Here is a 121,896-nt window from a genome sequence, read left to right on the forward strand (position 1 = left end):
TACAGGGCTTCTTGGCTAAAAGCAACGAGAAGGGTGGGCCCACAGGCTTCATTGGTAACAGGGGGTAAGGACAGATGGAGAGAATGAGTTTACTAGTCAGATCTGCAGGCATTGTTGAGCTGCACTGTCTGAGCAAAGGTAGAGCCTCATTCACACTTGAACATATAAAAATACGCCCCCCCGCCCCCTCCCCACATATACACACCTGTCACTGCAAGTAAGAGGCACTGGGTGAATCACCCATTTGTCGATGACATTTCATCACAAAGACAGTTGTTTTATAGTTGCCACACTTTTCAAACCCAAATCAAAATTATGTCCTAAAAAAACTTTCCCTTTTTTATTTTTATTTTTTTTAGAAAAACAAATACATTTTAAAAATCTAGTAATCATCATGGTTTAGTTCATCTGACAGCCAAACGAACAGTGGATTTTGCCCCCCAGGCCTCTGCCTTTCATCTTTAGCAGGACTCGCCTCCCATTTAACTGAAGTGATCAGGCCTTTTTGGTAAAAATGCTTATTCTTTCTCTCTGGCTCCTCAAAATACTCGTTTCTGTTCTACTCTGACTTCTCTGAATACGGTGAAATGGCATAACACAAACTGCCTAGCCTCAGGAGTCTGAAGAATCTGAGACTGAATTCCCGCCCTCATGATTACAGTCTGTGGCTCAGGGCAAGTCCTTTCACAGGTTTGAGCCTTGGGTTTCTCCTCTGTGAAACGTGGCTAACAGCGCCCCCATGAAGCTGCAGAGGTAGTGCAAACGCTCAATCCATGTCTGCCCTTTCACCTTCATTTCCATAACCTGGGAGGCTTAGCACCACTGTTTCTGACACCGGCATTCCCCCTAGCATTGCTGCGGCCCTTCAGGCTGCTTTTCCATCAATGACATTTTCCCAACATGCTTCAAGATCCAGTTCCAACATGACTCTGGTCCTGTAAGAAACGTCGTGTGGTTTTCTCTTTTTAATATAAGCAAATAAGGGAGGGATGGACTGGGGGTTTGGGATTGGCACATGCACACTGTGGTTTATGGAACCCTTGGCCAGTAGGGACCTGCCGTGGAGCGCAGAGAACTCTACCCAAAATTCTGTGATAATGTGTGTGGGAAGAGACTCTGAAGGAGAATGGATGTGTGTATATGTGTAACTGAATCACTTTGTGGTACAGCAGACATGATCACAACATTGCAAGTCAACTAGACAACTTTAAAAATGAAAAAAACAAAAACAAAAAAAGTTTAAAAAAAAATAAGCAAATGTTAACCTCAGGATCCCATGGACTAATTCAGATTAAAATACAGCATTCCACAGGAGCAAGAGTTTATTTTATTTGGTTGGTTGTTGTAAAAACAAAACATTTCTACATTTCCGTAGTCTCTCTGAAATCCATAAAGCAAAACCCATTATTTTCAATGCTTGTTTTGGTACTAATAAAAGAGAAATACGTATATTCATGTTGAAATTTAAAATATTCACAGCAAGGGAGGAAGCACTGATCATTTTTCATTTATGCATTTTGAAGCAGTGGGTCTGAAGTGGTCATACATTTAGGAGCTGCTTGGAGAAGGCACGCAATTATTAACTGGGCGGCACGCAATTATTAACTGGGCGGCATGAAAGGGAATTGATTACCTAAAGAGCTCTTTCCTATGCTTCGGATGCCACGCGGCACCTCGTAAACACTCTTTAAAAACACTCTTGCCTTAAAGGCGACTCAGTTCCGTTCAGCCGACATAGAGACGGAACTAGCACATGACACTTGGAAGTGTTACTTGCTAGAAAAACACATGTTCCTCTCCTCACCCCTTCTTTTCTGAGCTGATGCTTTATTATTCTTCAAGAGCTACTTCAGATGTCTGGTCGCTGTCTCCTTCAAGAGTCTTTCTCTGATCTTTGCAGCTGGGTTAAACGCTGTCGCTCCCACCCAGGAGGCTGTGTGCTGGCTATTGTTACAGCACCGCAGCAGTGCATGAGTCCCCTATTTCTTCATTTGTCACCTTCAATAAATGTGAGCTCTTTAAAGACAGGGAGCATTTATTTTATGCCTGAATCCACACACCTAGCCCAGTGTCTCACCCACAGAGGCATTTACTAAATGTTAAACAAACCAATAAATGGATGACTTAATGAATGAATCAAAGAACGAAGAGGGCATTTAACCGAGAATTTTAGCCAGAGATGCAGAATGCAGGCATCTATTGAACTAGTGCCAGTGAACACGTAACTAACCAGACCAAGATGCTGAACTACAGAGAGTTTAGAAATCCTATTAAGATTATGTTCGGTCCTATATGCAAGTCTCTGCTTCCTTCAGTAACTGCTATTATGTGCTTCTTGCACTTGAAAAGTAATAATAAAAATGTATTGCAATATTCCTATACACTTGTCAGAAAACTTACATCTACAAATGATTTTTATATACGTCATCTCATGCAATTTTTCCCATTTTTCAGAAAAGGAATAGAACTCTGAGAGGCTGTAAAACTTTCCCCAGAACCTGGTTCTGTGGTCTCCCAGGCTCTGTCTGACCCCGGGGTCCACGCTGGTCTAATATGCCATTGGAGAATGACATTGTTTGTGAGTATCGCGAGACGGAATTCTGCGGGAAGACAACATGTTTTTCTGATAGTTGATGACAATGAAAGAGCAAATTTGTCAAAAATAAATTGACCAAAATGACATTTTGTCAGGCAAAATCTTTTTCATGTAATGATTTTTGTACACAAAGGGCCAGTATTCCAACTTTTTATAATTCTTTTAGCATTTTAATCCATTTCTTAGTATTTTACCTTTTCATTGATTTCATGCTGATTTTATTTATTTTTTAAAGATTATCAAAGTATACTTTATTTTTTATGGCTTTTATTTTTTCCATTATAGTTGATTTACAGAGTTCTGTCCATTTCTACTGTACAGCAAAGCAACCCAGTCATAGATACATATACACACATTATTTTTCTCACCGTATCCTCCATCATGCGCCATCACAAATGACTGGATACAGTTCCCTGTACTGTACAGCAGGATCTCATTGCTTATCCACTCCAAACACAATAGTTTGCATCTATGAACCCCAAACTCTCAGTCCACCCCACTCCCTCCCCCTCCCCGTGGGCAACCACGCGTCTGTTCTCCAAGTCCATGAGTTACTTTTCTATGGAAAGGTTCATGTTGATTTTATATTGTTGTAGAATTTATTCTTATTTCTCACATTTTTCCTTCTTTACCTTCAGACAATTATGCTAACCTCTACTTTGCTAAAAATTGTACCACATTTCTACTTTTCATCTAAATGAAAAATTTGCAAAAGTAGATGCTGAGAATCACAACTTCCTGTGTTGATAATTTCCTGGCACTCCACGTTGATGCTTTAAAAATCTATTTGAAGGTAATTTTTCCATTCTCTAAGCTTTTTACTAAAATATATTTGAAAATACATTTGAAATTTATTAGACATTATGCCTATTTCACTTCTTTTGTTTTCACCACATTAAATGTGTTTATTTTATTTTAAACAACTTTCACCTCATACGAATATAAATTTTGCTACCTCACAACATCATATTGTCACCATTTACTAGGACTTCTGAAGTCAGAATTAAAAGAGCATGAAAATAGCGAGTGATACAGATTTAAAGAGAGAGCCTAACCACAGGTTTAGAAAAATAAACAAAATGATGAAATGCATGAAAACTTGTGTAAAGATTCACAAATGATTAAAAAGAATAGGCAAAATATAATTTATTTTTGAAGATAGGTAAACATTTACAAAATTATTCCGTGGTGCACCAAATTGCCAATACATAAAAATATTTATCTTGGCCTCATTTGCTCTTTCAAAGTTATGTAGATTGGTGGGACATCTGAATCCAGAGTATAATGACCAAGTCTCATGAAACTGGGATAGAAAAATTTTAGGGATAGATTATTGAGTACTTCTTCAATTACCGTCCCAGGTTTCATTTATTTGTTTACTTTGGCAAAGGGTATTTCCTCCCTCAAGGGCACGTCAATCATCTTGGTGAAGAAATGTTGGGGGGGAAGCTGTCATTATTATCTCCATTTTACAGGTGAGGAACACAGCCTAATGGGTAAGATGTCATACAGCTCAGGATCACATAAAGCAGGGTAAGTAAATACTGAAGAGAGAGAGGCAAATAACATAGCTAAGAAAGAGGAAGGAACAATTAATTCCAGCAGGAAGGACAAACCCTAAATGTAACAGGAAAGTTACATTTTAGCTGATACTGGAAGAATGAGGAAAGAAACTTTATAGTTAACTGTAGTTAACTATAAAGCCACATTACAATAATAGCACCAATACCCAGTCAAATACTAATACCAGATAATCAATTAAATATTTGTCTGCTTGACTTGAGCCCACTTTTCTTGTGTACTTGGTCAGCTCCAGCAGTAACTATGTACTAAAAATGACCTCTCGTTCAGCCCATGATTTCTGTCTCCCTTGTACTTAACTACGCTTCCACGTCTGTTAGATGCTATGCATGTGACTGTGCCAAGAACAGAACACAAAGAACAGAAGGTGACATTCTTCTTGCACTCCAGTGTGAACCCACTGTTGGCATTACCCTTGGAGAGCATGTCAAGCAATGAGGTCCAGAAAGCTCAGCAGACCTGGTAAGGTGGTTTCCCAGAACAGAGAGACGCCAAATCAGGGCTATAAAGGAAAGAAGTTCTAGCCAGAGCCAGCATCAATCGTAAAGCCTGAAGGATAAGACAAGACTTAACATGAGAAATGGATCATGAGGATACATCTCAAGGAGGTCAAGATATGGGGGGAAATGTATGGACATAAAAACTGTGAGATGTAGACTCTCATCTCTGTGGGGTACTTCTGATCACTGGATCTTACACATCTACTGATCTGACCAGGATTAAAGGGAGAAGGGGGCTCAGGACAGGGCACAACTCATTCACAGCTATGGAGCAAGGCATGGCTGCCTGAGCTGAGGGACTTTCAGGATTAGATCCTCTGAACAAAGAGAAAGTGGAGAACTAGATTGGAATCTAGGTCACCAAATTCAAGAGAGATAAATTCAAAGAGTCAAGCTCAGGAAGATAAAAGATAAAGTCATACAAGAGACAAGGACAGTAGAGCCCAGGTTTAGAATATCGAACGAGTGCCGCGGGAGCAGCCCAAGAAATAGCAACAACAACAACAACAACAAAAGACAAAAAGACAAAAAAAAAAAAAAATAGAATATCGAACGAGATGGCCACTGGTGTACTGCATGAGGGTTGGAGCTTGGAATGGGGGCAGGGATGGGGGTTTCCATTCCAGATGTCCAGGGCCCATGGGAATTGGGTGCCAAGCTCATAAGGAAGCAGTGTGCCATGCCCCGTGGCACTCCCAAAGGCTGAACAATTTAGTTTTCAATATGTCATGGTAATCTACTCTATGCATGTAGCCGTTTATCATTTTCCACACATATTCTTATATTCTTTACTAGTGCTCATTTGCTTTGAAACCAACTTGTGGGGAGGAGAGAGTAAGTATAATTAGTTCCATATACCAGATATGACTCTTCGAGGTGTTTCAGACCAGTAACAAAATTTTAGATGATTTTCCTTTCTTTGCAAATATAAAGGCCCCCCATGGCTAAGAAAAGCAAATATGTCAACTGCCATGTGCTCAACCCCTTCACTGGGGAATACAGAATTTCAAAAGTAAAATTATTGATTCATTTTCTGCTTCCAACCTTCCAGAAGAATGATTACGCCCATGTCACGTGACTGGGTGGCAAGACCTTGGAATTCCTTTACAGAATGCCAGCATTCTTTTTCTGCTTACTCCCCAATATTATTCTCCATTTTTTGAAGGCTCCTGGCTTTGTGAATTCATGGGAGCAAACATGAATGATAGATGAGAAGAACAATCCTATCCTTTCCCACTATTAAACTGTGAGGCTGCAGACAATGCGTCTGCTAGTGCTCCCAGACAAAGCCCAGTTATTTGCAGGAATATCAATAACATAAAGAACAGCAAAGACAATTGGAAAGTAAAATGATTTCAATGAGGGAAAATTAGAAAAAAAATAAGCAATGTCTATTGCAAAGGGGATTTTTTTTTCCATGTTTTCAAACCTTTTTGTCTACAACAAGAGAACCTGAAGATCAAAATTATTTACACACACACACACACCACCTGTTCTGTTTAAATCTGCCTTTATCTGTGTGCTTTTTAAAAAGCTGGTCTGTTTTACTTTCTATTGTGGTCATTCCAATGCAAACCAACATTATGATGGGAGAGTAGCCATTTCCTAGTCAAAGAAAGCAACACGAAACTCAACAATCTAGACTTACACCTACATAAGCCTCACGAGAGCTACTGGGTCTGGCAACACAGGGCTTTCCCTGTGGCTTTTGTTCTGGGCTTGTTACTAACTGAAAGTGGCAGGGAATGGGATTGGGTGGGATGGGGGTCCAGGAGCTTCTAGGGAGCTGGACTACTGGATGTCACAACCAACTCACAGAGAAAGAATTCAGTCTTGTCTTAATTCCTATTTTGCCATTTACAAGCTTTATGATTGTAGTCAAGCTACTTCAACTCTCAGCTGGATTTTTGTTTACCAGTAAATTTGGGGAAGGAATACCAGCTGAAAACTTCCTATTAAGGATTATCTGTAACATATGCAAAGCATATAGTAACTGAAATATAATGGCATTAAATAGACATTAGACATTAAATCAGGTTTTGTTTTTTTGTTGTTTTTTGTTTTTGTTTTTAGTCTTTTTTTTTTTTTTTTTTTGTCTTTTTTCGCTATTTCTTGGGCTGCTCATGCGGCATATGGAGGTTCCCAGGCTAGGGGTCGAATCGGAGCTGTAGCCACCGGCCTACGCCAGAGCCACAGCAACGCGGGATCCGAGCCGCGTCTGTAACCTACACCACAGCTCACGGCAACGCCGGATCATTAACCCACTGAGCAAGGGCAGGGACCGAACCCGCAACCTCATGGTTCCTAGTCGGATTCATTAACCACTGTGCCACGACGGGAACTCCTGTTTTTGGTCTTTTAAGGCCACACCCATGGCATATGGAGGTTCCCAGGTCAGGGGTCCAATCAGAGCTGTAGTTTATGGCCTACACCACAGCCACAGCAACACCAGAGACATCTGTGACCTACACCACTGCTCACGGTAATGCTGAATCCTTAACCCACTGAGCAAGGCTGGGGATAGACCCTGCGTCCTCATGGATGCTAGTCAGATTCATTTCCACTGAGCCACTGTGGAAACTCCCAGGTTTTTTTTTTTAACTTTCAAAATCTGACATTCAGTCTTCCACGGTTAGGGATAGTATTGTTTCAGTTATTCCAGTAAGTGCCTTTTCTGGTTATTATGCTTAAATTTTTTTCTATAAAATTAGTGTTGTAACTCTAGTATCTGACAATGAAGTAATACATTAGCCAACGGTAAAAAGAGAGAGAGAATATCCTCTTATTTCTTTTTTGATTAATATTATCAATCAAAATGCTATCTTTAATGAAAAATGATTCCTAGAAATCAGCTCGCATTGCAGCATGAAAAGCATTCTAGCCCTGAGGAAGGAGACCAGGTCTGGGAACCAGGCAGACCTGACTTTGAATCTAGAACTTGTCCTTTAATCATCGTTTAAGTTTTGCCCGAGCAAGTCATTTAGACTCATTTTCATTGGATTCGAAAAAACCATTGATGCAGATGCTAGAACTACTTTTAAAGTCTAGATAATAGTAAAAATTCTAAGAGTTACAATTTCCTCATCTGTTAAGAGTGTCATAAAAGCCACCATCATCTCTTGCCTGGACAACTGTAACAGCCTTTAACCCCCTCTGTTTCCAGTCTTTCTCCTATTCCTGCCCTACTGCTCATCTATTTTCCTCACAAGATCCAGACAATCTGCTGAAACCTGTAGATCGCAGACCAGGGTTCTCGTCAGCTCAGACCTCACTGGTGGCTTCTGAGCACAGGTAAAGCAAAATTCGGAATTCTGAGCATGGCCACAAGGCCCCATGGTCTCCCCTCCTGTCCCTTTGCTCAGTGGACTCCGGACACACTGATCTCCCCTTCTCCAAAGAAGCCAAGCTCTCTCCCACCTCAGGACCTTTGCACATGCTCTCCTCTGTGCCTTTTCCCCCAGACTATATATGGCTTGATTTTTCCCCCCAATATTGTCTCCTCTCAAATGTCACCTCTGAGAAAGACCTTCTCTGACCCGCTTATCTATTTTTTGGGAGGGAGTTATTTTTAGGTCCACCCCGGTGGCATTGGGAAGTGCCCAGGCTAGGGGTCAAATCAGAGCTATAGCTGCCAGCCTAAGCCACAGCCACAGCAACACAGGATCTGAGCCGAGTCTGTGACCTACACAACAGCTCATGGCAACACCAGATCCTTAACCCACTGAGCAAGGCTAGCGATTGAACCTGCGTCCTCATGGCTACTAATCAGGTTTGATACCGCTGAGCCACGATGGGAACTCCTGACCCCTTTATCTAAAAAAGCCACCTTTGTTGTCTCCACCTCTATATCACCCCCTTTGCTCTTACCCCGCTCTATTTTTATTCATGACACTCACCACTACCCCGAATTATGCCACATATCTGAGGATGTAATGATTAATGGTCTGATTCTCCTGCTAGACTGTAATCTACATAAGGGCAGGACCCTGATGCCGTGTTCATTGCATTATTCTCTATACTCTGAAATTATGTGCAAGGTACATAATGGATGCTCAATATGTATCTATTGCCTGTCTTAACAAATAAATGCATCTAAGGCTGTTTGGTGATTAATGAGACAAGATAGGCAAAGTGACAGCAGAGTGCCTGGCCCCAAGTAGATGCTTAATGAAAGCACTAGAAAGAGAAGACGGTTGTGCTGATTCAAACATACCATGATCCTTCACCCAGCATTCTTATGCACACCCTGATTTCCTTGTCATCTTAAGAAGTCCCCTTAGAGTTGTCCTAACAGAGAAAGGAGAAGGGGAAATAGAAGAATGAAGGTACTCAAGTACCAGGCCAAGACTGCAAGGGCCTAGGATGAAGACAAACCGAGGCCAGGGATGAGAGAGCAGGTAGGACAGCGGCTAAGACACAGCCACAGTTGCACAGCAGGCTGGCCTGGGACGGGAGAAGTCTTACTGGAAAAATAAAGTTGGGCGGTAACTTCTTGAGAGATGACCTCAAGGTTCTGGTGACCAGGAGGGCCAGTTATGAGTCTGAAATTCCTCGAGGAGATGGGCGATCCTTCATACTCTTTTCCACAGGAATCTTTTTCTTCTTCTCCCTGTCTTCCCTACCGCCTTACATGAGTCCCCTGTTGGTCCTCCCACCTAAGTGCCTGTGTCCCCTCCCCGGGGTCACAGGGTCTGCCTCCCATGCTCACCACCCACATCTCACCTGGACCATTGCAACAGCTTCCAAACACGCCCTGCCATCAGCACGCCCCACTCTGCCCACCCCACATGCCGACTCCCCAGTCCATCCTCCAAGAGAGATGCTGTCTATCCAATCACACTTCCAGGGAAATGAAATTCAACCTCCAGACTGGGCATTTCAGAGTCTAGTTCCCGATTTTCTCTCCTGTCTCATCATCTGCTGTGTCCCACCACAAGTCATGTCCTCCAGCCTGACAAAATGACTTATCATTTCCCAAACACACACGCTTTTTCTACTGCCTTCAATTCCACTATTTTTTGGCACATGCTCCATGCCTTTCCCGGTAATTCCTTAGTCATGTCTGTGTACCTACCACACACGGCAGTCAGAGGCACCCTTGCTTTTATCACCACTTCCCTCTCAGAGGAAAGAGTGGTGGCTTGAGTTTTGTCTCCACCACCCCCGCCCCTTTTTCTGTTAATCATATCAACCAGTGCATGTCTGTTTGAAGGCTGGGCAAAGAACCTGGGTTAGCCTAGGAAAATACTCTATCCTTTGCAGAGAATTATTCTAAGATGGAGACCTGTCCCAAGCAAGGCGTTTCGGTTCCTTCCCTGGGATTGATACGTGAGGGTGGACAGATAAGCATCTTTTGTTTGAAGAGTACAGGATGTGGGCCCTGGGGCCATGATGGTCAGCTGGCCTCCCTGAGGTCTGACCTTGTTTACGGGATGAAGCCGGACATGGGCATGCAACACAGAGCTGCGTGAGGGGGAGAGAGGCAAGGCTGGGAGGACACCTGGCCCAGAGAGTGACACTGAGAGCTGACTGAGTAAACACAATGCACACGGAAACGCTTGCTGAATGATGGACAGCTGGAGGGGTAGATGTAGGACAAGCAGAACGACAATGGAAGGACAGACAGGCTTATGCGGAGGCTTACACCTGCACCATAATTAGGATCAGATGAAGAAAGCACAACTGCACAAAACGTAGAGTGGGGCTTCTTTTTGTGCGTATTAAATGCATTTCTAAACAGCTCAGTGCCTTCCTGTTCGCTTTGCAAATTCAGTTGAGCACTACATTGCATGTTGCTGGGAGTCTTTGTGATTTTCCTACCGCTGCCATTGTCTAATCAGATAAAAGAGTTTTCAGAAAATCTCATCTGTGCTCGTTTCTAACAGCTTTTTATGATTCATCGTTGTCCACCTCAAGCTCACTCTGCGTAACTCTAATTGACATTACATTTAGATTTATCACCGCGGTCGACTTTATTTTTTACGCTTTTAATTGTATTATCTTCTGAAGGAGAAAATGTTAGAGCTTGAGTAGAATTACATTAGCTTTAAAAATCCGCAGCAAAATATTTCAAAGACTGATGATACTGAGCATGGTCACAGGCATGTGGAAAGGAGAACCCATACTCTGCTGATGGAAGTCGTATGCTGACAAAGCTTTGCTGGAGGACAATTTGCAATATGCATCAAAATGGGAAATGCCCTGGTGATTCCACTTAGGGCAGTTTTTGCTTCAGGAAATAAGTGAATAATTGTTCGAGTGTATACATAAAATATATTCATGGCATCATTATCTGTAATAGTAAAACACGAAGAAAATCCGAACCGTCAATATGGGACTAGTTCAATAAATTAGAGTACATTTGGGTCATGTAATGTTTTAATTTTTTTTGAGGTTTTTTTTCCCATTTTTTTATTACTCAAATGAATTTATCACATCTGTAGTTGTATAATGATCATAACAATCCGATTTCACAGGATTTCCATCCCACAGCCCAGGCACATCCCTCCACTCCCCAAACTGTCTCCTCTGGAGACCATAAGTTTTTCAATGTCTGTGAGTCAGCATCTGTTCTGCAAAGAAGTTCCGTCTGTCCTTTTTTCAGATTCCACATGTCAGTGAAAGCATTTCATGTTGGTGTCTCATTGTATGGCTGACTTCACTTAGCATGATAGTTTCTAGGTCCATCCATGTTGCAAAAAATGCTGGTATTTCGTTCTTTTTAATGTACCACACCTTCTGGATCCACTCCTCTGTAGATGGACATTTAGGTTGTTTCCATGTCTTGGCTATTGTAAATAGTGCTGCAATGAGCATCGGAGTACATGTGTCTTTGTGAGTCGTGGTTTTCTCTGGATAGATGCCCCGGAGTGGGATTGCTGGATCAAATGGTAGTTCTATGTTTAGTTTTCTGAGGAATCTCCATACTGCTTTCCACAGTGGTTGCACCAATTTACAATCCCACCAACAGTGTACTAGGCTTCCTTTTTCTCCACACCCTCTCCAGCACTTATTGTTTGTGGACTTTATGATGATGGCCATTCTGGCTGGTGTAAGGTGGTACCTCAGAGTGGTTTTGATTTGCATTTCTCTAATAATGAGTGACGCTGAACCTCTTTTCATGTAATGTTATATATACATTAAAGAGATGAGCGACATAGATACACATATATAGATAGAGATATATGGATATAAATATAGGGGAATACATAAGCATATGGATGTGTGGACAGATACATAAATAGAAGTGAGAGATTTCCCTGATACACTGTTAAATTTAAAAGTTAAATAACACTAGTATATATAACTCCAATTCTATTGCAAATAATATAATATTCACATATATTTATTTATACACATCAAAAAATCTAACACCTATAATTACATTTACCAGACTATCACCAGTAGTTCTCTTAGGGAAGTAGATCAGAGAGAGCTTTCATTTTATTTTTTATAAGTTTCTGTAGTGTTTGCTTTTTAATACTTAGTAGATATACATTAATAAGATAAATAGTAAAGAGATTTCTGCTTGGAGAAAATTAGTTTCCATGTGTTGCTCCTTATTTGAGAGTTACATGCTGATTATAGTTCTGTCCATATTTTATAAAATGTATCTATGCAAATATAAGGCTATTCTGTATCCATGGTAACAATGCATCCAGTTGTTTGGGAACCTGAATGCACCTCACATACTTGGGTTGCTTCTGATGTCTGGTTTGGAACAGACACAACTACAGGATGTTAGAAAACATATGTTTATTTCTTAATACACTGGACTCATGATATGATAGAGATAAAAGCCAACTGGATTCTAAGACCCGATGTACGACGGTAGGTACAGATTAAACCCTGGAATCAGAAAAGCTTGGGTGTCTGGATGCATGAGAGAGAACTCACCAGGGACAGGCAACTCATTTTTAACTTAAAAGATGAAAATAAAAAGTTCATGAAAATAAAAAGTTCAAAGAAAGGCCAACATCGGTGTGAGGCTAGAGGAAGTCACGGGAGGCCAGCCAAAGGGTAGCAGTTTCCCAGTAACACAGCAGGCAGCCCAGAAAATTGCATTTTTTTGTTTCAGTTTTAGCTTCTTGGTTTGTTTAAATTTATTAAGACTTGTTCTGTCCTTCCATTTTAATCAAAGGCAGTGGACCGTATTTGGGGAGGACCGTGGTGGAATGCGCATAATTCCTCAAGTCACAGGACTGAGTTACACAAGAACTTCATGGTCATGGCCGTGCTGCTTCTCTCCGGAGCCAGTTTCTTCAATTATAAAACAATAGGATGTGGTTCCTTCCCAGAATTCCGTGGGAGGCTGTGTTTGTAAAAGGGGTTTGTAAACTGCAGAGCACTTGCCAAGATGTTAGCCCTTTTATCTTTGTCATCATTTCCCTCAAAATCTCCAGAAGCCCCTCTGGCCCCTAGTTCTTAAGAGATTCCAAAAAAAAAAAAAAAAAAGTTTCATTGTTAGAGTCCAGGTTGAAAGGATACAGGATTTAAAGAGAGACCTGGTTTGGGGTTAGAAAGAAAAACAAACAAACAAAAAAGACTGACTGTGTATGGGTGGCTGGGTCGATTTGCCAATGGGTACAGCAGAAATGGAAGGAACGTTGTAAATCAACTATACCTTAATAAAAAAATTTTTTTAATAAAATTAAAGAGAGACCTGGGTTCACATCTTACACAGACACCTTACTTGATGACCCTCCACAGACAAGCCAGCACCGATGTGCAGACATGCACCCTCTTCAGGAGGGCGTGGTTTGTGGCTGGAATTAGACAATGCTGTGAAAACACCCTATGAACTGCCATGTGTCAGGCAGATGTCAGCTGTTATTAAGAGCATCAGGGCTGATGTCTGTTTTTTGTTGGTTTTTTAGTTTTCATTTTTTCAGCCACCATTTTTTCTCTTGAAGCATAGGTTATTTACCATATTGTGTCGGGTGTAGGGTGTGTGTGTTCTTTTGCAGATTCTTTTCTGTTACAGGTTATTAGAAGACATTGAATAGAGTTCCCTGTGCTATATACCATAGGACCTTGTTGTCGATCTATTTTATACATCATAGAGTATATGTGTTAATCCCAGATGCCTCATGAAAACCAGAGCAGGACAATAAAGTGATAATGGCAGGTTTTATTTAAGAACTATTGTAACAGGGGGAAAGAGACCTTGGCAAGGACCTTGGCTTGATTCCAAGTACCAGAAGGAAACGTTGAGATTTCCAGGTGGGAAGTCGATTTGGGGCTCAGCCCAGGAAGGTCAGTAAGAGGAGGCATCAAGGGGGTGGGGAGTGGACAAGCAGGACTCTTACCAAAGGAAGGGCAGGCGGGTCAAGTGCTGCCCGGGTAGTTGGGGGGGGTGGGGATTGGGTCAGTATCAAGGGATTCTGGCCACCTTGATTCAGCAGGATGCTTGTAACAAGCAGGCTCCTGAGGCCAGGCCCATGGACAGGGCCGGGTCCAACAGGGTCTCAGAGGGGCCTGTCTAGACTATGCTCTTGGTCACAGAGCATACTGACTGCTGATGACATTAATGTCATGTTCATGGCATCACTTAACACAGTGCAGAAGGATTACAGAGTGACTCTAAGACTCTGGGTCAGAGGGTAATAACCCACCTTCAGATTCAAGGTGCTCAGAAAATATATTTCGATACCTGCAGCCTATGTTTCATTAATTGAACCTTTACCAGGTACCTCTGGGGGTCCAGGTTTTTCCAGGAAGCCCAGTGCTCTGGAAGGCCTCGTGTGTAGCAAGGATAAACGCTCACCTGGTGGGGTTAAGGCAGCCAGAGAGGAGGCCTCACTCCCCTGGACATTTCTTTCTTGCCCCCAGAATCTGCACTCACAGAAAACTGATGCAAGCCAGACTCTTCATCCTGGTGTATCCCAGGCCAAAAGCCTCACTGGTCTTTCAGGCTTTATTTCTTCATTGGGGGCAGACAAGGTGTCTAATAAAATAAAAGGATGTATGCGAAAGCACTCTACAGCACATAAAGAGATTATAGTGACACTGGCTTTCCTCAAGCTTTTTTATTTTCATCATTTATGCTAAAACCTCTACTGGGAGCAGGCTGGCCCCCTCCCCAGCAGTGGGAGGGCAAGGCCTTCCCCCACTATTCACCTCTCCAGCCCCTGGGAGGAATTTGTGAATGAGGCCATCGCATCAGCAAAGCAAGCACTGTGACCTTCAATGTTGTGACGTGAACTTGGCTTTGGCCTTCTGCCCAAAGCATCTGCCTGAAGGATGGCGGCAGGAAGCAACTGGTAGGAAAAAAAAAAAAAAAAAAAAAAAAAAACCGTAAGAAGCTAGTTCAGCCTGCCACTCACTTTGCTCAAATTAAATCCCTTTGCATTGAGAAAATGTTTTCGTTCTATTCAAAGCCTGCCTTAGAAATGGAAATGGGCTGAGGGGTGGGAACGGCAGGTTCCTAATCAGTGACCCTGGCGGATGAAGCAATCACTGACGTTGAAGCCCAACCTAGATTTCTCTGCAGGAGACACAGATGCAGGTTTCTGAAGGTGAGGGATGGATGTAAATGCCACTTGCCTTCTTGGTGTGACTGATTACCAGGTGAGGCTGCCACTGCTGATGAGAGAGCCAGCATTGAAACAAAAGTTACAAGACAATAACTGTGGACCAAAAAGCCAGACTTCAATCTTCAGGGAACGTGCTTGGGTGGGAAGGGCAGAAGCAAAGCCACTGGTCAGACGTTGAAGGGTTTTTAAAAACCTAGTTCCACAAAGGAAAAGAATAATGACCAGTGAAGCCCAGAAAAGCCATCAGTAGCAGAAAAAAATGAAAGTATTTGGGGAAAAAATGAACCTCTAAAATTGCTACCAGGAATCTGTATCTCCCAAATAAGCAATGACCTTGAGAGGATCATCCATTCCTTTGCACCTGTCTCTGGACAGGGTCACCTACCCCGGACATTAGCTATCACCTTGGGCTCAAACAAGAGTCCCCATGTTTGCTGGTGCTCGAAGGAGTCTTCAGATTTATGTCTCCAGACACAGATTCATGGCTTGGCAAATTTCCTGTTTTTCCAAAAAAAATCCAAACTCCCTGAGGAGTATGCACTGGCCCTTTGTTCAACCATCCTCCAGACCAGATATTCACCCAGCCACCAAGGATAAGCGAGGCTGACTCCCCAGCTGCCATGTCCATGTGGCTTTGAGATTTGCCATCCACCCCAGTGTCCATGCAAATTTTGTGATGGAGAAAATGCTTCTGTGAGGAAAAGAGCTCTCCCATTTAAAAAAAAAAAAAAAGGCATCAAAAAAATTTAAAAGAGTTCTCATATAAAGATACCCATGGGAAACAGGTCCTTGTTGATGGAACTGTGATTTAGGTTAAAATCAGTGAACAGATCCACATTTTTTTATTTGGCCTCCCCTGTGGCCCACAGAAGTTCCTGGGCCAGGGACAGAGTCTGTACCACAGCAGTGACCCAAACCACAGCTGCAATGATGCCAGACCATTAACCTCTGGAGCCACACGGGAACTCCTCCACCCTTGTCTTATCTGCAGTCAATGAAAAATAAACCAGGTGATCGAAGAAAGAAATGGAAATTTTTATTCACACCAAATTTGAGGAAAATGACCCAGGAAGAGCATCTCAGAAAGCTCTGAGGACTGTTCCAGCCATTCTAAATCAAGGCACAGTTACCACGTTTTTCGAGACAGGGAGCTATACAACAAATAACACATCATCGACATTCCATGATCCAGATGTAGGAGGCATCATGGGAGGTCGCATGACCTACAAGGTGAAGAAGGAAGGTTATCTTCTGAGAAGTTGTCCTGCTGATGTTGGGAGGGTGTCGCTCTTTACCACTGACCAGTTGTTCCTGCCGATGGCGGAGGTTTGGTGATGCATGATGCAGTTTCACAGGGCACAGTGAGGGCCAAGAGGAAGCCAAAGGGCAGAGGGAGAATTTTTGTTTAAATTTCTCATCTTGCCATAAAAATACGACTTTTATTTCACACTACGAATTTAGAGATTTGAGGCATTTCTCGGGATTGACCCACTAGAACTATTAAACACCTGTTAAATATTTTTGTCCCACCTGCTCTTTAGGGAATCCTAAACCCTTTTCAAAGTTTCTTCCTTCAATATTTCGGGAAACCTACAGAGATATAGCACATACGTTTCTCAAGAACTAATTTTTGTGCACCTACCATGTGCCATATGCTGTGCCAGGAAACGAGAGTGCAGGACTGAATAAGACAAGTGGCCCTGAGCACTCATGGAATAACTGTGTGCCATTATAATCTCTTCCCCTAGTTCTGCTGTCAGGGAGACCAGGTGTCTGAATGCCTGGGAATCTCAAATGTCCCTGATGGCCATGATAAATGCTGTCATTGTTACATTAGCTTCCCTTTGCTACCGTAACAAATTACCACAAACTTGGTGCCTTAAAGCAACAGGAATTGAATATCTTATAACTCTGGAGGTCAGAAATTCAAGATGGGTCTCATGTGGCCAAAGCCAAGGTTTCGGCAGAAGTGCATTTCTTCCCAAGACCTCAGGAGAGAATCCATGCCTTGCCTTTTTCCATCTTCTGGAGGCTGCCCACATTCCTTGGCTGCATCACTCTGACCTATGCTTCTAGAAGTATGCAACGACCCTTGTGAACCAGATAACCCAGGATATCACCAGACAACCAGATAACCCCGGGGTCCCCAGATAACCCAGGATAAACTTCTCATCTCCAGATCATTCACAAAACCGCATCCACAAATTCCCTTTGCCACGTAAAGTGACATTCACAGATTCTGGGGAGTGGGTTATGGACATCTTTGGGGAGCCCTTCTTCTTTCTACTGAAAATGCTACGTCTTCGAAGGCAGCCGACTAATGCTACTATGACCTGTGGTGCAAGAGATGACCGTACCACGTTATGTTAGGAAAAATACGCTGTCACCACCAGTCGGCTTATTCATCCTAGAAGTATTTCTTAGTACTTATAAGTATTTATTATTAAAAGCATTAACTATTTATTATTATTCTAGGCCAGGCTTAGTGATCAACAAGCTAGATAATATCTCTGTCTTTAAATAGCCTGTATTTCTCATGGGGAAAGGGCACTAATCAAGCTAAACAAATAAGCAATATGTTAACTATGGGTCAGTTCTTTAGAGGGATAAGACAGAGTGACATTACAGGGATGATGGGGGCGGGGGTCCTAGCCCTGGGAGACCCCTCCAAGGAGGTAGCTTTGAAGCTGATACCTGAGACCCAGGTGATGTAAGGAAGCAGCCAGAGAAGGAGTGTTCCAGACAGAGGGTACGCTGCAGCCAAGGCTCTGGGTAGGAATGGGTGATATTGGGGATTTAGGATATGGCTCCATACCTTTTAGACTATTACATTTTCATTTAGAGAAATGGGGATTTATCGCCCATTGGTCTAGAGACCCCAGGTTCATAGTAACCACGTACAGCCTCATCCTAGCCCATCGGGGGGATCCCTTCCTTCAGTCAAAGTGCTCACCATCTGTAACCTGCCAAACTGAGTCCAGAAAATGAAAAAATAACTAGACAGGGAGATTACGTAGCAAGCAGCCCGGGTAACACGGCGTCTTCGAAGATAACCCAGACGTCAGATGGGAGTCCCTTGCTTTTTGAATATCTGGTTAAAATTGATTCAGCTTCCCCCTCCATGGCCTGGGAATGCCAGAGCACCACCTACCATGTCTGTGCATCCCAGGGCTGTTAGCATGCTCTAAATGATCCTTTTCCTTCTGGCTCAGCCTGTGTCATCTCAGCAATGCATCAGCCCAGGTCCAAAGTGCGATGTCTGCCTCGGTTCACCAACCCAAATCACTCATACAAAATACTGGCAAGCAGAGCAGACTTTGCTAGAGATGTGCTTGGTTGGAGGCATAGAGAATCAAAGAGAATGTATAAAATAGAACAGAGCTGAATCAATCAGGTAAGACTAAATTAGCAAATGACCCCCAACTCTTGATGGCTTTCAATAATAAAGTTGTACTATCTCTTCACCCTACCTGTTCATCACAGCGGGTGGGGGCTCTGTTCCCATCTTCTCTTTGTGGATGGAGGCTGACAGAGCATCTGCCGTCTGGAACACAGCCAGGCTTCCCGGAAGAGGGAACAGCTCACTGACTCAAAGCTTTTGCTTGGAAGATGACGCACATCAATTTCACTCACAGTTTATTGACCAATGCAAGTCCCATGGCCAAGCCTGAGTTCTGAGAGTGCAGGGATATTTAATCCTCCCACAGGAAGTGGCGCCAAATATAGATGAACAATCATGAGCACTGCTGAATGCACCAGTGGGTATCACGCCCTTAAAGGGCTATTGAAAAACTCCAAAGAGCTCAGGAGCCCTCCTCTCTCTTCTGATCCCCTTGCCTGCTCTTCAGAGCCAAGCAACTCTTCCCTTGGCCTCATGTGAACCTTCTTTGATTTTCAGATCTTGACCACACACCACCCCTCCTTCTATACTAACCACTAGCCCAAGTGTTTCTTTCAAGCAAAGGAATGCCACTGTCAGAATAATATTTCTTCTGCCTAATTATTAAAGAAACCCCAGTAGGCGTTCCTGCTGTGGCTCAGTGGGTTAAGAACTTGGCTAGTATCCATGAGGACACAGGTTCGATCCCTGGCCTCGCTCATTGGGTTAAGGATCCAGTGTTGCTGCAGCTTGGATCTGGCGCTGCTATGGCCATGGTGTGTGCCGGCAGCTGCAGCTCCAATTCAACCCCTAGCCCAGGAACTTCCTATGCCACAGGTGGGGCCCTAAAAAGAAAAAAAGAAAAAGAAAAGAAGCCCCTATAAATAGGAGGAAGGAAGTAGAACCCTGTCTCCTGAAAATGGCAGTTTTACATCGTAATTTATAGCAGTTCCAAGTACCAGGAAAACCACAATTGCATTAGAGGATGTCATCACCTTTGCAGAGCAGAGAAGGGCTAGGTGAGAATTCTCTAGAATCTAAGAATTGGGTGGAGACCTGCTCAGGCCCGCCTGTTCTCCAGCTGTACCTCTAGCTCCAAAAGGATTTAAATAGCAAGGCTGCTAAAGAGAGAGCAAGGCCAATGCCAATGCAAAGACCTATTCAAGAGAGACCTTACAGCATCATGCTGTTGGACAATGTTCTTGTTGGACATTTAGGTTGTTTCCACACCTGGGCTATGGTGCATGATGCTGCAATGAACATAAGAGTGCTGGAGATCTTGATTCCAATTCTTAAGGGTAAACACCCAGAAATGGGATTGCTGGATCATATGATAGCTCTATTTTCTTTCCTTCTTTCTTTTTTTGAGGAAACTCCCTACTGTCTTCCCTAATGGTGCACCGCTTTACATTCCTACCAAGAGTGCTCAAGGGGATCGTGTATTACTAATAATCAAAGCATGTGCATATCTATCATTTTGCTGGTCTTTGGAAAACTATGTCAAAAGTAGCAAGAGTTCCTGAAGGTGTTCATAGTCTTGAACTCCTGCAGATTCATCTTAGGGAAGGACAGGAGGAAACAACAACGCCCTCCAGCTGTCCCAGGAGCTCACTTCCCTTATAGCCACTCCCAGAAGACTCCCTGGTCCAACCACATGCAAGTCCCAACAATGGGCATAACTGCATGCCCAGCATGAGGGGAGAGTGGCTGGACAAATGATGCTATTTCAGCGCTATGGATGATTGTGCAATATTTAAAAATAATAATTTTTTAAAAGACAGACCTTATCTTTGTTTTGGTTTTTGAGGTTGATTAAAGAAAAGACCCCATTCTGAAGAGCTTGTTGGAGCTGTGAAACTTCTTTTGGGAAGTGTCTGTTCGAATGATGTGCCCAAGAAAAAGTCAAATAATCCTATTTTTAAAAGCGGCAAGAGCTGAACAGTCACTTTGCAAAATTGGACACTTCGCAAAATTGGACACTCAAGTTTCTAACAGGCAAATGAAAATAAAATTAGCAAAACATACTGTAGTACTAAGTTTTGCTCAGGATATAAATATGGGTGGAACTCTCAAATATTAGGAATATAAATTGGTGCAAACACCTTAGATAACTATTGGGTCGTATCTACTGAACCTAAACATAGACCTACCCTACAAATCACCAATTCCACTTACAGTTTTATCCTCAAGAGAAGTTAAGCACATTTGTCCACCAAAAAATACGGACAAGATTATTTGCAGCATATTTATTTACAATTGTTAAAAGCTGGGAGCAAACAATTATCAGCAGAAGAATACACACATAAATTGTGCTATAGTCAAATAATGAACTACTATATAGCGATTTAAAAAAAACCACTGAAGCCCATGTAATATGGATGAATCTAAAAAACACTTCTCTGAGCAAAAGAAGGCAATCCCCGCCAAAATTGCATCCTGCATTTATATGAAGTTTAAGAATAGGAAAATGTAATTGGTGATGACAGAAGTGCTGACGTCAGGGGTAGGGTATTGATAATGAAGGAACAGAAAAGAATCTTCATGGATCCTAGAAACACTCTTCATCTTAATCTGTACAGTTGTTACACAGATGTATATAAAATATTATCAAGCTCTACTTAAGATAATTGCTCTGTAGTTTACTGCATGTGTGTTATCCATCAATTTAAAAAATTAAGTTCAGAGAGAGGACAAGATGGCGGAGGAGTAGGGGGACACGCTCGCCCTCTCCCACAAACACAACAAAAAAAGCACATCTACAGAAGAAATGACTCGCACAGAACAACAACCAATCGCTGGCAGAGGAACCTAATCTCCAATAACGGCAAGAAATTCGTGACATTATTGGGCAGAACGGGAGAAAAGAGGAGAGTGAGAGAAGGTGAATCCGAGCGGGACGGGCGCTCCCGAAAGGGAACTGCGGAGGGGAAAGGGATCCCGCACCCTGGAAAGTCACCTACCGGGCGAAAGATCAAACGAACCGGAGGAATCTCCAGATGCAGAGAAGAGTGTAGCAGTAAGTTGGAGTACGGAAAAACGATCAAGAACCCAACGGACCATCTGAACTACGGGCACAGTCACCAAAAATTGAGACGCCTGGGTGGGGGCTGGGCACCGAATCCTCGGCTCCAGAGGTTAGTCCCCGGGAAAGGGCCGGGGGACGCCTGGGTGGGGGCTGGGCACCGAGACCTCAGCTCTGAAGGTTGGTCCCCGAGAGGGGGCCGGGGACGCCTGGGTTGGGGCTGGGCACCGAGACCTCGCCTCCGAAGGTTAGTCCCCAAGAAAGGGCCGGGGGACGCCTGGGGGGGGGGCTGGGCACCGAGACCTCGGCTCCAGAGATTAGTCCCCGGGCTAGGGGGGCAGGGAAGAGCGGAAACTGCTTGGGAGGTCTCTAAACCATTTGACGGGGCAGAGACTGCCTGGGAGACTAGAAAACAAAGCTGTCGCAGAGGAAGGGAGCAATACTCTAGGGGCGGGGAAGTGGAAAGCCGCCTCAGAGGGAACCTGGGAGAAGAGCCTGGTCTGCGCCAGTGCTGGGGAGGGGAGAGAAGAAGGGGTGGGTCCCCATAGAATACCCCCCACGCCACAACAAGCTTACAGGCCCGCTAGCTAGCAGAAAGCTGTGCTTCCCAGTGCATTCCCTCCCCCCACCCCCACCACCCCCTACGCTCTCGCCGAACCTGGGGCTGCCTGCCATCCAGGAGGGCTGGCCTCAACAATTGCCTGAAGCCTACCACCGCAGGGGCTCTCCCTGCACAGGCCTGCTTGCCCTTTGGAGGGGCTACACTTCCACAGAGCAGCACCAAACACCACCAGCCCCCTAAAAAAGGCCTGCAGCCCAGAAAAGCTAGAACAAGCCTAGCCAGGCTGTGAATAGATCGACCTAATTCTCTGACGGTTTTTCTGAGACGGGCTCCCCCGGGGAGGAGCCTCTTGAGTCTCCAAGGGCCTTGCTACACGCCCAAGACCCTAGGGGGTGCTAAGACCTAGTGGACCAGCTGCATAGGACTGCCAGCTCCAGGCAGGACCCCCTGCAGCCCAGAAAAGCTGCAACAAGCCTGGCCGAATCGGGAAAAGATCTCAGACGGTCTTTCGGAGTCGGGCTGTCCTGGGGAGGAGCCTCTTGAGTCTCCAAGGGCCCTGCTACCCGCCCAAGACCCCAAGGGGTGCTGAGACCTAGTGGACCAGCTGCATAGGACTGCCAGCTCCAGGCAGGACCCCCTGCAGCCCAGAAAAGCTGCAACAAGCCTGGCCGAATCGGGAAAAGATCTCAGACGGTCTTTCTGAGTCGGGCTGTCCTGGGGAGGAGCCTCTTGAGCCTCCAAGGGCCCTGCTACCCGCCCAAGACCCCAGGGGGTGCTGAGACCTAGTGGACCAGCTGCATAGGACTGCCAGCTCCAGGCAGGACCCCCTGCAGCCCAGAAAAGCTGCAACAAGCCTGGCCGAATCGGGAAAAGATCTCAGACGGTCTTTCTGAGTCGGGCTGTCCTGGGGAGGAGCCTCTTGAGCCTCCAAGGGCCCTGCTACCCGCCCAAGACCCCAGGGGGTGCTGAGACCTAGTGGACCAGCTGCATAGGACTGCCAGCTCCAGGCAGGACCCCCTGCAGCCCAGAAAAGCTGCAACAAGCCTGGCCGACTTGGGAAAAGATCCCAGACGGTCTTTCTGAGTCGGGCTGTCCTGGGGAGGAGCCTCTTGAGTCTCCAAGGGCCCTGCTACCCGCCCAAGACCCCAGGGGGTGCTGAGACCTAGTGGACCAGCTGCATAGGACTGCCAGCTCCAGGCAGGACCCCCTGCAGCCCAGAAAAGCTGCAACAAGCCTGGCCGAATCGGGAAAAGATCTCAGACGGTCTTTCTGAGTCGGGCTGTCCTGGGGAGGAGCCTCTTGAGCCTCCAAGGGCCCTGCTACCCGCCCAAGACCCCAGGGGGTGCTGAGACCTAGTGGACCAGCTGCATAGGACTGCCAGCTCCAGGCAGGACCCCCTGCAGCCCAGAAAAGCTGCAACAAGCCTGGCCGACTTGGGAAAAGATCCCAGACGGTCTTTCTGAGTCGGGCTGTCCTGGGGAGGAGCCTCTTGAGTCTCCAAGGGCCCTGCTACCCGCCCAAGACCCCAGGGGGTGCTGAGACCTAGTGGACCAGCTGCATAGGACTGCCAGCTCCAGGCAGGACCCCCTGCAGCCCAGAAAAGCTGCAACAAGCCTGGCCGACTTGGGAAAAGATCTCAGACGGTCTTTCTGAGTCGGGCTGTTCTGGGGAGGAGCCTCTTGAGTCTCCAAAGGCCCTGCTACCCGCCCAAGACCCCAAGGGGTGCTGAGACCTAGTGGACCAGCTGCATAGGACTGCCAGCTCCAGGCAGGACCCCCTGCAGCCCAGAAAAGCTGCAACAAGCCTGGCGGAATCGGGAAAAGATCTCAGACGGTCTTTCTGAGTCGGGCTGCCCTGGGGAGGAACCTCTTGAGTCTCCAAGGGCCCTGCTACCCGCCCAAGACCCCAGGGGGTGCTGAGAACCAAGTGAAATCTGCTACCATCGTGGGGTGGACCTCCCAGTCCTGTCTGCCCTCAGGAAGTCCTCCTTTGCTTCAAAGAAACACTGTTAGTCCCATCAACACTCCAGAAAAGCCACACTGCCTCAAAAAAAGATTGACCAACAACGACAGCCCTCAGGAAATATTCCAGGGCAGTGACAAGGCAAACACTACCCGATAACAGAGAGTACAACTCCCTCAGGAGAAAGAAGACAACAAGCAAGATGAAGAAGCTGAGAAACCACCCCCAGTCAAACCAACAGGAGAACTCACCTAAAACAGTCAACAATGAAACTGATCTCTGCAGTCTGACAGACCTGGAGTTCAAAAGAGAAATAGTGAAAATACTGAAGGAATTAAGAGAAGATATGAACAGCAATGCAGATACCCTCAGAAAGGAGCTAGAAAATATAAGGAGGAGCCAAGAAAAACTAGAACATTCATTTGCAGAGATGCAAACTGAACTAGGGGCAGTAAAAACCAGAATGAATAATGCAGAAGAACGAATCAGTGATATGGAAGATAGAATAATGGAAATCACTCAATCTGGTCAACAGACAGAAAACCGAATCAAAAAACTGGAAAGCAATATAAGAGACCTATGGGATAATATAAAACGGGCCAATCTACGCATAATAGGAATTCCAGAAGGAGTAGAAAAAGATAAAGGAATGGAAAATATATTTGAAGAAATTATCGCTGGAAACTTCCCAAATCTAAAGGATACTGGATTCAAGATACAAGAAGCACAGAGGGCCCCAAACAAACTGAACCCAAACAGACCCACACCAAGACACATCATAATAAAAATGGCAAAAGTTAGTGATAAAGAGAGGATCCTAAAGGCAGCAAGAGAAAAACAGAATGTTACCTACAAGGGAACCCCCATAAGAATATCAGCTGATTTCTCTACAGAAACACTACAGGCCAGGAGGGAATGGCAAGAGATATTTAAAGTGCTCAAAGGAAAAAATATGCAACCTAGAATACTTTATCCAGCAAGAATATCATTTAAAATAGAAGGGGAAATAAAAATTTTTCCCAACAAACAAAAACTTAAAGAATACAGCAACACAAAACCCAGGTTAAAGGAAATATTGAAAGGGCTTCTCTAAACCAAAAAGAAAGGAAGGAAAGGGAAGAAAAAAGAAAAGAAAAAAAAAAAAAAAGAAGAAGAAGAAGAAGAGGAAGAACTAGGACTGAGGAAGATACAATCAGAGAGCAGTCACTCAAATAAGCCAGCACACAGATTTAATCATGAACATGCTTCAAACAAAATAAAATTAAAAAGAAAAAAATAAAAGAGTCATCAAAACCATAAAATGTGGGCAAGGGATGTTAGGAGGTAAATAATCCTTTTTGTTTGTATGTATGTCTCTCTTCTTAATTTTAATATAATAATGAAGTGTTTGAACTTACAGGACCATCAGGCTAAAACACACAATTATGGGAAGGGGTTAGCATACTTAAAAAACAGGGCAACCACAAGCCAAAACCAAATATTGCATTTGCAAAAAATGAAAAAAAAAAATACACTCAAGCAGATAATAACAGGAGACCATCCAACCAAAAAAAAAAAAAAAAGAAGAATGGAGAACCATAGAATCAACTGGAACACGAGGATCAAATGGCAATAAATAATCATCTATCAATTATCACCTTAAATGTCAATGGACTGAATGCCCCAATCAAAAGACACAGAATGGCTGAGTGGATAAAACGGCAAAAACCTTCAATATGCTGCCTACAAGAAACTCACCTTAGGACAAAAGACACATATAGATTGAAAGTGAAAGGCTGGGGAAAAGTATTTCATGCCAATAGACATGACAGAAAAGCAGGAGTTGCAACGCTCATATCAGACAAAATAGACTTTAAAACAAAAGACATAAAGAAAGACAAAGAAGGACACTATTTAATGATTAAGGGATCCATCCAAGGAGAGGATGTTACTATCATCAACATATATGCCCCAAACATAGGAGCACCCAGATACATACAACAAATATTAACAGACATAAAGGGAGATATTGATGAGAATACAATCATAGTAGGAGACCTAAATACCCCCCTCACATCAATGGACAGATCCTCTAGACAGAAAACCAATAAAGCAACAGAGATCCTAAAGGAAACAATAGAAAAGTTAGACTTAATTGATATCTTCAGGACACTACATCCAAAAAAATCAGAATACACATTCTTCTCAAATGCTCATGGAACATTCTCAAGAATCGACCACATATTGGGACATAAAGCGAATCTCAATAAATTTAGGAGCATAGAAATTATCTCAAGTATCTTCTCTGACCACAATGCCATGAAATTAGAAATCAACCATGGGAAAAGGAAAGAGAAAAAACCTACTCCATGGAGACTAAACAACATGCTACTAAAAAACCAATGGGTCAATGAGGAAATCAAGAAGGAAATTAAAAACTATCTTGAAACAAATGATAATGAAGACATAACCTCTCAAAATCTATGGGATGCTGCGAAAGCAGTGCTCAGAGGGAAATTTATAGCAATCCAGGCCTTTCTCAAAAAAGAAGAAAGATCCCAAATTGACAACTTAACCCTCCACCTAAATGAATTAGAAAAAGAAGAACAAAGAAGTCCTAAAGTCAGCAGAAGGAAGGAAATTGTAAAGATCAAAGAAGAAATCAATAAAATAGAGACTCAAAAAACAATAGAGAAAATTAATAAAACCAAGAGCTGGTTCTTTGAAAAGGTGAACAAAATTGATAAACCCCTGGCCAGACTCACTAAAAAGAGGAGAGAAAGAACCCAAATCACCAAAATTATAAATGAAAAAGGAGAAATCACAACGGATACAGCAGAAATACAAAAAACCATAAGAGAATACTATGAACAACTATATGGCAATAAGTTTGACAATCTGGAAGAAATGGACAATTTTCTAGAATCTTACAGCCTGCCAAAACTGAATCAAGCAGAAACAGACCAACTGAACAGACCAATCACTAGAAATGAAATTGAAGAGGTCATAAAATCACTCCCTACAAATAAAAGCCCAGGACCAGATGGCTTCACAGGTGAATTCTATCAAACATATAAAGAGGAATTGGTGCCCATCCTCCTTAAACTCTTTCAAAAGGTTGAAGAAGAAGGAATACTCCCAAAGACATTCTATGAGGCCACCATCACCCTCATTCCAAAACCAGGCAGAGATACCACCAAAAAAGAAAACTATCGCCCAATATCATTGATGAATATAGATGCAAAACTTCTCAACAAAATCTTAGCCAACCGAATCCAACAACATATCAAAAAAATTATACACCATGACCAGGTTGGGTTCATCCCAGGTTCACAAGGATGGTTCAACATACGCAAATCAATCAACATCATACACCACATTAACAAAAAAAAAGTCAAAAATCATATGATCATCTCAATAGATGCAGAAAAAGCATTTGACAAAGTTCAACATCCATTCATGATCAAGACCCTCGCCAAAGTGGGTATAGAGGGAACATTCCTGAATATAATCAAAGCCATTTATGATAAACCCACAGCAAATATAATCCTCAATGGGGAAAAACTGAAAGCCTTCTCACTCAAATCTGGAACAAGACAGGGATGCCCACTCTCACCACTGCTCTTCAACATAGTTTTGGAAGTCTTAGCCACAGCAATTAGACAAACAAAAGAAATCAAAGGCATCCATATAGGAAGAGAAGAGATCAAACTGTCACTGTATGCAGATGACATGATTCTATACCTAGAAAACCCTAAGGACTCAACCCCAAAACTCCTTGAACTGATTAATAAATTCAGCAAAGTGGCAGGATATAAAATTAACATTCAGAAGTCAGTTGCATTTCTGTATACCAGCAATGAAGCATTAGAAAAGGAATACAAAAATACGATACCTTTTAAAATTGTACCTCACAAAATCAAATACCTCGGAATACACCTAACCAAAGAGGTAAAGGACCTATATGCCGAGAACTATAAAACCTTAATCAAAGAAATCAAAGAAGATGTAAAAAAATGGAAAGATATTCCATGTTCCTGGATTGGAAAAATCAATATTGTGAAAATGGCCATCCTACCCAAAGCAATCTACAGATTCAATGCAATCCCTATCAAATTACCCATGACATTTTTCACAGAACTAGAACAAACAATCCAAACATTTATATGGAACAACAAAAGACCCAGAATCGCCAAAGCAATCCTGAGAAACAAAAACCAAGCAGGAGGCATAACTCTCCCAGACTTCAAGAAATACTACAAAGCCACAGTCATCAAAACAGTGTGGTACTGGTATCAAAACAGACAGACAGACCAATGGAACAGAATAGAGAATCTGGAAATTAACCCTGACACCTATGGTCAATTAATCTTTGACAAGGGAGGCAAGAACATCAAATGGGAACAAGAAAGTCTATTCAGCAAGCATTGCTGGGAAACCTGGACAGCTGTATGCAAAGCAATGAAACTAGAACACACCCTCACACCATGCACAAAAATAAACTCCAAATGGCTGAAAGACTTAAATATACGACAGGACACCATCAAACTCCTAGAAGAAAACATAGGCAAAACACTCTCTGACATCAACATCATGAATATTTTCTCAGGTCAGTCTCCCAAAGCAATAGAAACTAGAGCAAAAATAAACCCATGGGACCTCATCAAACTGAAAAGCTTTTGCACAGCAAAGGAAACCCAAAAGAAAACAAAAAGACAACTTACAGAATGGGAGAAAACAGTTTCAAATGATGCAACTGACAAGGGCTTAATCTCTAGAATATATAAACAACTTATACAACCCAACAGCAAAAAAACCAATCAATCAATGGAAAAATGGGCAAAAGACCTGAATAGACATTTCTCCAAAGAAGATATACAGATGGCCAACAAACACATGAAAAAATGCTCAACATCGCTGAGTATAAGAGAAATGCAAATCAAAACTACCATGAGATACCATCTCACACCAGTCAGAATGGCCATCATTAATAAATCCACAAATAACAAGTGCTGGAGGGCTGTGGAGAAAAGGGAACTCTCCTGCACTGCTGGTGGGAATGTAAACTGGTACAGCCACTATGGAGAACAGTTTGGAGATACCTTAGAAATCTATACATAGAACTTCCATATGACCCTGCAATCCCACTCTTGGGTATATATCCGGACAAAACTCTACTTAATAGAGACACATGCACCCGCAGGTTCATTGCAGCCCTATTCACAATAGCCAGGACATGGAAACAACCCAAATGTCCATCGACAGATGATTGGATTCGGAAGATGTGCTATATATACACAATGGAATACTACTCAGCCATAAAAAAGAACAACATAATGCCATTTGCAGCAACATGGATGGAACTAGAGAATCTCATCCTGAGTGAAATGAGCCAGAAAGACAAAGACAAATACCATATGATATCACTTATAACTGGAATCTAATATCCAGCACAAATGAACATCTCCTCAGAAAAGAAAGTCATGGACTTGGAGAAGAGACTTGTGGCTGCCTGATGGGAGGGGGAGGGAGTGGGAGGGATCGGGAGCTTGGGGTTATTGGATACAACTTGGAATGGATTTACAATGAGATCCTGCTGAGTAGCATTGAGAATTGTGTCTTGATACTTATATTGCAACAGAACAAAGGGTGGAGGAAAAAATGTATACATGTAAGAGGAACTTGTTCCCCATGCTGTACAGCGGGGAAAAAAAATTAAATAAAACAAGAAAAAAAAAAAAAAAAAAAAAAAAAAAAAAAAATTAAGTTCAGACTTCTTATTTCACCAAAGAGTAGAAACCTCGCCAATGCCTATGAGTTGGAAATAAATGTTCCCATTTCAAAAATAATCTTGAAATTAGAAATGAAAAGAAAAAGAAAAAACGAAAACAAAACATTTGTTTTGTGGCGCATCTTGAAAGATTGCTAAGAATCGGTCAGATAAACAGGAAATCAAGTTTCAAAGAGCGAGAAGCAGGCGAGCATAAGAACCATTAAGAGAATTACAAATAGTACGGATCCAGCATCAAATACACAGGGAAGCATCTAGATGATCAACATCCTTAGAAACATGCCCTGGGGTTTCCAGAAAATGGGAGTCATTAAGAAAATAAGAAGTTGTCTAACAGACCTAGTTCAGTGATTCATTTACATGAATTAGTATTTTACTCTGGAAAATAAACAAAGAAACTGGCGCGCTGTTATTTCTGAAGATTAGATCCAGCCGTTTCCGAAGGGAGCCAGAGCAGTCTGGCTTGAATTTTAGCCTCTCTATCCTGGTCCCAAATGCACGGGCAGAGGATTAATAAAAACCCATGTCAGGATTGTTTTCTCTGTAACCACCAGCAGCATTCTTAGGTAGTTAAAAAAGAAGTCTTGGGTTCCCTTATTATCATGCTTCTTGCCCTTCTCAGTTGTCCCTGGGCAGGATGCCTGTGGGATAGAGAGCAGGGATTTAAAATGTACTATTCATTACCATGAATGTCAGCCTTTCAACCCAGACCAAGAAACCTTGAACTAGGCAGGGGATGCAGGGAGCACAGGCCTTTGGCAGCTAATAGCAGGCTCTTGTTTCCACTGATTACTGCAGCACCTTGGCCTCCGGAGCGGTGACGGACAGAGGCAGACTTGGGAATGCTTATCTGGTGGGAACAGACAAGATGCTATCAGGTCCTGCTTTCTAGCATCTCTCTGCTTTTGGAGGCCAGAGAAAATAGGTCAGGGGTGGGGGGAGGGCCCGGCTGAAGGCCCCCACTCAGGGTTCAGCATCTCTGCCCCGCTGCCCCCTTTCCCGCTGGCTTCCCCTTTCCCGTCACTGGTTACAACGCGGAGGCCCGCGCTGCGGTTTCAGCTTAATTTAGGAAGGAAAGATTCTTTGCTGCTTGATGTGAGGATACTGTGGGTCTTTATCTCCCTGCTGCAAAAACCTGATAAGAATGCAGAGGTGATGCGAGAATGTGTAACGGATTAGAGGAATTTTTTAACCGAACGGATGAAGAGGAGAGGGTCGAAAAAGAGAGAGAGCGATGGCTGATTACAGCCATGGAGCTGATCTCTTTATTCTCTCGTGTCTTTGGATTCTGCCATGAAAATTAAACTTTTCTTTGGAGACAGTGGTAGATTTCCACGCAATCATAAGAAAGACGACGGACGAGGAGATCCTGAAAGGCTGTGTGTGCTGTGCTCGGGTTTCCCCAGGGGCGACATCGCACAGAACCATAGGACAGTGTCACAGCCTGGCTCCTGAGGTTGTCACCGCCAAGATGCAGCAGGATGTTCCTGCCACCACAGGAGTTCCTTATGGGGCCCTTTTCCAGCCCTTTGGGTTTCACTTTGGAAGACCTGGGAATCAGGACCGACCCTAATATTTCCTGCATATGGGATTGTGCGGGAGGGGGGCTCTTAGGCTCCACGGACCCAGGTCCTCGACAAGAAGCGGGCACGGGTCCTGCGCGTTTTTGAGTTCTGTGAGTCAATGACTTCTAGAATTCAGCAAGACCGTTTTTGCTTCTTGTTGGTTTGCTTTTCAGAATAAAACATGCGCTTTTCATGTTTTGCTTTTCAGAACAAAAGATGCCTAGTCACATCATCTTTGATCTTATTTAAACTTGTAAAGAGATCACACCGCATTTGATGGACAGGATTTGGAGTTGGGACTAGACAGGCCCTCCCCTGTCCTCTCTTGGCCATCAGTTACTCGGCGTCAACGAGTGCTGTAACTGTCTCGCACACCAGGTTGAAGACAGATTATCTAATTTAGTCCTCAGATCATCCCTGGAGAGGTAGATGCCATCAGCTCCGTTTTCAAACAATGGAAAGAATTTACACAAGGTCGTCTAGATGTTAAGTGACAAATTTTGGAGTAACTGACTCCAAATCTTTGTTATATTTCTTCCCCTTTTCTGGGATTTTATGAGACTAATGAGTGGGTCATAAAGCAAGCTCCTTCAAGAAAGACTAGTCTTCCTAATTTTAAATCCTGGCTCGGTCTTGTAACTGCTGTGGGACTTCGGGAAAGTTACTTCATTTCTCTGTGTCTCAGTTTAGTGACCTCTAAAATTGGAACAACAATGGCATCTGGCACATGGACTTATAATGAAAGTGCATTGAGTTAATATGTGTAAAAAGTTTAGCAAAAGCCCTGAAATTTACTAAGTTAATTAATTAATGTCAGGTATTATCATGACTATAGTTCTGATTTCTCATACAATCTATTTTCTTTAGGAGTGAAGGTCAAACTTTGGAAATCAGTACAGTGTAAACCAAACCCAATAATTATTTCCTTATTTTTTGCATCCACTTTTATTACAAAAAAAAAAAAAAAATCCAGGCGTTCCCTGGTGGGTTAAGGATCTGGCATTGTCACTGCTGTGGCTTGAGTTCAATCCCTGGCCCAGGAACGTCCACATACCATGGGCACAGCCAAAAATATTTGAAAGGTCTTAAGAAAAAGAGCATACGACATTAAAAACCAAACAAACAAAAAAAAAACAAAAAACAAAAAAACAAAACTACTCTCTAAGAATCAGAGAATCTTAAAGACAAAAGAAATACTCTGGATAGGCACCCTTGGCCTTGAAGGTAATTCAGAGAGGAGACTTTCCTGTTGTGCGTAATTCAGAGAGCAATGGAAACCTACTCACCACTGTCCCCAGGAAGAGAACCAGCCCAGCCAGTGGGCCACAGGAAAAGAGCCACAGAAGATCAACAGCTTTGTCATGAGAATAATTTTGTTTCCACCAGAGCTATGGCCCCCTGTGCTCCACGAGAAAGCCTTACTTTCACTTCTGTATTTGTTTGGTTTAGGGGTTTAGCTGTTTAAAAAAAAAAATAACACTGCCAAAGATTGGGTCAGACATCAGACACCCATGGAGGAGGGTTCGGGCTTCGTGCCTGGACTCCTCTGAGCAGGGTTGTCTTCACTGTTCTTGGACAGACCGTGGACACAGGAAGGAGTGGAGACTTTGCAGTCAGGCAGTGCAACTTCATCAGCCCGGGTCTGCTGGTGTCTCGGGACCCCAGAAGGGCCAACTGTCCTCTATAGCCCAGGTGTGATGCACAGAGCCGGTTGCCCTCCCTATTCCAACTGTTGACATTGCTAAAAACGCTGGGTCCCTCAGCATCATCCCAGATGGACAGAATGTGCCCCGTTGTCTCTCAAAACCAGCGTCCTCCTGGCCCACTCCTCACCTTTGGTTGGTTTTGCCTGCGACAGGCAAGGCTCTTCCCCAGCTGCCCTCCCTCGTGGTCACCTCCTCAGCCCTGCCATCACAACCAGGCAGCACCCCATCACGGAGGTGGTAGGCTTCCCCAAACAAGCCCAGACCTCCTTCCCCGTGGTACCTCTTTTGTAGGCAGTGGTAGTTTACACAAGCCATCTCATCCCTGAAGGATTTACAGAGTTGACGCTGAAGACATTGATTTTTTTCAAATTTTTTTTTAATTTAAAACTATTCAAATAAGCCTTCCCTATCTCTACTGCAGACACACTTTCTCCCATCTCTTGAATTCCTGAAGCATCATAATTCTTTTAACTTAATCAACATATTTTGCCTGGTTTTATAGTTATTCAGATTCATAGCTTCACTTTTCCTTCTGGACCAAGACTTTCCTGAGGCAAAACCCATCTAAAATCCATGCAAATTCTCCTTAAGTATCTAAGGAATGCGTTAAACCCTCATAAGACAGCTTTGGGGGGTTAGGGCAGGAAGAGGAGCATTATTGTGCAGGAGTTCTTCAAACAAGAGGTGAATCAGCTCCATGAGCATGGTAATAATTCACTTTGTGAACACAATGATAGACTAAGATGAGTCCCCCCAGGAACACAGAGAAGGGGTACCTGAGACAGCCTGGGCAAATGAATTATTCACAGCTGGGACAATAAAGAGGACATGAACAAGTAGTGAAAAGAGGTTCAGAGGAAACCTTGACAATGAACATCACACCTGGCACTGAACTTCCCGGCAGACAAGTTGAAAAGGGAAACCCTATGCCTTGTACAACTCTGGGTTGTACGAAACACACCAGTGTACAGGGAATACAAACTCTTATCTTTTTTTTTTTTTTTTTTGCCTTTTTGCCTTTTTGCCATTTCTTGGGCTACTCCTGCAGCATATGGAGGTTCCCAAGCTAGGGGTCGAATCGGAGCTGTAGCCACTGACCTACACCAGAGCCACAGCAACACAGGATCTGAGCCATGTCTGCAACCTATGCCACAGCTCACAGCAACACTGAATCCTTAACCCACTGAGCAAGGCCAGGGATCGAACCCACAACCTCATGGTTCCTAGTCGGATTCATTAACCACTGCGCCATGAAGGGAACTCCCTCAAAATTCTTGAAATGTACACCTGACAAGGCAGAAGTTTACTGAATGTAAATAATGCCTCAAGAAACTTGACTTCAATAAGAAGGTGAAGCATTAAACTTGCTAATGTCACAAAGCTGGAGTTCTGGAAAGCGAGAGGAGTGGGTGACACCATGCCCCTTACTCATGAGGGGTGGACTCAGTCAAACACGGTGAGAGGAAAGGAACATAACACGTTGTCCATGTACTGTCCACACCCGCTCGGTGGTGTCCTGAAGCACCGAGGCACAGAGAGTCCAAGAGATCCATGAGAGGCCTCACCCATTACGATGTGTGACAGAACGAGGAGGAATTCTAACCGGCTCGGGAGTAGTCACCAGCTTGATGGTGTGTGCACTTAGTTGTGAAACTACAGAATCCAACTTGAACTTGGAATCCTGATATGGTTCGTCCCTTCTGCTCAGAGACAAACTGGCCGCAGGTCTCTGAGCTGAGCCTGGGTCTGCCCAGGAAAGGCACTTCGGATCACCCTACTTTGCAAAAAGGACAGCTTGCAACTTCCAACCCAAACAGACCTGGGGGCCCAGGCAGCCAGCTAAGCCAAGACTCCGCACTGAGGTAACGAGACACATTTGCAAATATGTCATTTGCTATGTGGGAGAAGAATCTGAAAGAGAAAGGATGTGTGTTTGTGTGTCACTGAATCATGTTGTTGTGCAGCAGAAATCAACACAATCTTGTAAATCCACTACACTTCAATAAAACTTAAAAAGGCAAAAAACAAAAACAAAACCCGAGACGCAGACCAAGGTCTGCTGTGGACAAGATGCTGATAGGAGGGGGACTGGAGCTGCTCCGCCACATTGACCTCCTCTTAGCTCATGACCAGGGCCCAGGGGCCCAGGAGGAGGTGCTGAAGATGACCTCGAGGGATGAAGCACGTGACTGCTTACCAAGGATGCAACTGAAAGGCCGATGAGCAACAAGACTCAAAACAGCCCGCCAGCCCTCACCTCTGCCACCTTCCGTAGGAGCATCACTTCCGGCATCCACTCATTCAGCGCGTGTTTACAGCAGGCCTGGACCTGGAAAGCCCAGTGTGAAGTTGGGCCATTTCCAGGTCATCCTTGGGGTGAGACAGTCTCTCCTCCACGGAGAGGGGCCTCTGCTTCAGAGGGAGTTAGGAATAGGCTCCCCACCCCGCAGCACTAACCTGGGGTGCTCCCCGCCTTCCTCATCCCCCACCCCCAATTTCTTGTTGGAGCTGTTCCCACCATCTCTTCCTCTCTACCTGCCCCATCTCTAAGCTCTGACCCTTCTCATCGTTCAGTTGATTTTAAAAATAGGCTCCTTGAGGAGTTCCCGTTGTGTCTCAGTGGCTTAAGAACCTGACTAGTATCCATGAGGATGCGGGCTCCATCCCTGACCTCGCTCAGTGGGTTAAGGATCCGGCGTTGCCTTAGCGGTGGTGTAGGGCACAGATGCGGCTTGGACCCTGTGTTGCTGTGGCTGTGGTGTAGGCTGGCAGCTGCAGCTCCAATTCGACCCCTGGCCAGGGAACTTCCATAGGCCATGGGTGCAGCCCTAAAAGAATAATAAATAAATAAATAATAATAAAAAAATTAAAACAGGCTCTTGACCCCTCTCGCTGATATCACCACCCCCTCAAGTCTGGGCCCTGATGGACTCTAGCATGTGCCTTTGGCCATTTTTATGCCCTGCTCTCGCTCTCTGTGGCTGATGGAGTGAAGTCTACACACCTTCTAAGGGCCTGCAATGTCTGTGGCTGTCTGGTCCCTTCTGGCCCCTGAGTCCTCACCTCCCCGGGGCTCTGTCGGCCGTGCTCGGCCACCCGAACCCCCTCACTGGTCCCCTGGCATCCTCAGGCCCTTCAGCCCTTACGCCCCCTCCCTGGAGTGGCCCCCATCCCTTCTGGGGAAGCCTGCTCCTCTCCCCGCCCCACGCCACCCACAGTCTGGGGCTTCCTCCCCTGTGTCTCTCCCACAAAACTCTGAACTTCTCAGAGGCAAGACCACGTCTGACTGACCTCAAAGCCTTTACTCCCAAGCCAAGGCATGGAAGATAACTGAATTTTAATAAACAGAAGGAATGAGGGAAGGAAAGGAGGGCGGGAAAGAAGGAAGTGGGGAGGAAGGAAGAAGGGCTCTCAACTCCTGTGCTAAGGGCCAGCCTACCCAAAGGAGTTGAAGTCAATTGTTCGGAAAACTAAGTCTAGGGGTCACAACAGAATGACACATCCTAGGTATCCGTGGACTCTCAAGGGTACATTGAAAATCAGGGAGTGCTCCACAGATAGTCAGAAATAATATTTTCAAGAGTTATTATTTATTCATTCAATATTTACATGAGGGCCTCCTCTGCACCAGGCCAAACCACAGACGTTATCCCATTCCATCATTCCCCAAAACCAAAGCTGCAGGATAATTGCATGCATTCTCTTGATGAGGAAACCGAGGCTCAGAGAGGTTCAGTAAGTTACCCAGCGTCACACAGCTAGCGAGCACAGAACCGGGATTCAAACTCAGACCTCTCTGACTCAAAAATCTCTGCTTCGTCTGCTACGTGGCTCCCCTCCCCCTCCCGTTTTACTTCTAGTACTTTCCCGTTTCCTCCCATTTTCTGCTGGTTCAAAAGTTAACCTCTGGGTGCAGTACATTTAAACAGAGAACATGACAGAATCCTCCTTCTTAAAAGGCAAAACGCACGGCATCTTAATTGAAACAAGATAATCCAAACATTTGCTTCACTTAGAGTTTCGAAATTCCATTTCATTGACTTGTATTTTCACAAGTGACTGTCATGTCAAAGTTATTTTATTTTTACAGAAGTTAGAAAAATAAAAAGAGAGGACGTTTTGGAACCAAGTAACTTACAACATATTTTGGTCCTCTCTTCTGGGTGTTGGAGGAAAAGCTGAGACTCTTCCAAGAGGAAACTCACAGTCTATTGAACAGCCTTCCTCCAGGACTGCCGCCGGCGAGCCCGGGGGCGCTGACCACCGCGACCCTGAAATCTGACTTCTTTATCTCTTTTGAAACCCCTTCCTCACCTCTAACCCCAAGATAAGTTCCTAGCCGGGCCCTCCTTGCAAAATCAGAATCTTAAGTAAAGGCAGACAGCTCCCACGTGTGTTCAGGTCACGGTTCCAGAACAGATGCTCTCAGCCAACATGTCCAAAGGTGGGGCTGCTTCTCCTACAGAAATCATTTCGGATGTGTACGGAATCCAGGACCTCGGGTCTCTCTATTAAATTCCCTGTGCCTTTTATACAGAACAAGAGAGGGACACCGCATGTCTCCCCACACGCCTGTGACCTCAGGACCACGGACTCCTCTGACTAAGCTTCATGGCCCCCATCTTCCGATCTTCCGGAGCTGCGTGGCGTGGTGAGATCCCCAGGGGCTCCAGGAGCAAAAGAACTGGGTTCCAGTGAAGAATCCACTAGGCCCTTGGGTTCCGGATAGTTGAGATGTCTTCATTCCTCTACCCTTTCTGCCTAATGGGTTTTGCTGAGACTCACGTGTGATCACGTGCACGAGAGCCTTTGAAATGTGGTTTGGAGTAGCTCCAAAGGCTGTCCCTGTGTCACTAATCGCATTGGCCAGTCCCAGCACAGAATCCCCACCCCTGCCGGACTGTCTCCCAGCTAGCACACCCTCTAAGATGCGGCTCAACCCCCACTTCTCCAGGGAGACTCTGCACCACCCCAAGCCACAGCCTCTCCCACAGCACACGGCTCGCGTCTCCAAGCTTTTCCTACTCCTCTCCTTTGAACTATGGATACAGTGAGGGGGCCAGAGTCTGGATTCCTGCCCCACCCCCAACCCTAAAGCAACCTAAGACAAGGATTCAAGTGCATGGAATTTATCTTAGAGATGCAAGGAGTGTTGTCAAGGAGATGGGGGCGTGATTCAGCAAAGGGCAGGCAGTGTGCTCAGGAGCAGCTTCAAGGTGTGCGACCTGAGCACCCTCCTGAGACCCAACACTCAGAAGGCCCCCGGCGTGGTTCAATGCCTTCCTGTCACTGCTGGAAAGTCTTCATCATCTTTCCCTTGACCTTGAAGATGTCGGCTATAAATACAAACTGTGTAATTTTGATAATTCCTCATATGGGTTGAATGCTCTTATATTTGCATTTAAAACTGGCCTTGCACTATATAAAGAAGGAAGGTAAAACTCATTGCTAATCATTGGTGATTTTATTTTTTTTTCAGTTAGAACAACTCCCAAGTAGGACCTTCACCCATTGAGCGGTTATTCCCCATTCCCCTTGCCCCCAAGCCCGTGGCAACACCAACCTGCTTTCTGTCTCACTGGATGCACCTGTGCTGGATATTTCATATGCATGAAACCATACAACGTGTGACCTCGGCGTCTGGCTTCCTTCATCTAGGATAATGTTTTAGAGGTTCCTTGGTGTCGTACTAAGTATAAGTACTTCATGCCTTTCTATGTCTGGATAATATTTCACTGCGTATATACACTGCATTTTGTTCATCCAGGCATCTGTTCCCGGACACTGGCTATGACTACCTTTTGACGATTGTGACCAGGGCAGGTGTGACCACACATGGACCCGTAGTTGTGGGAGTACCTGTTTTTAACTCTCTGGGGTGTATATACCTCTTCTACTTTGAAGGATCCACTGGATCACATCGGGCACACCAGGTAACGCAGGAGGATCTCCCCAAAAGACCAGCTCTCTCTACGTGTGACGTAGCACATTCACAGGCATTGGGGCGGGACCTCTTCAGGGCACCGTTTCTCCTGCCTCCCGTGAGACCTGCGTGACCCAAGTTGGGGAAGAGCCTCATGGCTACAGGCAATCGTTCTGGTGCTGCTACTAGACCAGTGCTTGTTAAACCTGAGAAATATGCGAAACCCGTTTAGAGGAAAAGGACACCATCAGAGCTCAAGGATATGTCCCCGGACCCCCAGCCTGAGGGACAGTGCTCCAAAAGTTGACCAACAGCTGAAGCATCCCTGGCTCTAACGTGCTCAATGATACAAGTGTAAACCCAGACATCAAGATCCTGCAGTAGAATGGCTTTAAGGTGGAGTTCCTGTTGTGGCTCAGTGGGATAAGTACCTGAGGTTGTCACTGTGAGGGTGAGGGTTCGAGCCCTGGCCTCACTCGGGGGGTTAAGGATGTGGCTTTTATGTTAATTTTTTAGATGGCTATCAAATGAAAAGGGAAAATTGTTAAGTCCTCATAGAATTCACACTGTAACAAGAACGGGGGCTCTTGGGGTGAGTAAACCCAGTGGAAGAAATATTTGGCCAGAGCTTCTGGTCTGGTTCATTGCCATGCCCCGTGCCTGGCACATGGAAGAGCCTCAAGACACGCTGCTAAATAAATAGATGAGGGACAGGACGGGGACCTGGGAGGGCAGGTGTGGGCGGCGAGGTGGGCAGAGGCCTGGGAGATGGTGAACCAGCTTATTTCGAGCTTATACTGTGGGCCGTCCCTAAGGGATATTCGAGAGCCCTAACTGTCTACATGCCTCATCTGGCGATTAGCACTTAGAGGTTTGTAATACTTTTTGTCAATATTAACAGGGAAGAGAGGATGTGCCAAATCCCCAGGAAGGCGAAGGGCAGTGCCAGGAAAAGGTCTATGGTTGGGAAGCGACGCCAGTACAGGACATGCCCCTCGGGCCCCTTTGCTTCTCCCAACCCTCCCTGCCTCAGAAGGGGCTGGAAGGTGCCCCTCATAAGAGAAGATTTCCAGGGACTGAGATATTAGAAACAAAATAAATCAGGAGTTCCCATTGTGATTCAGGGAGTTAAGAACCCAACATAGTGTCTTTGAGGATGTGGGTTCAATCCCTGGCCTCCCTGAGTGGGTTAAGGATCTGGCATTGCTGTGGCTGTGGTGTAGGCCAGCAGCTGAAGATCTGATTTGCCCCTTAGCCCGGGGACTTCTATATACCACAGGTCCTGCTGTTTTAAAAAAAGAAAAAGAAAAAGAAAAAAGAAGAAAAAGGAAAGAAAGAAAAGCAAATTTTCTAGGTATCTATTAGGATTGAATTTGGAGTGGCTAATTCAAACTCTAGGCCAGTTTGATCGCAGTATCTCACTGCTGAGGAAAAGGAGGGAGGATTTTGGTAAGTCTTTTTATAGGGAGCAAATCCCTCAAACCTGAATGAGGAGTTACCTTGGAACATTCTAGCAGAGAAGGTCTCTCCGGAATTAATGAAGCAGAGGCAGACAGCACTCCTCCGAGTTCTAAGAAGGAAAGACATTTCATCTTGGAAATGTAACTATAGTACTTTTTGCTTTATTCTTTTTAAACACAACTTTGGCTCTGAAAGTTGCTCTATCGAAAGGAAAGCCTGCCTTTGCCAAAATGTCAGAATCCTGCAGCTGAGAATGCATTCAACAAATAACAATTATTTCCTACTTATATAAACTCTCCTTTTTCCAAGTTTCAAAAACTTTGACAATCTTCAGGAATCAGGCTGGGTCAATCTCTTTCAAAGGGGCTGTCAATAGGAATAAGATGTGGTTATTCTCAATGACACAATTTCATGAAACTCTCTTTTAAAAAACTCATGTTAATACTCTCGTTCAAATTGAAAAATCTCAAGGAGAAATTCTTTGTAATTTGGGAGTTACAGGGAAAAAGAATTGTGCTATTTCCAAATGCTAAATGTTCAGAGAATTCCTATTGCATTTTAACTGGATGTCACAAATCCTCTACCCACATCCAAGTTCTGCCACCCAAGCTGGTCACGTCTCTTCTGGGTTGCAGCTTCTCCAGCTTTAACAGGAGGAAAGTAACAAAGTGACTTCGAACACGATTCTATGAGTTCTCAGTCACAAGTCTACAAAATGCAAATATCTTCTATAACCTTGGAGGTATATTTAATCTCAGAAATAAACACTGTCCTTCCCTTTCCAAAATACATCTTTTGAAAAATAAATCTCTCCTAATAAAATATGGAAGACATTCTTTTTCATGGACCCTTCTAAAGCTATGGCACTAAATGTTTCCACCTGTACCGAGCGTGGACTTGGCCACTTAATCAGGTTGGGATTATCTGGCTCAGCATTTAGCCTGAGTATATATTTTAAAGAAATTAAGCGCTGAGCCATGTGCTTAATGGCACAGAATTCCAGTCTCCAGAGGGGCTCTCATCCCAAGACTATTGGGAGTGAAAGTTTGGAAGGTCATAAGCTTTTAAGGACAAACATACCGAGCTTGCAACAAGAAAGGGTTGCCAGCACAAACACTCAGCCTTTCTCAGCAAAGCCTGTGGCTTCCATGTGCAAAACATCTCTGGAGCTTGTTGCCCGAGGATCTCTTGATTTCTACCCTGGTTCAAAACCCCCTTTTCTCTCTATTTAGATCAAAGTCCTTGCTTCCAGTTCCTCCCTTTCTAGCTCATCCTCCATGAAGCATGAGTAATACAGAAAATCTGATGATATCACATCTCAGTTTAAAAACCTTCCAAGACCACCCCATGAGACTGAAGTCAAAACGTTTGAGAATGACTTTCAAAGGCCTCTGTAATACAGTCTCATCTGCTACAGTACTCCAGCCTAGGGTCACCAGATTTAGCAAACAAAAATAGAGGATGCCCAATGAAAACTGAACCTAGGATAAAGAATAAATAATGTTCTCAGTATAAGCATAACTCGTGCAGTATTTGGGACATGCTCCTGCTAAAACATATTCATTGTCTATCTGAAATACACATCTAACTGCGCTGCCTGTGTTTGATCAGACAACACAGCCCCAGCTATACTTCTCCAATCATTATTTCCCAAACTGTGAATGTGTTGTCCTTGTGTAATTATTCATGCCATTTTTACTAGCTGAGATGCTACTTTCTTCTTCTCCACCCAAAAACTCCTATTCATCCCTAAAAACCCCTCACATCTTTTGTGAGGCTTCCCTGACTGCTAACAGCGTAATTAATCACTCCTTCCTCTGCCCTCTTTCATCTGTCTCCCCTCAGTACTCATCAGGATGCATTGTCATTCCTTATGAATCACTTTCTTCCACTACTGGGAGATCCTTAAAGTGAAGGGGCAGATCTTTGCCCATCTTTGCATGCCACGCCCAACTCAAGACCAGCACAGGACAGGTGCTCAGTAAAATGTCCTAAAGAAACAAAAAGAAAACAACTCTATAGATCATGGCTATGCCTTCAAACATACTCTCCCACTTCCTCTCCACAGTGTAACTCTGAAAAGAAAAACTCCAACTATTTTGAATTATTACAATCCTCTTTATCAAGAAAGAATAGTGAAGGAGGCCCTGGAAAGGGTCACTAAACCACAAAGTCAGCCTCTCCCCAGAAGTGATTACGCCCTTCGTGCTCCGTCCAGCAGAGGCTGCTTCACGTTGAAAGTCCCCATTAGCAGAAAAGATCACAAAATCCCTAGTTCTCTGCAGACGCTCATCACACCGGCCCCCAGCCTAGGTGTGACGTGGGATGTATTTGTCCTGTGAGACTTGTCTTGATTGGCCAGAGGCCACCCTCCTTGCCAGGCTCTCCATGCTAGCAATTGGTGGGGCTGTTCGAGACAGCGGGTCCCTCTCTGATATCACACAACCAACACCCAGAGAGGAGGCTTGATTCATCGCAGCCACCCCTTGAGCACTCTGCCTTGGACCACGGTGCCCTCTGCTTGCCCCCTTCTCTGCCTGATCTCATGCCCTGACCCAGTCTCTCCTCTGTGGGGAGTCACACTCCCCTCTCAGGCTGGTCTCCTTGAATAACATGCCTGCCGTGAGCTCCTAAAAGCGGCAGATGGTCCTGCCCACCTGGAAAATAACTTGGGACGGTCCACAGCCTCTTTCTGTAGAATAAATGAATGAACGCCTGACACTTGCTCATTCAGGAAGCATCCATTGAGAATCTAGGATGCTCCTGGCCCTGGATCCATGGTGATGACTGAAACATCATTCCTGGCTATAAGAATGCGAAATCTAATGCGTCAACACCAATAGGTTCAACCTCACCTGGACACGTACTCAACTTCAAAGAAAAATTAAATCATGGAAAACATCCAATTGGTGAAATCAACGGCATTTTTTTTGGGGGGGGGCTTTTAGGGCTGCACCCTTGGCATATGGAGGTTCCCAGGCTAGGAGTCTAATAGGAGCTGTGGTCGCTGGCCTACACCACAGCCACAGCAATGTGGGATCCGAGCCACATCTGCAACCTACACCACAGCTCACAACACTGGCGGATCCTTAACCCACCGAGTGAGTCCAGGGATCAAACCTGCATCCTCATGGATGCTAGTCAGATTCGTTTCCCCTGAGCCATGATAGGAACTCTGAAATCAAGGGCATTTTTTAAAGAAATTGCATCATGATTGCTTACGCATTTTCTTGAAATAGAAGCATTATTTCCAAGTCTAAAATCTCAGACCCCATGCCACTTCCTCACCATGACAAGTGTCTCTGTGACTCCTTGCAGTTAATAAGAGCAAAGGGCAATGAAAGTCAAATCATCCAGTGAGAAGCAAGAAACACGAAACAGAGAATGGTTAGTGCAAAGGATTCACAAGGCTAGACATGTTATCCTCCTAAAATAAGTCAAAAGAAAGGGTGACAAATCTTGGAACCCAGAACTGGGGGTACTGAGCTGGGAAATTCACATATAAGGGATACCTCATTTCTCAATTATAGTGACTTAATGAACCAGGACCAGACTTCATTTGCTTTGTACATGTGTGTCCTTAATTTCTCAAAGATTACTAAGCAAAGGCATTGTTCTGTATGTAATGAAAATATCTGCAGGATTTGTTTAACTCTCATGAGTTTCTGAAGCTAAGCAATGGAAAAGTGCATTGCTACACACTTTCTATGCAGCAAACACTGTGCCATCCCTTGATCCATTTTATCTCATTTCAATCTTAGAGCTGCCCTGCAAAACTACCATTATCCTCTGTGTGCAGAGGAAACTGCAGCTTAAGAATTTGTACCTTACCTAAAAGCACGTAGCTAACGTGAGTCTTGTGTAACTTGAACCTGAACTGTCTCTCCAAGGCCCATGTCCTTCCCACTACCCCCATGGTAACTTGCTTAGAGCCCAAAGGATCCATCTCACCATGGATGAAAATTACAATCAACCATTCAATCAACAACCATTGTACACATAATGAGCACATGATAAGGGCTATAAGCTGAGCGCCACCCAAGAAAGTGCAATAAGGTCCTCAATGAGTATTCTAGACTCCTGGGCTCAAGCATGAACTCTCCGCCCATAAGCCACATGGCCTCAGCCAATCCCCTTCTCTGGCTGAGTCTCACCTTCCTTATAGACGTAGCAGTGAGGACAATGGCTTCCCTAAAGTCTCAGGACTGCTGTGAACACTGGATGAACCAATGTCTGAGAAAACGATTGTTGTAAAGTGACAAATGCTGCTGAAATGTGAAACACAAACTGGTTTTTTCAAAAAACCTTCTGGTCAACAGAGACTTGGATAATTACGGGAGGTTTTCTAGAGCAGGAAGCAGAGGGGGGCGCACAGGCGAAAGGAGCCCCGGGTAGCCAGGGTCCTCCTGCTCCGCCGGGGCACAGAGGAAGCTGAGTCACCCCCGCTCAGCAAGGCCCCTGTGGGTCCCCAGGAGATCAACTGAGCCTTCCTGTGAGAAAGCGGAAACCCAGCTCCTGCTGTCCCCACGGTCCCTCCTGAGAGCTGGCCCCTGTGGTCGGCTGAGGTCAGCCTTGGGGCCGTGTGGTTCCCTTCTGTGGCTCGGTTGACAGAAACAGCCCGCACGGTCTGTGCCCTCCCAGCCCACGTGCCTCTTAGTGTCTCTAGTGAGGAGTCATAGCGACGGGAACCGGAGCCGCCAAAGTGACTCCTCTTCAGACCTTGCCCGCCGATGAAGTCACTCTGCAGAGCACGTGGCCATCAGCTCACTGCTCGGGTTTGTCTCGAGCTGCGCCACTGGACACCTTGGGAACACCGATGATGCCAATGACAGGACATCAGAGGAGGCAGGGGAGAACAAATTCTAAGGCGGGTTCTGGAAGGCCAGTCTTCCAGGCACTTCGAAAAGGGCTGAGCTTCCCCACAGTCTCGAAGACCAGAGCATGAGCATCCTAGCATCCCTGCCCCGGCCGCTGAGGGCGCAAACCCAGAGAGTGGCAGGGTTTCCAATGACTGGATGGGCCAGGGCGTGAAAGCCCTGAGCTCAGAACCTGGTATATAATGAGAGCTAAATAAATCTTAATTCCTGCTGCTATTATCAAAGCCACACAACTATCTGGTTGCAAAGCTGGGACAATAAGCAAAACGTCTTGACCCAACAATCTGAAACACATCATTTTGCTCTCTGTGCAAAGCTTTATCATCATAGCAATAATAATTCCACTGTACTTTGGGGATGCAGTGCTCCTTTTATAAATATTCTATCAGGAGCTCCCATCCTGGCGCAGCGGAAATGAATCTGACTAGGAACCATGAGGTTGCAGGTTCGATCCCTGGCCTCGCTCTGTTGGGTTAAGGATCCAGCATTGCCGTGTGGTGTAGGTCACAGACACGGCTCGGATCTGGCATTGCTGTGGCTCTGGCGTAGGCTAGCAGCTGCAGCTCCAATGCCGCAGGTGCAGCCCTAAAAAGACAAAAGACAAAAAAAAATTATACCAATTATCAATAAAAAATCCCATAAAGGAGATATTATATCCCTTTTTCAGGTAAGAACACTGAGACTCAGAGATGTAAACAGCTGATAAAGGGTACTCGGCCATTGATAGATGGGACTGGGACTCTGACCCGGGTCTTTGGTCTCTGCAGTAACCTCAGAAGATACCTCTCTCCTCTCCAGGACCTTATCCCATTCCCACACTGATTCAGGCATAGAGCTTGGTCCTGCCTATATGGTCCGGGCTGTTTCACAGTATCAAGCTTAAGTTATAACTTGGCTCCAACAAAAGCTTTATCCAACAAAAACCTATTGCATAGCACAGGGAAATGTATTCAATGTCTCGTAATAATCTATAATGGAAAAGAATCTGAAAAAGTGTATATATATATATATATAATATATAATATATACGTAACATACAACATACATATGCATGTATAACTGAATCAGTGTGCAGTACACCTGAAACTCTGTAAATCAACTATATGTCAATAAAAAATTAGCATTAAAAGAATTTTTATCTGCCTAAAGTTGCTTTTTCCAGTGATTCCCCTACTTTTAAAGAACAGATGGAAAGCTGAGATCTATCACAGCTCCACGATTCAGCACAATCCACTTTCTCTTAGTTCAGTTCTGTAGAGGTTCCCATGTATTTGCTAAAAATGACATATGCATTTTTTTCTGCATCTGCCTGCCGAATCAGCCTCAAGCCTTTTCTGGCCAGTCAGTAACTTTGATGGGTGGGCAGATCCCCAGAGGATTTTGTTAAAATGCAGATTCTGATTCAGTGTGTTCGGGATCAAGCCTTTGATGAAGGTGGAGTAGGTACCTACCGTTCCATTCATCTTATTTATATTGCACTCCTTTTAAATAGGATTTGAGGACATTTATTTAGAGAATAAGGGCCAATGGGATGATTATAACCATTTCATAAAGGAGGAAACACAGTCTAGGAAAGCCTGTGGGACCTACCTGACACCACACAATAAACAAAAAGCTGGACTCGAAACCAGGTCTTTTATCTCCAAACCCACGTGACTCACCTCATAGGGCTGCACCTTGCCAGGTCCACTAGGTGCCCAGGATGCAGTGATGAAACGGAGGTACCTCTGCTCTCATCACACTTAGACTTCAGGAAAGACTCTAAGAAGACTTCAGCAACTGTGAAAGGAAACAAGGACAGACGTGACATTCTGACAGAGATGCGCCAAAGTTCAGAGGAGCACAAGCTCGCATGCAACTTTGGCTGGAAAAGTCCTACAAGAAAGGCTCAGTGGAGGACACGGATTACTTGAAGGGACAGGGTAAGAAAAAGCACTCCAGGTTGAAGGAATATTAACCGGCCCAAGTTTTAGAAAACACTTGTCATATGCCAAAAAGAGCATCGTGGCGCCCCCCACCCCCCGCCCCGTTCCTCCTGTAAATTGCTTAGCTGTCCCAAACCACCGAAAGCCCCCTGAGCTAGAACAGGCTACCAGGTAGAGAAAGGCAGATGGGAAGAAATGACCATTTGTTACCACTTGCCAGAAGCTTGTGGGTCCTCTACAAAGACTGTGTCATTCAGTCCTCACAATAGCCTCACCTGCCAGGTAAATATTTTTCCCCATTTTAGAGATGAGGAAGCTGAAACTCAGAGACAGAGTGACCTGTCCAAAGTCAAACAACTCACAGGCAGAGAAGCTCTGATTTGAACCCAGGATGGTCAGCAGCCAAAGCCAGGTTTCTGCAGGTGATTGTACGTTTGGACGCTATGAGGAATGCAGGCATACATCGGGAAGCATCTGTTCTACGAGTGACTGTGAGATTGGGAGCCAGGGCCTGGTAGAGACTCAGCAAGTCAACATCTAAAGTAGGTTTAAGCATCTAAGGGAAAAATGGGGCGTTTCTGTTTAATAATCATACAGTTGCAGCTATGCAAGAGGAGTAAGTTTTGAGATTGGCTGTACCCCACTGTGCCTACAGTAAACCACTTAGAAATTGGGTTAAGAGGGTAGGTCTCATGCTGTGTTCTTACCACAATCAAGCAAGCAAACAAACTAAGTCACAAAGGCAATGGCACAAAGAAAGAAAAATATACAACTGAATGTATCCAAGCATGAATTCTTCCATCATAATTCTTCCTAGGAGAGTTTGTGATGTGGTATCAATGTTTCTTTAATCACCATATTTTTCTAAATTCCACCAGGAAGCCGCTTTTCTAGGATATGGTGGGTCCTGTTTATGTTTGCATCTATCAGATCACACAAAGGCAGTTATGATCGTCCATTGAGTCATCAACACGAATGTGGACATCTTTAAATATTTACACAAACACATTGATTACTTACATTTGTAAGCCTATGAGGAAGCCCTGGGCCAAGCTTTGCAATGTTGGGGGGAAAAAAAAATAGGGTTTTTTGCGAATGCAGTAATCAGGCCACATTCACTGCTCATTAGAATGACTCTTGAATCATCTTCAGTTTGTTTGCAGAGACGGTTCCCATCTGTACCCGCACATGTGCGGTGGAGACCACGTGCGTGGGAGGAGGGAGGTGTACTCTGAGCGACAAATCCAGTCTGGTTTTCAGCATCTGCAGGCTGGGGATCTATCCACAGGAGCAAAAGAGCCACAGTGACCAACAGGAGCAGCCGAGAAGTTCATTGCCAGCAGACCAGCTCCGACTCTCACAAGTCCTAGGAGAAGTGTAAATGGAACGGTCACGGAAGGCTTTTGTATACGACAGGAACCTTGAATAGACATTGCAGCAAATGACATCAGACAAGATGTTTATCTGTGCCTTTCTTCGGGGTGGATTCTGAGGTGATATGCATGTAAAACTACAAAATGCCCAAAGTTTCATTAACCTGACTGCGTAGTCAACGCTGAGAGGAATACACAGCATTCGCTTCCTATTTTTTTTTTCACAGAAATATAGTTGATTTACATGTTGTGTTGGCTTCTTTCGGGTGTACAGCAAAGTGATTCAGATATACACATCTGAATATATATACATTCTTTTTTTCTTTCTTTTCTTTTTTTAGGCTGCACCTGCAGCATATGGAAAGTTCCTAGGCTAGGGGTCCAACTGCAGCTGCTGGCCGACACCATAGCCACAGCAACATCAGATCCGAGTCACACCTGCAGCCTATGCCACAGCTTGCAGCAATACTAGATCCTTTACCCACTGAGTGAGGCCAGGGATGGAACCTGCGTCCTCATGGATACTAGTCAAGTTCTTAACCTGCTAAGCCACAATGGGAACTCCTATATTATATATATAATATTTTTCAGATTATTTTCTGTTATAAGATATTAAATATAGCTCCCTGTGCTATATAGGAGGGCCTTGCTGTTTATCTCACAGCATTTCATTTCTATTTCAAAGTATCAATACAAACAGTTGTTATTTGTTTACTGATGGAAAATTAAAGGTTCTAGAATTCACAAAACATCCCTGCGAGTTAGCGGTCAGGAGACACGGACAGTTGAAATTCAGAAGTGAGCGCTGCTGAGAATCAGTGGTGGGGATATTGTCAGTAATTCAGCATGTTCCTGAATCTGTCTTTTCACAGCTCTGCAGAAAAGGACTTGTGACTTTTGTGGACCCTCTTCTTCCATTTCATCGTGCTCTCCTAGAGCAGTTAAAAAACAATCATCTGGAGTTCCCGTCGTGGCGCAGTGGTTAACGAATCCGACTGGGAACCATGAGGTTGCGGGTTCGGTCCCTGCCCTTGCTCAGTGGGTTAACGATCCGGCGTTGCCGTGAGCTGTGGTGTAGGTTGCAGATGTGGCTCGGATCCCACGTTGCTGTGGCTCTGGTGTAGGCTGGTGGCTACAGCTCTGATTAGACCCCTAGCCTGGGAACCTCCATATGCCGCGGGAGTGGCCCAAGAAATAGCAACAACAACAACAAAAAGACAAAAGACAAAAAAAAAAAAAAAATCATCTAATGACAACCCTGATTTTATTTTTTTTTTATTTTGTCTTTTTAGGGCCGCACCTTTGGCATATGGAGGTTCCCAGGCTAGGGATCAAATTGGAGCTACAGCTGCCGGCCTACACCACAGCCACAGCAATGTGGGATCCGAGCCACGTCTGCAACCTGCACCACAGCTCACAGCACTGGCGGATCCTTAACCCACCGAGTGAGGCCAGGGATCGAACCTGGTCCTCATGGATGCTAGTTGGGTTCATTAACCACTGAGCCATGATGGGAACACCAACGATCCTGATTTTATTTAATGAATTTATTTATTTATTTATTGTCTTTTTGCTATTTCTTTGGGCCACTCCTGCGGCATATGGAGGTTCCCAGGCTAGGGGTCCAATCAGAGCTGTAGTCTCCGGCCTACGCCAGAGCCACAGCAACGCGGGATCCGAGCCGAGTCTGCAACCTACACCACAGCTCACGGCAACGCTGGATCCTTAACCCACTGAGCAAGGGCAGGGACCGAACCCGCAGCCTCATGGTTCCTAGTCGGATTCGTTAACCACTGCGCCACGACGGGAACTCCCGATCCTGATTTTAAATGAAAGGTTTATCCAGAAATAGAGATGGGAATGGCTATACTCTTCTTCCACTGTTGATGTCTGTCAGCTGCTGAAGTAAATGATGTAATAAGGGGTGTGTGTGCGTGCGTGTGCGTGTGCGTGTGGCAGAGGGAAAGAGAAGGAGAGCAAGAGGGAGAGAGAGGAGGTCTTGAGGAAAACGGCTCACATGGTGACCTGACCGTGGGGTCTGGCAAGTGCAGGAGCTGCCGGGGAGGCCAGCAGGCTGGAGACCTGGGGAAGGGCGGGTGTTGGGGTTTTCTTCCTCCGGGGACCTCAGTGGACTGGACGAGGCCCGCTCACATTGCAGAGGGCATCCGACTTATTCACAGTCTACCAGGTCCATCTTCATCTTACCTAAAAAATACCATCTTGGCAATGTCTAGACTAAGTGTTTGACCCTATACCGGGGACCACGGCCCAGCCCAGCCCACTCATGCAATTAATTAACCATCCCATCCAGTGTCTGCTGTCGTTTCCCCTCGAACATGCCTGGTGCCTCTGCTGGTCTAGGTGGCCCGCCTGTCAGGGCTCCCACCCTTATCCCTGAGGGACCTGAGACCCGAGTCACCGCTTTCCCAGGCTTTTCTCAGGTGTGGCTTCTGGTCTTGTCCACTCACCCGTAAACCATTCAAAGTAGTCACGGAACGTCAACGGCTTCTGCAAGGGCTTGTGAAGGCCAAATATATTCTTCCTCAACCCCACCGTATAGCAACAGCCTGATCGTGACTGAGCCATTCTTGGAAATCTACTCGGCTACCCAGCAATGTCCTGTGGATATGTGATCAGCATCCCAAACCCACCCTTCAAAACGGGACAACCTCCACAGCTCTGCAAACCCTCTGCTGCCCGGGGATCCCTATCTCAATAAATGCAGCTCCATCCACCCGACTGCATAGGCTGAAAATACCACAGACTACAGACCTCTCTATTTCTCTCGTCCAGCACATCAGCAAATCCTGCCAGATGTAGCTTCAAAGCACCTACATGAGTTCCCATTGGAGCTCGGTGGGTTAAGCACCTGACATAGTGTCTGCGAGGAGGCAAGTTCAATCCCTGGCCTCGTTCGATGGGTTAAGGATCTGGTGTTGCCATAAGCTATAGCGTAGATTGCAGATGCGGCTCCGATCTGGTGCTGCTGTGGCTGCAACGCCGGCTCCAGTTGCAGCTCTGATTCGACCCCTAGCCTGGGAATCTCCCTAGGCCGCAGGTGCCGCCTTAAAAAAGAAAAAGAAAAAACAAAGTCCATACAAAATCGTACCTTTCTCACTCATTTCATTATTTCTGCTGTAAGGAAATCCCCAATTCCACTCCATAACCAGCACTCATACCCTTCCCTGCTCTGTAGACAGAATGATCCTATTAAAACATAAATCGCAAAAATACCTGGCTCAAAACTTTTCAATGGCTTCCCAGAGCAGTCAGGAAAAAAGCCCAAGTTCTTAAAATGCCTACAAATCCTATATATTCTCCCTCCACCTCCTCCCTCTGTACCTCCTATATTTTTCCCCAGTCACTCAACCGAAGCCCTGCTGGCCCCCTGCTCTTCCTTGAACAAGACGCCCCACCCCAGCCTCATGGTCAGAGCACCCTTCCCTATGGCTGGACCCTGCTTAACACAAGTGAACCCCAAATTTTCTCCCTTACTCCCATCAGGACCTGCTCAACTAGTACCTTAATCATTTAGCATTCCTTGCACACCATATGTAAAATAAATACTTCCAGACCCCTTGGAGTTCCCGTCGTGGCTCAGTGGTTGACGAATCCGACTAGGATCCATGAGGATGTGGGTTTGATCCCTGGCCTCGCTCAGTAGATGAAGGATCCAGCGTTGCCGTGAGCTGTGGTGTAGGTCGCAGACGCGGCTTGGACCCCGCGTTGCTGTGTCTGCGGTGTAGGCCAGCAGCTACAGCTCCAATTCGACCCCTAACCTGGGACTCTCCATATGTCACAGGTGCGGCCCTAAAAATAAACAAATAAACAAACAAAACTTCCGAATCTCAATATCTCTATCCCTCTTACTTAATTTTATTTTTCCTCTTACATTTATCATCACCTGACCTTATCTATAAACTGCTCCTTTTCTGTCTTCCCCCAAGAGACTGTCAGATCACTGAGGACAAGTTTTTTGGGTTTTTTGTTATGATATCCTGCTATATTTGCAGCACCCAGAACAGTTCCCGGTATATAGTAAGTGCTCAGTCAATATTTTTTTTAATGAGTATTTCCTGGTTGCTTGTCATAGTTTATCTCTGTTAATCTTTGTATTTAACCTGCAACATCCATGCGAGCTACTGCAGGAAGGTATCATCTCATTTAATCCTCAGAAGAATTCACCGGGATATGGCACACTTTTTCACCAGATTTTACAGATAAAATAGAGGTTTGCAGTGGATGTATAACCTGGCTGAAGTCACGTGGCTAGCACGCACAAATGCCCCTATCCACAAAACAGAAACAGACTCGGGGACATAGAGAACAGACTTGTGGTGGCCAAGGAGGAGGGGGGAGGAATTGGGATGGACGGGAGTTTGGGGTTAGTAGATGCAAACGATTACATTTCAAGTGGCTAAGCAATGAGGTCCTGCTGTAAAGCACAGGGAACTCTGTTCAGTCTCTTGGGATAGACCATGATGGACGATGATATGAGAAAGGGAATATACATACATGTGACTGGGTGAGGATGCTGACCAGCAGAAATTGGCACCACGCTGTAAACTGACTATATTCTAATTTAAAAAAAAAAAAAAAGACTGTGAAATAGGCAGAAATACATATTTTTTCTTGGAAAATAAAAAGAGAGCAAGCACAATTTGGCTCTTCTGAAGCCCCTACCCATTCCACAGCCCTGCAGGCTCCCGTGGTGGCAAGACCAGTTGAGAACGCCTAAGCAAATCGACCAGAAGTTGGAAGACACTCCTGCCTTTGGATTAGAAGAGACAGGGGTAGATGTTCGGGAAGAAGAGGAGAAAACGCAGCTTCCAACAGAGGGAGGTGACCTGATCCAAAACAGAACAAGCTCCCAGGCAGAGGGAATAAAGCATATTCGAGGACCTCATGAACCTGACAGGGGCCAGGCTGCTGAGCACGGAGTCAGACGGCAATGCCACCTGAGGCACTGGTCCTGCCACCTCCTGGGTGTGTGACCTTAAGCACAACCTTGTTTATCTTCGTTTCCACTTGTGTAAAAAGAGGATCTGGCGCTTACTTTGCATGACTATTATGGGAATTGGAGATAATGCGTATCAATTACCTGGTACACAGGAAACTCTCCAAAAATGAAACCATTTAGTGCCATTGTGCCCACATCATACATTGTCTGGCTTCTTGTACTTGAGCAAAGCTGGCTCAGATGTGGCCTTTGTGGACGCCAGCAGGCCTGGGTGGCCAGAGTGGGGGGTACACACCCCGCGAGTGTCCTGTGGGTGTTGACCTCACTGGTTGCAGCCCTGTGACCAGAGAGTCAAGGTGTCAGGGCCTCTAGAACAGAAGCCAAGTGGCTTTGCTCCACGCTGTGACCACAGGCTGCAGAAGCAGCTGTGAGGCATCAACAGAGTGAAGGGGTGTAAGGATGGCTCGGTGTGAACCCAGCCCCACCAGGGGAACCTGCGGTGTGGTGGTCTAGTTGCTGGAACTCAGCAGGTCACTCTCCCACGAACGAGGCGGGCATCTCCCCTGCCCCACCCGAGCGGCACATCCGGGACTGCGTGCTGGGGTGGCAGAAATACGACACACACTGTCTCCCCCTCCATGAGCACAGGGTCCGGGGAGCAGAAGGGTGATGAAACAGATCAATGAGTTAAAAGTTTCCAGAAATGCTTCCCATGTCTGCATGGGGTGCAGAGAACCTGTAAAGGAGTGATCAGTACTGCCTGGGCATGAGGTGTGACCTCATCCGAAGGTGCCCCAGGGTGGGAAGCAGCCTGAGCAAAGGCCCCCAGGGGCAGGGGTAGGGGAGGAGCCCGGGAGATGCTTGGTGCCTACGGCCAACTTCTTCCCCAGAGGGTCCAAAGATGTCCCAGCCATGACCCGCTTCTCATCCCATTTTCCCTGGCTCCATCTGCAGTGACACCACCTCCTGACAGTCACCTAAGCCAGAAACCTGGGAGTCACTCTGTCCTGTCCTCACCTCTCACGTCCAGTCACCAAGTCCTGCTGATATTCCAACTACAGACTTCTCAAATCACCCTCTGCCTCTCATTCCCACCGCTGCTGCCTCTGTGACTGCAAGGTCCCCAGCCCCGAGGAAAGAAGAAAGGGAGGTCAATTCGTGAAAGAGAAGAAGTAGCTGTTTCCATCCGAAGAGAGCAGGGATGCCAGAAATCCAAAATCAGCAGATGTCCACGGCACTAATAATAGTTAAAGTACCAAGTTTTCAAATGTTACTTTTGTCATAAATTAGAGCCTATTAAAGGTTATCCCTGACATGATGTGTCCCTGGCGCGCATGCTAGTACGTCTTCTAAAGTGGGAGGGGAGGAATGGAATGAGAACCACCTGAGGATGGTGGCTGGGAGGGGGTCCAGCCAGTGTTCATGGAGCCCCGGGCTCGGGCACGGGGCGGACACTTGGGACAGACAGGAAGCAAGACACCCGCAGAAGCCAGAGTGAAAACGACCAAACCTGGGCCGGAGCGCCAGGTACCGAGACCGCACATCACTCAGAAGTAAGATCTTCCAACTCAATTCTGAAAAGCTGCTCTGCCATCCTGTTCTCATCTTTGCTGTCGACCCGATCGGGAAAAGACCTCATGCTCAGCGAAACTGCCCCCTGAGTCTGTCAGTCTATTCCTTCCTCACACCTCAGTTAAGGACCTATTTCAAACCCTCACCATGGCTACTGAGGTTTTCAGGTTCTGCTTTGGGGGACTGTGGGAATATTTTTATTTTTTCATGATCTTGATGGGGGAAAAAATTTAAATAAATCATTTGGTGGCATTGCAACTGCTGTTGTTTTGAAATGTTTCGGTTTTATTTTGAGACTTGTATGTTCTGAGTTTCTGTTTCTACATTTGGAGGCTCATGAAATATGCATGGTTCCTTTATGAGATGTGATATGGTTGCACCAGGGGGGGGAGGAGACGGGATTGTCTGCCAGACTTTGTTGAGAAAATACATGGCAGTTACACCTGACCAGAAAACCATCTGCCTCTGCCTCGTGGACACACGGCCAAGGCCGGGATCGGCATGGGATGCTCCGACTCAGAAAGCTCTCAGCTAGAGGATGTCCCAGAAGAGAAATGGCCGATTTAGAGCGACTGAGGAATACCTATCCTTTGAAACAAATATTTATTTTTTAATGATTTTTTTTTCTGGGAAACTGACAGGTCTTGAGAGACAGGAAACGCATCCAGGTTCTGGGAAGGAGTCATCCTCTCCAATCATAGGAGGTGTAGACACAAGAGCAGGAGTCTGAGCGCCCTGCCGAAAACAGAACTGAAAATGTGCGAATGATTATCACCGTTGTAAGAATGATTATTACCGTTAACGAGAATCAGTATTATTTTTGCTCACTTCGTACTCTGTTGTCTGGCACACAACGGGTATTCCAAAAACAGCAACTCTCTGTCATGACTATTATTAAGGCTGTATTTGAACCTTCACTCCTTAGCTGAGGACCTGGGACACAGGAGGTGCTTAATAAATGCCTATTGAATACCTGAATGAATACCAGGTGCACGAGGTGCTGGGCCGCCGACTCTTTAGAGATAAGGATGCTCTTACGCTTTCTTTGGCTCGGCTGTGAAGGATGCTGCTACGGGCCTGAAAAGTGGGTCCGCTGCCCCGAAGGCTCCCCGGGGAAAATCATCGTAGCTGTAGACACTGTCTGTGGAGCCAGGACTGGAGTAAGCTTTTCGAGCCCTCAGATTCCCTCCTCGCCAAGGACTGAGCGAGCTTGGCAGGAGGCAGGAGGCTGATCCTATAAGGTAGAATTTATTATTCCCCTTTAAGATGAAGTTAAGTCTAAAAAAGTTAAAAAAAAAAAAAAAAAAAAAAACAGAGGAACTCAGGTTTGTTTGGGGAGGCAGGGGTTGGTTTTTTTTTTTTAACAGTTTTTTATTTTGCTTCTTGTATTGCATCTTTTTTTAATTACTCAATGAATTTTATTACATTTATAGTTGTACAACAATCATCACAACCAAATTTTATAGCATTTCCATCCCAAACCCTCAGTGCATCCCTCCACCCCCTAACCTGTCTCATTTGGAAACTGTAAGTTTGTCAAAGTCTGTGAGTCAGTATCTGTTCTGCAAAGAAGTTCATTGTGTCCTTTTTTTAGATTCCACATGTAAGCGATGGCATTTGATGTTAGTCTGTCATTGTCTGACTGACTTCACTTAGCATGATAATTTCTAAGTCCATCCATGTTGCTGCAAATGCCATTATTTCTTTCCTTTTCATGGCTGAGTAATAGTCCATTGTGTACATGTATGGAACTCAAGTTTGAAACCAATTTTTATGACTCCAAACATCAGCCTTCCCTAAACACTAGTACTTCCAATGGAGGGAAATGAAAGGTCAGACATTCCATATTTTTCCATGAAGGACTAAATAGATCTCTGGTTTGTGTGCCCTTGGAGAAGGTCTTAAGGGGTGCAGTGTTTGGTGTTTGGTGTTTTTTTTCCCTTTTCACCTTTCCTCCTAACTGTCCATTCGCCTGATTCTGTCACATGAACACTCTGGGCACCTTCTCTTATGAGTCCCTGCCGTTCCCACATTGTGGCTCCTGGAACCCCCTTTCCCATCTCTGAAACAGAACAAAAAACTCAGGCCAAAAGCAAAGAAATTGGCTTCACATCTGTAACCGCACTGATGAACCACGGAGCTTTGGAAAAATGACTTCACGTCTGTGATCCTCAATTTCTTTTTCCTCAGCCAAGAACTAAGTGAAGCTACCATCTTACAGCACTTCTGTGTGAATTACCTGCCGTCCCTCCCTATGCGCTTTGGGGTCCGAGGACTTTGCCTTACAAGTTCAGCCTGGACTGGTTCCTAAGCAGATCTGACTGAGGCGGAGGACTTGCTCCCTCTTAGGGTTGGCGTTTGGGCATTTATCTCTTTCCACGGACCATGGATGACGCCTCCCCAAATACTTCTCTGGGAGCCCTGTTCTTCGGGTAGCGTTTACCCCGGGACCTGGTGTGGAATGAGTTTCTCCAACACACCAACTGCCCAGAACGCCAACTTTTCACGTGCCTGTGCTGCGACTTCAATCCTCCCCACAGGACCGGCTCGCACACCCCAGGGCCACGGCCACCTGACCACCCAGTTCTGCCACCTCCCTCAGACCCCGCAGTTTGTCCTACTGACCCTGCTCCTTGGGGACAGACGTCAAAGTCCGCCTCCATTCTTCTAGTTCCACTCCTCATAGCGGCAGAAAAGGAAAATGAAAGAGGGTGAACTCGGAGACCAGAAAACCCTGCGCTCAAATCCTGGCTCTGCGTCCCCCTCTAGTTAAGCAACCGTTGGGCAAACGGCTCATCACGTCTCATGGTACAGCATCGGCAAGCACTTGCAGACATTTGTAAAAGAGCTGACACCCAAAAATCTCTCAGATGTGATTTGCTTGTCGCCAAGTCTCCTAGTCTTTCTCATCGTCATTGCCCAGATCCAGAATTCTTATAGCTGAATTCATCCAAAGTAAGACCTTTCAGAGGGGTTCCTGTCGTGGCTCAGTGCTAGTGACCCCAACTAGTATGCATGAGGACTCCGGTTCAATCCCTGGCCTCGCTCAGTGGATTAAGGCTTCGGCGTTGCCATGAGCTGTGGTGTAGGTCACAGACATGGACTGGATCCTGAGTTGCTGTGGCTGTGGTGTAGGCTAGCAGCTGTAGCTCCGATTTGACCACTAGCCTGAGAACTTCCATATGCCACAGGTGTGGCCCTAAAAAAAAAAAAAAAAAAAAAAAGGAAAAGATAGGAAATGTCATTTGAAAGTGTCTGGATATAATAGGAGCTCAGTAAACATTAATTATTACAGCTATTATTATCATCACCACTGTCTCACCATCATCACTGTCTTCTATTTGTGGACCCTCTTAAATGTGCTAAAACCTATACTAGGCACTTTAAAATGCTACTCTAATCACGGCAACAACCCCCCCCCGCCCAAGTAGCCATTATCATCCCTTTTTCAGCAGCAAGGAAACTGTGGCTTAAGAGACGAAGGAAGCGACTCAAAACCACACATCAGCAAGCGGCCAAGCCAGGACTGTCTAAGTGGGTCGAACCAACCATACTCCTCCTCTAAGACTCATGTGAAAGAGAAACAGAGGAAAAACAAGCAGGGGACGCGACCCGTGCCTCCCAGGAGACCACACAGAGAAACAGCTTGAGGACATCAAACAAGAGCAGAGAACTGAACTGTGCAGGAGAGAGACGGGTGCTGGCAGGAGAAAGCAGGGGAGCCCAGGGTCAGAGCAGCCGCAGCCTGGACTGGACCTGGAGGCGGGGACTTCGAAGGGGACGGTCCGGGCTCGGGAAGGAGCGGGCGGGATGGGGTGGGACTCCCGGGAGCAACAGCGGGTATTTACTGAGGAGCTGCCGTGCTTCTGCCCAGGGCTGGACATCAACGTGCAGTATCCCTTTGCCCGGGGGAGGAAGGGTAACCCTACTAATGTGAAGCAGTAAACGAAGAGGTGGTAACAGGCGGTGGGTATCCAGGACACAGCTGCACTCTGGACATCACCCGAAAGTCTACCTTCAGGGAGGACTCAGGAGCAAGCCGTGCCCAGGTCACCGTCACCCCAAGCACACAATGCAGGGTACAGTCTCTGGATCTCTTTTGGTCCTCCTTTGCCTGCTCAGCCTGGGAGGTGGGCTTCCCAGGGAATGAGATGCCTATGCATTCATTCTTGGCTTCCTTCCTTCCTTTTTTTCCTTTCTTCTTTTTCTTTTCTTTTTTTTTTTTTTTTTTTTTTTTTTTGTTTGTTTGCTTTTTAGGGCCGCATCCACAGCACATGGAAGTTTCCAGGCTAGGGGTCGAATTGGGGCTGCAACTGCCAGTCTATGCCACAAGCCACAGCAACGCGAGATCCAAGCCACATACACAACCTACACTGCAGCTCATGGCAACGCCTGATCCTTCACCCACTGAGTGATGCCAGGGTTCAAACCCGCATCCTCATGAATACTAGTCATGTTCGTTACCGCTGAGCCACAATGGGAACTCCCGCCCATGCCTTCTTGATGCAACGTGGTGGGTCTGGACGTGCAGTCATTCCTTCCCAGCCAACCCATCCTGTGGAGCCCTACCGTGGGGCTTCTGCAAAGATGCTGGGACACGAAGATCCATCACTCCAGACACCCTGTGGTCAAAACTGCCTTGACGTGGCTCCTGAGCTCATGCTAAATGCTGGACTACTGCCAAATAAACAAAACACGGAGCGCAGTGAATCTTAATTAGAAGATGGAGTCAATTCAGCTAAACCATGCCTCATTGTCTACTTTCCTCGGTTATCCAATCTGTAACCCACTGACCAGCTATAAATACTTATAATTATTTTCTTTCATCATGCTCAAAAGCGCTAATTAGAGTAATTACGGCAACGTAGAGTTAACACGAATCGAGCTGACATGAAGCAAATCCTACCCTATCTCCCCGGGTTGGCGTTCCCTAAGGGCCTTACTCTTCTCTTGGTTGGCTTCCCAGGCCAGACTCACTCGATTTGCTCCAACATTTGACTATGTGACAAGACCCCACCCTCCCAACCCTCTCTGACATTAGGCAGAGTCAATGCTGAAAAGAAGTGACGATTTCTACAGATTGGTGTCTGGCTGGTCAGATCGCCCCAGCTCTCCTGGAACCAACTGTGCTCTCTTCTCATCCAGATCCTTTTATGGCTTGTATCCAGGCCCGAAGGCTTGCATGGCTGTTGCCTTGTCATGAGAGTCTCCTTAGCATGAAGATTTATTTTTTAAAAACCTTGCTCCCAGCGTACAAAAAAGAAATGGCTCTGGTGTAGCAAAAGGAGCTTGACTGGAAGGCAAGGCCGTGGCACTTTCCCCTGCTGACCCTGGGCTTCCTCAGGGGTACACACAAGGACTAATGCCCATCCCAGAGCATGAGGGGGCCCGGGCGTGAGGGTCTGTACCCTGGCCTTGATGCTTACTCTGAAAAGCTCTATGTTAGCAGCAGGGCGAGCCAGGCTGGGGTCTGTAAGGAGAGAAACACATCCCGAAGGAGATACACTGATATCAAGCTCACTGGTGTGTTGCTGTTTTCGCTGTTTTGCTGTGTTGGTTTGGATGGGTTCGTTCATTCAACAAGCCCACCTGCCTTCATGGTCATCTCCCTAAAACATCATGTCCTAAAACAGGGCATGCGAACGGGCTGCAAGATCTCAGAGCCCCCTCTGCTTCCCCGCCCTCATGATGGCCCTGACCTTCCTCCACTGAGAACACTCACTCAGCAGCCAGCTGCCCCGGCCCCTCAATGGGCTCGCTGGGAGCCGAGACTACCTGCTTCCTCAGCATCCCAGCACTAGCACCATGAGAGCTTCGGGGCAGCTGCCAGCTCAGAAGCAAACTTAACCATGAAGCTAATAAGGTATATGTTTTAGGGTCCTTCACTGACACAGGTCCCTTCCAAAGCCTTGAACCTCACTGTGTCTTCATAACCGCGTACCTTGTCATTGGCGGAATCATGTCTCCTACAAACTCACATGCTGGAGCCCTAACCCTCCCCGTCCTCAGGATGAGACTGCATTAGAGATAAGCTGCTTAAAGGGGCAATTAAGTGAAAAGGAGGTCATTAGGACAGACCCTGATGCAATATGACGGGAGTCCTTACAAGAAGAGGCAACCGGACACAGACACACGCCACGGGAAAACCACCCGAGGACACAGGAAGAAGGCAGCAATCTGCAAGCCAAGGAGAGAGGCCTCCAAAGACACAGACGCTGCCAACACTTGCATCTGTGACTTCCAGCCTCCAGAACTGTGAGAGGAGACCTTTCTATTGTTTAAGGCACCCAAGCTGTGGTGCTCGGTTTCGGCAGCCAGAGGAACCTAGTGCATAGTCATCCTATAGGTAAAAGCCTCAAGCCCCAGAAAACCTGAGCCATCACACTGTAAAGGCAGAACGGCTGGCACTTGGATAACGGGTCAGCTCATCATCCGAGCAGGCTTGGCGGAGGGCGATGGCCGGAGAGGACAGTGCAGCCAGAGTGAGGACAGAGCTTCGCGGAGAGGAGGGGAGTTCCCGACGAAAAGGGCCCAGACTCAGCGTGACTCCGGTTCCCATCCCCAGAAGACTTTGTTCTTGAGCCTGAAGCAGCTTCTGGTCCATTTCATTCTTGTGTACAAGAGGCCACGTGGGTCAGGACCCTGTACCTGTCGCTCTTCAGCCAGAGCCAGCTCTCCCGCCTGAGCCTCAGAAAAGGGGGGATAGGTAGAGCCAGAAATGTACTCACATCCAAGCGACAACTGCAGAAAATCAATTTCGGGAGGCCCTCCTGAAATGCCCGGCTCACAGGGCCAAGGACTTCTAAGAAAATTCTGATTTAGGGAAATTACAGGCCTTTTAGCTTCTCAAGTTATCTTATAATCATTGAAATGAGAGAGGAGCTGATGACAGGATCTACCTAAAAATTTTCAAAAGAAAAGTAGCGGGTAGAGGCTAAAAACACGTACTATTTATTTCTCAGAAGGGAAAGCACATTTTAAAATATGCTGACAGTCAGCTTGGACAGCAGTGTGCAAAGTCACTTTCTCTCCCCATGCGCTGTGCAAAAGGACCTGATACAATGGTTTTATGATTAAGCAGATGAGGAAACTGCAGCCTGAGTTCACATAGACAGCAACCTGGTTAAGCCTCGATCCCTGGAATCCAAACTCCTTTACTAGCCATCATGGTAATACGTTTGTGTAGACAGCCCTTCCTACGTGTGGGTGTCAAGTAGTTTGTGCTTGCTATTTATTTATTTTGGGGGGCTGCATCTGCAGCATATGGAGGTTCCCAGGCTAGGGGTCGAATTGGAGCTGTAGCCGCCTACCTATACACTACAGCCACAGCAGCATGGGGTCCGAGCTGCATCTGCAACCTACACCATGGCTCATGGCAACGCCGGATCCTTAACCCACTGAGCAAGGCCAGGGATAGAACCCGCAACCTCGTGGATCCCAATCAGGTTCGTTACTGCCGAGCCACTATGGAAACTCCATGCTCCCTATTTTTGATGAGAAAAATAGAAAATGATTGTTTCATCAAAAGCATTCCCAGAGGTCTGTGTTTCCTAATATTCAAACTAAGGCTGACTCCCTTTACCAACAACTGGAGCTGAAATCCTCCCCTGGGTGAAGACTGTGTCTTGTGTTCCTCTGAGCCCTAAACTCACACAGTCCCTGGCCTTCCAAAGGTGCCCCAGTTACTTGCTGCGCCCTGGGATCCCTCCCAGATTTAGGCCTGCACCTCAGCTTTGATCCCCCATCCCCACAGCTCTGCTCCCAGAAGTCCAGCCCCTTCCCAGACCCAGGATCTGGCTTGGTCCCAACCTGAAGTTTACAGGCCAGCTGCCTCTGATGGAAACGTGCAGGTAACACCCTCCCCCAGGCCCATCCGTGCACCTTCCCTCCCACCTGATCTGCACCAGTTATGGTGGCTTTGGTCTCTCCATCGCAAGTAAGCCAACACCCCTTTGATACTGCAGACAAGACCCTGCAACTCCTTAATAATGAGACTAAAAATAACTGATACTTACCAAGCCCTTATAGACAGGTACTACACACGGCGCTTCATATCTGTAAGCTCAGTTAATTCCCACTAGATCCCTGGTGTTGTACACGGCATGTATTGTGGCCCTGGGTTAAGTGCTATAATCCTCACTTCATACTGGGACGTCGAGGTACGTGGTTGAGGGACAGGCAGGCAGGAGCAGGAACTATGTGCCCTCAGACCAAGGCTCGTAATGGCTTCATCAAATCTCCCCCTCTGCCTGAGCAGATATGGGCTCGGGTCCCAGGCGGTGGGATCTGAGGGGTGAGGCTCTACGCTGCACACTCTCCTGTCTTGCCACACGATGAGGGTCTTAGGCCAGGTTATGGCTCCCCACGTGTGACAAGGACAAACTGTGCCTGGGGCTCTGCTCAGACCACTCAGCCCCAGGGTGTCGGGGGCGGGAGGGAGGGAGAGAGAAAGGAGGGCTGGGCACTGGACGCTGCCCGCGCTGGGTACAGCGTGCCTCTGATGAGTTCGTCTAGGGCAAGCTTGCTGCTCGTGGCTTAATGGCTTAATGGGACAGAGAGTGACTTTCCCTGAGCCTCATCTTAAAAGATCCACAGAAATTCCAAAAGCTCCTTTGCCTCAAATGCCTGGGGTAGCCTAAGAATCCAGAAGACTTCACTCCTAAGGGTGGAGACATCATCTAGACCCTCTTAAGTGGCCATAGACCAGGATGAGAAATTTGCCTAAAAATACATATATACGTACATACATGGTTTCCCCTACATCGTTGCCCAAGGGGAGCCTGGAGATGCCATTCGAAGGGCCCGGAGCAGAAGACATGCCAGAGAAAATCAACCCAGCCTGGCTCTGAAGGAAGGCCTGACCCACACTTGTGCACATGGACCAAAGAGTGATGAGTCATACCTCTCTTCCCAGATGTGAGCACTGAAACCCAGCCAAGGTCTGTTTCAGTGCTTTAGTGATGGAGTAACACGGCCACATCCCAGGGGCTTGGCTCACTCATTCGTGGAGCCAAGTCTTGGTAAATGTTTTGTGTTTGCAGATCTTTGCGCTTGATGAGCTGTGACGGTGTTTGCCCATCGCAACCCATCCTGCGTGCTTGGGGGTTGGGCGCTGCTCACACACCAGTGGCATTTCGGCCAGGACACACCAATAAACATAGATAGCATCTGCCCCGCAGGGCTCAAAACCTTTGTGATGGTTGTTATCATGGTGGGTTGTGGTTTTCTTTTGTTTTACAAAACCCACAAAATGATTGTTATGCTTTTCTAACAATAATACCATGTTGTTGGAAAATTGTGAAACAAGATTCACAAGACCTGGGTGGAAGACCAGCCCGCCACTGACTTGTTTTGTACCAGGAGGAAAAAAAATCAATAAACTGGAGCCTCAGTTTTCTCATCTGTAAAAGGGGATGATAATATCCTCATTGTCACGGGTTGACTAGATGCCCTACCTCTCTGTCTTGGATGCCATAATGCCAAGAAGCAAAGCATCCGTGACATTATGATGCAAATCGCAGAACACCCTACAGATGTGATTTACCACATTTCTCAAATTTCAATTCCACCAGAGTGTGTACTAGGTCAGGTGACACCTGCCTGAAAGTTACAGCCAGGTGGATAAAATGGCCATGTCGGCGGCACGTCTTTAACCTGTGGGCCAACCTACAAGGCTGTGAAACCTATGTTACGGACCCTTCCTTGCACCAGATACCACTAGGCCCTGAGAATACCCTGCAAGGTAGTATCATTCTACCCTATAGAGAAACTCAGTCCAAACTTTAGGTGAACAGTGGCAATATAATAGTGTAAAAGCACTGGACGGGCGTGGCTCATGTGCCATGAGAAACGGGAAGGGCTTCACAAAGAGAGGAGCACTGAGCTGGAGGTTGAGAGACAAGGAGAAATCTGCTCATAACCCAAGCAAGCCACGGTACAAATACAAAGAAAGAATGTGGCCAAGACTTTGTGTGTCTGTTGTACAGACATGGATTTTCTTGTTGGTGCTGGGTTGGCTGGTAGAAAGAGGGAAGGTTCCATGAGGTTCAATGGGCGACCCAGCTCTCCCACGGTCCCCGAGCACCTCACACTTTGTGGTAGAAAGGATTGAGAGATTTCAAGGACCCACGACAGGACATGGTGGCGGGGGTGGAGGGGGAGTGTGAAAAAGGTGTTAATAAAGAAAGACATGGTTGGAAGCAGTCTTCAGCCACTCAGTAGCACAGGAAAGTAGTGATGCAAACTCCCACTTAGCTATCTCCCACTTGAGCCTAAATCCTTAATAAATAGCAAGTCACTAAGCTTCTCAGAGTCTCTGTTTTCCCAAATGATGAAGGAGGAGCAAGAACGATCGTCATGTCCGCATTGTCATGGCACGTGGCCGATCTCCAGCAGACCCACGACGGACTGGGCAGTTGGGAGGCCCTCGTTAGAACTCCCAAGGTGACATAATCAGAAGGAAAGTTCAGTTTTCCAGGTTGCAGAGTCACAGTATCATGTTCTGCCTCCCAGGTGATGGCTTCAGAATTGTCTTCTCTGAGTTCTCTTTTTCTCCGGCTGCAAAGTCTACTTTGGCAAAGGCACGGGCAGCTCCGGCACAGGAACTGGGCCTCGTTCCCTCTGGTAGATGAAGTGTCTTATCCTTAAACCAGAACCATCTGTGTAAAATGACTGGGAGGCACAAAAAGTGCCGGAACCACAAAATTCCAGCTTTGGTTTTTGGCTCTCCAGCAAGAAAAGTATAAAAATGCAGCTCTTGTTTCTCCAAATATGTCCCCTTCCACCATCTCCTCGGATCTGACTTCAGTTCTCAATTGAGAAGCCCTGACGTTTTTGTGGCCACTCTTCCAACTGCCTTTAGAGATGTGGCTGGAATGCACATGAAGGGCGTGGTGTTGGCTGGGAATTAACTTGTGTTTCTTTTTTTCAAAAAAAAATGACCTTCGTAAACCCTCGCTCATTCCTACACAGGTGTATTGAAGAAACGGAAGACATTTTCCTGTGTGTTCAAATCTTGCCAAGACCCAAATGTGAAAACCATGTAAGACCCAAATATGAATTTCTTTTTCCAAAGACAGTGTCTGTGAAGACACTTGAAGTGAGTCTGGAGAAAGGAAAGCAGCGAGCTGTGAAAAGATCACGCCTGAGATCTGCTGAGAATGGCCCGCGAGGTTCCTCTCACAGCACCTGCCCACGTTATTATTTGGGGGGGACCACTGTGTGCACCGCCTGAGAAAGACCACAGTTTGGACCAACTCGATGGGCTGGGACCAAGATATTTACAGAGATGAGTGAGAGGTGTTGGAAAATTTGCTCCCCTGCACACCACAGGAAGGCTTAAAGATCCAACCCAAACCAGAGAGCGTTCAAGTGTCAGGAGATGAAAATAATGTGGTTTGGGTTCACAAACGTTTTTAGCTATAAATACCCTTTAGATGGTTCCGATGCATTGAGCCAAAACCTAAAAGCTATGAGGTTTCGCCCAACTGAATGGTTCCTTAAATAAACACAATGCAAGGACAAAAATTACCAAGATGAAATTGAAAGAACAGAGATGGACTCTAAACGGCTGATCCGGTGAAGGAGAGAAAACGCATCCAGGCCTCTAGTAACTAGTATTAGCTGAGTACCTTCAGTGGGCTGTGCGCAGGTCGAGGTCATACAAATCCATCAGCGCAGTAAATCTTCCACCAGAAATCCCAGGAACAGACATGGGTGCCTGACACTGTATAGATGAGGAAAACGAAAGCTCCAGACAGACTGAGGACCTAGCTCAGGACTAGAGGGCGAGTCGGTCTGACCCAGAAGCTCACCCTCTTCCACAGCAGCCACAGCCCCCACTACACATCGGTCTCCTCCGTGTGTGACCTCCTCAAGGATATCAGCCCTGTCCCAGGCCCCCAGGACTCATCAGGACCAGGAAGTGTCTGGTACCTTGGAAGCTGTATGGAGTTTCCTGGCACGGCCGTTACAAAGCGGTTTACCACCACCTGGGTGGATTCAAACAGGGGACCTTTATTTTCCCACGGTTGCAGAAGGTAGAAGGTCCAAACCCAGGTGTTTTCAGGGTTGGTGACCCCTGGGGGCTCTGAGGGAGAATCTGTTCCACGCCTCTCAGAGCTTCCGATGGTTGCTCAGAGTGTAGACGTGTCACTGTCATGCTGCCCCCATCTTCACATGGCGTCTCTCTGTGTCTGAGTCTGAGTCTCTTCTCCTCTTCTTACAAAGACAGCAGTCAGATTCGGGCCACCCTAGCCCAGTGTGACCTCACCTCGATTACATCTGTAAAGTTCTAGTTTCTGAATAAAGTCATAGTCACAGGCACAGTGGCTGGGGCATCAATGTATCCTTTAAAAGGACACTACTGTACTGATAACAGAAACAGTAAGTTCATATTTCTTGAATTAACTGAAGACCAAACAGACCCTTCCAAGACTTCTGATAGAATCCATGGCCTGGGAATCCCTGTCACTACCTCCCTGAACACAGTTTCCCAAATACTGCTATTTTGCCTCCCTCCCACAGCCTGAGAAACCAGTCAGATCTGCCAAAGTTCTGCCATGTTGGAGACCTTCTACGTCCTGATGAAGTGAGAAAAAAGCTTCTCTCCCTTTAGGTATCACATGCCACTCTCTCCTCCTCTAAAAACACGGGGCACTTTTGTACTGCATACAGAGGATTGGAAGCTCCGAATGTCATTTAAACAGAAAGAATGAGAACCCAAATCTAAGAGCCACTCCATGATCCCTGAGTCAGAGCACTTGGAGGAACGCTCATTATGACAAATAGCAGGAGGAGTTCCCCTTGTGGCTCAGTGGGTTAAGAACCCAATATAGTGTCCATGAGGATACAGGTTTGATCCCTGGCCTCCTTCAATGAGTTAAGGATCAGGCGTTGCCTCAAGCTATGGGTGTAGGTCACAGATGCAGCTGGATCAGGTGTTGCTATGGCTGTGGTGTAGACCGCAGCTGCAGCTCCAGTTTGACCCCTGGCCTGGGAACTTTCAAATGCTGCATGTGCAGCTGTAAAAAGAAAGAAAAGAAAGAAGTGGGGGAGGAAAGAAAGAAGCAAAGAAAAAAAGAGAAATATAAACAGGAGCAAAAACTAAAACTCATGAAATTCTGAAGTACACCCATGATGTGTATAAGACCTATCAACCAAGGATATCACAAAGAAATACCAGCACATCTTTCTCTACTGCTCTGACTATAAAATATTTAGTTTTTTGTTTGTTTGTGTTTGAATAAATAATTTTTCAAGAATTAGATATTTACAAACAAATGTGCAATGTAGGTCCTCCTTCCAAGATAGCCATAAATGAGACTGTTGCCACTCAAGAAGATAATATTGACAAAAATGAACAAAAAGTGGCTAATAAAGCCCAAATTAAGAAAACTATAGAAAGTAACTAGGAAAATGTAAACCCACTCTGGCAACAAGCATTTGCATATATAGTTAAATATAATTTCCACCAGGTGCATGAAGCACACAAGTAATTATAGACAAGAAAAAAAAAATGAGTGACAACCTTTTTTCGGCACGGACACCACCTCCTCTGATCATGTGGCAGAGCTCTGAAGAGTTAAAGGCCTTCTACAGGTGCCAGGTGGTGGGCCTATTATTGCCTTCCCTGTGCCTCAACATGGCCAAGGCTGCACGTGGAGCAATTTCACAGGGAATGTTTTACCCTCTACTTTCTTTCCCTGGAACTACATGGTTCATTTAAGCCTATGTGGCTCCAAATATACTGCAAAAGAGTCCCGGAGTTCTAACACTAAAGTCAAAGAATGCTTGTCTGTTTCCCCGTTTGCAAAGAGAAGAATAAGTAAATGCAGATTTCTCAATGTGAGGTTTTATTCTATAATTTTCCTTGTGAAGTATTTGGAACTCACTAACTACCTTTGGACCACTGGTAAGTACTGGAGAGGACAGAGCAAATCAGCAAGCATGATCACGCTACCACTCCCCTAGCACCATGCACCTGCCACCAGCCCACGGATGCCAATAGGGGATAATGCCAGTTTGCATTTGCATAGTCTTTCCCCACCACCACCACACTGATGTATCTGACAGTGGGGGCCATGCAGCTCTAGAGCCCTGTGTGTTTAGCCCTGGACTTGGCTGCTGTGAGCTCACAATAAATGTTTGCTCTAAGGATGAACAGGTGAAAGTACAAATCAAAACCACAATGAGGTACCAACTCATATGCATGAGGATAGCTGTTATAAAATAAAACAAAATAACAAGTGTTGGCAAGGATGTAGAGAAATTAGAACACTTGTGTCTTGCACTTGGGAATGTAAGTTGGTGACGCCACTGTGGAAAACAACATGGCAGTTCATCAAAACAATTAAATCTAGAATTACCATATGACCCAGCAATTCCATTTCTGGCTATACCCCAAAGAACTGAAAACAGAAACTCAAACAGACATTTGCACACCCATGTTCATGGCAGCAGCCTTCATAATAGTCAAAAGGTGGGAGCAACCAAATTTCTGTCTATCAGTGGCTGAATGGATAGGCAAACTGTGGTTTGGACATACAGTGGAGTATTATTCAGCCTTAAAAAGGAAAGAAATTCTGATACACACTACAACATGGATGAGCCTTGAGGACACAATGCTAAGTGAAATAAACCAGACAAAAAAGGACAAATATCGTGATTCCATTTACATGAGGCACGTAAAGTAGTCAAATTCAGAGAGTCAGAAAATAGAAGAGTGATTACCAGGGGTTGGGGGAAGGGAGAAGTGAGGAGTTATTTATTGGGTACAAAGTTTCAGCTAGGGAAGATGAAACATTCCGGAGATGGACACTAGTACCAGGTGCCCTGTACTGTGAATATCTTAAAGGTCACTGAACGCATGCTTAAAAGTGGTTAAGTGGTAAATTTCACATTATGAAATTTTCACAATTACTACTTGGCCATAAGAGAACAAAATAATGCCATTTACAGCAGCATGGATGGAACTAGACTCTCATACTAAGTGAAGAAAGTCAGACAGAGAAAGACAAATACCATATGATATCACTTAGATCTGGAATCTAATATACAACACAAATGAACCTTTCCACAGAGAAGAAACTCATGTACAAGGAGAACAGATGTAGGGTGGCCAAGGGGTTGGGGAGGGAGTGGGATAGACTGGGAGTCTGGGCTTCATAGATGCAAGCTATTGCCTTTGGAATGGATAAGCAGTGAGATCCTGCTGTATAGCACTGGGAACTATGTCTAGTCACTTATGATGGAGCATGATGGAGGATAATGTGAGAAAAAGAATATATATATGTAAGACTGGGTCACTTTGCTGTATAGTAGTAATTGACAGAACTCTATAAACCAACTATAATGGAAAAAATACAAATCATTAGATAAAAAAAGAAAGACATATTCGCAATATAAAAAAAGGATGCGCAGGTGAATGTCAACATTTAAAAACATCCTCTAGTAAGCATCTGCCTTCCCATAGGCCCATCACCTAGCAAGCATTAGAAACTTGAGCAGAGTTGCTAGGGTACCGCTTGTGGATATTGTAAGAATGTTTAAAAAAAAAAAAGATTATAACGTTCTTTAATGCAGAAATATGTTATATTGACTCATAATTCCAGCACTCAAATAATTCCGGTTGGCCATATTTTTAAAGGTGAAAATCATAGCACGCACGTCACTGGCATACTTAGCAGTGCACGGTGCTGTAAAATGAGAGCTAGGGGGCGTCTTTTCCTTTCCAGGTCCTCTCTCCAAAGGTAGTCACTATAACAATGTCTTAATGTATTCTTTAAACAACAACAACAACAAATGGTACCCTTAAACTCATGTTATGACGGCGCATATGCCTGAGCATGTATTTTTAAATTTTCACTTAGCCTGTTTATATTTACTTTTGGTGTTACATTTATAGTTTTAACATTTATACAACTTGGTTCACACCCTGCGCACTTTTCAGGATTTAACTTTTTTCCATCAAAAAAATATTCTTAGGGATTTTTCCATAATAGGATACAAAGAGCTACTGGATGACTGTTTAATATTCCTGACAAAAACTTGAAGCTATTTCCAAGCTTGTTTGTGTGTTTTGTTTTACTTTGTTGACCCTAGCAAGTAAATTCATTGCAGTAGAGTTGGTAGATCAAAATAGGAGTGATTTGCATTTTAAGGAACATTGGCAGATTAAAATCCATAATGTGGTAACAGCATAAATTCACAACGTGGACCACATATGAGAACATGTCTATGCCTTGCCCATCACTCCAACAACTCCAGGGCTTTGCAGGAGTCAGTGCAATTCCCGTATGCTTTTCTAATGAAGTGACATGGTATCGCACAATGGCTATTTGAGTTTCCTCAACTAAGAGATGCATTGCAGATCCTTTAACACATTTCATGTTCATTTTTATTTTCTTTTAAATTGTTGAAAATCTTTTTTTTTTGGGGGGGGGGGGACTCCTTTGTTGATATTCCTAATTCACTTTTCTTTTATTTTGTCTTATTGATTTAAATGAGCTTTTTAAAGATTCTGGAAATTAGCCTTTCATTTGTCACATGTTGCAGATACATTCCCCAGATTTGTTTGTTTTACTTTGTTTTAGCTTTTCTGTGCCAGGCATAAACTCAAGATTTTCACTTAGTCGTATAGATCCGTCTTTTCTTTTACAGCTTCTGGACTTTTGATCTTACTCAGAAACGTTTTCCCTCTTCCAAGATTAAAAATAAACTCATTCCAACTTTTAGACTATTTTTTGTTCTCTGTATGCAATAGTGTGCCAGTGGTATTGCCTTAAATGGAATAAAATATAAGAACAGTGAATGAGAATGTTAAGACCAGCTATTAAAATGGACATGAATGACTATGTCAAGTGATTTTCAACAAGCATGCCAAAACAACTCAGTGGGAAAAGAATACTACTTTCAACAGATGGTATTGGAATTACTGGATATCCACACATAAAAAGTGAGGTTGGACCCCTACCTCACACCATAGAAAAAAATCAACTCAAAATAGATCATAGACCTAACTATAATAACTATACTATCAAATTCCTAGAAGAAAACATAGGGGTAAATCGTTGTGCCCTTGAGTTAGGCAATGCTGCTTTTTTTTTTTTTTTCCAGTATGATGCCAAAAACATACATGTGACAGAAGAAAAAAAATAGGTACTTTGGGAATTCATTAAAAAATTTCAAAATATTGTTTCAAAGACTATTATCATAAAAATGAACACACAACCCACAGAGTGGGAGAAATTGTTTGCAAATAAGAAACTTGATAAGACACTTGTATCCAGAAGATAATACTTCCCAACCCACTAGAATGGCTGAAACAAAATGAAATAGGCAGACAAAATACCAGTCCACAAGAGGAGTGGAAAGTAAAATGAAAAATAACAAGTTTGGGCAAGCATGTAGAGAAATTGGAACTTTCATTCATTTTTGGTGGGATTGTTAAATACCAAAGCTACTTTGAAAAACAGTTTGGCAGTTCCTCAAAATATTAGACACAGAGTTACCATATGACTCAGCAATTCCACTCCTAAATAGACACCCAAGACAAATGAAAACATATTTCCATGCAGAAACTTGTATATAAATGTCCACAGCAGCATTATTCATAGTAGCCAAAAGATGGAAACAACTCAAATGTCCATCAATTGATGAACATCTGAACAAAATGTGCTATATTTCCTTCTTCCAGAGAGCATTCAATTTTACTAAGAAATCCAGCAGGCTAGTAGCTTTTCCAGAGTTCTTAAATTTTCTCATGCTAGTGAATTTGTAGAATGCTATAATAAACCTTGTTCCTGATCTGATATATCCAGTCCTGAACAGAGGATCACCTCATTTCATTACTACCTTCCCAAGGAAAAACAAAAAATTCTAAAAAAAAACTGTTTCACCATCCCAGCATCATTTCCAGTTTCCCTTTATCTTTAGAGTGATATTTCAAGGACCACCACAGCTCACCACTGCGTCAGTTCCCAGCCCCTTGAGCCCTAGGGTCAACAGAAATGTTGAAGGTATATTCTTGACTTAGTACTATGGCAATCATTTAATAAGCATTATCACTCAAAATGAGTTGAAAATCCAAAAGAATCACTCCCTAAATAGAACTAGGATCCAGATTATAACTGTTGCCACCAAGGTGCCACATGGTCATTCAATGGCCCCCTCTTGGAATTCCCTGGTGGCCTAGCAGTTAAAGGATTCAGCATTGTCACTGCAGGTTCAATCCCTGGCTGGGAACACCTACAGGCCACATGTTCAGCCAAAAAAAGAAAAAATAGGCCCCTCTTAACAGTACCCATTGTGTCCCAGCACCGACCTCCAGGCTTCACAAGGTACAGCCTCGTACACACTTCACAGAACCCTATTAGGTTCTGTTCTATTTCATAGACGACAAAACTGAGGCAGAGAGTTTACATCTTTGCCCAAGGTCACACAGCTATTAAACAGTGGAGCTAGAACTTAAAACTGAGCGATCTGACAACAAACCTGCGCTCTAAACCATGCTACTACACTGCCTTGAATTCAACGAAAGATATATGCACCTGATCTCAGAGAGGAAGAGAGAAACCTGTGACTCTCATGTATTCCCCATGGATTTTTCTCAGAGGCACCAACAGGGAAATTATACTGTAAGACATGCAGAAAATAATCTTAAAAACTTTGCTATCCCCAAACCTTGGCAGCTGTTCCCCTCAAAATCTCACTTCTCTGATTCACTTCTGAATTTTCTCTAAAATCCCTCAACCTCCGGGATCTCCGATCCTTTTCTGTTCATGGAGAAATTGGTAAGGTTGGGTTGCTTTCAACTCCCCTCTTTACTAATTGTCCTGGTCAGCAAAACAAAGTCACAGAAGGCAGATCAGGTTTAGCAGGAAAGGACATGAACTGTTTTTATTCCTTTACATCTTGGTCACATTTACCTTAACTGTTTGAATTGTTAAATCCGAACCTCAAACCCAAGCCAAGGCGAATGTTCCTAACTCTTCTTTCCACCCCCCAGATATGCCCTTTGTCTTGCCTGTCTCACCTCCGGGCCAGACATGCCTGTGGGTCACCCCTCCTCAGCCTCCTTGGCTCTTTGCCTGAATCTCAATGCTCTCATCTGTAGCCTAAGGCGATACTGCCCCCTTGCCCCTCATCTTCTTTAAGTTCAAGAGTCGAGTCCACATCTCTACTTCTCTGTCTACTGTTCTTCTTCCTTTCAAAATCGTTATTGGAAATCACAGCTAGATTATCCATAGGACCGACAGAATCGGTAGAGCCATGGACTTGGGTTGGCTGGAGAGCCCCTTCTGTTGGCACCAGGATTTTGTATTTAAAATGGAGACATAGGAGTTCCCGTCGTGGCGCAGTGGTTAACGAATCCGAATAGGAACCATGAGGTTGCGGGTTCGGTCCCTGCCCTTGCTCAGTGGGTTAACGATCCTGCCGTGAGCTGTGGTGTAGGTTGCAGACGCGGCTCGGATCCCGTGTTGCTGTGGCTCTGGTGTAGGCCAGTGGCTACAGCTCCGATTCGACCCCTAGCCTGGGAACCTCCATATGCCACAGGAGCGGCCCAAGAAATAGCAACAACAACAACAACAACAACAACAACAGAAGACAAAAAAAAAAAAAAAAACGGAGACATAAAGCTGCCCCTGGGGGGCTCTGTTTCCTACCTCACCACTGCCACACTCGGACCCCAGGCTGTGCGGCTTCCCCAGTGGGGCTGAGGCAGAGGTAGACAGGCTCAGGCTGAGCTGCTGGAATCTGCCCCCTGTGAACAGACAATTCAAGATTAAGATAATGACAGGAGCAAGGAGGTGTTGAGTCCTGCTTGGATAAAAGAAAGAGATTCAAGAATGACATATTTCTCATTCTTGAGGTCAAAGAGAGCCCCCTGCCCAAGCTACGCATGCCCAGAAAGGATCCTCAGGGGAGGGGGAGCTAGGCTATAAGATGCTCTGTCAACCTTCCAGAGACCCTCAAGCTGGAATCCATCTTGGCTAAAAGATGCGCACACATGGGGGGAGGGCCCTGAGTCAGACCGAATATGGACTCAAAGCCAGACAAAGCAAGCTGATTGGCCAGAGGGAGCCCCAAAGGACTTCTCCGTATAAGTGATTTAAACCACCCCAAAATCTCACAGCTCTCTCTTGCTCGCATGCTCTCTCTCTCTCAGCCCACTGTGCTTTTTCCACACTTATCTTCTCTCCTAATAGACATTTTATTTGTTTCACTACTTTTCGTCTCTTTGCTGAATTCTTTCTTCAGAGCAGAACAAGCATCAGGGCCCTCCTTCTAGCCAACCCAAGTCCATGGCTCTACTGGTGGTCTAATGGCTAGGGTTCGGTGCTCTCACCACCACAGCCCGGGTTCAACCCCAGGTCAGGGAACTGAGATCCTGCTTCAAGCCACCGCAGGCCCTGGCCACCCCAGGCCCTGGTCACTCCAGAACCACCCAAGATTAAGGCCTATCTCCAATATGGGCCATCGAATGCTAGGGCTGGGCTGGGGAAACCCTCAGACCAGTGGGGACAGCTTGGCTGAAAGTCAGGGCCGCTACCTGCCCCGATGCATCCAAAGCCATTACATCCCAGAAGAGAGACAGGGGTCTCAGCCTTGGAACACTTTCCAGAAGCGTGAACATGGAATCTTCCCTGGTGCAGTCACAACCACTGAAAAGGGCCTTCCGAAGAAAGAAAGTGAGAACAAATTAAAACATGGTAATTCCTGCGAATTATCACCTTCTTAGCAGATGAATCCTAACCTAAAGAGGTGCATATTTCCCCAGGAGGATGAGTGAGACTCTGCAGAGAGACCTACAGCATTTGAAGAACTATATTCAATATTTAATATAAAGGTGTAAGTCACAAAAATAAAAATGCATATAGTTAAGCTACAAAAGGCCTCGAGGAGAGCTAACAAAATCTTGCTGGGAAGAGGAAGGTGGAATTAAAGGGATAAGAAATATGCATCTGCTAAGGCAGGCGCTGAGCTAGGAGTGGGCTAGGTATTCCCCACTCTGTTAAGGAAGGGAAGCGCCTACTTTCTCAGACTTAGCGACTTTGTTCCCTACTCTGAACACATTTGAATAAGAATGGCACAATCCTGCTGGAGGTGCTGAGAGAATTAAGTGAGTTCAGAGACTGGAGGCACTCAGAACAATGCCTGGCACACGTGGCAATCACAGCATACTGACTGATTGCTATTTTCAGCCCTGAAAGAAGCTTCACTTCTTACAGATGCAAAAGATGGAAGCCCGGGTGGATGAAGAAGGATGCCTGCCCTCTCAGTAAACAAAGGATGCTGTTCCCTTCAAGCCTTCAGCCACCCCTGCCTGTGCACCCTGAGGGGATTCAGGAGGGAGAAAAAGCTGGAAACTGGTCCTAGGTGCATATCCAAGGAACGAGTTCAGTGAGCCCAGACTCTTGCATTTTTCCATACATAGAAAAGCACTACATTCTCTTTTGCCTTTATTTTTTTATTTTATTTTATTTTACTTTTTTGCTTTTTTGCTTTTCAGGGCTGCATCCATGGCATATGGAGGTTCCCAGGCTAGACGCTGAATCAGAGCTACAGCTGCCGGCCTCCACCAAAGCCACAGCAACACAGGATCTGAGCTGCATCTTTTTTTTTTTTTTTTTTTTTTTTCCGGATGAAGGCATGAGTCTGTATTTTAAGGGTTGAGCTGCATGTTCAACCTACACCGCGGCTCACGGAAACACAGGATCCTTAACCTACTGAGTGAGGTCCGGGAGGGAACCCACAACCTCATGGTTGCTAGTAGGATTCATTTCCTCTGTGCCACAGTGGGAACTCCAAAAAACACTAAATTCGTCAACTTGAGATATCTGCTTTTCTTTAATGAACAATAATCTTTTGACATTCCAACTACCTGGTTTTTGTTGCAAAATTCCTCCATATCCTGGACCTCCCTCACCTCTTCTGAGCCGTCTCTCAGAGCCATCTGAGAGGCTGTCCCCCTGGCTTAAGTCCTCAGAAAGTCCACCAAACAAAACATCATGCTCACAAATTTTAGGTTGTGCTGTTTTTTGTTTGTTTGTTTGTTTGTTTGTTTGTTTGTTTGTTTCAGGTCGACACGATGCTGCCTCAGAGCAGCCAAGCTGAGGTTTGAACCCAAGTCCTCTGCATTCAAACTACTCAATGCCGCCGTAGACAGCCTTTCTGTTACCTTTCAAAAAAAAAAAATTCTAAATGGGTGATTTCATCTCAACTCAGTAATGCCACACTCATACGTGTTACGCATTGTTTTAAAGAGGAAAAGCTCTGTGTTTGCAGTCCGAGAACTTGAGCTCGAATAGGGGGGAACAGAGATGGAGAAAGATTTGCCAAGTTTGGGTATCTACAGGGAACTTAAAAGGGGAAGGGGTCTGAGGGTCAGAAAAAAAAAAATTCAAGGCTAGAAAGATAGACTAAGAAGGTGTCAGCTTAGGGAGAGATGGCTACCGGCGCCCAGGCGTGAAGGAGCTTGGAAAGGAAAAACGGGTGGAGGTTAAAAGAGAAAAGCTGGAGGCCTAGGGAAGCACACAGGCCAGGGCAACAGAGCCGCTCAAGGAAAACAGATTTAGAAAATGCCAAAGGCACTTGGATACTGTCGCTTCCAAGGCACGGATGCAGAGCTGAGAAGGAGCACTCTTACTCTCCCGTATAATTGCATCTCACACCTTCTGCATAATACAGATCTGCTCCACGATCAGCCATCTAGGACTTTCCATTTCTCTGCTGGCTGAGATCCAGCTTGAGATTTGGCATTTCCCAGGGTGTTAACAACCGTGTCTGTATTTTGGTTCTGTACTTATTAGGAGTTCTCTGAAAATAGCCTCCGGCAACTTCTGCTCTTTCGGAATGTGATGCTGAAAACCCGTGCCGCTGAATATAATTTTCAACACTTCGTTCCTCTTGGGGAGAACTGAGATGGGGACTCACATGGGTCCCTTCAAGGCCCAGAAAGCAGCACCCCTTGGCTCTTATGGAAGCCACCTCCCTCCCTCGTGGAGCATGGTAACGGGTGATTGGCTCCTGCAGAGGGTGTGCTTCCATGGCTTAGAAGTAGAACACTGGCCCTTACCCACTCTCGAGTGAAAATTCAGGCTGGGCAATCATTAAAAAGAGAGAGAGGAGCTCCTGTTGTGGCTCAGCATGGTGTCTGTGGGGATACGGGTTTGAACCCTGGCCTCACTCGGTGCACCAAGGATCCAGCATTGCCACAAGCTGCAGTGTAGTTAAAGATTTGCACAGATCCACTGTTGCCTTGGCTGTGGTATAGGCCTGCAGCTGCAGCTCCAATTTTGACCCCCAGCCCCGGAACTCCCATATGCCGCAGGTGTGGCCCTAAAAAGAAAGAGAGAGAGAGATGACTAACACTGAACATCAGCTCAAATCCTCCAAAATATTATGTAGAAGACAAAATGCATTGAGGCAAACCAAACTGAAAAGGGGAGAAAATCTGACATAAAAAGGGAATATGCTGTATGGGATGACGAAACGAAATGTTAAAAAAGTTAGACATTCACTTCTCCTTTGATAAAGCAAAAGTTTTGATGTGTACTGGAAGCATTTTTGCACGTGTTCTCTTTAATATTCACAACCTGGAAGAAAGTTTCTAAGTACCACTGTACAGGTGAAGGAACTGTGGTTCAGAGTAACTGGGGAGCACTCTCCACATCACAGAGCTGGAAATTAATATGGAAGGAGTCACTCAGCTCTTCTGACTCTAATCCCATTCTTGGCTGAGAACTTGCCCGACACTGCGTAGCGATGCTGAACCGCACATAACCGTCATGGCTTCTAGAATGAGACAGGAACACACAATTGCAAGAGACTGAACCAACATGTCAGGGTCAAGGCCAGGACAGCAGTGGAGCAAGATGCCAAGACCCATGAGTGGCCTGTTGGACAGCGGGAGCAGAAAGGACTGTCTGGTTGCACTTCTGCTCTTCTTTTTTTTTTGTCTTTTTTTCCTATTTCTTGGGCCGCTCCCGCGGCATATGGAGGTTCCCAGGCTAGGGGTCGAATCGGAGCTGTAGCCACCGGCCTACCGCCAGAGCCACAGCAACGCGGGATCTGAGCCACGTCTGCAACCTACACCACAGCTCACAGCAACGCCCGATCGTCAACCCACTGGGCAAGGGCAGGGACCGAACCTGCAACCTCATGGTTCCTAGTTGGATTTGTTAACCACTGCGCCACAACGGGAACTCCTGCACTTCAGCTCTTGACTGTACAAAAGGAACAATGAGTATTCTCAAGAATGTGAAAATCCCGGGACGTGACAGAGGGCTAACAGTGTCTGAGCAATGGGGAGGAGGCTGCCACGTCGCGGCTGGTAATGAAATGGGAACTTAGGCTGGAAATAAGTTGGGACTAGAGCGTAAAAGAGTTGCGAATGCCACGCAGAGAGCTTGGGTATTATTTTGTTGGGAAGAGAGGGGCAGGAAGCCATTCAGCGTGAAAGGGGAGGGATGTGACCAGTTTTAAGTCTAATGCTGAGCCGGTGAGAAGGGTGGATGCTAAGAGTGGAGGCGGAGGTGGCAGGAAGTCCCTGGGGAATGTGCTTGGTGACCCTGTGGCAGACTCAGCAGGAATGGAAGGAAGGACAGATGGGGAAAACGTTATAAAGAGGAGGGGAGGGGAAGAAAAAGGACCTGGGCCTTGCCCTGCCTCGGGACTCAAACTGAAACACTGGCTTTTCCTAGGGCTCAAGCCGCCCCCGACCCGCCCTGAAGATCTTAATCTCTGTAACCACATGAGCCAATGTTTTACAATAAATCTTTCTGTATGGACACCCCTGACTGGTCCTGTTTCTCTGGGGAGCCCAGACGAATGCAAGATGACATCAGAATTCCAGCCTAGGTGAGTGGACACTGGTAACAGTTCCAGAGATCAGAATAGACTCAGGGCTGGAGAAAGATGGGGAATTCAATTCAGACATGAAATGAAACTCGGAGACAGTTGGATGCATGCGTCAAAAGCCCAAGAGAAAGATCCAGATGAATCCAGAAACTGGGGAGCCCTCAGAGGATGTGGAGTAGCCGAGGGCATGGGCCGGAATGGCCAAGGAAGAGGGTCTGGGACAGAAACACTCTACTTAGGCCACCGTGTCTGGCCTGAAGCCAGTGACACCGTGCCCTGGGAAAGAGGCCCTGAAGATGTCCCTTCCAGGTCTGCATGACCTTCCTCTATTTCCTGCTCTGGGAACTGGGACAAAAATTCCAGTCACCTTCCAGAGAGAGAATCTCTGGACAACCCCACTGTTATCTTATGTGGTGCCCAGACCATTCCTCCGGATCTGCCCAGCCCTCTTGGGGGGGCTGGATATTGAGCTCCCTTAATCTGTTACCATCTAAGTTCATTGTCTCTGCCATCCTGGAGAATAATTGTCCAGTGTGTCCCTATGCAATATATTTCTTGCTAACGTGGAAGACTTCTTTGTTTGGGTCCATCCTGATCAGGCGGACCTGGTGGAATTCTGGAAACTTGGACCAAGAGAAATCACCCCGTCCACTCAGAGGAGCGTGGGAAGTGCTCCCAGGATCTTGAAAATACCATTTCACAATACAGCTACATTTTAAACTAGTGAGGAAATAAGCAAGGCTACCTCCTTTTAGCCATCCATCCATCCATCCATCCATCCATCCATCCATCCATTCTACACGACATACATCATGTACCCACTTGAAACCAAGTATGTGATGTGCAGTATCCAGAACATCCACAGAGCAAGACCCACACAGAGGAAAAAACAGGGTTAACGGCACCTCCCTCAGTATTACTGTAAAGACTGAAATAACACGTGGGATGTGCTCAGCACAGGGCCTGGCCCACGGAGATGCCCCTTCAATTCCCACGTCGCCTCCTTCTTGGCGCCATGTCCCAAATCAGTTAGTAAATTTGCCGTCAGGGCTGATCTTCTCTTGGTCAGGCAGATTCTTCCCACCTTGAGTCTGTCCTTCTACTGTCTCTCCTAAGCCAGGCCCCCACCCAAGTGCATTTTCCACTGGAAAAGCCTGCTACTCCTTGGAGCTATGAATTAGATAAGGGATGCAAATGCAATTAAGACCAACCGGGAACAAAGACAAGGGAACCCACGCAGGGCCACCGGTAGGGGGGAGTCCTGAGCGCCCAGAAGTTCCCCGTAGTGCATATGAGTGTGGTGGGGGGGGGTGCGTGCACATGCAAGTGTGCTCGCGAGGTTCGTACACCCACATCCACAGTCCAATCATGGAGCATCTTTTCCACTCGAGAGCAAAGGTGAGCACAGGTAAGGCTCTGCATCCCGCCTTCCCACTGCACTACATTTTAGCCTCCAATGAATTAAAGCCAGTGGAGGCCAGCCGACAATTTCTTTTCCTTGATAAACGGCTGGGAAAGTGAATAATATTCAGGCTCCCCCACCTCGAAGGCAGCTGTTCTTAGGATTAATTGGAAGGTTGGCCCACTTAAGCCTCCCATATTTCTTGGGCAAGGAAAAAAAATCGCAAAATCATGTGACCTTCATATTTGGTTCATGACTAGAAACAAATCTTCCCTGGCTGCTATGTCCAAGAATTTGCGGGGAAATGAAGCAGTGGCCATGTTTACAGGGCACTAAATTGTGTGATTAACAAATGCGGTTGGACAGTCAGGGCAGAAAAAAAAATCGATGCCGGTGTGGATTCGAGGCCAGGGTTCTGCACAGGGCTGCCCCGCCCAGGCCCGGCCTCCGAGGCGAGGATGGGGGAGACAAACCCTGCGGGAAGAAAGCCCGAGAAAGACGTCTGCAAAGTGCGGGGGGTAAGGAGCAGCCGTGCAGGGGAGCCACCGAGTCCATTTCCTTCCTCGGAGACACGGAAACCGAGGCTCGGAAGGGCAGTAATTGGCAAGATCTCGCGTTGTTTGCAGTGACCGTCCTCCTGCACGGTGGGCAACTACAAACCCACCCAGGGTCCCTCTACTGTCCCCTTTCTAACGCCCTCCACCGAATACGAGCACCATGCACACACCAGAGCGCCATGCACACACCAATACACACACACACACACGCACACATAGATATACATGGGCACACAGAGTGAAAACGAAATGAATGTATGCTCAAGAAAAGATACACAGAGCAGTTCCCGTCGTGGCTCAGGGGATAACAAATCCGACTAGGAACCATGAGGCTGCGGGTTCGATGCCTGGCCTTGCTCAGTGGATTGAGGATCCGGTGTTGCCATGAGCTGTGGTGTAGGTTGCACACGTGGCTCAGATCCCGCGTTGCTGTGGCTCTGGCGTAGGCCTGCGGCTAGGGGCTCCGATTGGACCCCTAGCCTGGGAACCTCTATATGCCGCGGGAGCAACTCTAGAAAAGACAAAAAGAAAAGATACACAGAGGCTTCAATTATACACATCAGCAATAGTTCTGTCACTTCCTAAGTACGTTTTTGTAGCTCTCTGCATAAACTTACAAATTTAACCTTTTTTTATTCTTTCGTGACTGAAACCGAAGGTGAACATGTTCTTGGTACATGGGAAAAGCTTGAGACTCATTTTGCCGTGCTTTGGACCCGAATGTTTGTAAATTCATCAAGTTAAAACTCTGCATGCAGTGTTATCTTCTTGGTGACTACCTCACCTTTCTGGGATGTGTCAACAAGCTTCGGTAAACGGCTCCTTTGTTGAAATTCTATGTACTTTTTAAAAAGCATTGCCTTTCTCTGGGTTTTTATAGTCATTAAAATAAATGATTGAATTAAAAAAGAAAAGATACACAGAAGTGCACTGAATCAGCAAGAGTGTGCACTGATGGGGGTCACTGGGACGTGATAACCTTGTATCTTTTGTGTTTATTTATTTTAAAAAACCAAACAAAGGTGAAGCACTTCCACAACCCTACCACCTAAGGCAAGAACTAGACGTTACCTAGTTCAGTAACATGTGTCTTTTTGTTCCTCTCATACACCTTCTTCCGGTCTCCCCTCCCCCACCAGAGGTAACCCGCATCCCGAATTTTGCGTTCCTCGCTATACACTGCATTCATATCCATGCTTCGCAATGTATCATTTTGTTTTCTTAATTTTTAATTCCATGTATCATCATACTCTGTGTCCAATTTAATGTTTCTGTTCACAATTAACCTATTATTATTTATCCAGATTGTTGGTTATTAAAGTCCACTTATTCTCACTGTTGTATAATATTCTCATGTGTGACTGTATTACAGTTTATTGATCTGTTCTCCTGTCAATAGAGTCATGGGTTACTTGATTTTTTTATTAGAAAGAGTACTTCTAGGAAAATATTTTCATACACATCTGGTATACATCCAGAACTTTCTCTTAGGTATATGCCTAGGAGAAAATATGCCTAGGGCTGCTGATGTCTGTGAATGTTTAAACTGAATTTAAAAAATCACAAATCACTTTTCAAAATGACTGTAGCGGTTTACCTTTCAACGGCAAAGCAGCAGAAACACCATTGACCTGTCTTTCTTCTAAAACATAGAAATGTCAAATTTCTTCCATGTTGCTAGTCAAATGGATACAAAAAGCTACCTCACACTGGTCTTGATTTCTGCTTTCAGAGGTTTTTTCATCAAAGGTGTATCCTCCTCTGTGTAATGTCTGTGGCTTTGCCCAAGTTTATTGGGTGGATTTGCCATATTGATTTCAGGCATTTTTACTACAGGGGTTCTGTCAGTTATTGATGTTGCATAGGTATCATCTCCTAGTTTGTCTTTTCACTTCTTTTATGATGTCTTTTGAGGATCAGAACTTCTTAATTTTAATGTAGTGTAATTTCTCAGCCTTTAATTTCACATTGGTATATTGGATTTTACTTCTCAAACCACTGCCAATCTTGCATCAATTTCCAGGCCACACTTCTCTTTTCCGGATGCCATAAACCTGGTGAGCAAGATTTAGCGTTTTGTCATGGTAAAGATGAGGAATCTAAGTCTTGACGATCAATGATTTTCCTGAGGTCACAAAGCCAAGAAGCAGGTGTGTGAAGACCAGGGCTCGAGTCTTGTGTCACCAGTTTGGCTCAGAAACCACAGTCCTGTACTGCCTCTCCTTCCTGTGCCAGGATTTCATCAGGCTGTCCTCACAGCACACACTTCCTTTAGGGTCTGATGTACATTAGGAATTGTGCTAAGCCCTGGCGATAGAAAGATAAATACCCTTGAAAAGCCTATATAAGGGCTTTGCATGAGACAGTTGAGCTTGGACTCACAGGAGGGTAGTCTTTTTCAAAGTGGTGGGGGGTTAGAATGGGTGGGAGCATTCTAGGCAAAGGAAATCAGCCTGAGCACAGGGACAGAGGCATGAAAATACATGATGAGGCAGAAAAAAGCAGACTGTCCCACATGTGGACAGCAGGGTTGGGGGCGAGCGTGGGAAAAGAGGCTGGGCCCCTCAGACAAAGGCTAGACCATGTGGGAACCTGTGTGCTCCACTAACTAGCGAGAACTTAATGCCACAGGCAGTTCATCTTTGATTTCGAAGCTCTGAGATCTGGGCTGCAAAGCCACTCTATCCTCTCATTTCCCTTCCAAGATTTCCCCCTTGAAGATTTCTACCTGCCAGGTAGGGCATTCCTTTCATTGGTCCTCTGGGTCCAAGGGTTTTCCTCTCGGTGTAGTATCCCAAGATTTGGCAAGGAAAGCTTTCGTTCTTGCCTATCACATAATTCATAGAATTCCAGCCTTTTTGCCTACTGTCGTCATCATCATCAAGTACCCAATGAACACACGGGGAAGAGTGTTGCTCTCGCTGACAGCGTGGCAGAGCAAGGTGGGCGGAGCACGGAGCAGGGTGGGCGGAGCAAGGCTGAGTTAGATATTCAGGGTTGCCACTAAACATGTGACCAGGGCATGCTTCTTCTTCCCTCTGAGACCTCTTGTGCTGACTGTCATGAGGATTTAATAACATACTGAACATGCCCAAAGCAAAGGAAACATCCCACAGATGTCAGTTGACGCCTCACCCTAACGTAAGTCCTACATCACACCCCTGAAGATCATGCAATCTAGACAGAGAAAAACACTCTCCTACTGAAACCACATTGAGACATTGAGTGTGAACTTGAAAAGAGAATCCCTGCATTGGGAGAGATGGCTGGCCCAGCAGCCCTGACGCTGGACTCCGTGTTTCTTCCTCCCCAGGAATCTTTTGTTCTTAGATGTCAACTGCTCCAGACTGGCTCCTGGGATGAACAAACAGACAGGAGTGACTTGCATCTGGCCCCATGGCAAGGAAAAGAAGAGAGAACAGTTCTCATCTTTCAGAATGCCCCTTCAGGAGAGAGCTCTCCAGTCTTAGGATAATAACAGCAAGAACCACAAAAGAAATATGTCTAATAGGGAGGAAGCGGGTCAGCTGGTGGCAGTTTCAGATACCTTCGATTGGACACAGCAACAGCCAAACACTCAAAATGACCTCAAACTGCCTTTTCTCTGACAGTCATTTGAATCTGCCTAGAAGAATCATTATGCTGGAGTTAACAAGTAGTGGAGAAGGATTTTACTGGAGAATAGATGGAAACTTTTGTTTTAAACCCACAATACACACATACCAGTGTGTACCTCTGAGATTTGGAGACAGCAAACTAGAAATCAGGGGAGGGAGGACCCAGGCTGAGAAAGTGTCCAACCAGGCAGAAATAGGAGAGACTCTGCAAAATGCACTTATTCTTCTGAACATATGGAATAGTTTCAAAATTTATCATCTACTAAGCCATGAAGTGAGACTCAACAAATTCCAAAAGAACTTCTTTTGAACACTGGGTGGAAGAGTCCCCACGGAGCAGTTCTGCCTTTGTTTCTGACATGCACTTCCAAAAATTTCAATGAGCAGGACCTAGTTTTATGGGGTTTTGGGTTTTTTTGTTTTTTTTTGTTTTTTTTGTTTTTTTTTTAGTTTGGGATTCCCATACCATGCAGGTGCCAAGCATGTGGAGCTACATTTGTGGATGTCATGGGATTTCTCCCAGAAAACTCCCCCATCCCCCAGCTCAAGGCCCTTGGCAGAGAGCAGCCTCCTAGCAACAGCCAGGGAGTGGGAATTATCTTAACTCAAGAGCCTCTAATTTTGCTCTCTCACAGTTTTGCAGTACTGATGGGAAGTTATATAATTTTCTATATTCCTCTTCTTTCTCTAATATGCTGGGGATCTAGGGGAGGGTGAGAAGTCATGGGCCAGACCCACACCAGCATATGCCAAGAACCTTCTGTTTCCTTCCTCAGACCTGCCCTTCAAAGCCTAAAGCATCCCATTTTACTCCTTTCTGAGTTTGCTGCTGCAGAATCTCTCTTGGCCTTTACAACTTTTGTTCCTTCAGACAGTCATTGAGAGGGAGATTTGACAATCCCTCTTCGTCTCACCAGCACCGCTGGAAAGTCTCTATACCAGCAAGAAATTATTAAGAATCTTCTCCATCCCCCAGCCTGTGCCAACCTGGCTGGAAATAAAGGCTAATTAGAAAGCTCCATCCCCAGGAGCTTATATTAATCTAGTTATTAAGTTGTGAAGATGCAGTCAGAAGCTACGGTAATAGGGCTTAATAAATAGAAATAAAGAATAGTGTCCCAGGGAAAAATCATAAACTGCACCCACCCAAACCGTATCCTAATAATCAGCACATCAGCTCATGAATTTCAAAGTGCATTCATGTTCATGATCTTGCCTGAGCCTCACCCAGCACAGCAACCTATGCACAACCTAAGGACAATCTCATGGTTTGCCTATAGTCAGAGCCAAGGGTAGGGACAAAGTGTAGGCAGGGGTCAAGGCTGGAAAGAGATGGGATTATCACACTCCTAAAAATTCACCTTGAGCTGAACCACAGAAACCAGTACAGGAAAAAGTGGATTCACACAGATTGAGTAAACTGAGTTAATTACTAATTCATCAAAATAAAATTTCACAAAACGGATCTTTATTTTTTAGTTAAGCGTTAAGTTCTATGGCACTCAATATACTTTCCCAGTGCCTGCAAATTGATTTATATACATGTTCGCGGGTTGCATAAATTCTGGCCACAGCTGTATATTTCAAAGCAAGAGAAGGTCTGAGATGGCTCAGTGGCCGAACAGATCTAAAAGACTCAGGGATTCTCACACTAGCTCAAACAGAGCCGTTCTCTTTCTGGCACCAGGTCCACGTCTAGATTCTGCTGCTAATTAGAGAATCAATTTAGAAGATCCAGGGAGAAGTTAACGGAGGCCACCGCAAGGCAGAAAAATCAGATGTACCATTTTTGAGGTTCATGATTTATGATCAGAGGTTAACCATGGATGGGAGACAGGGTAGGACTTTGGACTTCAAATTCCACTCTATCATCTTTGACCTAGGAATGACACTTTCAGAATCATAAGGAGTATTTAAAATACAGACTGCTTGGGACAGAGTAGAGGCTCAGCTTTTAAAAGTACTTTGAATACTGAGGGATCCATATTTCATTCTTTTTCCTTTTCTTCACAAATGTTTCTTACGAGTACTAGCCATGTGCTGCATACCATGTGCGTTGTCTTATGTAAGCTTGTCCTTTCCCTCACAATGCTCCTTGTGCTAGGAACCAACATCCCCATTTTACAGATGAGGAAGATAGAGAATCATAGGCTTTGTGTGACTCTCCCAAGGCTAGGGAAGCGGTGTGTGGCAGGGCTGGTTTCTAAGGAAGGCATCAGACTCCCAGACCTCACACACACTGAGCACCCAGGTCTTGCCTCTGCGATCCATGTAAGAAGAACGGCCAACCCTCAGCCCTTACAGTGTGTCTGGGCTGTTCTGAGAGATTTACTTGTTCAGTTTAAATTTGCGTATTTAATTAATATGAAAACTCATTGAATCTGCACATAGCCCTTCGAGGTAGGTACCATTATTATCCCATTTTACAGATGAAAAAAAAATCTGAGCTACAGAGGGATTGAGTACCTCCCCCTAGATCCCACGAACTGCATCTTCCTATACGAAGGAACAGCTTGTGGCAGAGCTGAGCTCTACACCCAGCTTGGGGACACTGTGGCCATGACCTGCAGGTACTTTAGCTCCAAAGGAGAAGAATGGATTCAAGGACTCCCCCAAGCCTTTCCCCACTCTGGATCTTACTGCTCCAATTTTAACTGATCAACAAAACAGACAAGACCAAACGTTAAGATGTTTTTACCCACTAAAGACATTTTTCTCTTTGATGAGAAAGAAGCAAAAGTCTATTTCGCTCTTCTTTTAGTACAAAATTTGACTTCAATTAACCAAAATGTTTCTTACTTTGTATTTTTTACAGAGCTCCTCTTTGTAGTTGAGAAGCTCACCAAGGGCTAGGTATACTCAGCCGCAGAAAATCCCACTGTGGGAGTTCCCGTTGTGATGCACCAGAAACGAATCTGACCATGAGGTTGCAGGTTCAATCCCTGACCTCACTCAGTGGAAGGATCCGGCATTGCTGTGGCTGTGGTGTAGGCCAGCAGCTGTAGCTCCAATTCAACCTCTAGCCTGGGAACCTCCATGTGCTGCGGGTGCAGCCCTAAAAAGCAAAAAAAAAAAAAAAAATCCCACCATGATTTTCGGGGTTCACATATGTCACCTCTCCTGGCCAGAGAGTGCTGTGTTTCTTTCTCTCGCCATGGAATGGTCACAGGACCCAAAGGGAGAGGCCATCTGGATCCAACCTCTACCGCATCATCCTGATGGAATGTAGATACAGGGCTTGTGAGAACTTTCGGCTGAAGCCTTGTTTCCCTTAAGTTGCTATCATTCTTAGAGACTTAAATCTCATCCACAGTTGCTTGGAATCCAGGCTTCCTTGAAGGGTCAGAGCAAACATCTCCTCCTAAAAGCTGAACTCAGCAAATGGTTAAACCAAAGCCATCCGGCTCCAAGGCTCGAAGGGAGTCTTTCAGCTCATTACATTTGAAAGATTGCTAGCAGTCAGCAGGCGTGGGATTTATGTAACCGAATTTATACACAGTAAAAGCACGTGCCTGTTACATAACAAACGTTTGTGTGAATTGGCTAAAATAGGGCAGGTAAATTAGATGTTGAACATCAGCACAAAAAGCTTCCCAACAACTTTAAATACCTGTTGTTTACAGTCATAACAGAGGGATAATTTGGGTTCTTTTTTCTCTCTGTTCTCCAATAATAACAGATATAATTGAGTGTCCACAGAAAGCCAGGCACTTCTGCCCCATGCTCAGCAGAAAAAGCTTCTGAGTGAGGTCAGACGAGCTGATCTATGGCATCCTGCAAGCTTCCTCGCCATGGTTCACCCATCCATCAAACAGAGGGAGCCAGTCCCGCCTGGGCACATCAATGTGAGAATGAAAGAAAGTCATTGCCAAGTGTCTGGCATAGAGTAGGTACCCAAGTAAGGAGGGCTTCCTAGCCGGCTATCCTTTTCTGATTCGATTCCCTCCTCCTGGCCATCCGGGGAGTGTGGTAGGATTATAATCCTATCGAGCAGGTGAGGAGACTGGAGCCCGCTGCCAACCTGAAACAGCACTTGAGAGGAGGAGGATCTTTCAGGTGAACCCCTCGGAGGCACATCTCGGTTTTGCACAGGTTATCCCACCGCTGGTTCACGCAGGTCTTCCGCCTTCTCTGCTTTTCCTTCTGGCTGCCTGCCATCTGGCACTTTCCCTGCTAATTAGCACTTCAACCACACTACAGCAGGGGAAATCCAGAAGGGTGAGCCTCCGTGGTTAGGAGCTGAATTGTGCGGTTTAAGGGCTTTGGGGGAAAGATTTTTTTCTAAGTTTGATAAAAGAAGAGGTGTCAGATCCAAGTGGTGACATGAGTATTTTAAATTATAGCTGGAGTTCGGTTGTCTATTATCCTGGCCTCCCACGAATAGGTAATTGAGAATGGATCATTATATTTAAGAGGGTTCTGATCTTCGGGGAGATGAAAGTCGATTTGTATGCTGAGGCATTGAGCATGTTTCTCAAAATCATAGCAGAACTCCTATTCAGCCCAGCCATTCCCACCGAACTTCCCCGTGTATTTATGCTCTTTCATCAGCAAAGACTCAAATGTGCCTTAGTGTTCACTCATTGCTGAGACTGAATGACTGGCATCTTCTGTATCTAGCAAAGCAGAGGATGCAGACAAAGACATTATTAGATCATCAGTCACTGCAAATTCGGGGTCAGACTTCCTACATCCCTCCTCACGTAAATTCATCTTAGCCCAGACTCTACCTCCACAGCTGGGAGAAGTCACGTCTATTTTTGAAACTGATGTGTGACAGAGATGAGAAAAATCATTCAATGACTTGGATTTCAAAATCCAGCGAAACATCTATACTCACTCCCAACTCACCGCCTAAACTCACCTTTTGTTTTCACTTAAGCCCTTATATATCATCTTGAATAATAGGTAACTAAATCAACAAGGGCTACAAAACATGCAAAAACCAATCCTGCAAAAATGCGGAGAAGCAATCGTAGCCCAGTGGCATTCTAGACACCAATTTGGTGGAATTCCCCCGTGGTGCAGTGGGTTAAGTATCCCTGTGATGTAGGTTGCAACTGCCGCTCAGGTTTGATCCCTGGCCAGGGAACTTCCATATGTTAAGGATGCGGCCAAAAAACAACAGCAAAAAGGAAAACAATTTGGCAAAAACAAAATGTAGCAAAGGTCTTTACAAGGCTTCTAACCTTTGATTTAACCATCGCACTCAAAATCCATTCTTAGGAAACAATTTATAGATGCAAAAAAAATATGTTCCTTGTAGTGTTTGCATAGATGATGGACAAAATCAGAAACAGTGAACGTTCCCAAATTGGGCATGGTTCAATTCATTGACTCAATAAATATTTATTGTGCAGCTCCTTGGTACAAAATTATTCCAGGCAGTTCTTCCCCAGTAACAGGAAGGGAGAGAGAGCCTGGGGACAGGAGTCCTGGGTAGGCGGGGCTGCGATGTCTGCTTCAAGCTGCTGACGTAATTTGTGATTACTGAATTAAATATGTCATGGGTCCTAAAAACCACATTCACAAAAAGTTTCAGTGAGAGGGAAAAAGGTTTAGAGTAGCATGCCTCATGAAAACGCATCACACGTGTGTGTGTGTGTATGTGCACATGCACACATGGTGTACGTGTCTGCAGCTCTGAAGTGTTTGGGGATGGAGTGTACTGGTGTCTGCAACTTAACTCGGAAATGTGTAAGCGAAAAACCAGGCTGATGAATACGTAGGGGATAGAGAGAGATATGTGCCAAAGCAAATTACAGCAACATGATAACCAGGGAATCCAGCTGGTAACTATATTGGGTGTTCAACGTTTCCGTACGTTTGAAAGTTTTTGTAATACAACATCAAAGAAAAACACATTTTTATGCACATGTCCACACCAACAAGGTTTTGTACCAAAACGTTCAAAGCAATCACCTTTCTTCAGTAGTCACATGGGTGATTTTTTTTTTAAACTCTGTTTTATCTACTTATACCTGATACACATGAGGCCCCAATCCCGGCTTGTTAGTGAGAATTGAGGCTCCCTGCAGTGGTCCCCACTTGCTTCCAGATGCCGCCTGACTGTATTTATGTTCCTCAGTTTCTTCTCCCGTGCCCTTGTCTGGCGGCCTGTGCATGAGCGCCCTCTGTGCCAGCCCTGAGAGCCTCGGTGCAGGCCTCTTCTACCCGGACCTGCTTCTGCCCGCCCCGTCTCCTCAAGAGGAAGGACGTCACTCAGCTTGCAGCTCTGCCTGTCACAGGCCCTGGCTCATTCTCCGAGGCGCCTCTACAAACCTTCACTCAAATCTCAGCTCCAACACCTACCAGCTGGGGGGCCCTCGGCTGGTTGCTCACCTTCTCTGGGCTTGAGTTTCCTAACATGCAAAATTGAGCAAGTATTAGTATCTAACTCATAGTGCTGTTGCGAGGACGAAATGAGCTCCCAGCTAGGATTCAGCACCGTGTAGGTGTATTATTATCGTCAATAACAACATTGCCCTTAAGGTATAATTGCCATGTCTTCTACCATCACCACCAAACCCAGACTGCAAAGCGCAGGAAGATAGCAGCTACGACTACGGAAGGGAGAACGGTGTGGACCGAATCATTTCTAACACTGCCTCAGGTCCAGAGCCCAAGCATCCCTTCCCACGCCAGATCCCAGGTGCCTGGCTTCCAGTCTGACCCCACAGGACCATGGCAGGTCCCTGCCACTAAATCACGCCAGGCTTCTCTGTGCCTCAGAGGCTGGCCACTGACCTTGGGGAGTTTGTTCTAGATGAGTCAACTTACAAAATCCGAGTAAGGCCCATCTTCTGAGTCCTCCTTTCCTGCTCCAAGCTTTATGTCTTTGGGGATAACTGATGACTGGGGCATTCACTCAAGGCCAGCCCTTTACTACCCACTGGGGTTCGGTCTGATTTCAGAGCCTTCAAAAAATGGTCACAAAGTAGCATAACATGGATGTTTTTCTCAAAGTCTCTGCTAGTCAGTCGTATCATGGGCATCACGTTAAATACACGTTCCAAGTGTGATGCCATCGATGGGCACCACTGTCCCTATGTAAACAAGATGGTGATTGGCAGCACCTTAATATTGCTGTGAAGATATCGCACCATTTCTAAGGGGCGCCACAGAAATCTAACAGACTCACTGCAAAGTCCCTAAGTGCTCACGGGTTATCCGGATGGGCTTTGAGTAACTATTTGCACTAGGACGTTCCAACTCCTTCTGGGAAACAGTTGTCAGAAGTTGTAGATGCTGTTTTTCTGAGCTGTAAAAACAACAGCACTTTGTTATTTTTTATCAATTCCATCTTTACTGGGCCTATCAGAGTCAATCATTTGAGCTGGGACAAAAATAAGAGATTTCTTTTGTATTCAAATTTTACTTGCTCAAAAGCCTAACCTTTGCCAATTTTTTTTTTTTAAACAGAAGAGAATCTTTGGTTTCTAGCACAGGAATGTCATTCAAACCCTTAAATTCAAAATAACTCATGCTTTTCCAAGTTCCACTTCTTTTTCCAAATAAACAAAGATATCTTTTGCTAAATTGTTTCCACCCAACTTTAGAAACATGCCTACTAAATTTCTCAAATATGGCATATTTTTTATGTGTTTCCAGGTGTTGAGAAATGCCAGGAAACCAAGCCGGGGAGTAAAAGAAAATCCATAGATCTGGTTGGTGAGAGAGACTAAATCATGACCTTTCTACCTTCCAGCAAATGTAAAACTCTTCATAATTCTTCAGGTCCCAGCTTAAGAGCCATCAAAACTGACTTTTAGTTATTTCAAGAGTGCAGTTTGCATGTGAGCAAAGAGTTACATTTATCTTCTTAAATGCACAAATGAGTGTGTTATGTACTCAATCAGTGGCATTACCCGTCTACAGAGAAGACATATTGGAATAAAACGGGAAACCTGGTATGCGAGAGCTGGAAGGGCCCCAGAGGATCCTTTCGGTGGCTTTCACCGAAGCCCAGAGAAGTGACAAGCTAATTCTAGTTCACACGGCAAGCTGGTCCCAGGGAAGGCAGCCATCTTGGCCTCCCCTCCCCCACAGCAGGGTCTCTTTACTGCATTAGGCAGCTAGGACTCAACCACTGACAGAAGAAACACCTATGAATTCCTTTTTTCCATCCCAGGCCCTCATGGAATGTAATGTGGAAAACTGAGAAGCGTGAAGACTTTGGAACCAGCCCTATCTAGGTTTAAATCCAGTTCTACCATTTACTGCAAACCCCTAATAACACCGAGAGTTTATTCATCTTCCAGGGAGAATGTGGGAGCTTTGAGTGAGAGCTCTAAGCAAAGAGTCTGCATACACAAGGTTCTCAGTGGTAGTCAAGATGATTATCAGCTGTCTATAACTAAATATATATGCTAGATATTTATTAAATATATTAAACATATAAGACATGTTCCTTTGGCATTAGGGTGATATATAACCTCGTGTATGTGTGTGTGTGTGTGTGTGTGTGTGTGTGTGTGTGTAGGTGTAGGTATGTGTGTGTACCATGTTACCAATGCCAAAAATTCTTATACTAAAAAGCTATCAGACTTTTGCAATGTAGCTCAAGTCACTCAAAATCTCCTTGGAAAAATCTTTGATATTTCTCCATATTGAGTCAGACTAAAGTTATAGGAAACGTGGACAGAACATATACTTGCAAACAGTACCCTAAGAGTGGCAGAGGAGATAAAATACCTCAACGAGAGAAAGAGGGGATGTATGGGAGATGAGAAGCAGGAGAGGAAGGGTAGGAGGAAAAGTGAGCAGAAAGCTCTTGAGTTGAAGAAAGAGGTGAAAGGTCATCCAAAAACCACATGCCTGGGCCCAGGAGGTGGTCAATTGTCATGGCCCAGGGACCTCATTTTCAGCCCCAAGACCCAACCAACTCTTAGCCCTACAGTTCTTTGAATCCCTGAGTCTGTTCTTCCATCCATCCATCCATCTATCCATCTATCCATTCATTCAAACAAAAAATGTCCTTGATTTTGAGGGCATTATGAAATAGTGAAACAGTGCAAATGTGAAATCAAAGAATATTTTTCATCTGTATAATTTTACAGAATTAATACTGAATTGTTTCTGCTCTATTCCCAACCTACTCTTCTCCCCATCCCCTCTTCTGGTTACTAATTCTGCAATTAAATGCAGGGATCCAGTTTCCACAATATAATTTGCAGTCTCTACAAAGCATTCAAATATTAGCTGAGAACTTTTTTTTTTACCACCCTGGACCCCCCCAAAAAATCATCTAACAGAAGATGGGTGATCAGATATCCTACATGAGTCAACCCTCTTCTACAGACTGAGAAATGGGAGAAATTCCCACCAAGGCAAGTCTTACAAATATCCCACCAGGAGATTCTTTTCTTGTATGTGTACATCAAACACAAATAGAACCTTTTCTTCTCATGGAATCAGGCATTGGAAAGTAAGCTGTCCATAACCCTGATTCTATTTGTCTTTTTACTCACATCTAGTTGACTCCCCACCTGCCACCCGTATGATCTGTGTCTATTACATGTCCAAGTCCTTCTCATTCCCCAAGGCCTAGCTCAGATACCACCTTCTCCAGGAAGCCTACCATGCCTGCCCCACCTGGAAATTATCTTTCTCTCCTTAGAAGTCCCAGGGCACATCACCTTACATTTTTCTTGTGAAATTGATCCTCTCTAAGCTTTGTATTATTGTTATTAATAAATCCATCTTCTGTCCCCTACAAGACTGGGAGTTGTAGTTATAGGCAACCCTTTCTCACCCTCTTGCCACCACCACCTGACCTATACTTTGCAGTTTTCTATCTGACCTCTAATTTTCCTTCTGCATGGAATTCCTTTACATCCACTGCCTGTCTTAACCTCTTCCCACTCAAAGTGCTTTCCCAGGAATGCAATTATCACTGTTTTTCTAATGGTCCCACAAGCTATGAGCTTTTTAATGACAAGGGCTGTGACTTGCATCTGTGCTCTCAGTTTAGGAATGTGGGAACATTTTACTGAATAGGTGCACAGCCATATCCAGTTTCTCATGGTCGCTCCCAACCCCAAAGCACAGCTCTAGAATCTGACGGCCCACATTCTTATCCCAGTTTTATCTCTTGCTACCTCTATAACCTTGGCACGCTATTCAACCTCTCTGATATCTCAATTCCTTCATCTGTAAATTGGGGATGATAACAATACCTAATTTTATAAGATTGTTTGGAGACTTAAACTGGATGGCCTATTTTAAATGCTTAGTGTATTTTTGAAACATGGTAGGCAATTAATTATTCTTTTCAACGTATGTTTTCGAATAAGGGAAGGAATAACGCTTACGGTTCTTAGAAACATTTAGTCTACGGGATCCTCTTATTATATCTTCTCCCTACAGAGAGTAACAGCTAGCTTTTGAGAAAATTCACTCTTAAATGATAGTCTCTGCTAAAAGCAAGCACCGATGTGTCAACAAGACTTCACATAATGGCTGGCGTGGGTTCCAATTTCGGATGCTGTGTTCATATATGAAATTTCACAGCCATTAGATTGACATCTTCAGAGAAGCAAACGCAAGTCAGGTGACTCCGTGACTGTATCCCAAGCAGGTAACTGGACCCGTGTTAGGGCAGCCCCTAGAAATCTTTCTCAATACATAGACCTTATATTCCATTCTGTCTTTAAGCTTAAATTTTAAAAAAAGAAATTGGCAAACTTCATCGGAAATAGAGACACAAATCTTTCCAGAATGTGCCAAATAAACTAAAAAATAACAGAAAAAAAATTCATAATGCTTCCAATAATGCATTTTACTTTGGCGTTTACTTTTCCGGTATCACGGCCAGTGGCTGGTTTCTAGGGAGGACAGAGCCACCTCCAACCACTGAAGCGTTTATTTCCATAGCTCCTCTTTGCGGAGCCCCATGCCTGCCAAGCTGCACTGGTGCAATGGACAACTTTTTCATTTCCTTGCAGAAGTCTGCGTTTCTCACTATTACATTTCATTTCATCCCCACCCCCGAGGAACAGCTATAGCATCAGGCCTCGCCTTGGTGAAGAATGCAGAGGACGGAGACTCTGCACTGTCCAATCAGGAAATTTGGAAGAAAGGAAAGCCTGGAAGTGTGGGGAGGCCGGCATTCCAGAGGCGGCTGTCATTTCTGACCTTTCCACGTCACCCTGGAGCCTAGTCAGCATCACGTTATTTCTCTGGTAGGGAAGAAAGCCATCAAGGTGCGACGGCCGCAACCTCACCTTCCTGGGACAGCCCCCACTTCTAATATTCTCTCTGCTTCGCTGCCTGTGTAAAACACTGAAACGTCCTAGAAATGACAGTACCTTATTGTTTATATTTACTGCGTCTCCCAGGCTCTCTTTGCCTCACCAACGTTCCCTGTGTCCTTTGTCAGATAAAGCATCCCCAGTTTTCTCTGAAAAGACTATTAGCGAAGATGGGAATGATGTCCCACAGAAAGTCCTTTAAATGTCAGGGAGACTCAGAGCTAGAAGTGAACCCGAAACCTGGCAAGCTGCCTTCCAGGCCTTCGCTCTCCAAGCGTCTTCGAGGTAAATGGGCCAAAGCCATCTGACAGGTTTCCCCCTCCAGTGCAAATGATGCCTAAAGCCTCTTATTCCATTGCCACATTTTTTTTTTTTTTTTTGGAGGGGCGAGGGGTGGAATGGGAAGAGGAGGCAGGAAATACTACTATCACTTTTCTGTATCAGAGCATCTTATATACAGAAGCCTATTTAATCTTTATCATTTTGAGGTGAATCTGATCATCCCTCTTTTACAAAGAAAAATGAGGCTTAAAACATTTTTAATAACGTCTCTTGGAGTTCCCGCTGTGGCACAATGGGATCAGCGACATCCTGGGAGGGCTGGGACCCAGGTTCAATCCCCAGACCCATACAGTGGGCTAAGGATCCAGCATTGCAGCAGCTGTGGTGTGGATCACAGCTGCGGTTCGGATCTGATCCCTGGCCTGGGAACTCCATACGCAGTGGGGTGAATGAAAAAAAAAGGAAAAAAGAAAGGAAAGAGGAATTTTAGTAACTTTCCCCATATGGTACTGAGCCCCGGCTGCAGGGCTTCAAAGTCCATATCTTTTCCAGGTACTGCCTGCCTGATAACTATGAAAAATCTAAACTTGGAGGATGCGTTTGTCTTTCAGATGAATCAACAGAGGCTCTGGGAGGGCTGGAGACACGGGCACCACCCTGGAGTTCATCAGCGGAGGAGTCAGAACCCAGGTCTCCTAAAACCCAACTCCCACACCCTTCCTCTTGCACCACAGAAGCTCCTCCTCAGAGAACTACTCAGCAGGAAGAATCATCTCATGAAGGTTCACCAAGATCATGAGAAGAAAAAGGCTGCTAATTTGTGGAGGAATATCTTGAGAGGACAGCACCAATGACATGGGAGCAAAGTTTTGCCAATAACCGAATGTCATATATGAAAAGTAAAGAGAGAGACATTAAGATGACAAATAAAAGATGTGTGAATTAAGAGATGCACAAAAAGCAAATGTCAACTAGACGGGCAACGTTAGAGGAGTTTTCTGAGCGTCACTTTCTCTGAATTCTAGCAAAATAACTCCCTGAACCAGAAAACCAGTATCGTGATTGCCTGATAAGATAGTCGAATGGATGGTTTGGGGTGGAAAAAATGAGGTCATTCTGAAGAATTCCATCTGATGTGCAATATTGTGAACCAGAGGTTAATTTCCTGGGTTTTTTTTTTAAACGATTAATCACTTCCATATGGCAACTGGGCAATAAAAAGAGTCCCTTATATAAAACCACCTAAAGGGAAAATACACAGGATGGAAGAATTAGCCAAAAAAATTGTTCAAGCAACAATATGCAAGTGACAAAAGCAAGTTCCTTACAGATGATGGAAATATTTGAACATGGAGAAGTTCCAAGAAGTATTTTCCTTTGCTAAGCTGAACAAAGTGGGAGAATCCGGAGGTTGTGCTCTGTGGAAGCGTATGAATTTTATTTAAATGGATGCCTCATAATTTAGTATGCTGGTGGACATGCTACTTATAATTAATTAATAGCAAATAAGAATGTAGCAAATAAGCCTAGTCCCTGGAGTCCATCGACTTTTGCAGCAGGGTACTTGCCTTTAAAGTGATCATTGGTCGTTAAAGTCCCTGGATTAGGTTTGTTCCAGATGAGCCAAGAGGCATTTATAATTCTTTGCTCTCCAAAAGTAAACCACAATCAAAACTAGGTCACAGATGCTGTTTGAAAATAATGACTAACATCTGCATAGCCCAGTTACGGTTTAAAGAGCAAATTCATGTCCATTATCTCATTTGGTGCACATGAAAATTTGTGAGGCAGATATTATTATTCCCCCATCCAGGCTCAGAGTTTGAACGACTTGGCTAAGGATGCACGACGGGTAAGTGACAGAACTGGGCTCCTTCCGACCCCCGAACTCTGCCCATCCAACACAACCAGAACTGTAACTACCCACAAAATACCTGTGAGTCCAAATTCTATTGCAATGCCATTAACCAGGAGCTACAGTGCTCTGTGCTCATTTATTTGGTTTTGGGGGGAGGGAGGAACTTGGGGGAATACTTATTTATTTATTTATTTATTGTCTTTTTAGGGCCACACCCGAGGCATATGGAGGTTCCCAGGCTAGGGATCTAATCCAAGCTATAGCTGCTGGCCTACACCACAGCCACAGCAATGCCAGATCCGAGCTGCTTCTTCGACCTACAACACAGCTCAGGGCAACGCTGGATCCCTGACCCACTGAGCGAGGCTAGGGATCGAACCCGCCACCTCATGGTTCCTAGTTGGATTCATTTCCACTGCGCATGATGGGAGCTCCGGAATACTCATTTAAAGGTGGAAAAGATGAAGAAATAACATTCTGGGCATTGCAGGAATGCCTCTGCTTGGTGTACAGCCATTCTGAGCTCTTACACTCTTCTGGATAATCTTCTGTTGTCCTCATAGGAATCTAAAGTTAATTATCAGAAAACAAAAATCCCTTTTGTTCAACAGAGTGTTCCATTAGTCTGTGAATTTGGCTGCAATGTTTTTAAGATATTTACAATATAAAAGGGTAAAACCAGAAAGAGTTTAAAACCAGAAAGGTGAATTTGTGAGAAATAATATTCACGAATAACAGCGTCATCACTGCGCAACGATGATCTTTGAGTCTATTGACAGATATTGGCAGGATTCTCTTTTATCCTTCCATTCCTTTCTCATCTTCAGAGCTGATACCCACGGCCAGAAAATGAGAGGTCAATCCTGAATAATTTTGGGTCATTTAGATATATATTTGTGCTTAAATGTTGGAATCTGGGCATGTAAAACTCAGAATTGGGAAAAAAAAAAAAAACCCTCTGTCAAGTAGGGTTCATTAGAACGTTCACGGGGAGAAATAGAAGAGGGCAGGAATTTCTCCAAAAGGGAGGTTCCTTGGTCCTACAATTCCTTTTGGTGAAAGAAAACTAGTTTTGAATCATTTGGTTCCAAGCAGTGTTTGAAAGCAAATCTTTAAGTAAGAGCCCTGAAGAATATAATAGATATGACATGTAATAAGAGGAAACTTTGTTGGAATCCAAAGCAGACTTTTCTTTCCAAGAGTTTCTGCACTTTAAAATCATAGTATAATTTTGTTTACAAAGAAAGAAAGATATTCTGATGAAAAGGAAATAGATTTGATATACACTCCTCAGAAGCAAATATTCCCCAGGCTGTTAAGGCAATAAACTTGAGAGAAAGTGATTTTACATGGAAAAAAAAAAAAAAAAAAAACTCAGAGATGAAGGAACATACAATCAAAGTTGGGTCTAGGCAATATTGGCTTTGAAATAACAAAATCAGTCAAATAACCATGATTTACCCTCTTAATGCCAACAAAACAGTATGGGTGACTCTCCCCCCCTCTATGGCCCCTCCCCACCAAATTATTTCATGGATGTTGGTACCTCTTGGTATGTTCGGGCTGCCATAACTAAATACCACAGACTGGGTGGCTTACACAAGAGAAACTTATTTTCTCACAGGTCTGGAGACCGGAAGTCCAAGATGAAGGTGTTGGCCTCTCTCCTTGGCCTGGCAGGCGGTCTTCTCACTGGTCTTCAATAGTCAACCCTCAGTCTATGTCTCTGTGTCTAAGCTCCACTTCTTCTTTTTTTTTTTTTTTTTTTTTTTTTTTTTGTCTTTTTGTCTTTTCTAGGGCCGCTTCCTGCGGCATATGGAGGTTCCCAGGCTAGGGGTCTAATCGGAGCTGTAGCCACCGGCCTACGCCAGAGCCACAGCAGCGGGGGATCCAAGCCGTGTCTGCGACCTATAGCACAGGTCATGGCAACGCCAGATCCTTAACCCACTGAGCAAGGCCAGGGACCGAACCCGCAACCTCATGGTTCCTAGTCGGATTCGTTAACCACTGCACCACGACGGGAACTCCCTGAGCTCCACTTCTTAGAAGGACGCTAGTGCTCCTGGACGAGACCCACTCTACGGCTTCATTCTACCTTCCTGACCTCTTTCAAGGTCCTGTCTCCAAATGCAGCCACGTGCTGAGGCCCTGGGGTGTGGGGACCCACACCCTCACTTCAGCATGTGACTCTGGAGCCTGTAACACTCCATCCACCCTCTGCTCCCACAGAACGCGTGTTCTCCTCACAGACAGCACGCGTTCAGCCCATCCTGGCGGCCCCCAAACTCTTAACCCATCCGAGCAGCAGGTCTAAGTTCAGCATTACATCTAAATATAAGTCAGGTATGAGTGAGACTCAAGGTAAGATGCATCCTGAGGCAAAATTCTCCTCCTGCTGGGAATCCGTGGACACAGACAAGCGATCTGCTCCCAAAACACGAAGGCAGCGAGACACGCAGAGCAGAGACAGCCCCACTGCAGGTGGGCAAATTCGGGAAGAAGACAGGGGTGACGGCTACCAAGCAAGCCCGAACCCAGCAAGGCAAATCCCATTCAATTTCAAGGCTTGAGAGCCCCCCCTTCAGGCTCCACTCTCAAGCCTCTCGCCCTGCCCCCAAGGCCCTGGGCACCAGCTCCACCTACAGGACCGGAGGGAAGCGGCCCATCGCCACCCCCTGGCCAGCCTCTAGCCTGTGATGACAGCCCTGCCAACCCTGGGACGGTCTTCTGGGACATTCTTCTCTTTTCTTGAAAAATAATGCATGCTCGCAGCCAGAGACTCCACCGCTCCGTCCCGTAATGCCTCAGGCGTCCAACAGCCTCCCTTCATTTTGTCCTGTCTCCGCCCCCGCCTTCTGCCCGCCCCGGCATCATTTTTGCTGAAATGGTTAATTGGATCCAGCAGTCACACCTGTCATTTCTTTAAAATCGAATGACTGTACAGCCACACCCTTGAGGTTCTCTCCAGATCGCGCGTTCTCATGTTTCACAGGATTGACGGGGCTGAGACCCTCCGGCTCTCCCAGTTCTGGGGCCTTTGGGCTTAGCAATTCCATCCTCAGTTCATCCCTCCCTGCTCACGTTTTACTGTCAGCAGCGGGGAGAAACCAGGCTGTAGCTTCAACACGGTGCTTAGAGTTCTCCTCCGCTAAACATCCACGTTCTGCCTTCCCTCCAACACTGGACCCCGCTCGGCCAAGGGCCCTGTCTAATGATGAGGCTCACCTCCCGCAGGTTCCAGTAGCCTGCTCCTCCCTTCCATCTGTGATCCCACCGCCCATGTTTGTGTCTCTAGGAATCATCTCCCCAAGGCAATCTCCGCTTTTCCAAGCACCTCAACTCTCCCAGCCTCCAGCCCCTACCCATTTCTAGGACCACCGGCGCAGTGGTGGGTATTTGTTAAGCAACCTCCATGTCACAGCACAGTCTACAGTCATCAAGATTCTCCGGAGAAATCGAACCAACAGGACGTATAAAACACGGAGAGAGGTTTATTTTGAGGAAGCGGCTGATGTGACCAGAGGCCTGGCAAGTCCAAGATCTGCAGGGAGGCTGGCAGGCCAGGAGACCCGAAAGAGAGCTGCAGCTTGAGCCTCAGAGGGGGCCTGCTGGTGGGGTCTCCTCTTCTTCGGGGGAGAGCGGTCTTTTTCTCTAAAGGCCTTCAAACAATTGGATGAGGTCCAGCCCGTCCTGAAGGGTAACCTGCCTTATTCAAAGGCGATTGAGAATAAGCATTAACCTCAACTAAAAAACATTTTCACATAACATTTCACATATTTCATCAAAAATATCAGTTAACCAGGGAGTTCCCATCGTGGCTCAGCGATAACAAATCTGACTAGGATCCATGAGGATGTGGGTTCAATCCCTGGCCTCGCTCAGTGGGTTAAGGATCTCGTGTTGCCATGAGCTATGGTGTAGGTTGCAGACATGGCTCGGATCTGGTGTTGCTGTGGCTGTGGCGTAGGCCGGCGGCTATAGATCCAATTCCAATTCGACCCCTAGCCTCAGAGCCTCCATACGCCGTGGGTGCAGCCCTAAAAAGACAGAAAAAAACAAAAAAGAAAGAAAGAAAAGAACAGGTAACCAAATATCTAAGGACTGTAGACTACCAAGCTGACATACAAAATTAATCCTGACATGGAGTTCCCACATGGCTCTGTGGATTAAGGATCTGGTGTTGTCACTACTATGGCTCTGGTTACTATGGCAGTGGAGGGGGTTCGATCCTTGGCCTGGGAACTTCTGCATGCCATGGGCATGGCCAAAAAAAAAAAAAATTAACCCTGACAGTGGCACCAAGTAATATAGGTCCTAACCCTCATCCTGAAATCATTCTAAGGGCCAGAGGCGAACTTGAGCATATAAATGAGAAAAAAGCAAGGCACCCTGATAAGAGTCCTGAATTTGGAGTCAATAGAGGTATGTTCCCTGCTTGATTGGCTATATGATAGATATATTTGCTGTTGGCTTTTTTAATTTATGAAATGGGATTAAAATTAATAACCCCCTCATCAGGGATCAGACTTGATGATCAAATATGGAACACTTTGAAATATTAGTTATTAGTGATAATATTAATTACCAGGAAACTACTGCCTCACTCTTTAAATGGATAAATACAAAGTCTGGAAGGCAACAAATTCGAGTGTCTACCTTGGTCAATAGCAGGACGCCAAGTAGGTGGCTGGATGTCATCTTTCTTTTTTTTCTTTTTCTTTTTTAATTGAAGTGTAGTTAGTTGATTTACAGTGTTGTGCCAACTTCTGCTGTACAGCAACGTGGCCCAGTCATTCACAGACATACACGTTCCCTTTCTTATATTATCTCCTACCCCAAGAGACTGGATGGAGTAGGGTGGCATCTTTCCTGGTCTTACCCCTCTCTAGAGCCCAAACTTATCACTGTGGACATGGAAGTCTGGCAGCAGCGAAGGCTTTCTTAAAGCTACCAAGTGAGCAGAAGCACATGTCGAGTCCTTCTTTGCTAGTGACGTTGCTTCTGTTCTTCTGATGACAGTGTGACTGACTCCACTGACAGGCAGCAAGGGCTGAAAAAGGTGGTCTCCAGCTCAAGGATTCTATACAAGACAATCAAAGTCACATACGTGGAAAGAGAGACCATCACGGTTAGCAAAAGTCTCTTTGTAAGCAAGGGGGAAGTGTTCCCTGCTCCATAGCGTGAAATAATAAGAGCAATTAACGCTGTCTTCTGAGGTCAGTGAGATGGGGATATGGCCAGGGCCTTTTTGCAGTTTTAACCCTCTGGGAAACTAGGTACCAGCTGCCTCGCACTGGGTTCTCTTCCTATACGTTGTCTCTCGTTTAGCCTTCCCTCAAATCCCGCAGCATAGAACCTACCCGGACAAGGGAACAGCTATGGGGGTTGCCAACAACTTGGAGATCAAAGAAATAAAGTTAATAGCAGGGTTAATCATAGTATGGAAGACACTAGATCAGAGGTGGGAGGTTGAAAGAAAATTGGGGGGAAAATGTATAGGATGGCTTGTAAGCCAAGCTGTTCATAATTGGAGACAGTACTATAGTTAAAGTTAAGTGGGGGGCACTGGGGGGGTGCAGTTGGTCATTCTTAGCAGTGGAGGGAGAGTCACAGAGTGGTGCCCATACCAGTAACGACGGGGGACACGGGATCCAGGTCTAGGGGTTCAGAGTGTCCAGCTTCTGTGTCAAATGTGGCTCCATCATGAAAATGGATGGAAGAGGGAGTTCCCATTGTGGCTCAGTGGTTAACAAATCTGACTAGGAACCATGAGGTTGCGGGTTCGGTCCCTGGCCTTGCTCAGTGGGTTAAAGGATCCAGCGTTGCCGTGAGCTGTGGTGTAGGTCGCAGACTCGGCTCGGATCCCACGTTGCTATGGCTGTGGTGTAGGCCGGCAGCTACAGCTCCGATTCGACGCCTAGCGTGGGAACCTCCATATGCCACGGGAGCGGCACTAGAAAGGGCAAAAAGCCAAAAAAAAGAAAAAAAGAAAATGAATGGAAGAGCCTCTAGAGCCCAAGGCCATGGGACATTAAATCACATAACTACCTAATCATCTGAATGCGTTTTCATTAAGGAACCTTCCAATTATAATTTACTATCCCATGTAACCTGCCTACAAGAAGCGAAGGTGCCACTTGGGTTTGGGTCATTGCAAGTGTTTTGGCCATTGTGCCAGATGTGACTCCCATTCTCATTCAGTACACTGACATTGGGGTTTTTACATCAGCCTTTATGAGTTTGGTTAATGTGAGACTGTCCCGAGAGATGGAGCACAATCTTGGTGAACTGACGCAGGAACAAGGCTAAAAGTCATGCCGTGAATGATGGAAACTGTGCCTCAACACCCCCTTGTGAAAGTGAAACCTCTTAGCAGACACGACAACATGTTCTGCTTAGTATTCTTGTATATACAGTCCTATTTGAAATTTCAGCACTATTACCTAATTATCTTTCTTGAGCCTGAGTTTCCTTTTCTGCAAAATAGCGACATGCTTTTTAGAAATTAAATAAAACCATGTACATTAAGTAGATAGTGAAGGCTGTGAACACAGATACTGGACTGTAGGAACTCAGTGTCAACCCTCTTTTCTTCTGGCCCCACGAAGGCATTTTCCTGGAAGGTGAGATCAGGGAATACTATAATTAAAGTTGAGTTCTATCCCAGAACTCTCATTCCTCTAAGCCAAAAGTTCTCCACATCCTGGAGTTCCTGTATGGTTCAACGGTTAATGAACCTGACTAGTACCCATGAGGATGCAGGTTCAATCCCATGCTCAGTGGGTTAAGGATCCAGCGTTGCCATGAGCTGTGGTGTAGGCTGGTGCAGGTCACAGATTCAGTTTAGATCCCGCGTTGCTGTGGCTGTGGTGTAGGCTGGTGGCTACAGCTCCAATTCGACCCCTAGCCTGGGAACCTTCATATGCTGTAGGTGTGGCCCTGAAAAAGACAAAAAGACCAAAAAAGAAAGAAAAAAAAAAAGTTCTCTACAGCCTAAGCTATGCTGCTTCTTCCAACCACACTTGCCTCTGTTAGAACCCCTCCTCTATCCAAAGTGCCCCAAATCAGAAATACAAGAAAGAGCAGGGGACAGTTAACGACCAGCAGCACTTACCAGCTTACCAAACACAGAAGAGTCAGAGCAGTGTGGGTCCCGAGACTAAGGAAGCTGCCTCCAAAGCTAATCTTAAGAACTTCATGGATGCCTGGATGCCCAGGGACTTGCCAATGACGTTGCTGGGTCTGGGAGAAATCCACTAGTCCCCAACAGAAATCCTCCAGCTCCAGGAAGAGGACTCCACACAGTGGCCAGGCTGGAGGCACGTGGCCTGGGGACAGTGGTAGCTGCAAACAGCATGGGCTCAAAGGTGCCCCCAGCTCTGCGGGCCACAGGAGGCGTTCCTGTCCTCTGGGTCATCTGCTCAGTAACATTGCTCTTATAACAGTACTGCCACTCTGGGCAACTGTGGAGGTGAGGACAGAGACATAGTGAGAAGCAAAAAAAACATTCAAGGCCTCTTCCTCCCAGGGTCTAGGTCTTGACCTCCAAGTTGGCCAGGTTGACGGGATGGCAGTCCTGGAAGCGTGCCGGCTGGGACACGGATGAACTCCTCCTTCCCTTCTTGAATGTTTCAAGATGGATCTTTAGAGCAACAAACTCAAGTGAAGATGAACGGGCGGAGGGAGACACGGAGCCAAATCTCACCCCAACAGGAACCGGGCAGCAGAGCACGGAGCAGCCCAGAGAGCCCGGCTGGGAGGGCTGCCGAGACGGCCGACAGAGCAGCAGCGGAAAGAGTGAGGCTTCCCTGGCAGGAACTGCTTCCCTTCACCTCCTGGAGAGAGAGCTGCAGTTCCTGGAATAGAGGCCAAATCTCCCTGGGTCCAAGGTCACAGACACCTCTGTCCAACTTTGCTTCCGTTTACAGACAAGGAAATAAGGACGCTGACGCCGTGAGGATGAAATGGAGATGATCCAAGGGTGAGTTTGGGCCAAGAAAGTTCTTTCCAGATCTGGTCTCGGAGTTTGGGGTTTCTCCACGGGTTTACTCCATGTTCTCGATGAAAAAAGGCCTGGAGATGGGAGGGGTGGAGAACTAGAGACAGAGCGGTGAGAAGGCAAGGCTCTGTCCAAGACAGCAAGCGCGGAGTCAGACCTCACGGGCTTCAGAGGAGCCCCCGATGGCTGTGTGACCTTAGGCAGTCACCTCACCCTCCGGGCTTCAGTCTCCTGTTGGGCAAAAGTAAGCCTGACATTCTCTCTCACGCAGAGTTGCCGTGCAGACTCAACGCGATGGCATATGCAAAGGTGCACAGCACAGCCTTGCTACAGAGTCGGCACAAGCCAAATGTTAGTTTCCTTCCTTTCCAAATTACCTTTTTAGAATTTTTGAACGCATTCACGCCAAAAAAGCCCTGCTGAGACGGGTGTCTTCAATTATACTTTACAGAGAATATGAAACATATGGGAGGAAGATATTGATCCCAAGCTGCCAGAATTATTTTTGTGGAAGGAAAATTCCGAATCACTCCAGATCTGCACTATACTCTTAGCTGCAGGTGTGCCTTTGACACCATTAACTTGAATAGATTCATGGTGACATAAATAGAATTGCGGGAGCTACTTCATTCAGGTTGGAGCCGTGAGTGGCACCATCTCCAGCAGAATCACTCCACTGGGTACGTTCGTATCAACACATTGGAAAATGTCAGACGGAGAAGAGGAAGTTTGCTCTCTGAGATATGAACACCTGGTGTGAGAAATTCGAACAGAAAGGTGATGGAGAGAAAGAGACTAATTCTCATTCTTTCCACATAATATATTCAAGCCACACTGAGCCAAGCAATCGAGCTTCCTTTTAATTTTTTTCTTTGGTACATATTCAACGCCCTTTTGCAATAACCTGTGGGGCATATTTGCATTGAAATAGAAAATGTCTTAGATATGCATGGGTTAAAAAGCATTAAAACCCTCATCACATGAAAGCCCACCTGCTTGGAGGTGGGTGTGACACCTCTAAGGGACTGTGACGTCACAACGGCATCAGAAGGAGAACATCAGTGTTTGACTTTTTACCGGACGCCTGACGCAGTGCTTGGCCACTCACACACCTGAACTTCACGGCTGGCAAGGTCAGAGCTGCCATCTCCTTTTAGAGATAAGGAACTTGAACACAATGAGAGTCACTCGTAAATGACGAGTCAGATCAGAGCCCAAAGCTGTCTGAGTCTGAAGCCTCGCCTTGCCCACCGTCCCACGCTACCTGCCCAAGGACCTCAGAGAGGCTTTAATTCATGCTCTCCCTCGCTTGATGGCTGACGGATTCCCAGCCCAGGGAGGTGAGGTGGCATGGTTTTAGGTCAAACTGCGGACTCATCCTGAAAGCTGAGGCAGAACCCTGCTCCTCTGGGGCAGCAACAGCCCCTTCTCCGCTGTGTCTCCCTAGTTAGAAAGGTCCCTGGACATGGCTTGGCAAACCCGCTCTCCCCTGAGAGCCCAGCTCAGTAGACAGAAGCCCCATTCTCCCACATGCGTCTCTCCTTGACGCCTCCCTCTGTCACCTCCTCCCTCTGACACGCCAGCATGACCGGTCAGCTCTCCCTTCAGAGAGCCCCCGGTTCCCCCATCCCCACCGCAAGGCCACCACCCTGCCCCAAGCCCCGAGCAGCAGCCTGACTGCCGTAGCCTCTCAACTCCTCGCTCTGCCTCTGTTCTTCACTCCCAATGCTCGGTCCTCCGCACGGCAGCTCCAAGGGCACCCCCTTCTCTCACGCGCTCATTCATTCATCCTGCAGAGACGTGTGGGTGCTCACCGTGTGCACTGTTTCAAGTGACAATTCAGGAGTGATAAAATAGGCTAGCATCCCGAACCACAGCAAGTGGGGGAGACAGGCAACTAACAAGATAAACATGTAAAATGGACAATAAGTGCATTGTGAGAATTTCCAGGGAAAAAATAAAGTAGGGAAGGCAACTGAGGGTCTAGACGGGGTGAGCAGTGGGGCTTCCCTACGAAGGTGGCCTGGCTGTGAACACCTGGAGGAGGTGAGGAGCGAGCGTGTCTGGGAGAAGGATACTCTGCTTTGGGCTGAGGGAACACAGCACACAGTCCTAAGACAGGTAACAGGAACGGCCTTTGTGGGGAGCCCTGGGTGCCAGGTTCCCATCTGCTGAGCAGACCCTTCTAGTGGGTTTGTTTGTTGTTTTGTTTTGTTTTGTTTTGAAGGGCCCCACACGCAGCATATGGAAGTTCCCAGGCTAGGGGTTGAGTCAGAGCTGCAGCTGCCGGCCTACATCACAGCCACAGCAACACTGGATCTTTAACCCACTGGAATCAAAGCCACATCCTTATGGACACCAGTCGGGTTCATAGCCCGCTGAGCCACAGCGGGAACTCCTGCATTTATTGACGTCTAATGCTCAGAAATCAACAACCCTCAAAATACCCTCAATTTTTAAAAGAGGAAATCAAGGTCTGGTAAAGTCGAGAGTCACATCCAAGGTCACAGAGATGCAAAAGTGTCCGCTTGCACTGGGCTCCAGCTGCCTGCCTGTTGCCCTGGGTTTGTGCCACTCTGCTAAGTCAGGACATTTCTTCAGTGAAAGCTTCTTAGCTGCAAAGTCAGCCACAGAATGAATGATGACCGCAGCTCTGAATCAGAAGGAGCTGCTCCGAGCAAGCCCCGAGCTCAGACCAAAATCTCGGCCTGGACCACGGCCAAGGTGGGGTTCTGTGCCCCAACGAAGCTGAGACACGTGGAGCCCAACTTCCAGGGACCTCAGTTTCCCCACATGAAGTGACGCGGGACGTCACCAACCGGCCTCTGGCTCAGAGGGGCCCTTAGAGGCCACGCAGTCCAACATCCATATTTCTAGTGGGTCAGACAGTGCCAAGGAGGGGCATGATGGGCCCTGAGGTCGCGTGGGTCACAGGCAGAGCTAGGACTCAGCTCAGAGCTCTGCCTCTCTCCATGGAGCCTGGCAGTTACTGTGTCCTGGCTTTGAGGCATCAAAGTGCAGAAAGTGAATGAAGACTCGGGCAGGGGTTCCAGCAGAACCCGAAGGGCCCTGCCACACGCTGGCATGATGCCTGGTCCCTCCTCACTCTGAGGAGGAGTGGGCTGAATGACTCCCAGAATAGCATGTCCACACTCTAATTCCTGGACCACTTAGAGAACACTTTGCCAGGCAGAAGAGTGAGTATCACTTTAGATGGCAAAAGATGTGATTAAGTTTGGGATCTTGAGAGGAGGCGCTCATCCTGGATTATCCTGGTGGGTCCTACACCCAGTCACATGTCTCCTTATAAGAGAAACAGAGGGAATTTCACAATGGGGGGGGGGGGCACGTGACGATGGAGGCAGAGATCGGAGCAATGGGGCCAGGAGCCAAGGATGCTTGAGGCCACCACAAACTGGAAGACACAGGGAATGGATTCTCCCCTCAGACTTCCAGATGGAGCATAGTCCTGTCTACACCTCAATTTCCGTTTCGGCTCAGTGAAACTGACTTCAGACTTCTAGACTCCAAAAAGGCGAGAGAACACGTTTCTGTCATTTTAAGCCACTGAGTTTGCGGTAACGTGTTACAACAGCCCAAGAAAACTGCTAGCTTCTTCGTGTCCTCAAGGTCTCCTGCCTGAGTCTCTGTGCCCCTGACCTGATGGTCTCAGACTCCCACCCCGCCCTACACGCACCCCGCTTCCTGCCCGTTCGACTCTACCTTCAGCTCAGACCCCCTTCAGCTCACACTTTCTCCTCATCCTTCCCGGCTCTTCTAGTCTCTAGAACGTTCCTTCCTATAAGTTCCCCTTCAGAGCAGCGCCCCCGCCCCCCAACCCCCCGCCTGCCAGAGACAACAACGGGCTGAAGCCTCTTCCAGCAGCACCACGAATCCTCATGAAGGGCCATAATGATCTCTATCGTGCTGGAACCACCACGGTCTGTCGGCCACCCCAGAAGTGGCGATGATGGGTGGCGACCTGGCTGCCCTCCCCAGCTGCCATCGACACTGCTGCATTTTTTGTTTTGTTTTGTGTTTTGCTTTTTAGGGCTGCACCTGCAGCATAGGGAAGTTCCCAGGCTAGGGGTCGAATCAGGGCTATAGGTGTCAGCCTACACCACAGCCACAGCAACTCGGGATCCCAGCCGCGTCTGCAACCTACACCACAGCTCACAGCCATGCCAGATCCTTAACCCACTGAGCAAGGCCAGGGATCGAACCCATATCCTCATGGATACTAATCAGTTCATAACCTACTGGGCCTCAATGGGAATTCCCCTGAGCTGAGTTTTTTGAATGAAGGAAAGTGGGAAGGAATTACTCGTGAAAAGAATCTGGGCTTGGTCAGGGTGAGGTCTGCAGTCCCCTTTCTTAGGAAGGAGGCACTCCCATTAGCAGGGGCCCTCTGTCCATGCAAGCCAGCCCAGGAGGGACCCGGAGAGGCCCCTATGCGGAGAAAACATAGGACATCCAACAAATTTTGAGTCAGATAAACAACAAATAAATATGTCCCTTGCCATATTTTGCGCACAGTTATACTAAAAATGTATTCATTTTTCTTATCCTAAAATTCAGTTTTTTACCTGGGTGTCCTATATTTTTATTTGCTAAACCCAGCAACCCTCGACCTGGCCTGGGCCTCCCGCTGGATGGCTCTTGACAGTGCTCTCTGCTTGTGACATCACCGCCTACCTGTCCAGGCCATTGGGGCTGTCCTTGGACAGAAACCAAGTAGTCTGCAGTGTTTTGGGTCCAGCCAGGATTCTAGGCACCTCAAGCAGGCATGCTCTTGTCCTGAAATGCAGCCAGAGCAAGAGAACTCAGTTGTCGAAGTTGCAGCCGTGGGGACCAGGAGACACAGAAGACGCCTGGGAAAAGCTGCAAGACACTCGGGCAGCGTATTCAATGAAGCCCACACATGCTCCGCCAGCCGCTGCCAGGACAGAGCTGAGAAACACGCAGCCTCTGTCCTGAGGGAAGCAGCGAGGATGCTCCAGAATTTTCCACCCTAATTACTCTGGAATCACCCCAGCCGCTGCCTCCTTGTCTCCGCACCTCCTCCCAACGCTTGAAATCAGCTGCTAATTCCTGACCGTCCCCCCACCCATAGCATCCCCATGCCAGTCAGCACTTGTCCTCCGCTGGCCTCCGCATCCTGCCCTCATCACCTCCACCTTGGCCCGAGGCCCTCTAGAAATGTGTTCCCTTTCAGGTCGCACGCGTTTCTGGCTCTGCAGCCTCACAGCTGGATGCAGCAGCTCTGATCGCTGCTGTGGACCCACTTCCCTCCGCCTGCCTAATCAAGACCAGACCGTGGCCGGGCACTTAGAAACCCTGAGGTCTGCATATTCCTGCGCGCGCACACACACACACACACACACACACACACACACACACACGCCACCAGCCCACACCAAGCACCCAGTGCGGCAAGCACAAGGGAAGATGAGCTGTTTCTAGAAGTTTGGATTCCTTCCTCCTGCTCATCTGTCTTGGGAATCTGGGGCACTGAAAACTGAGAAGGGAAAAGCTTTGGCTAAGCCTCCAGTAAACAACTTAGCTCGGCAGGGCTTAGGGGGCTCCGCGCGCGCCCAGGGATGTTTCTGCACTTCCTCTCCAACAACTAAGGTTCCACGGTTTTGATCCTACCAGGGTGAGCCGGTGTCCAGCAGGGGACAGCCCCCAGGACAGCATGGGGACAGCCCCCAGGACAGCATGGGGCTGGGTGTCAAAGCCGAGCAATCCAAGCCCAGAGCTGGTGCTTTCCGTTTCTCTTCTCTGCAGAGCCTTTGGCGACCATCGAGAGCGATCTCTGTGTACAAGGGAGGACCAGAGAGAGGAATCCACATTCTGCTTCTCAAGGCTACAGCTCTACATCTCCTCTCTCTCTGAGGTGACATTAAAACCCTGCAGACTCCACTGCTTCCTGGGGTTCCCTCCACACCCGTGTCCTCCAACTGCTGTCCGGCACAAAGCCCAGATCTCTCTGGTTTAAGCCAGCAATGGTTGACGGGGTGTTCATTTCAGTCCAAGGAGCTCTGCTCCATGCAGCATTCAGGGACCCAGAATCCTTCTTCTTTTTTTTTTTTTTTTTTTTAAAGCTGCACCTGGGGCACATGGAAGTTCCTAGGTCAGGAGTCGAATCTGAGCTGCAGCTGCCAGCCTACGCCCCAGCCATGGCAACACCAGATCCAAGCCACATCTGCAAACTACACAGCAGCTTATGGCAATGCTGGATCCTTAACCCACTGAGCGAGGCCAGGGATCAAATGTGCATCCTCAGAGAGACAATGTCAGATCCTCGACCTGCTGAGCCACAGTGGGAACTCTGACCCAGATGTGTTTCATCTTGTGGCTCCAACCCTTCCGAGGTCCTTGGAATTCTTTCCATGGTAAATGAAATGGGGAGCACACAGGCAGGGTTTTTACGAGCCAGGCCTGCACATGGTGCATGCAGGTAACGCTGTCAGGTGCCTCCCCGGCCCCCCACCAAGGCTGAAGGATGGATTTCCTGCTGCCGGAGCTGCTGGCAGACCATCTGCAGTGGGCAGCCCCCTCGGGAACTGCCCTGAGCTGAAGGGAGTTATTTCCTTATGAGGGCAGCACAGGAGCATAAATGCCCAGCTCCATCACCCCCCAACCTGGAACAAATCTGAAGAGCCACGCCAGTTTCAGCCTTCGCCTGTCCTGCTTCTGTCCCTTCCCTTCGGTTGGTCCTAACATCAAGAGGACTCGCAGATAAAGTTCTGGCCTGCTCATCTCCATTTCAGAGCCTGCTTCCCAGGATCCCGAAAGGCGTATACGCACAACACTTCCACTCACACTGCCTCAGCCCACACTCAGACCGGTGACGAAAGAGCCTGGGGAGCATGGTCTCGGGGCGCCAGGTACCGGGGAGAGGGCAGTGCCGACCAGCCCCATCAGCATCTCCACAAGGAACTGCCCTCCTCTGTAGACCCAACACTTCCACCCAGCGGGGAGCCCTGCTGTATGACGGGTGCATTTGAAAGTAGAAGTGGAGGATATATTTGAACTTGAGAGCCTGACTGCAAAACGCTGGGCTTAGAATCAGGACATGCCCTTCTACTCTCTAGGATCAATAAAATGTCATGTCTCTTCCTTATTCTATAAACTCCATTCCCAAGTCCATAAAACGTGGCCAAGAATATTAGAATAGATGGAAAAGCGGTGAGATTAGTATGAGAATCTATGCAAAGTCAACTCCTCTAAGATCCGGCAAGGAAAAATTCCTCTCCTGGTGCTACTTGGGTCCAAGTCTGTCTTCTGGCGATGGCCTGATCCATGTAAAACACTGGCCGCTTTGACTATAAATCTGTGGGCTGGGACCCTCAGACAGGACATCCTACTGAGAGCGGACCACATAGAAATGCCTTAGCGAGCTGGAGAATTCAATATCATCACTGTATTATTTTCTCTCTAACACAACTCTGAAAATGTTTTCCTTTGGTATTAAACCACTTGATCTTGACTCCAAATTCCGTGGCCTCCACCGCCCTGAAGTTGTGTGGTTTGCATGAATTGGATCAGGATCTGATACTGGGATCTGGCGTTGAGTTGGAGTGGGCCTTTGAAGGCCGAATGAGACTTGGCTGGCTGGAGCTGAAGGTTCTTCCAGGCTTTGGTCGTCCCATTAATGGCACAGCTCTTGTGGAAAGAGGTTAGCTGGGCAGAACCGATTGGCAGGAGGCTGAGACGGCTTCCTCCTCGCCTCATGATCTGAAACCAAACCAGCATTAATGTACGATATAATCAGAACACTAAGAGGCTCTCCGAACTGAATCCAACCTGTACAACACCCAGGAAGGAACGCTGGGATGACAGAGGGCTCCACGTAAACCCTCCCTAATACTCAGCTGAGGTCCCTGAGCCCAGTCCTGGGACACAGGACAGGAGTCACTGGAGGATGGTATGGTTGTATTCATAGCAGTGACCATGACCCAGGGGTTCGGGAACAAGAGCGCCAGCAATGAAGTTTCTGCCTGCAACTTCTGCCAGCCAAGAGATTCTGGCTTGCTACTTCTTAGCTGAGTGAAAGTCTGCCAGTTGGTAATCTAACCTCTCTGTGACTGAGTAGCCCCATCTCTTAAGTGGAGATGAAAAAGGGAGGCACATCCGGGTACGGCTACCGTGAACCACCACATCATCTTGCGAATGTGGGGATGAGACCAAAGAAATCCAGGAAGCTCTTAAAAAGCAGCTGAAGTTCAGGAGCCAGGCAATGAAGTTAGTGAGACGAGCAGGGCCCTGGGGGGCTCCTGAGCACAAAAGGCCCCATTTCTTGTTTTTAGGGAATAAGCTTCAGTCTCCATGACCTTCCCTGAGTTCCAAGGGCAGGTTCAAACTGCTCAGGGGAAGGAGGGGATGCAGAGACGAGGGAGGAGCAGTCATGAAACAATAGTGCAGCCTTGGGTTTCTCTTCAAGGAATATCCATACCGATGTCTTTGAGCTCTGCAGAACCAAGACCCCTAACAAAGGAAAAGGAGAGGAGGACCGCCAGAACCAGTCCTGGGACCACTGAGTTGAAGAACAATGAAAGCTTGCATCTACCCTGATCCTTATCTGTGGCCCGACTTTTTATTCCTAAACTATAAAACCGCTTCCTAATCCGCTCCCAAGGTGGCCTCCTTAGCCTGGCAAAGCAATAAAGCTATTCTCTCTTTCACCCAAAACTCTGTTTCCACATTTCTATTCAGCACCAGTGGACAGAGGCCGACTTTCGTCAACAGTGATAATTATCACAAAAGGTGTCTTCATGTGCTTACTGATGTGCTCCTTGGTGACTTAACTGCCCCAGATCTATTCCAGCCCCTGGAGGTGGAGACATCATTCCTAGCCCACCACCGCCACAATCCACTTGGGGAACAGTGAAAGCAGAGAAGAGGGTTGGGCTCTAAATAGCTGGAGGTGATGGGACAACACAGATGTGAGCCCCTACACTAAGCTTCAGACCTGGTACCGCCGCGTGGTTTTAGCCCACAAAGAACTAGGATGGCCGATGGGGAAAACACACGAGCCCGGGTCCCTGTGTGAAAGCAGAGGAGACGGGAGGTGGAGTTTGAATGGGCTGCAGGGTAAGGCTGCTCAATGAGGCTCAGAACTACAGACCCAGATCCTGGGGGTTCCCTCTGCTTCCACCACCCGCCCTCTGATTCTGGGACAAGAATACTAGACTCTCAAGACTGGGAGGCACCTTCAAGGTCGAAGCATGGTGTCTTGGGTAGGATTTAAAGTAATATTTTGGTTTTGAAACCAAGGTCTCCCATGTACAAAGTTGTAAAACTTTGGAAACAAGAGTAATAATACTCTCAACAAAACCCGCTGTGACAATTACATTAGACAACGTCAGGTTATTTTTCTTTTTAACCACCTGATTCCACACCACAGAGGGTGATGAGCATCTATGAACAGGCATGATACAGCAAGAAAAATAGATCAAAAATAAATAGGGGAAAACGTGAATAAGAAGGAAAGAGAAAAGGCAAGGGAAAGGTCAGTCCACATGACTGCGTTCCGTAGGATCCTGGACGAGAGCTAAGCCATAGTTTTTGCTCTGAGCTTCCTAGTAGCCAAGGCAGAGAAAGAAACCTGGGCATTTACAAGATGAATGCTGTCTATAAGGTAAAAATTTGCCTGCTGTCCACAAAGCATTTGTTATAAAGCTCTTAGATTCTATTAAAAATACTTGCATCCACTCAGAGCTCCTGCCTCTCCATGACCTATCATCACCACCACCACCAGCAGCCTCACCGTTATCACCATCATTATCACCACCATTATCATCTTACACAGTGTTTTACAAAGCAAATATGAGCTCAATTTCATGACCATGATCAGAACGTTTTAATAAAACAGAATAAAATTAAACAAAATGGAACAAAGTAGAAGTTAAATTTGTGAAACATGTGTTTCAATTTACATATACACAAAGAAAGAGAGAGAGGAAGAGCCAGATCCTTAGACTGGATTCTGTTCTCCCCAGAATTCTTATGTTGAAGCCCTAACTCCCAAGGTGACCGTATCTGGAGATAGGGCCATTAGGAGCTAATTAAGGTTAAATGAAGCCATAAGGGTGGCACCCTGCTCCATGAGAATTAGTCCTTCTGAGAAGAGACACCAGAGAGTTCTCTCTCCATTATGTGAGGACACAGTGAGAAGGTGGCTGTCTGCAAGCCACAAAGAGAGCTTTCACCTGAAACCAACCCTGCTGCCCCTTGATCTTGGACTTCCCAGCTCCTGAAACTATATGCTAATAAATCCCTGTGTAAGCCACCCAGTCATGGTATTTTGCTATGGCAGCCTGAGCTGACTAAGACAGTTGTAGTACAAAGGACATTATTTGTCATGGATCCTGTTCATAGCATCTTGGAAAGTACTGACTGGATCAACCCATCGCTTGACCACCCTTGACTCTCCTGACTAACAGTCATCCACGTGGACACCGACCTTCAAGCCAACGAGAGAGTATCAAAGCTCACTCTATCATTGAATCTCTCAGACTGTTAGAAAACAAAACAAACAAAAAGAACTCTTCCTTTGAGCTGAAATCCGTCTCACTGGAATTTCCACTCACAAAAAAAAAAAAAGGAGATCCCACTGTGGCTCGGTGGTTAATGAATCCGACTAGGAACCACAAGGTTGCGGGTTCGATCCCTGGCCTTGTTCAGTGGGCCAAGGATCTGGCATTGCCATGAGCTGTGGGGCTCGAATCCTGCGTTGCTGTGGCTGTGGCGTAGGCTGGCAGCTACAGCTCCGATTGCACCCCTAGCCTGGGAACCTCCATATGCTGCGGGAGCAGCCCTAGAAAAGGCAAAAAGACAAAAAAAAAAAAAAAAAACAAACACATTCTGAAGCAAACTTATTTTCCATTCATTTATGTTTATGTTTTATTTGGATTCTCTGAGGGACTTTCTCTGAGCAGAGCTCTAGCCTAGACCCTGGCAGAGTGAAGGAGAAACAGATATGCACAGGGCACAGTGCTTGCCACCAACAAAACTTGGGGTTTCATGGTGAAAAGACATGAATGCACTGCTAGCACGTTCGAGAGCCACAGAGATGAGCCAAAGCCTCGCTGCAGAAGGGACCACTGCATGACCAGTGGAAGTAATCCTGTATCTGGAGAAAAGTGGGGGGATTCAGGAAGACATTCTTCTCCATGAATTAGAAGAGGAAAACTAGGGAAAAGCAGACAACTAACAACCAACAATTTGGGTTGTTTCTGAGTCTACTTAAATTAACATAGTCAGATGACTGTCCATGGCCCTTAAGACCCTAGCCTTGGTCCTTAATGAGGAAAAGCAGACCACTGGCCAGCTCTGACCAGAAACCCATGTGAACTAATCAACTATGACCAGGGACAGGGTCATGACCGAATATGGCAGCTCCTGTGGGAGCCATACAGCTGGAGGGGAATGTTAGACAAACAACAGGTGCCACACAGGAGTGCCAGCTGAGGAGTTAAACTTCGGAAGGAAGTGGGAGTCAGGGCATGATGGCAGGTAGCTGAGCATTTAATAGACAGTCCCAGGGGAGAAAAGGGAGTGAAGTGGAGTGATTCAAAAACCACAGGGTTTGAACTTGGGCCTGAGTTTAAAATCTGCCATCTCGTCACTGCGTGACCTTGGGTAAGTTATTAACCTCCCTGATGCTCAATTTTCTTAAACATTAAAAAGGAAAAAAGAGTATACCTAACTTTAACCCTGATCCTTCACTTTCTTATCTGTTAATAGAAAAAAATATACATAGTACCAAACATGGAGGATGCTAAGGAGAATTTAAAGACACAATAGGCAAAGCACCTGACACATGACTGGTCTCATCTAAATAGTGGTCATTACTCTTGCTCCTCTCGGTGACCCCTGAAGACATAAGTAGAACCAATGCCTGGAAGTCACAGGATAAAGCTTTCTGTTTGATGAGCATTTAGTCAGCGGAAGCGGCTGTCTTCTACAGGGCCAATTCCCACTTGGAACGAGGCAGAAGGGTGTAGGGGAAAGACAGTCAGGATTCATTCAGAAGGTCTTGCCCCCGCTTCCTAGCTGGGTCTTCCACAGGAACCTTCCTCCTCTCACCCTCCAGTTACTACCCTCCCTCCTTCCCCGCCTCCAAGGCAACCAACACCAAGGCTCTTCTCGCCATAAGTTAGTCTTGCCTCGTTTTGAACTTCGCCGACGTGGAATCATACAGTTTGTAATCTTTTGAGCTTGGCGTCTTTTACTCAGCATGTAGTTTCTGAGATGTTATTGTCTGAAGGTGTAGTTTATTCTCAAAACATTTTTGTCATTATTTTCCGGTTCCGCTGGCGAGTTGTCACCTTGAAACAAAATGGCTATCAGAAAAAACCTTCCAAATGGCTGAGCTTCGATGACTGCACCAAATGATGGCTATGGTTCAAAAAACCCACTAGTTTGGTATTTTGAATCACAAGATGATTCACTGAGTTGCCCTAGAGCATAAGACATAAAATGTGCACATCCTTTCTAGCAAATGAAATAAACTGAGCAGTAGGAGCCAACAGCTAAAATCAAAGCAGGCATATCAAAACCTTAGGGGACTCCAAGGAGAAAGATTCGATTAGAATGAGGAGAGACGGTGTCGAGCCTAAGCAAATAGGTAAATAAAGAACAGAAATTGCCCGTAGAGTCACTGGAGGTGTTAGAAGTGGCAGGCGTGACACACCATGGAAAGAAGAGAGATATTGACATGATACAGGGCTGGCATTAAGCCTTTGGTCCCCTGCCCATTAACCGTATGATCCTGAGCAAGTTACTTCCCTTCTCTGAGTCTCAAGTGCTTTAGCCACAAAATTGAAATAGTACCTACCTCTTAGGCTTGGTTTAAAGATAAAATTCAACTAAACGATAGTGTGAAATAGAAAGCAGATGTTTGTGTTCTTAAGAAATGAAGAAAATGCCACCCCGTATCCCTGGTACCAAATTAGCTTGATTTTTATGTTTCTGTGTAAAGGGTACCATGAGCTTTTTGAGGGCAAAATATGAACCTTATTTATCTGAGGGTCCCAAGCGCTTAGCATTTCATACAAGAAATGTATGTTGATTTGAGGCTTGTGGATCATGAGGCAAGATGTGTGGTTGTGCTTGTGCTAATGTGTTTGGAAGGGAGACAGTGACACCAATACATGTTAGTGCTCCTGTTATATCCGCCCCTATGTCAGTCACTCTGCAGATGGGAATGGACCTGGATTGTTCTATCATTCAATTTTTATAATAATTCCTTGAAACAGTTTTGCAGACCCCAAACCAAAACTCGGAAAGGTTAAGGTCATCCATCCAGTTAGTTTAGGATCAAAACTGGGATCAGGTCCATCTATCTCCAGAGGCTGGGTGCCTTCCACTCACCATTGTTTCTCACTGTTTCTCACCATCTTCTCTGCTCGTTCATGGATTCAGTTACTCCCTCATTCATTCATCAGATCAATCCATCGGCAAATGTTTATGAGGCATTCACCACGTGCCAACTGTCTCCTAGGCAGGTGCAATATGCTGACAAAAGAGAGATGAAGGCTCTACCTCATGAAGATTATATCCTAGTTGGGAGAGGGTAGTAAATAAATAAATAAAATCCAGTGATTGATCTATGCAACATATCAATAGAGAAATATAATTCAGAGGCAGGAGCCTTCCTGCAGAGGTGACATTTGAGCTGAGGCCTGAAAAAATATCCTAAGTGGTTCCAGGTGACATCCTCCTGCCCTGCCACATACCCTTTCTCAGAAACTGGATCACAAAAGTATCCTAAGGCATCCAAAGGCCTCCCATGGGGACCAGTTTTGAAAGCTGGATTTACAGGAAGATCCCAGCCTGCCTTCCTGCCAAAGTCCTGTCAGCACTTGCATGGTCTCCTCAGATGCCTGCTTTCCTCTCCGCCTGGGCTGGCTGTCCCCACCCAAGGGGGCAAAGGCTACTGGAGGTGGGTGATTCGGAGGAATGTTCCAAGCATCCTTCACACAGCCACTGGCTCCTGTGGTTCCCCCTCTGTGGGAACCTGTGGCCTGGGTTCTTTTCTCTTCCTCCTCCTCTCTGTCCGGGCAGGGAAAAAACTACAGCGACAGAGGATTTACCTCCCCCCAAGCACCGCTCTTTACATACTTCTCTGAAAATGCCTTTAGTGACGAGACCGCTGCACATACCTTTGCTTTATGCGGGGGCGCCATCTTGCACGTGGTCGGAGAGAAGGCGGTTGATGCTTCCTCTACAGGAGTGTTCATTTGTAGACGAAGAGTTTGGCCCATCACAGAGACAGCACTCCGCTACTGAAATGCTGTGCAATATTAGGCTGTAAAAGAGAACACCTGGGCCCAAACAGGGAGATGAGAGCATCTGGTAAAGGAGAAACAACATCAAGTTTGACATCAGACAGACCTGGCTTCTCAACCTACTTCATGACAACAGTGTGATTTTTAAGGAATCAATTTCTCCAAGCCTCTATGTCCCCATCTGAAAAACAAGGTTGATACCTAGAGAGGTTTAAAGTAGTAAAGGAAAAGGGTTGGCCCTGGCCCAAGCGTACCTTGTGAAAAATGTGTCCAAAGAAAGACAGTCATCAGTACCTTGGAAATTTACTGTAAGCGAATGCCTGGCCATCAGTTTTGTGATAATAATGACATGATTTTTCAGCCCATCTCTCAGGATACAATCCCACCGATCAAGCTCACTAGAGTGATGAAAAACCAGAATTTCAACTTTTTAAATGATGAGGATTGGAATTGGGATTAAAAAAAGAAAAACCTCAAGTCATATCAGCATGACTACCACTTT

General features: G+C 45.9%; 3 long non-coding RNA genes across 7 annotated transcripts; 1 reads left to right on the forward strand and 2 right to left on the reverse strand.

Annotated features, from left to right (window-relative positions):
- Positions 1–11,046: 11,046 nt before the first annotated feature.
- LOC106509907 (uncharacterized) lies at positions 11,047–107,385 on the reverse strand. Of its 4 annotated transcripts, XR_002342846.2 has the most exons (6): positions 106,213–107,045; positions 74,934–75,031; positions 56,243–56,503; positions 48,385–48,730; positions 47,101–47,218; positions 45,737–46,024 (listed from the first exon to the last, which is right to left on the reverse strand). It is a non-coding gene; the product is annotated as an uncharacterized LOC106509907 (long non-coding RNA). The 4 variants fall into 4 exon arrangements; XR_002342852.2 differs by lacking the exons at positions 45,737–46,024; positions 56,243–56,503 and adding an exon at positions 11,047–14,936 and having other exon boundaries at positions 106,213–107,385; XR_014842543.1 differs by lacking the exon at positions 56,243–56,503 and having other exon boundaries at positions 40,695–46,024; positions 106,213–107,362.
- Positions 106,889–115,791, forward strand: LOC146404957 (uncharacterized). The gene is made up of 3 exons (XR_014842551.1): positions 106,889–107,079; positions 107,549–108,437; positions 111,718–115,791. It is a non-coding gene; the product is annotated as an uncharacterized LOC146404957 (long non-coding RNA).
- Positions 115,792–117,967: 2,176 nt separating this feature from the next.
- On the reverse strand, positions 117,968–121,458 carry LOC146404958 (uncharacterized). Of its 2 annotated transcripts, none has more exons than XR_014842545.1 (3): positions 121,269–121,458; positions 120,478–120,665; positions 117,968–119,432 (listed from the first exon to the last, which is right to left on the reverse strand). It is a non-coding gene; the product is annotated as an uncharacterized LOC146404958 (long non-coding RNA). The 2 variants fall into 2 exon arrangements; XR_014842546.1 differs by having other exon boundaries at positions 121,228–121,458.
- Positions 121,459–121,896: the final 438 nt, after the last annotated feature.

This window comes from Sus scrofa, chromosome 3, assembly GCF_054392235.1.
Source record: "Sus scrofa isolate SSC_HxYL_T2T_F1_AM1 chromosome 3, Sscrofa_HxYL_maternal_Yorkshire_Landrace_v2.0, whole genome shotgun sequence".
Classification (NCBI taxonomy): Eukaryota; Metazoa; Chordata; class Mammalia; order Artiodactyla; family Suidae; genus Sus; species Sus scrofa.